At 49.6% G+C, this 135,472-nt stretch overlaps 1 protein-coding gene across 1 annotated transcript; it reads left to right on the top strand.

The window, feature by feature from the left end:
* The first annotated feature begins 20,588 nt into the window (after nucleotides 1–20,588).
* On the top strand, nucleotides 20,589–110,616 carry dhx9 (DEAH (Asp-Glu-Ala-His) box helicase 9). The gene is made up of 27 exons (XM_072440521.1): nucleotides 20,589–20,721; nucleotides 22,420–22,560; nucleotides 22,624–22,738; nucleotides 25,519–25,682; nucleotides 26,136–26,284; nucleotides 28,004–28,050; nucleotides 31,929–32,065; nucleotides 32,580–32,669; nucleotides 32,770–32,931; nucleotides 34,390–34,467; nucleotides 35,280–35,471; nucleotides 35,537–35,678; nucleotides 38,529–38,611; nucleotides 40,022–40,178; nucleotides 40,253–40,350; nucleotides 43,315–43,528; nucleotides 48,291–48,385; nucleotides 48,452–48,525; nucleotides 65,962–66,114; nucleotides 70,149–70,309; nucleotides 72,082–72,193; nucleotides 74,011–74,172; nucleotides 74,239–74,366; nucleotides 77,525–77,754; nucleotides 77,834–77,949; nucleotides 82,490–82,687; nucleotides 110,343–110,616. The coding sequence occupies exons 1-27, from the start codon at nucleotides 20,611–20,613 to the stop codon at nucleotides 110,614–110,616; spliced, it is 3,783 nt and encodes a 1,260-aa protein (XP_072296622.1). The 5' UTR covers nucleotides 20,589–20,610.
* Nucleotides 110,617–135,472: the final 24,856 nt, after the last annotated feature.

Genomic DNA, 135,472 nt, shown 5'->3' with positions numbered 1-135,472 from the left:
GCGCTGGCACTTAAAGCAACGCAGGGGCGGCGGAACATATGGCCTGACGCTATAGCACATGTACCCAATGAACACCTTACTAGGCAGGCACCTCCCTTCAAGTGTTACCATTACCGACAAGCTGTCACATCGTACCCCAAACCGGGTCACCTTCAAACGCCTAGCGTCCACCACCGTAACTCCAGTCAAATTCTCCTTAACTTCATCCACAGACGTCGCCGTAGGGACACCTACGATAACTCCTCTGACCGTGTTTCTTTCAGCATCAGACACAAGAATGTCCTTTCCACCCAGACGTTTAGTTCCAATCGCCTTCCGTTGCTGAGCCGCGTCCTTGCACACGACCAGCAGCGAGCCATCCCTAAGGACACTCGCACTCTTGATCACTCCCACAGCTACAGTTAGGCTCTTTGACAATGCCACTGAATTCCACTCCTTAAAGGATGCACTATCCTGTGCAAGCTTTATGATCACCTTACAGTCTCTGCTCTCACCCCGGATATCAATAGCTTCAGCCTCATCCTGCTGCTCATTCCCAGAACCCTCGGACGAGCTAAGGGACTTTTTACGTTTCCGGGCACGTGCAGGCAGAAAAGGCTGCTCCTCCACGCCGTCCAGAACGTCTTCCATCCCCGATCCACTCTCCTCCGCCATCTCCCGTCTCTCCAGACCGGGTGTTGAGCAAGGTCTCCTCACAGTTTTAGTCCAGGGCTTGTTCTTCCTCAGACTGTTGTTTTATGGCGGTTGGCCCGTAGTGTCTGCATTCTTGGTGTGTGTCGTTGTTTTATGGCGGTTGGCATCCGAGTGTTGCATTACCACCAGACTTTATTGTTGTTGTTGTTGTTGTTGTTTTATGGCGGTTGGCATCCGAGTGTTGCATTACCGCCAGACTTTATTCCTCAGACGTTTCGTAGTCCTCAGACTCTGTCGTAGTCCGTAAAAGTACTCCTCCCATCGCTTTGGCGTTACAAAGCCCATGAGGTCATCCTTAGACTTTGTCGTAGTCCTAAAAGTTCTTCTTCCATTGCTTTGGTGTTACAAAGCCCAAGAGGTCATGAGATGTCTTTGTGACTTCTCGTAGAATAGCTGTTGTTTCAGAGACCGACCGGCTTTATTCCAGGGAGACTCTTCTTCATCTTCCTCTCCCTCTTTGACGTTCGGTGCTTCCACCGTACAGCTTTATTCTTTAGGCTTTGATATTTCCACTGATGTCGCTGCTTGGTAGCCATGCGTCTACGAGACTGGGCGAGGACAGGAGACCACCCCCACCCCCATCTCGTCACTCTGATCACCCTGACTCCCCAAAAGCAGACCCCCATCACTCCGACTCCCATTTAGCGCCTTTAGCCTGTTTTCTATATCTGCCCAATCAAGCTCCTTTGTTCCAAGGAATCTCCCTGCAGCTTTAGCAATGATCCTGATCCTTTCAGTTCTGCTTTGAGTCTGAGCAGCACAGTTTACAACATCCACCATAAAGAGTACAAAATCCTCTCTATCCACAACCAGGGTATTCTCATTAATTCTGGAACCTGCACACTTGGGACCTCCACTCTTGAAACCTTCACACTTCTTGGGAGCCACGCTGGCCTTTCTCATTTCGCCCTGGCTGGGTGCAGCGCTGGCTCCTCTCTCTGTATTTACTCTAAACTCGTTACTTGAAACTTTCTTGACTGCATCTGCATAGGATATACCTTGAGAGACCTTTATTTTCTGCACCTCAGCAGCTCTTTTGCTAAACCTGCATCCCCCGTAGGCAGAGCTATGTTCTTCCCCACAGTTACAGCACTTCAGTTTTGCTCCCACGTCACACCTCCCATACTCGTGATCTCCTGCACATTTACCGCATCTTTGCCTCCCTCTACAGACAGCTGCAATATGCCCAAAGCGCTGGCACTTAAAGCAACGCAGGGGCGGTGGAACATATGGCCTAACGTCATGGCACATGAACCCAATGAACACCTTACTAGGCAGGCACCTCCCTTCAAGTGTTACCATTACCGACAAGCTGTCACATCTTACCCCAGACCGGGTCACCTTCAACCGCCTAGCGTCCACCACCGTAGCTCCCGTCAAATTCTCCTTAACTTCATCCACAGACGTCGCCGTAGGGACGCCTACGATAACTCCTCTGACCGTGTTTCTTTCAGCATCAGACACAAGAATGTCCTTTCCACCCAGACGTTTAGTTCCAATCGCCTTCCGTTGCTGAGCCGCGTCCTTGCACACGACCAGCAGCGAGCCATCTCTAAGGACACTCGCACTCTTGATCACTCCCACAGCTACAGTTAGGCTCTTTGACAATGCCACTGAATTCCACTCCTTAAAGGATGCACTATCCTGTGCAAGCTTTATGATCACCTTACAGTCTCTGCTCTCACCCCGGATATCAATAGCTTCAGCCTCATCCTGCTGCTCATTCCCAGAACCCTCGGACGAGCTAAGGGACTTTTTACGTTTCCGGGCACGTGCAGCCAGAAAAGGCTGCTCCTCCACGCCGTCCAGAACGTCTTCCATCCCCGATCCACTCTCCTCCGCCATCTCCCGTCTCTCCAGACCGGGTGTTGAGCAAGGTCTCCTCACAGTTTTAGTCCAGGGCTTGTTCTTCCTCAGACTGTTGTTTTATGGCGGTTGGCCCGTAGTGTCTGCATTCTTGGTGTGTGTCGTTGTTTTATGGCGGTTGGCATCCGAGTGTTGCATTACCACCAGACTTTATTGTTGTTGTTGTTGTTGTTGTTTTATGGCGGTTGGCATCCGAGTGTTGCATTACCGCCAGACTTTATTCCTCAGACGTTTCGTAGTCCTCAGACTCTGTCGTAGTCCGTAAAAGTACTCCTCCCATCGCTTTGGCGTTACAAAGCCCATGAGGTCATCCTTAGACTTTGTCGTAGTCCTAAAAGTTCTTCTTCCATTGCTTTGGTGTTACAAAGCCCAAGAGGTCATGAGATGTCTTTGTGACTTCTCGTAGAATAGCTGTTGTTTCAGAGACCGACCGGCTTTATTCCAGGGAGACTCTTCTTCATCTTCCTCTCCCTCTTTGACGTTCGGTGCTTCCACCGTACAGCTTTATTCTTTAGGCTTTGATATTTCCACTGATGTCGCTGCTTGGTAGCCATGCGTCTACGAGACTGGGCGAGGACAGGAGACCACCCCCACCCCCATCTCGTCACTCTGATCACCCTGACTCCCCAAAAGCAGACCCCCATCACTCCGACTCCCATTTAGCGCCTTTAGCCTGTTTTCTATATCTGCCCAATCAAGCTCCTTTGTTCCAAGGAATCTCCCTGCAGCTTTAGCAATGATCCTGATCCTTTCAGTTCTGCTTTGAGTCTGAGCAGCACAGTTTACAACATCCACCATAAAGAGTACAAAATCCTCTCTATCCACAACCAGGGTATTCTCATTAATTCTGGAACCTGCACACTTGGGACCTCCACTCTTGAAACCTTCACACTTCTTGGGAGCCACGCTGGCCTTTCTCATTTCGCCCTGGCTGGGTGCAGCGCTGGCTCCTCTCTCTGTATTTACTCTAAACTCGTTACTTGAAACTTTCTTGACTGCATCTGCATAGGATATACCTTGAGAGACCTTTATTTTCTGCACCTCAGCAGCTCTTTTGCTAAACCTGCATCCCCCGTAGGCAGAGCTATGTTCTTCCCCACAGTTACAGCACTTCAGTTTTGCTCCCACGTCACACCTCCCATACTCGTGATCTCCTGCACATTTACCGCATCTTTGCCTCCCTCTACAGACAGCTGCAATATGCCCAAAGCGCTGGCACTTAAAGCAACGCAGGGGCGGTGGAACATATGGCCTAACGTCATGGCACATGAACCCAATGAACACCTTACTAGGCAGGCACCTCCCTTCAAGTGTTACCATTACCGACAAGCTGTCACATCTTACCCCAGACCGGGTCACCTTCAACCGCCTAGCGTCCACCACCGTAGCTCCCGTCAAATTCTCCTTAACTTCATCCACAGACGTCGCCGTAGGGACGCCTACGATAACTCCTCTGACCGTGTTTCTTTCAGCATCAGACACAAGAATGTCCTTTCCACCCAGACGTTTAGTTCCAATCGCCTTCCGTTGCTGAGCCGCGTCCTTGCACACGACCAGCAGCGAGCCATCTCTAAGGACACTCGCACTCTTGATCACTCCCACAGCTACAGTTAGGCTCTTTGACAATGCCACTGAATTCCACTCCTTAAAGGATGCACTATCCTGTGCAAGCTTTATGATCACCTTACAGTCTCTGCTCTCACCCCGGATATCAATAGCTTCAGCCTCATCCTGCTGCTCATTCCCAGAACCCTCGGACGAGCTAAGGGACTTTTTACGTTTCCGGGCACGTGCAGCCAGAAAAGGCTGCTCCTCCACGCCGTCCAGAACGTCTTCGACCACCGATCCACTCTCCTCCGCCATCTCCCGTCTCTCCAGACCGGAGACTAGCTCTTCTTCTTCTTCTTCTTCTTCTTTGGTGTTTTATCGTAGTCCTCAGACTTCGCCACCCAATGTAGATGATTACTATTAAATTACCACTGTTGTTTTATGGCGGTTGGCATCCAATTGTTGCATTACCGCCAGACTTTATTATTTAGGCTCAGGAGGAGACATATACCCTGCCCCAGGATCAAAGGAACAAAGGCGGAACACTGGTGACATCATAAGGCACTCGGTGATGGGGTGGAGGGGAGAATAAAGGGTGAAATGCAGTGATGTCATAAGGCACCCTGTGGCGCTGGCGCGCCTCTAGTGGTCGCCCCATGAACTACAAGAGCATAGGAACCCCCGGGCCGCGGGGCCTTTTGTACAGCCGCTCCCAAAGGTATGGAGTACATTTGCTCTAAACAAAGGCTACTGCGCCACCGGCCCTCCAGCCTGCCGGCTGGTTGTGCTCTTCAGCGCCGGAAGTCCCTGCAGGTCCCCTGGGGACGTCGGACTGCTTCTCGGCCTCTCAGGATCCGACAGCTCCTGGAAGACCCTCTCGGGCCGTGGCGGCTGCCCCATGCGCCTGCGGGGTAGTTGCTTCCTGCAACTGCGGCCAGGTGAGTGCGTGACCACCTTGCCTTCCTTCGCCGTTATAACCTCTGCCCGCCATAGCTTCTCCACGCACCTTGGTAGCTCATTCGGCTGATGAGCGGGTGTGGTGGTGAAGAAGCGCCGCCCCGTCCTGGATGATGGCCGCGGGGAGATGGACAGGCACTGGTGTGCATTGCAGCGGGGCTGCCCGGGGGCCGAAGCGTACAGCTCCTGTGGGCGCGACGAGGTGGTGGTGGTCGCTCCCTATCAGGAGTAAGGGTTTCACCCCCTTGAACGACTGGAGTGGCAGGCCTCTGAGGTGCTGATACTCCCGCTGGAGAGACTCTACCGGGTAGCTGTGCTCCGCTAGGTCTATGCGGGTGGCAGTGAAGGCGTTACTGATCTTGAGCGTTGGCTTATGCTTGCCAGCGGGGGAAATGCGAAACGAAACACACGATCCACGGCGAGTCGTCACTTCTGGCCGTACGGTGCGCCAGGAAAGAGCCTCTGGGATCCCCAGGAGGCCAAGCTTCTTGGCCGCCCCATGCAGCAGTAGAGTCCTCTCGGACCCATCATCCAGTACCACATGAGTCTTCAGGGTCTTACCCTCATGGTGGAGGGTTACCGGCACCACCTTCAGTAGAACGCGGTAGATCATGTGGGGGGGCCGGAGCCGGTCTCCCCTCCGATGCGGGAAGGGTAGCGGGGGCAGGTGCGGTTGGGGTCTTGGCGTTGACCTGGTGCAGGACCTGTAGGTGTCGGCCCTGGCACAAGTGGCAACACTTCTTGAGGGTGCACTGCGCCGCCCTATGTGAGCGGGCGCAGTGCCAGCACCGTTTGTTGGTCTTTATCCACTCGGTCAGCTGGGCTTGGCTGAACGTGGCGAGGCAGGGGCATCGGCTCAGATGATGGCTACGGTCGTTGCAGTAGGCACAGGAGGTCTGCGGTCTGATACTTGAATGCCTCGCTATTTCCCGGGGGCAGTACATTACCCAGCGCGATCTTCAGGCGGGTCCAGTCCCCCGCATCACAGCGGGTGAGGTCCGGGACGACTGGTGGACACCCCCTGTATGGTTCCTCTGGACCGGCCCGATGGCACTGGTGTGGCTCGGAACGCCGGGTCGGCTCAGTCCGTGGCTCCGGGGGCGCCAGCCTGGTAGCGCGATGAACAGATGACTCCCCCTGCTCGGAATCGAACGCTCTCAGCAGGTTCCGCATCTGGTCGACCACCGCCCCTGGGTTCAGGCCTCTGACCGGTCCCCCTTGGTCTGGGTGGGTTGGCTCGGGCAGGGGCCCCGGGCACCTCGGCCGTGGGTACTGGCGGCCAGCGGCTGGGGGGTCGGCCTTGGGGTGTACGGCTTGCTCCGGCTATCTTCAGCGTTGGTGGCCCAGTACAGCGCTCTCAGCCTCTCGGCGGCTGCACAATCGGCGACTGGGCGGCTGGGGCCCGGTTCCTCAGGGTTGACCCAGTTGGGTCCTGCCCAGGAGGGTCTTTGCTCCGTCCCGCCCCCCGCAACGTCCACGGATCTGGCTCCTGGATGTCCGGGGTCAGGCTTGAGACCCGTTCTAGCCTGATCCCACCTAACTCTGGAGGGGGGGTTCTCGCGTGGTGGCGCCGAGACGACCTTCGGGCTGCCCGGCCCGCCATCCTGCGGCAGAGCTTGTCGAGCCGTTCCGTGTGCCTGCGGGATTCTTCCTCGAACACCTCCAACAAGGTGGCCTCTTCCTCGCTGTTGCAGTAGTATGTGCATCCTCATCCTCCATCTTGACAAACTGAGAATTCCACATCCGGCTCGAAGGACCATTAAATGTAGGAAAGATAACTCAGGACGGTGCGTACCGTAAGGTGCTAGTTCTGGGTTTGTAGAAGTCACTGCCCGAGAGCGCCTGTCAGAGCACTACTGGAGGCCAGGAATGAGGATCGGAAAGACGAGACGATACGAGGTGCTTTGGTAGCTTTATTTAGGCGCAGGAGGAGACATATACCATGCAGTGATGTCATAAGGCACGCCTCTAGTGGTCACCCCATGAACTACAAGAGCATAAGAACCCCGGGCCGCGGGGCCTTTTGTACAGACGCCAAAAATCTGATTTCTTCATTTTAAAGGTGGTATGGACGATTTTTTTCAGCAAATTTTTTATCATATTTCCTCGTGGCGTGGATAATTCCGCGTGCCTAAGCGCATGGATCTATCATAATATAGTTCCCTCAGTGTACGGAGCAAAATGAAGAAGGAGAAAGACAGTTCGAGCTGACGCAGAAGTGGACAGAAATCTACGGGAGACGAGCGATGCGATGCGCTCCGTTGCGCTAATAAACAAGCGCACGTGTGTGTTGTATCAGTCCACACGGGGGAGTGGCATGAGCACGGGGGAGTGGCATGTGCACGGGGGAGTGGCATGAACACGGGGGAGTGGCATGAACACGGGGGAGTGGCATGAGCACTTCCGCCTGCGTTCTCAAATCGCCGAAAAATCGTCCATACCGCCTTTAATTCTATATTTTTTTATATGCGACAAAATATGATCCATTAACATTGTAATGGAAGTTAAACTTAAAGCTCCACATATGGTATAACAGTCACGTGGTGCGTCACTCTCTCCAGGGGGCGCTGCAGGGACAATAAACATTTAGTCAGGAATGCTCATAATGTATTTGTAGCCTTGTCATTTTGATAGTAGAATATAGCTAATATACACTTCATATAAGGCTCATATAAGGGCTCCAGACATGATATTGCTCTTTGAACGTTAAAAGTTCCCGACACTTGGCGTAAGATATTTCTGTCAGTGTTTCAAAATTAGAATAACTTTAACTGTAGGAGCCAGTGCCACCGTCGTCTCCTTTATTATTGAACGAAAAAATATGACATATTACTCTATTTCAAAGTGAAATGTAAAGATAAACATTGCTCTTACTTGTGGCCATTGATGCTGACGATGAAGCTCCTCTCCTCTTCAAGGCTGTGGACTCAGATTCCATTCTATCTCAAAAGCATATATAATTTTATTAATAGTAATTAAATATAATATATTCTATGTGATACAGTACTTTACACAAAATGTATTTATATTTATATAAACATTATCTTGTTAAATGTTCCTGTTATAAATGCATCGTTATTTTGTGCGGTTCAGGTCATTACAGATTGGTTGCAAGTTTGGGGGGGCGGGGCCTGTGTGTGAGATGGGAGTGACTTGTTTGTTTTGGTGTGGTCTCTAGGGCGGTGCAAAGAGCGGGCTGTGGAGACAGGTATGGACATATTTCTTATTCTGAAAGTTCTATCGGCGTGGTTACGGTTATTCATTACTGAAAAGAGAGATGTTAAAGGCGCAATGGACGATTTTTCGGCGATTTGAGAACGCAGGCGGAAGTGCTCATGCCACTCCCCCGTGCTCATGCCACTCCCCTGTGCACATGCCACTCCCCCGTGCTCATGCCACTCCCCCGTGCACATGCCACTCCCCCGTGCTCATGCCACTCCCCCGTGCACATGCCACTCCCCCGTGCTCATGCCACTCCCCCGTGCTCATGCCACTCCCCCGTGCTCATGCCACTCCCCCGTGCTCATGCCACTCCCCCGTGCTCATGCCACTCCCCCGTGCTCATGCCACTCCCCCGTGCTCATGCCACTCCCCCGTGCACATGCCACTCCCCCGTGCACATGCCACTCCCCCGTGCACATGCCACTCCCCCGTGCTCATGCCACTCCCCCGTGCACATGCCACTCCCCCGTGTGGACTGATACAACACACACGTGTGTTTGTTTATTAGCACAACGGATCACATCACATCGCTCGTCTCCCGTAGATTTCTGTCCACTTCTGCGTCAGCTCCAACTGTCTTTCTCCGTCTTCATTTTGCCCCGTGCACTGAGGGAACTATATTATGATAGATATAGGCACGCGGAAACGTGGGGACGAGCCTGACGCGGCTGCAGGTGAGCGACAGGTGCGTTTTATGATTGACACGTGGCAGGACAAATGATTTATCCACAACACAAGGAAATATGATAAAAAGAAATTGCTGAAAAAAATCGTCCATTCCGCCTTTAAGAATGGAGTTATCTTCTATCCTGAACCGGGAGCTACGTGTCACGTCTGCGGAGCGGGGCAAGTCCGGCACTCGACCTAAAGTCAAGCAGGAGGTGATGGACAGCGGTTGTAGTGGATCCCAGGGACAGGAGATGGACGACAGATGGACCTCAGATGCTTCAGCACCAGGCGCTCCTCTGACCCGAGAATGACCGCCGTGAGTGACACAAGGCCAACTGTAAACAAAGATGGCGGAGCCCGGTGAAAACGCCACAATATTCTGGGAAAGCAGACGTTTTCCATGCCCAATTTGAACTGTTGGCTGGAACTGCCTGCTGGTCTTGCCTTGTGTCATGTCTGCTACTTAAGCTCAGCTGAGAGAGATGACTGTTGGGCTCTGGTTGGAGCTCTGCAGAGGCGTTTTGGACAGTGCAACCAGCCGGACGTCCTCCGCTCAGAACTGGCTGGCAGACAAACTCTGGCTGGTGAACCGCTCAGAGTTCTGGCTCATAACATCCAAACCTTGATGGAAAGTGCACACCACGTATTGACGAGTCCCTGGACTCAGTATCTGGCTCCTCCTGGATCTCCTCATTAGACTTGTGCAGTGGGCACTGGCAGGTGCCCCCTGACTGTAGAGTCCACTGCAGCGGTCACTCAGCTTGTGCACTCTCTCCTTCTGATTGTGACGTCTTTGCAGAATACTATCAGTAGTAGCACACCAGGTTTAAATACAGACAGGAGACACGTGTGTTGTTTTCATCGTTAGCCGCACTGTCCAGTCGCTCTGTTTTCGGAGAGAGAACAGAACGTAACCTTACGCCGAACAATATAGTGCCAACATAAGATAAGATAAGATAAGATAATCCTTTATTGTCCACACATGGGGAAATTTCATTGATACAACGCATGTGGTGGTCCTGCAACACATCAGACCTGATAAAGTGGTATTTAATGTCTACATGTTTGCGGGGTACAAGGTTCGTATAGTCCCTTGGTTGTCCTCGAAAACCTTTGTTGTTGGTTCAAAGTTAGGGTCCATGTCCCTCAAAATTTGTGTGAGGTAAAGTGCTTCTTGAATAGTAGCGGCTAGCGCCACATATTCTGCTTCACACGTCGAGTTTGCTGCTTTTCCACGAAACAATCGCACCGTTCTGACTTAGACTGTAGCGTAGCCTGTAATGCTCTTTCTGTCCTCTGGGTCGTTGGCCCAGTCTGCATCAGAGAATCCCATTAGTTGAAGTTTAGTGTCACATTTGTGGTAACACAGCTCATAGTCTTTTGTCCCTTGTAGGTACCTGTACACATGCTTTAAAGAGGTCATGTGTTGTTCTCTGGGATCTGACAGATATTGTGACAATCTGCTCTCTCTCCAACTCACATCAGGCCTAAGTCATGATGCCCAACATACCCCTGTATTGTCTTTGATCAGTTCGGTCCCTTCTGGAGGCAAATCACACTTTATTTCACTAAGAGTTGCTCTGGATTTGTAATCAGACATTCCAAACCTTTCCAGAATTTTGGTAATGTATCTGGTCTGGTTCATTTAGATAGAACCCTCTTTTTGTGTGAAATCAATCCCTAAGAAATGGGTAAGTTGTCCGAGTTCTTTCATTTTAAATGTACTTTTCAGTTCCTCTTTGACCTCCTTTAAACACTTTTCATTGGTTGCAGCCACAACTATATCATCAACCCAAACAGGATTACCTTTTCATTTTCAGACAGTTTTGTGTAAATACAGTGGTCTGCCTGACTTTGCTCAAAGTTGATCTCAAGCAAGAAATTGTGAAGCATAATGTTCCAATTTCTGCCCGACTCTTTAAGCTTTATATATCTTTAATGTATATAATATCTTTAAGATACGTCACAAAGGCGCCGGTCCAGCTGGCAGCCCGGTGTAAACGCTCCGCTCTTTTTTCACACTTATTGTGCTTTATCTTTTGTATTTTGTAAATATTTTTTCTACTTTACTTGTACGATCGGGACATGCGCTGGAACTTGTTTATGACTTTGTTCGGCTGGATTATTGAGTGTTTTCGTCGTGTCGTCGCGATGTGTGCTGGCTCCGAGCCCCCCGGCTCCGGCCCCGCCCCCCGGCTCCGGGTTAGGGTTAGGCGCCGTACCGCGTTTACACAAAGGAGGAACTCATGAAACTGGAGAGAACCATCGTCTTACCGGAGATCGTCACGTTATTCCGGCGGACATCCTAAGATTTTTATAAGAGATCTTCTACTGAAAGTGTTTTTCAAACTTCCTATAAGTGATCTGTTCTTTTCTTCTGGATCTACCTCTGTATCTACCTGCGTTGCAACAATGAAATTTCCCCTTGTGGAACAATAAAGGATTATCTTATCTTATCTTAAGCTCATAGATTGATTTATGTCATTTACACACCAGTTGTGCACCATTTTTTGGTTTAGCCTGAAAACCTGGTTGTTTCATGTATATTTGGCAGTTGATAGGTGCATGCAAGTAAGCTGCTTTATCGTGCATTTGATGTAGTTTCAAATCATGCTGCATCCTGTATCCTGTATCCTTTTGCCACATACCAGGCCTTGTATGTTTCATTTCCCCGCTCATCTTCTTTGAGAGCATAAACCCACTGTCTGGTTACCCTCTGGTAACGGTACAAGTGAGAAGGTGTCATTTTCTTTAAATGTCTCCATTTCATCTCTCCAGTTGTCAGCCATTGGTGATGCCAGAGCCTCTTTAAAGCCCAACTGTAGCTCGGTAACAGAGCTGGGTTGAAATAATCGATTTTCCGACTTTTAATCGATTTGCATATTAATGACCGATTATCGATTTGTACGTCCAAAGATCGTTTTTTTATTTTATTTTTTATTTAAAAAAAAAAAAAAAAAAAAAATTAAAATTATTTTCTTCATTTCCCTCAGTGAACTTCAATCTACCCTCAAGAAAGATAATTCCGGACTCCAGGATGATCTTTCTTGAAGGTAGATTGACCCTTAACCTTTTCATCCATCAGTAACTACAATACTCTGTTTCATATTGATATAATACTAGTTTTAATATGTTGCTTCTCTCCACAGTCATGAAGTGAAGGAAACGCTTCAAATAATTTTTTCATTTTTAATAACATTAACCCCCGGATCCAATCAAAATCAGATCAAAATCGGATCCAATCGGATGGAATCTGAGAAATCGGAAAAAAACGATTTTGAAACGTAAAAATCGGAATTGAATCGATTCTTGAAATTTGAATCGAAACTCAGCTCTACTCGGTAACAGTAGTCGATAATTAACTCACTGCTCTGCGCTGTACATTCATAGTCATCCAAGTACTTTGGTTTCTTTCTAACTCTACCTGTAAGTGGAGTCTGTGTGTCAGTCTTTGCGTCACTGTCTGGGTTAGAAACCTGCTTGTTGTTTGTTTCTTCCCTTTCAGTCTGTGGCTGAGTCTGTGGTCCTCTGCTTGGTCCATGTCAGTCTGTGTCTGACTCTCAGTCACTTCTTTTCTTATGCAGTGGACCAATCTGTGTTTTTGAACTTTGTCTCTGGAAAATAAATCAGATAAGCTGGTGAATGATGGTCAAAACTCACAAAAACTCCCTTTTTGCCTTTTGGATCTAGCTTTATCCTGTTTTGTTCATACACCACACAATCTGAACCAAACTTTTTCATTTTTGACAAATCTGGTGGAGGAAATAAGGCGTCTCCCCTGTTCTCTTACAGTAACACCTGTTTCTTATGACGGCTGCAGTTCTAGCCACATAGGGCCATAGCTCTTTTGGTAGTCCTGACTCTATCAACATGCAGCGCACCATTTCAAACAGTGTACGCCAGTTCCGCTCTGCAGTCCCATTCTGATGGGGAGAGTAGGGTGCTGACCTCTCATGCTTAATAGTATTGTCCAACAGTAGTGACTGATACTCCTCAGCAACAAACTCTGTCCCATTGTCTGATCTCAGGCGTTTCCCTTTACCGTAAGGTGCTGTGTCGGCCAAGAAGTGTTTTGTAGCTTCTACTGCCTTGTTTTTGTTTTTAAGGAAATACACATAAATCTCTTTTTGTCTTTAGAGATGAAATACTTACCCGCAGGTTGACTTTTGGGGTGTTTTCATCATTTGAGTATGTCTCCTTTAAAATGGAGCTAAAACAGTCTCATTCATTCTCTGTTTCAGTCGTATGCACAGACTTTGATGGTTTGGTCATTACAGGTGATTTCAATGTGCATGTTGATCATATTTGTGACAGAAACGCTAAAGAGCTTGATGCTGTCCTTGAAACCTTCAGTCTTGAGGCCCCACCCACAGCAGAGAGGCTCCACCCACAGCAAAGGACACACTCTAGATCTCATAATTACAAAGGGGGTAAATATTTCAAATGTTAATGTGATCGATGTTGCTCTGTCTGATCATTTCTGTGTCTTCTTTGACCCGTCTGTTTCTCCCAAACCACCGGTTGGTCCTGCAGTTGTTCAGAGGCTGGTCCTGCAGCTGTTCAGAGGAGACACATAAGTGATGGCACAGGTGCACTGTTTATGGAAATGATCAACTTTGAAAATGTCTCATGTTCTAATGTAAATGATTTGTTGAACTCTGTTACATCTAGTGTTTTGAATGTTCTGGACACTATCGCCCCTGTGAAGGCTAAAATGGTTCAAAATAAGCAGAAGTTGCCATGGAGACATGATGATTGGGTCAGGGCACAGAAAAGGGAGTGCCGCAGGGCCGAACGGAAATGGCACAAGGCAAAGCTCCAGGTTCAAAAAGAGATTTACAAAGAGAAGCTGAACATGTACAACCTAATCTTATGTAGAACTAGGGAAAGATATTTCTCTGAAATAATTGGAAGCTGCAGTAACAACGGGCGTGTCCTGTTGCCACAGTAACAGATGAACAAACCCTCCAGCTCAGCTGCCGTTAGAACTCATTTCCACATCAAGTGTAATGAGTTTGCATTATTCTTTAATGACAAAGTTCAGGGCATTAAAAATGCTATAAATCCCACAATGCAAAAAATTACCCTAAAACCACCAAGACACTTAGAGCTAACTCACTTTGCACCAGTAACTGACAAAACTGTCCATGAGATCATCACCAGTCTGAGTTCATCTACATGCTGCCTCCATGTGTGAGCCTCCAGATTTCTAAAGTCTGTGCTGAACAGTTTGTTAGCACCATTCACTCACATAGTTAACATGTCGCTTCAATCTGGAACATTCCCAATGTCTTTGAAAACTGCGGTCATAAAGCCTCTCCTAAAGAAGAGCAGTCTTGATGCTGCAGTACTGAGTCATGACCGGCCCATCTCTAATCTGCCATTTTTGGGCAAAGTCCTTGAAAAGGTTGTTTACCAACAGCTCACAGATTTCCTCTTAATAAACAACTCATTTGATGTTTTTCAGTCAGGTTTTAGACCTCATCACAGCACTGAGACTGCTCTTGTCAAGGTGACAAATGACATCCGCCTGAACACTGACACAGGCAAAGCCTCAGTCTTAATTCTGTTAGATCTGAGTGCTGCTTTTGACACTGTCGATCATGGGATCCTCTTACAGAGACTAGAGGACTGGGTGGGCATCACTGGCACTGCCCTAAACTGGTTAAGGTCCTATCTGGAAGACAGGAAGTACTTTGTTGAAATTGGTAGCTGTGTCTCAGACCACATGACCCTGACCTGTGGAGTGCCCCAAGGGTCAGTCCTGGGTCCCCTTCTGTTCAACCTCTACATGCTGCCGTTAGGTCAGTTGATACGCAGTGAAAATGTGTCCTATCACAATTATGCAGACGACACTCAGATCTATGTTTCACTGTCGGCAGGTGACTATGGACCAGTAGATTCACTCTGTCACTGCATCCAACAGATCAGTTTGTGGAGCAAAACAACTTTCTCCAGCTGAACTCAGACAAGACTGAAATAATCGTTTTTGGCCCACAGAAACAAAGAGAAAGTGTTAGCGGTCACCTCCAGAGTCTCGCTCTAAAACCTACAAACCAAGTTAGAAATCTGGGGGTAATAATGGACTCAGACTTGAACTTTAATAGCCACGTCAAATCAATAACATCAGCAGCTTTTTACCATCTAAAAAACATCAAAAAATCAAAAATATAGTGTCAAAACCAGATTTAGAGAGACTTATCCATGTGTTTGTCTCCAGTAGATTAGACTGTAACGGCCGCTCACTGGTCTCTCCAAACGAGCTGTAAAACAGCTGCAGTTCATCCAGAACGCTGCTGCTCGGGTCCTGACTAGAACCAGGAAGTACCATCATATTAGTCCTGTTCTCAGGGACCGGCCTCCTGCTGGTGCCAGAGTCAGGACTAAACATGGACCGGCCTCTTGCTGGTGCCAGAGTCAGGACTAAACATGGACCGGCCTCCTGCTGGTGCCAGAGTCAGGACTAAACATGGACCGGCCTCCTGCTGGTGCCAGAGTCAGGACTAAACATGGACCGGCCTCCTGCTGGTGCTAGAGTCAGGACTAAACATGGACCGGCCTCCTGCTGGTGCCAGAGTCAGGACTAAACATGGACCGGCCTCCTGCTGGTGCCCAGAGTCAGGACTAAACATGGACCGGCCTCCTGCTGGTGCCAGAGTCAGGACTAAACATGGAGCGGCCTCCTGCTGGTGCCAGAGTCAGGACTAAACATGGACCGGCCTCCTGCTGGTGCCAGAGTCAGGACTAAACATGGACCGGCCTCCTGCTGGTGCCAGAGTCAGGACTAAACATGGACCGGCCTCCTGCTGGTGCCAGAGTCAGGACAAAATATGGAGAATCTGCGTTTCAGTTTTATGCAGCTAAAATCTGGAACATTCTTCCTGAAGATGTGAGACAGGTTCAACTCTGACAATGTTCAAATCTAAGCTAAAAACTGTTTTGTTTAGCTGCGCATATGACTAAAAGGATTTTTTCTTTGCACTCTTCTCTTTTGTTTGTGATTTTATTAGTTTAGAAAATCAGTTGGATTGATAATTTTTAATTTAGTTAATTTTATTGTATTTCTGTTTCTGTAATTTCTTTGTGATTTGAATGCATTTTTCCTGCTGTGAAGCACTTTGAATTGCCTTGTGTATGAAATGTGCTCTACAAATAAACTTGCCAAAAAAAAAAAGACAATGGCTCTGTCCAGACTGCAGGACAACAAAATAAAAAATAAAAGGACGTTTGGCAATAAAGGTAATTATAACACTATTTATGGTTTTATTGTTTTATTCATGTGATAATCTGTTTCAGTCCAAAGGTACAACTGACACAAGGAACATGCAACACAGACACATTCATCAAGGGCTGTCAGATTGAATTGGTCACTTTGCAAACAGGTTATGGGAACCTTTGACTGCAACATGGAACATTTTTGTCTAGTGAGACCAATAACTCTTTCAACGTGAATTCTCTGAGAAGCCAGGGCACGGGGAGACTCCACATCGAGTGGCTCATGCTGCTTCGTGCCTCTTGTGAAGGAGGAGAAGGATTTTCAAAGTACAGTTGTAAAGACCAACATCAAATCCAAATGTCGGCTGAGATTACATCCCCTGGTAACAAACTGTTAAGTACGCCACAATTATTAGTAATATGTTTATCACTGGCTCGGCCTCCCCATCCCAGTAATCCCAGTTAAATACTTCATAGTATTATGTGACTTGTACTGGGGATATATCTGTGCTCTGGCTTTCAGATCCTTCGCTCTTCAATCAATATTTCGAAGCAATCAAGCAAATCTGAAATGAGAGTGGCATAGATAATCTTAACTGTTCACGTTCAGGCCAAATAAGGGACAGGGGGAGGGTCATGCTGGCAGGAGGAGGAGTCAGGAGGTAGGGGCGGGAGCACATTTGTGTTTGATGTGAGGGATGAGGTACCAGAGCTCAGGCGAAAGGGAACAGCGCCTGTGGTCCTGCCGTGGACTGGTCAGTGAAAGGGGCAGAATGTGCTGAGATGCAGTGAGACACAGTGGAGACCGATTAGGCCGAATATTTGCACGTTTTTACTGATGGCTCTGTAGATCCCAACAGTAAAAAAGGGGGATCCGGAGTGTACATTCCGGCCCTGTCCCTGAGTCAGAGCAGGCGACTCGCAGATGGAATTGGAGCGTTTACGGCTGAGATTTTAGCAATTGTGTGGATGGAAGAAGGCACTAGATCATACGCTCCTAACTCACGGAAGTCAGAATTCGGAAGTTATAGAATCCATAATGGCGGCCCTCGTGGCGGCCCAAATCACATGCGAGGTACATTTATTGTCTCGAAGCGGCACATGTTCAGATTTGTTGGCCCAGCGATTAAAAACACGGCGTGGAGTGCTGGAGATACTCGGTTCTACTCCCGCTCCCAAACTTTTTAACTCATAGATTGGCTGGATCAGATGAACAGGTGAGCAAACATTTACATTTTTTCCCTTTGTCTCCTAACTACTACAGAAACTTAGGGGTTAGGGGTTAGGGTTATAGGGTTATAGGGTTATATGGTTATAGGGTTAAGGGTTAGGGTTAGGGTTAGGGTTAGGTGTTGGGGTTTGGGTAATAGGGTTAGGGGTTAGGGGTTAGGGGTTAGGGTTATAGGGTTATAGGGTTAGGGTTAGGGGTTAGGGTTATAGGGTTAGGGGTTAGGGTTATAGGGTTATAGGGGTTAGGGTTAGGTGTTGGGGTTATAGGGTTAGGGGTTAGGGGTTAAGGTTATAGGGTTAAGGGTTAGGGGTTAGGGGTTAGGGTTAGGGGTTAGGGTTATAGGGTTATAGGGGTTAGGGTTAGGTGTTGGGGTTATAGGGTTAGGGGTTAGGGTTATAGGGTTATAGGGTTATAGGGTTATAGGGGTTAGGGTTAGGTGTTGGGGTTATAGGGTTAGGGTTAGGGGTTAGGGGTTAGGGTTATAGGGGTTAGGGTTAGGTGTTGGGCTTATAGGGTTAGGGGTTATATGGTTATAGGGTTAAGGGTTAGGGTTAGGGTTAGGGTTAGGTGTTGGGGTTTGGGTTATAGGGTTAGGGGTTAGGGGTTAGGGGTTAGGGTTATAGGGTTATAGGGTTAGGGTTAGGGGTTAGGGTTATAGGGTTAGGGTTATAGGGTTATAGGGGTTAGGGTTAGGTGTTGGGGTTATAGGGTTAGGGGTTAGGGGTTAAGGTTATAGGGTTAAGGGTTAGGGGTTAGGAGTTAGGGGTTAGGGTTATAGGGTTAGGGGTTAGGGTTATAGGGTTATAGGGTTATAGGGTTATAGGGTTATAGGGGTTAGGGTTAGGTGTTGGGGTTATAGGGTTAGGGGTTAGGGTTATAGGGTTATAGGGTTATAGGGTTATAGGGGTTAGGGTTAGGTGTTGGGGTTATAGGGTTAGGGTTAGGGGTTAGGGGTTAGGGTTATAGGGGTTAGGGTTAGGTGTTGGGGTTATAGGGTTAGGGGTTAGGGGTTAAGGTTATAGGGTTAGGGGTTAGGGTTAGGTGTTGGGGTTTGCGTTATAGGGTTAGGGTTATAGGGTTATAGGGTTATAGGGTTAGGGTTAGGGGTTAGGGTTAGGTGTTGGGGTTTGGGTTATAGGGTTAGGGGTTATAGGGTTATAGGGTTAGGGGTTAGGGTTAGGTGTTGGGGTTTGCGTTATAGGGTTAGGTGTTAGGGTTATAGGGTTAGGTGTTAGGGTTAGGGGTTAGGGGTTAGGGTTAAGGGTTAGGGGTTAGGGGTTAAGGGTTAGGGGTTAGGGGTAAGGTGTTAGGTGTTAGGGTTAGGGGTTAGGGTTAAGGGTTATTTATTTTATAGTCAAACACTATCTTTGAGCAGACTATACTATGTGTGAAGTGGAACAAACTGTAATGCAACGAAAAAAAGCTTTTTCGAGAGAGAACATGATGCTGAGCTGTGTCAGCGGGAGCGGCGGTCTCGACTGGCGGTTTCGGTCGCCGCCATGTTGGATTCAGATTCAGTCACTTTCGCCCTGATTCCGTATATTAACTTATAAATGTTTTGTAATAAAGAATTTTGACAATAAAAAAGTAATTTAAAAAAACTAGTGGAATTCTGACTTCCGTGAGTTAGGAGCGTATGATCTAGTGCTGACCTTTGCGACAGATGGCCTCTGACCCGGAAGTGTTTGCAGGGTGTTTTGGAGCACTGGCGTGATCGTTCATTCAGTAAAATGTAAGGAACTCACTCTGGTCACTAAATACTTTCATGACTGAGATATTAGAAATGGAGAACGAGTTAGACTTGAACAACGGGATTATGTTTCACTTGTGCGTGGGACCGGAGCTGTTCTTAGCATTAGCGTTAGCATTGTGTTAGCACCCTGTTAGCACCGTGTTAGCATTGTGTTAGCGCTGCCATAGAAACACGCACACAAACACCTCTTGCGGTGCTGTGCGTGCGGTAAATGGACTCACGCGCCTCAGGTTCTGCACGAGATGGAAGATGAGATGTCACTATTGTATCATTACAGAAAAGCACAATTGATTAAGTCTGGACGATTTTATGAAGCACTGAAAGTACTGAAAATGTAACGCTAGCTTTAGTGCCAAGATCATGTGCATATGTATTTGTATTGCTCTGTATTTCAAACATGGACAGAGACAAAGATGCTGTGCACCAGAACACACTATAGATAAACACATCTACTGCCCATATGTGCAGTAACTTATCCTCCTAAACAGAGTTCAAACTCCATCTTTAGCAATACCTCCTAAAATACAGCTATACAGTTCATCAGTGGCAAATCCTCCTGCCAAAATAATGTAACATTCATCAGTAAGATGTTTGGAAATGCATCTTTAAAGTGCATAAACGTTATGTTTTGTTCTTTATGAGTAAAATGTGATGCTATATATGCTTCCTGTCATACAAATAATGGATACGATTAGAATTGTAGCCAGTAGCTTCACCATCCATGTCTTCACCTGCAGCAGCAGTATAATAATATAGTTATAGTTTGTAATATAATAGAAGTATAATCCCTGTGATGGTGGCATCAGATGTTAAAGTTGTGCTCCAATCTGGATGTGGGTGCAGGACAAGACTCTAAACCCTCGTATTCTGGAAACAGGCTGAAAGTTATTGATGAATGTAAATATCTGGGACATACAGTACAGCACATTATCTGTGCTGACCTGTCTGATGACAGACACATGATAGACTGTGTCGACTCATGCTCGTGTGCAGGCTCGTGTGCAGGTGCAGGCTCGTGTGCAGGTGCAGGCTCGTGTGCAGGCGCAGGCTCGTGTGCAGGCGCAGGCTCGTGTGCAGGCTCGTGTACAGGTGCAGGCTCGTGTGCAGGTGCAGGAGGCTCGTGTGCAGGTGCAGGCTCGTGTACAGGCTCGTGTGCAGGTGCAGGCTCGTGTACAGGCTCGTGTGCAGGTGCAGGAGGCTCGTGTGCAGGTGCAGGCTCGTGTGCAGGTGCAGGCTCGTGCGCAGGTGCAGGCTCGTGCGCAGGTGCAGGCTCGTGTGCAGGTGCAGGCTCGTGCGCAGGTGCAGGCTCGTGCGCAGGTGCAGGCTCGTGTGCAGGTGCAGGCTCGTGTGCAGGTGCAGGCTCGTGCGCAGGTGCAGGCTCGTGCGCAGGTGCAGGCTCGTGCGCAGGTGTAAATACTAACTCAAAGTGTGATCTCATATTCTGTTTCAGTTGAAAATGGCTGACGTTAAGAACTTTCTTTACGCCTGGTGCGGGAAGAAGAAAAAGACCCCGAGCTACGACATCAGAGCTGCAGGAAACAAGAACAGGCAAAAGTTTCTTTGCGAGGTGAGTTCTCTTTACTGTCCAGTCACTCTGGTCAGGGCCAATGGCAGGGCCTATGGCAGGGCTTTTCTTTCCTCAAGCACTGTTGCCCCTGACACATTTTTTTGGAGCACAAGCAAATCCATTTATAATATGGCCGTGGCTGGAGAGCCGCAGTTTCAGGGACCGCGGCATTTCCCTTATAGCCTCATCCCTAACCCTAACCCTAACCTTAACCTTAACCTTAACCTTAACCTTAACCCTAACCCTAACCCTAACCCTAACCCTAACCTCAACCCTAACCCTAACCCTAACCCTAACCCTAACCCTAACCCTAACCCTAACCCTAACCTTAACCTTAACCTTAACCTTAACCCTAACCCTAACCCTAACCCTAACCCTAACCTTAACCCTAAACCTAACCTTAACCCTAACCTTAACCTTAACCCGGCCTAAAACGGCACTAAAACGCGGTCAAATAGCGGTGCAGCGGGTTGTCGCCCTGCAGCGGGTTATCTCCCTGCAGCGGGTTGTCGCCCTGCAGCGGGTTGTCGCCCTGCAGCGGGTTGTCGCCCTGCAGCGGGTTGTCGCCCTGCAGCGGGTTATCTCCCTGCAGCGGGTTGTCGCCCTGCAGCGGGTTGTCGCCCTGCAGCGGGTTGTCGCCCTGCAGCGGGTTGTCGCCCTGCAGCGGGTTGTCGCCCTGCAGCGGGTTGACTCCCTGCAGCGGGTTGTCGCCCTGCAGCGGGTTATCTCCCTGCAGCGGGTTGTCGCCCTGCAGCGGGTTGTCGTCCTAGAGCGGGTTATCTCCCTGCAGCGGGTTGTCGCCCTGCAGCGGGTTGTCGCCCTGCAGCGGGTTGTCGCCCTGCAGCGGGTTGTCTCCCTGCAGCGGGTTATCTCCCTGCAGCGGGTTGTCGCCCTGCAGCGGGTTGTCGCCCTGCAGCGGGTTGTCGCCCTGCAGCGGGTTATCTCCCTGCAGCGGGTTGTCGCCCTGCAGCGGGTTGTCTCCCTGCAGCGGGTTATCTCCCTGCAGCGGGTTGTCGCCCTGCAGCGGGTTGTCGCCCTGCAGCGGGTTGTCGCCCTGCAGCGGGTTGTCGCCCTGCAGCGGGTTGTCGCCCTGCAGCGGGTTGTCGCCCTGCAGCGGGTTGACTCCCTGCAGCGGGTTGTCGCCCTGCAGCGGGTTATCTCCCTGCAGCGGGTTGTCGCCCTGCAGCGGGTTGTCGCCCTGCAGCGGGTTATCTCCCTGCAGCGGGTTGTCGCCCTGCAGCGGGTTGTCGCCCTGCAGCGGGTTGTCTCCCTGCAGCGGGTTATCTCCCTGCAGCGGGTTGTCGCCCTGCAGCGGGTTGTCGCCCTGCAGCGGGTTGTCGCCCTGCAGCGGGTTGTCGCCCTGCAGCGGGTTGTCGCCCTGCAGCGGGTTGTCGCCCTGCAGCGGGTTATCTCCCTGCAGCGGGTTGTCGCCCTGCAGCGGGTTGTCTCCCTGCAGCGGGTTATCTCCCTGCAGCGGGTTGTCGCCCTGCAGCGGGTTGTCGCCCTGCAGCGGGTTGTCGCCCTGCAGCGGGTTGTCGCCCTGCAGCGGTTTGTCGCCCTGCAGCGGGTTGTCGCCCTGCAGCGGGTTGTCGCCCTGCAGCGGGTTGTCGCCCTGCAGCGGTTTGTCGCCCTGCAGCGGGTTATCTCTCTCCAGAGTGTACAAACAGAATGTGGTCTGACAGAGGCGCTCTGTTCCAGGTCCGTGTGGATGGCTATAACTACACCGGGATGGGGAACTCCACCAATAAGAAGGATGCTCAGGCTAATGCAGCCCGAGATTTTGTGAATTACCTGGTCCGTCAGGGGGAGATGAGCGCTGCTGAGGTCCCGGCTGTGGGGGTGAGTGTCCATGTTCTTCACTTTGTGTGTCTCATGGGAGTTGCTCACACTCGTTCCCTGTAGGTTGGAGCTCCAGAGATGGATCAGACTGTTGGAGGTGGTCAAGCAGGAGATGGCTTTGGAGACCTGCCCTCCAGCGGCCCTTTGCCTCCTCACCTGGTGGTCAAAGCTGAACAAGGTATAATCAATAATGATGCAAGAGACGGGAGATGTACAGCACGTTCTGTTCTTGACACTTTGCTTCAAACTGCAGTGAAAATCAAGTATTACCCATTACTGACTACTCACTGTGGCACCAGCAGGAGGCCGCTCCATGTTTAGTCCTGACTCTGGCACCAGCAGGAGGCCGCTCCATGTTTAGTCCTGACTCTGGCACCAGCAGGAGGCCGCTCCATGTTTAGTCCTGACTCTGGCACCAGCAGGAGGCCGCTCCATATTTAGTCCTGACTCTGGCACCAGCAGGAGGCCGCTCCATGTTTAGTCCTGACTCTGGCACCAGCAGGAGGCCGCTCCATGTTTAGTCCTGACTCTGGCACCAGCAGGAGGCCGCTCCATATTTAGTCCTGACTCTGGCACCAGCAGGAGGCCGCTCCATGTTTAGTCCTGACTCTGGCACCAGCAGGAGGCCGGTCCATGTTTAGTCCTGACTCTGGCACCAGCAGGAGGCCGCTCCATGTTTAGTCCTGACTCAGGCACCAGCAGGAGGCCGGTCTATGTTTAGTCCTGACTCTGGCACCAGCAGGAGGCCGGTCCATGTTTAGTCCTGACTCTGGCACCAGCAGGAGGCCGCTCCATATTTAGTCCTGACTCTGGCACCAGCAGGAGGCCGCTCCATGTTTAGTCCTGACTCTGGCACCAGCAGGAGGCCGGTCCATGTTTAGTCCTGACTCTGGCACCAGCAGGAGGCCGCTCCATGTTTAGTCCTGACTCAGGCACCAGCAGGAGGCCGGTCTATGTTTAGTCCTGACTCTGGCACCAGCAGGAGGCCGCTCCACACACTGATCTGTTGGATGCAGTGACATCCACTGGTCCATATTCACCTGTGACAGTGAAACATAGATCTGACTCGTCTGCATCATGTGATACATTTTCACTGCGTGTCATGTGACCTATCTGCAGCATGTAGAGGTTGAACAGAAGGGGACCCAGGACTGACCCTTGGGGCGCCCCACAGGTCAGGGGCATGTGGTCTGAGACACAAAGTACTTCCTGTCTTCCAGTTAGGACCTTCACCAGTTTAGGGCGGGGGACAACAGCAGTCTCAGTCACCATGACAACAGCAGTCTCAGTCACCATGACAACAGCAGTCTCAGTCACCATGACAACAGCAGTCTCAGTCACCATGACAACAGCAGTCTCAGTCACCATGACAACAGCAGTCTCAGTCACCATGACAACAACAGTCTCAGTGTGATGAGGTCTAAAACCTGACTGAAAAACATCTAATGAGTTGTTTATTAAAGGTCCCATATCATGTCAAATGGACCTTCTTACAGTGCTGTTGGTGCCTCATATATGTGCCCAAAGTGTTTTTTTGATTGATTCCCGCAGTTTTAAGCTAGAGAACAGTCTATATCCTTTCCTCAGATCTGCAAATGGACGGGGGCTACTCACAAGGGCTCGTCATGATCACGGACCCTCCCCCTCTCCCTCCCCCTTCCCCCCCGGCTCCGCGCCGAGGGGGGAAGGGGGTTAATTTCACGTTGCACAGGAGAGCCTGCTGCACTGTGAATCTTCGGACTTGTGTTGTGGAACTTACAACAAAGTTACATTTGAGTGCTGGCACAGACGATGGAGCGCGAGAGCGTCTCCACACTGAGACTACGTCACGGGGTGGACGAGGGCGCCGGATCGCTCTTCGCAAGGGTGGGGGAGAATCTCAAACCGTGTGCATTTCCGGGTTTGTGAGAGAGGTCCAAGGTATGGGTGATATTTCATAAATATTATGTTATGGGTGTTGCACAACAGTTATTATTATCAAATACACTCTTGGGGTTGACTACGAAACAGGAAAAATAGCATGATATGGGATCTTTAAGAGGAAATCTGTGAGCTGTTGTAAACAACCTTTTCAAGGACTTTGGCCCAAAATGTCAGATTAGAGAGGGGGGTTTGTTCATCTGTTACTGTGGCAACAGGACACGCCCGTTGTTACTGCAGCTTCCAATTATTTCAGAGAAATATCTTTCCCTAGTTCTACATAAGATTAGGTTGTACATGTTCAGCTTTTCTTTGTAAATCTCTTTTTGAACCTGGAGCTTTGCCTTGTGCCATTTCCGTTCGGCCCTGCGGCACTCCCTTTTCTGTGCCCTGACCCAATCATCATGTCTCCATGGCAACTTCTGCTTATTTTGAACCATTTTAGCCTTCACAGGGGCGATGGTGTCCAGAACATTCAAAACACTAGATGTAACAGAGTTCAACAAATCATTTACATTAGAACATGAGACATTTTCAAAGTTGATCATTTCCATAAACAGTGCACCTGTGCCATCACTTATGTGTCTCCTCTGAACAGCTGCAGGACCAGCCTCTGAACAGCTGCAGGACCAACCGGTGGTTTGGGAGAAACAGACGGGTCAAAGAAGACACAGAAATGATCAGACAGAGCAACATCGATCACATTAACATTTGAAATATTTACCCCCTTTGTAATTATGAGATCTAGAGTGTGTCCTTTGCTGTGGGTGGAGCCTCTCTGCTGTGGGTGGGGCCTCAAGACTGAAGGTTTCAAGGACAGCATCAAGCTCTTTAGCGTTTCTGTCACAAATATGATCAACATGCACATTGAAATCACCTGTAATGACCAAACCATCAAAGTCTGTGCATACGACTGAAACAGAGAATGAATGAGACTGTTTTAGCTCCATTTTAAAGGAGAACACCCAAAAGAACAACTTGTGGGTAATTATTTCATCTCTAAAGATTGCACAAACTGTGTGTGTGTGTGTGTTGCAGGGGACTCGGCTGGAAGTGTTCCCATCCCAGGCGTGACAGGACTGGGCTACTCGACAGCCAGGGAAAAGCCAGGTTTTGGACCAGGACCAGGAGGTCCCCAGTGGGAGGCTGGGGCCAACCTGAAGGAGTACTACGCCCGCAGAGATGAGCAGGAGGCTCAGGCGGTAACGGCCCCAGTCTGTCTACAGGGGGTATAGAGCTCCTGCACTGGTGTCCCAGGCCACTAGAAGGTTCTGTTCATGTTCTAGAGTGTCACATGTTGAACCTGAACACGGCCCATTGGCAGGAGAGAGATGAAGAGCAACGAGCCTCAAGTTTTGCTCTTGCGTAGCAATAAATCTGCACAAATCTGGACATCTCACTCATCAAAAATGTCACTGAATTACAATTCCAGAAATGCAGTTTGTTCTGGCTTTCTCCTGTACGTTTCTTCTCATCCTCAATCTCTGAACCTCTGATCAAATTTGTTGGTCATGGTACTCTGCCTCCCTCCTGAAAACGTGGAGTTTGTGACGCGTGACAACTGTGGGCGCTCTATATTGGCCTTGAACAATGAACAACCATTTCATGATGAAGCTTCAATGCTAATATCTTCTTTATTGTTTGATTTTGTGAAGACCCTGGAGTCGGAGGAGGTGGACCTGAATGCTAATCTCCACGGAAACTGGACACTAGAAAACGCCAAAGCTCGGCTAAACCAGTTTTTCCAAAAGGAAAAAATGAGTGCTGAGTACAAGTACAGCCAAGTGGGGCCGGATCATAACAGGTCTGGACCCAATCGCCACGGAAACATAGGTCTTAGTTTAGGAGAACATGATCATTGTTGGAGGTGTGTTTTTCTGCCTGACTGCTGAGAAGTGTCATTCATCTGGGACAAAGTGGAGTCTAACCAACGCTGAGGCGTGTTGAGGCCACGCCCTTTAAAGGAACATTCTGGAATGGAGGCAAACGTGAGATCTAGTCATGTGACTACATACTGAAAACACCGCTTAAAAACACTGCACCAATACTTAAAGAACGCTCAGAGCGAGGGCCCGCGTGACCCTCTGCACACATGCAGCGCTCAGAGCGAGGGCCCGCGTGACCCTCTGCACACATGCAGCGCTCAGAGCGAGGGCCCGCGTGACCCTCTGCACACATGCAGCGCTCAGAGCGAGGGCCCGCGTGATCCTCTGCACACATGCAGCGCTCAGAGCGAGAGCCCACGTGACCCTCTGCACACATGCAGCGCTCAGAGCGAGGGCCCGCGTGACCCTCTGCACACATGCAGCGCTCAGAGCGAGGGCCCGCGTGACCCTCTGCACACATGCAGCGCTCAGAGCGAGGGCCCGCGTGACCCTCTGCACACATGCAGCGCTCAGATGGAAATACTTGGTGTTAGTGTGAGGGTCCTGTTCAGTCTGCCTCCATTCACTCATGTGACATTGAAGGGTTCTAATCACAAACAGTGTGAGTGTGAGTGTGAGTGTGAGTGTGAGTGTGAGTGTGAGTGTGAGTGTGAGTGTGAGTGTGAGTGTGAGTGTGAGTGTGTATAACGGAGGGCAGTGGCAGCAGAAGTGTGTCCCCTCAGACATGGACAGCCTTTAGGCGTCTCTAAAGCTGCTCCATGGACAGTCTGGGCCTCATCCTGTCCTCATGCTGCTGTCATTGTCCTCACAGGGTCCAGGATGTGTCTTTATAAAACCAAGTCTGTCAGAAAAACACACCTGCAACAGGTGAGTGAAGCTTCTGTGGGAGGGGCTTCTGTGGGAGGGGCTTCTGTGGGAGGGGCTTCTGTGGGAGGGACGCGCATTCAGAGAAGTTACAATATCTCTTCAGTGTTGAATAATGGCCCCGCCTCCTGAAGCTTCTGTTGTGCTGACCATGGTCACATGACGCAGGTCAGAGGTTATGGCTGTTTGACCAGTGTTTGGACGTCTTCTGTCGCCACAAATGAACCAAGAGACACATTTCCCCATTGATTGGTGGAATATCCAAAAATGTTAAACCTGATCATTTTAAGACTTACAATCTTTAACTATGACATCAAAACTCTTGGTTTAGACTTTTCCAAATGAGTTTATCCATGTGTAAATGTGACACAAGAGCCAGTGTCCAGATGAAAGGGACTTATATAGTCTGACATTATGACCTCACATTATACAACATATTTCCTTTCAAATATGCAAGTGCAGTCCCATCTGCAGGGGCCCGATCTGCAGGGGCCCGATCTGCAGGGGCCCGATCTGCAGGGGCCCGATCTGCAGGGAGGGGCCCGATCTGCAGGGAGGGGCCCGATCTGCAGGGGCCCGATCTGCAGGGAGGGGCCCGATCTGCAGGGGCCCGATCTGCAGGGAGGGGCCCGATCTGCAGGGGCCCGATCTGCAGGGAGGAGCCCGATCTGCAGGGAGGGGCCCGATCTGCAGGGGCCCGATCTGCAGGGAGGGGCCCGATCTGCAGGGAGGGGCCCGATCTGCAGGGGCCTGATGTGTTTTGGTGTTTGCAGGAGCTTCATTGCTGAGATGCAGCTGATGGTGAGGCAGCTCGGCAGAAGTAAGTATCTTCACCCGCAGTGCATCATGGGAGTTCTAAAGTACTCAGTGTTATTATGATGAAGCTGAATGTGTCCTCTGTCCTGGACCTTCAGTCTCACCCTCTGCACTTGTCCTTTCTCTGCGTCCTCTGTCCTGGACCTTCAGTCTCACCCTCTGCACTTGTCCTTTCACTGTGTCCTCTGTCCTGGACCTTCAGTCTCACCCTCTGCACTTGTCCTTTCACTGTGTCCTCTGTCCTGGACCTTCAGTCTCACCCTCTGCACTTGTCCTTTCTCTGCGTCCTCTGTCCTGGACCTTCAGTCTCACCCTCTGCACTTGTCCTTTCACTGTGTCCTCTGTCCTGGACCTTCAGTCTCACCCTCTGCACTTGTCCTTTCACTGTGTCCTCTGTCCTGGACCTTCAGTCTCACCCTCTGCACTTGTCCTTTCACTGTGTCCTCTGTCCTGGACCTTCAGTCTCACCCTCTGCACTTGTCCTTTCTCTGCGTCCTCTGTCCTGGACCTTCAGTCTCACCCTCTGCACTTGTCCTTTCACTGTGTCCTCTGTCCTGGACCTTCAGTCTCACCCTCTGCACTTGTCCTTTCTCTGCGTCCTCTGTCCTGGACCTTCAGTCTCACCCTCTGCACTTGTCCTTTCACTGTGTCCTCTGTCCTGGACCTTCAGTCTCACCCTCTGCACTTGTCCTTTCACTGTGTCCTCTGTCCTGGACCTTCAGTCTCACCCTCTGCACTTGTCCTTTCTCTGCGTCCTCTGTCCTGGACCTTCAGTCTCACCCTCTGCACTTGTCCTTTCACTGCGTCCTCTGTCCTGGACCTTCAGTCTCACCCTCTGCACTTGTCCTTTCACTGCGTCCTCTGTCCTGGACCTTCAGTCTCACCCTCTGCACTTGTCCTTTCACTGTGTCCTCTGTCCTGGACCTTCAGTCTCACCCTCTGCACTTGTCCTTTCACTGTGTCCTCTGTCCTGGACCTTCAGTCTCACCCTCTGCACTTGTCCTTTCACTGTGTCCTCTGTCCTGGACCTTCAGTCTCACCCTCTGCACTTGTCCTTTCACTGTGTCCTCTGTCCTGGACCTTCAGTCTCACCCTCTGCACTTGTCCTTTCACTGTGTCCTCTGTCCTGGACCTTCAGTCTCACCCTCTGCACTTGTCCTTTCACTGTGTCCTCTGTCCTGGACCTTCAGTCTCACCCTCTGCACTTGTCCTTTCACTGTGTCCTCTGTCCTGGACCTTCAGTCTCACCCTCTGCACTTGTCCTTTCTCTGCGTCCTCTGTCCTGGACCTTCAGTCTCACCCTCTGCACTTGTCCTTTCACTGTGTCCTCTGTCCTGGACCTTCAGTCTCACCCTCTGCACTTGTCCTTTCACTGTGTCCTCTGTCCTGGACCTTCAGTCTCACCCTCTGCACTTGTCCTTTCTCTGCGTCCTCTGTCCTGGACCTTCAGTCTCACCCTCTGCACTTGTCCTTTCACTGTGTCCTCTGTCCTGGACCTTCAGTCTCACCCTCTGCACTTGTCCTTTCACTGTGTCCTCTGTCCTGGACCTTCAGTCTCACCCTCTGCACTTGTCCTTTCACTGTGTCCTCTGTCCTGGACCTTCAGTCTCACCCTCTGCACTTGTCCTTTCACTGTGTCCTCTGTCCTGGACCTTCAGTCTCACCCTCTGCACTTGTCCTTTCTCTGCGTCCTCTGTCCTGGACCTTCAGTCTCACCCTCTGCACTTGTCCTTTCACTGTGTCCTCTGTCCTGGACCTTCAGTCTCACCCTCTGCACTTGTCCTTTCACTGTGTCCTCTGTCCTGGACCTTCAGTCTCACCCTCTGCACTTGTCCTTTCTCTGCGTCCTCTGTCCTGGACCTTCAGTCTCACCCTCTGCACTTGTCCTTTCACTGTGTCCTCTGTCCTGGACCTTCAGTCTCACCCTCTGCACTTGTCCTTTCTCTGCGTCCTTTGTCCTGGACCTTCAGTCTCACCCTCTGCACTTGTCCTTTCACTGTGTCCTCTGTCCTGGACCTTCAGTCTCACCCTCTGCACTTGTCCTTTCACTGTGTCCTCTGTCCTGGACCTTCAGTCTCACCCTCTGCACTTGTCCTTTCTCTGCGTCCTCTGTCCTGGACCTTCAGTCTCACCCTCTGCACTTGTCCTTTCACTGCGTCCTCTGTCCTGGACCTTCAGTCTCACCCTCTGCACTTGTCCTTTCACTGCGTCCTCTGTCCTGGACCTTCAGTCTCACCCTCTGCACTTGTCCTTTCACTGTGTCCTCTGTCCTGGACCTTCAGTCTCACCCTCTGCACTTGTCCTTTCACTGTGTCCTCTGTCCTGGACCTTCAGTCTCACCCTCTGCACTTGTCCTTTCACTGTGTCCTCTGTCCTGGACCTTCAGTCTCACCCTCTGCACTTGTCCTTTCACTGTGTCCTCTGTCCTGGACCTTCAGTCTCACCCTCTGCACTTGTCCTTTCACTGTGTCCTCTGTCCTGGACCTTCAGTCTCACCCTCTGCACTTGTCCTTTCACTGTGTCCTCTGTCCTGGACCTTCAGTCTCACCCTCTGCACTTGTCCTTTCTCTGCGTCCTCTGTCCTGGACCTTCAGTCTCACCCTCTGCACTTGTCCTTTCACTGTGTCCTCTGTCCTGGACCTTCAGTCTCACCCTCTGCACTTGTCCTTTCACTGTGTCCTCTGTCCTGGACCTTCAGTCTCACCCTCTGCACTTGTCCTTTCACTGTGTCCTCTGTCCTGGACCTTCAGTCTCACCCTCTGCACTTGTCCTTTCACTGTGTCCTCTGTCCTGGACCTTCAGTCTCACCCTCTGCACTTGTCCTTTCACTGTGTCCTCTGTCCTGGACCTTCAGTCTCACCCTCTGCACTTGTCCTTTCACTGTGTCCTCTGTCCTGGACCTTCAGTCTCACCCTCTGCACTTGTCCTTTCTCTGCGTCCTCTGTCCTGGACCTTCAGTCTCACCCTCTGCACTTGTCCTTTCACTGTGTCCTCTGTCCTGGACCTTCAGTCTCACCCTCTGCACTTGTCCTTTCACTGTGTCCTCTGTCCTGGACCTTCAGTCTCACCCTCTGCACTTGTCCTTTCTCTGCGTCCTCTGTCCTGGACCTTCAGTCTCACCCTCTGCACTTGTCCTTTCACTGTGTCCTCTGTCCTGGACCTTCAGTCTCACCCTCTGCACTTGTCCTTTCTCTGCGTCCTTTGTCCTGGACCTTCAGTCTCACCCTCTGCACTTGTCCTTTCACTGTGTCCTCTGTCCTGGACCTTCAGTCTCACCCTCTGCACTTGTCCTTTCACTGTGTCCTCTGTCCTGGACCTTCAGTCTCACCCTCTGCACTTGTCCTTTCTCTGCGTCCTCTGTCCTGGACCTTCAGTCTCACCCTCTGCACTTGTCCTTTCACTGCGTCCTCTGTCCTGGACCTTCAGTCTCACCCTCTGCACTTGTCCTTTCACTGCGTCCTCTGTCCTGGACCTTCAGTCTCACCCTCTGCACTTGTCCTTTCACTGTGTCCTCTGTCCTGGACCTTCAGTCTCACCCTCTGCACTTGTCCTTTCACTGTGTCCTCTGTCCTGGACCTTCAGTCTCACCCTCTGCACTTGTCCTTTCACTGTGTCCTCTGTCCTGGACCTTCAGTCTCACCCTCTGCACTTGTCCTTTCACTGTGTCCTCTGTCCTGGACCTTCAGTCTCACCCTCTGCACTTGTCCTTTCACTGTGTCCTCTGTCCTGGACCTTCAGTCTCACCCTCTGCACTTGTCCTTTCACTGTGTCCTCTGTCCTGGACCTTCAGTCTCACCCTCTGCACTTGTCCTTTCACTGTGTCCTCTGTCCTGGACCTTCAGTCTCACCCTCTGCACTTGTCCTTTCACTGTGTCCTCTCAGGGGTCACAGCTCGAGAACATGGCTCCAATAAGAAGTTGGCAGCTCAGTCGTGTGCTCTGTCTCTGGTGCGCCAGCTGTACCACCTGGAGGTCATCGAGGCCTTTTCTGGGGTCACCAAGAAGAAAGACGGAGAAACTGTAAGACCCGGGACGGACTCGGGACAGACTCGGGACAGACTCGGGACAGACCAGGGACAGACCAGGGACAGACTCGGGACAGACTCGGGACAGACTCGGGACAGACCAGGGACAGACCAGGGACAGACTCAGGACAGACTCAGACTTGGGACAGACCAGGGACAGACCAGGGACAGACTCGGGACAGACCAGGGACAGACTCGGGACAGACTCGGGACAGACCAGGGACAGACCAGGGACAGACCAGGGACAGACCAGGGACAGACTCAGGACAGACTCAGGACAGACTCAGACTTGGGACAGACTCGGGACAGACTCGGGACAGACTCGGGACAGACCAGGGACAGACCAGGGACAGACTCAGGACAGACTCAGGACAGACTCAGGACAGACTCAGGACAGACTCAGACTCGGGACAGACTCGGGACAGACTCGGGACAGACCAGGGACAGACTCAGGACAGACTCAGGACAGACTCAGACTTGGGACAGACCCAGCGTGTTGTCTCTTTCAGTTGGAGCCTTTTGACGTGAGCGTCTCTCCTGAGCTGCAGCAGCAGCTGGCCAGTGTCCTCCAGGAGCTCAGCATCAGTGTCCCAGCTCCAGTGAGTGGCACATTTCAGTATTGGCCCCATGTTCCACAGAGGAACGAGGCCCTTGAACTGCACAGATCAAAAGTCATAAATGTGTAAATGTTGTTGTCAGCCGTCTCAGCCTGGTGAAGCCGTGTCTCTGCTTCAAGCCAAGATGGCCACGTTTGAGCCGTCCCAGAAGCAAAGCACAGCTGGAGTGGTCCCCTGGTCCCCTCCTCAGGTCAACTGGAACCCCTGGACCAGCAGCAATATTGACGAGGGCCCGCTGGCCTTTGTAAGTACTCTCACATCAGCCGATAGCAGAGCAGAGGGTGGATCCTCTGAGGCACGAGTGGAGGACGCTCCGTCAGGGCGTGGCTCACTCCGTCAGGGCGTGGCTCGCTCCGTCAGGGCGTGGCTCGCTCCGTTAGGGCGTGGCCCGTCAGGGCGTGGCTCGCTCCGTCAGGGCGTGGCTCACTCCGTCAGTACGTGGCTCGCTCCGTCAGGGCGTGGCTCGCTCCGTTAGGGCGTGGCCCGTCAGGGCGTGGCTCGCTCCGTCAGGGCGTGGCTCACTCCGTCAGTACGTGGCTCGCTCCGTCAGGGCGTGGCTCGCTCCGTCAGGGCGTGCCTCACTCCGTCTGGGCGTGGCTCGCTCCGTCAGGGCGTGGCTCACTCCGTCAGTACGTGGCTCGCTCCGTCAGGGCGTGGCTCGCTCCGTCAGGGCGTGGCTCACTCCGTCAGGGCGTGGCTCGCTCCGTCAGGGCGTGGCTCGCTCCGTCAGGGCGTGGCTCGCTCCGTTAGGGCGTGGCCCGTCAGGGAGTGGCCCGTCAGGGCGTGGCTCGCTCCGTCAGGGCGTGGCTCACTCCGTCAGTACGTGGCTCGCTCCGTCAGGGCGTGGCTCGCTCCGTCAGGGCGTGGCTCACTCCGTCAGTACGTGGCTCGCTCCGTCAGGGCGTGGCTCGCTCCGTCAGGGCGTGGCTCACTCCGTCAGTACGTGGCTCGCTCCGTCAGGGCGTGGCTCGCTCCGTCAGGGCGTGGCTCACTCCGTCTGGGCGTGGCTCGCTCCGTCAGGGCGTGGCTCACTCCGTCAGTACGTGGCTCGCTCCGTCAGGGCGTGGCTCGCTCCGTCAGGGCGTGGCTCACTCCGTCAGGGCGTGGCTCGCTCCGTCAGGGCGTGGCTCGCTCCGTCAGGGCGTGGCCCGTCAGGGCGTGGCTCGCTCCGTTAGGGCGTGGCCCGTCAGGGAGTGGCCCGTCAGGGCGTGGCTCGCTCCGTCAGGGCGTGGCTCACTCCGTCAGTACGTGGCTCGCTCCGTCAGGGCGTGGCTCGCTCCGTCAGGGCGTGGCTCACTCCGTCAGTACGTGGCTCGCTCCGTCAGGGCGTGGCTCGCTCCGTCAGGGCGTGGCTCACTCCGTCAGTACGTGGCTCGCTCCGTCAGGGCGTGGCCCGTCAGGGCGTGGCTCGCTCCGTCAGGGCGTGGCCCGTCAGGGCGTGGCTCGCTCCGTCAGGGCGTGGCTGGCTTGTTTGCTAATGGGAGGGAGAACTTGACCCACTACAATTATTCTCCTCAGCACATGAACTCTGACACATCCTAAAGGTCATGTCGCACCTCAGGGATGAACGTGAGCTGCAGTGTGACCGTGTTTATCTTAGACTTGGAGACTTTTAAAGACTGTAGCATTGTTTTGAGCCCTGACATGAATAACCTCTGGTTACAGGGCAGTCTTAGTCTGTGTATTGTGCTCCTGTCTTTAGTGCACTCCAGAGCAGATCAGTGACGACCTCTACAACGAGCACACTCAGCGGCTGGAGCACGACACGGAGCTCCAGAAGGTACGTTTAATGTTCTACACCATCAGCCTCCTGCTGGTGCCAGAGTCAGGACTACACATGGAGCGGCCTCCTGCTGGTGCCAGAGTCAGGACTAAACATGGACCGGCCTCCTGCTGGTGCCAGAGTCAGGACTAAATATGGAGCGGCCTCCTGCTGGTGCCAGAGTCAGGACTAAACATGGAGCGGCCTCCTGCTGGTGCCAGAGTCAGGACTAAACATGGAGCGGCCTCCTGCTGGTGCCAGAGTCAGGACTAAACATGGAGCGGCCTCCTGCTGGTGCCAGAGTCAGGACTAAATATGGAGCGGCCTCCTGCTGGTGCCAGAGTCAGGACTAAATATTGAGCGGCCTCCTGCTGGTGCCAGAGTCAGGACTAAATATGGAGCGGCCTCCTGCTGGTGCCAGAGTCAGGACTAAATATGGAGCGGCCTCCTGCTGGTGCCAGAGTCAGGACTAAACATGGACCGGCCTCCTGCTGGTGCCAGAGTCAGGACTAAATATGGAGCGGCCTCCTGCTGGTGCCAGAGTCAGGACTAAATATGGAGCGGCCTCCTGCTGGTGCCAGAGTCAGGACTAAATATGGAGCGGCCTCCTGCTGGTGCCAGAGTCAGGACTAAATATGGAGCGGCCTCCTGCTGGTGCCAGAGTCAGGACTAAACATGGAGCGGCCTCCTGCTGGTGCCAGAGTCAGGACTAAACATGGAGCGGCCTCCTGCTGGTGCCAGAGTCAGGACTAAACATGGAGCGGCCTCCTGCTGGTGTCTTTGTGACTTGAATACGTTTGTGGTGGTAATATGACTTGTGTTGTGGTCAGCTGCTGCTGGAGCGGGAGCAGCTTCCTGTGAAGGAGTTTGAGCAGGAGATCATGTCCGCTCTGGACAACAATTCCGTGGTGATCATCAGAGGAGCCACTGGGTGTGGAAAGACCACCCAGGTCCCACAGTACATCCTGGACCGCTTCATAAAGGCGGGCAGGGCGGCCCACTGTAACATCGTGGTCACTCAGGTGAGTTTAGAAACACTGAGCTGGACAAATGAGCCTCTGATGGTTTGACCTCCCGTTGTGTCCAGCCTCGGAGGATCAGCGCCGTGTCTGTGGCAGAGCGAGTGTCCTGTGAACGAGGAGAGGACGTGGGACAGAGCTGTGGATACAGCGTCCGCTTTGAGTCCATCTTCCCTCGTCCTCATGCCAGCGTCCTCTTCTGCACCGTGGGTAAGATGAGACCACGCCCACATCTGTCATGTACTGTCACCAAGTATATGTCTGCATCAAGTGTCAGGGCGTCGGCCAAGGCTCTGCATACAAGTAACTATAGTGACCTGGAGGTATGAGTGTCCATAATAACATGCTCTTGTGTGGAACACTTCTGTAGAACACTTGTAGAACACTTGTAGAACACTTGTAGAACACTTGTGTGGAACACTTGTAGAACACTTGTAGAACACTTCTGTAGAACACTTGTGTGGAACACTTGTGTAGAACACTTCTGTAGAACACTTGTAGAACACTTGTGTGGAACACTTCTGTAGAACACTTCTGTAGAACACTTGTAGAACACTTGTAGAACACTTCTGTAGAACACTTGTGTGGAACACTTGTGTAGAACACTTCTGTAGAACACTTGTAGAACACTTGTGTGGAACACTTGTGTAGAACACTTCTGTAGAACACTTGTAGAACACTTGTGTGGAACACTTCTGTAGAACACTTCTGTAGAACACTTGTAGAACACTTGTAGAACACTTGTAGAACACTTGTGTGGAACACTTCTGTAGAACACTTGTGTGGAACACTTGTAGAACACTTGTAGAACACTTCTGTAGAACACTTGTGTGGAACACTTGTGTAGAACACTTCTGTAGAACACTTGTAGAACACTTGTAGAACACTTGTAGAACACTTGTAGAACACTTGTAGAACACTTGTGTGGAACACTTCTGTAGAACACTTGTGTGGAACACTTGTAGAACACTTCTGTAGAACACTTCTGTAGAACACTTGTGTGGAACACTTCTGTAGAACACTTCTGTAGAACACTTGTAGAACACTTGTGTGGAACACTTCTGTAGAACACTTCTGTAGAACACTTGTAGAACACTTGTAGAACACTTCTGTAGAACACTTGTGTGGAACACTTGTGTAGAACACTTCTGTAGAACACTTGTAGAACACTTGTAGAACACTTCTGTAGAACACTTGTGTGGAACACTTGTAGAACACTTGTAGAACACTTGTAGAACACTTGTGTGGAACACTTGTGTGGAACACTTGTGTAGAACACTTGTGTAGAACACTTGTGTAGAACACTTGTGTAGAACACTTGTGTAGAACACTTCTGTAGAACACTTGTGTGGAACACTTCTGTAGAACACTTCTGTAGAACACTTGTAGAACACTTGTAGAACACTTCTGTAGAACACTTGTGTGGAACACTTGTGTAGAACACTTCTGTAGAACACTTCTGTAGAACACTTCTGTAGAACACTTGTAGAACACTTGTGTGGAACACTTGTGTGGAACACTTCTGTAGAACACTTGTGTGGAACACTTGTAGAACACTTGTAGAACACTTCTGTAGAACACTTGTGTGGAACACTTGTGTAGAACACTTCTGTAGAACACTTGTAGAACACTTGTAGAACACTTGTAGAACACTTGTAGAACACTTGTGTGGAACACTTCTGTAGAACACTTGTGTGGAACACTTGTAGAACACTTCTGTGGAACACTTGTGTAGAACACTTGTGTGGAACACTTGTGTAGAACACTTCTGTAGAACACTTGTAGAACACTTGTGTGGAACACTTCTGTAGAACACTTGTAGAACACTTGTAGAACACTTGTGTGGAACACTTGTGTAGAACACTTGTGAAGAACACTTGTGTGGAACACTTGTGTAGAACACTTGTGTAGAACACTTGTAGAACACTTGTAGAACACTTGTGTAGAACACTTGTGTAGAACACTTGTAGAACACTTGTAGAACACTTGTGTGGAACACTTGTGTGGAACACTTGTGTGGAACACTTGTGTAGAACACTTGTGTAGAACACTTGTGTAGAACACTTGTGTAGAACACTTGTGTAGAACACTTGTAGAACACTTGTAGAACACTTGTGTAGAACACTTGTAGAACACTTGTAGAACACTTGTGTAGAACACTTGTGTAGAACACTTGTGGAGAACACTTGTGGAGAACACTTGTAGAACACTTGTAGAACACTTGTGTAGAACACTTGTGTAGAACACTTGTAGAACACTTGTGTAGAACACTTGTGTAGAACACTTGTAGAACACTTGTAGAACACTTGTGTAGAACACTTGTGTAGAACACTTGTGTAGAACACTTGTAGAACACTTGTAGAACACTTGTAGAACACTTGTAGAACACTTGTAGAACCACTAGATCTTAAAATAACTGCATTTAGGAGAAAGTACATGGGCCTGGCTCACGTGAAGCAGTCTGTAAACTGTCCCCGGTCACGCCCCCTGCTGGCTCCGGTCACGCCCCCTGCTGGCTCCGGTCACGCCCCCTGCTGGCTCCGGTCACGCCCCCTGCTGGCTCTGGTTGCTGGCTCCGGTCACGCCCCCTGCTGGCTCCGGTCACGCCCCCTGCTGGCTCCTCCGGTCACGCCCCCTGCTGGCTCCTCCGGTCACGCCCCCTGCTGGCTCCTCCGGTCACGCCCCCTGCTGGCTCCTCCGGTCACGCCCCCTGCTGGCTCCGGTCACGCCCCCTGCTGGCTCCGGTCACGCCCCCTGCTGGCTCCTCCGGTCACGCCCCCTGCTGGCTCCGGTCACGCCCCCTGCTGGCTCTGGTCGCTGGCTCCGGTCACGCCCCCTGCTGTCCCCGGTCACGCCCCCTGCTGGCTCCGGTCACGCCCCCTGCTGGCTCCGGTCACGCCCCCTGCTGGCTCTGGTCGCTGGCTCCGGTCACGCCCCCTGCTGGCTCCGGTCACGCCCCCTGCTGGCCCCGGTCACGCCCCCTGTTGGCTCCGGTCACGCCCCCTACTGGCCCTCACCACCTCCACATTCAGATAAAATGCTCTCTTCTTCTCTTTCTAGGTGTTTTACTGCGAAAGCTTGAGGCTGGGATCAGAGGCATCAGTCATGTGATTGTGGATGAAATCCACGAGCGAGACATAAATGTGAGTTGTGTGTCCTGTGCCTCTTAATGAGACAATAGTCCCTTCATTTACATGCAGTAAATAGTCTGAATAGTCTGTGTTCTACAGGGGTCGGACTCTTACACCTACTGGTCAAAATAATCCTATTATAATGTAATATGAAGATTTACAGTATCTAGTTTGTTGAAGTTATTATTTCATTGGGTTTGTTTAGAGCAGGAGTGTCAAACTAGTTTGGGTCGCGGGCCAAACATAACATAAAATAGTTATTTATATTTATATGGCCTAGTAACAGTTCTATGTGGACACTGTTGCACAAATCTGCAGCAGTCTGTGATTGATTTCTGATATGAAATGTGGATATCACAGACCTGTTGCTGCACAAACTCAATATGAGCTCATTATTTTTTATAGATGAATCTTGGTGAGATAAACTCTTCATGTAGTGAATGAAATGAGTCCATTCTGTTTGTGAGTGTGGACACTGTCACGTGAGTGTGGACACTGTCACGTGAGTGTGGACACTGTCACGTGAGTGTGGACACTGTCACGTGAGTGTGGACACTGTCACGTGAGTGTGGACACTGTCACGTGAGTGTGGACACTGTCACGTGAGTGTGGACACTGTCACGTGAGTGTGGACACTGTCACGTGAGTGTGGACACTGTCACGTGAGTGTGGACACTGTCACATGAGTGTGGACACTGTCACAGCAGCTTCACTCTGTCATGTTCAGACTTTATTACACTCTGACCTGTGTTTTTACCTGTGGCTCCTGATCTGTCCAGCTTTGCACTGGTTTAGATGTTTTCCTCACAGAGCATCATCACTGAAGTGTTTTCTTGTTGTTAGCTCCACATTAGCTTCATATTAGCTCCACATTAGCGCCACATTAGCTTCACATTAGCTCCACATTAGCTCTACATTAGCTCTACATTAGCTTCACATTAGCTCCACATTAGCTTCACATTAGCGCCACATTAGCTTCACACTAGCTCCACATTAGCTTCACATTAGCGCCACATTAGCTTCACATTAGCTCCACATTAGCTCTACATTAGCTTCACATTAGCTCCACCTTAGCTCCACATTAGCCTTATTTGTGCACAGCCATGAGCTGAGCCTGGGCACACGTCGTGGCCTTTGCACAATAAAAGACTCTTTAAACGGTGCAATCCAGGACTTATGTCACTGTGACTCGCACAAGAATTCTAATGTTGTGTTGTCAAATATGAGCCGCCCTCAAAGTGGCCCAAGAGGCCGGAAATATGGCTCATGTGCTAAATGTAATGGACGAGCCTATTGTCATAAAGCAGTGAACGTCTAATGTGATCCAAATGCTCTGTGCACACTCCGCACTCTGAGTATGATCAGAATGGACGAGATGTAAATGTAGTGAACATGAGTGACCAGAGCTTCTTGTGTGGACAGACGGACTTCCTGATGGTGGTCCTCAGAGACGTGGTCCAGACTTACCCTGAGGTGCGGGTCATCCTGATGTCAGCCACCATCGACACCACCATGTTCAGCCAATACTTCTTCAACTGCCCCGTCATCGAGGTGTACGGACGCACTTTTCCTGTTCAAGGTGACCACAGACACGTCCTGCTGTGGAACCAGCCTGTGGCGCACATTGTAACCTCGAACATATTTTCTTTTTAGAGTATTTTCTTGAAGATTGCATTCAGATGACAAATTTTGTGCCTCCTCCAAACGACCGCAAGAAAAAGGACAAAGATGAAGAGGGAGGAGAGGATGACGTAAGTAGATCATCTTGTACCTAACCTCCATCTTCTTCTGCTTATCCGGGGCCGGGTCGCGGGGGCAGCAGTCTAAGCAGGGACTCCCAGACTTCCCTCTCCCCAGACAATTCTTCCAATTCACCCGGGGGGATCGCGAGGCGTTCCCAGAACCACCGAGAGACATGGTCCCTCCAGCGTGTCCTGGGTCTTCCACGGGGCCTCTTCCAGGTGGGACCATGGATAGGGTGTGGCTCGCCGCAGCATGTTACAAACACCCCCAGTGGCCACTCCATCGGTACTGCAGCCATAGAAATCACGCAGTGATACAGTACCAGTAGCTGCAATGAACATGATTTAAGGCAGAAGTGTGCGGAACGAGACAAAGATTTATGGACTTTGACTTAAAACGACACAGAAGACATGGGAGGTCCATCTGACGTTACAGATGGAGCAGATTCAGGGAGAGGACTTATCAAGGCAAGGCAAGTTTATTTGTAGAGCACATTTCATACACAAGACAATTCAAAGTGCTTCACAGCAGGAAAAATGCATTCAAATCACAAAGAAATTACAGAAACAGAAATACAATAAAATTAACTAAATTAAACATTAAAAATTAAATAAAGAACACCTAGCCACAAAGGGTAACGTGTTTTCGGAGTCCAACTTCTTTTTAAATAAATCACAAACAAAAGAGAAGAGTGCAAAGAAAAAATCCTTTCAGTCATATGCGCAGCTAAACTTTTAGCTTAGATTTGAACATTGTCAGAGTTGAACCTGTCTCACATCTTCAGGAAGAATGTTCCAGGTTTTAGCTGCATAAAACTGAAACGCAGATTCCCCATGTTTAGTCCTGACTCTGGCACCAGCAGGAGGCCGGTCCATGTTTAGTCCTGACTCTGGCACCAGCAGGAGGCCGCTCCATGTTTAGTCCTGACTCTGGCACCAGCAGGAGGCCGGTCCATGTTTAGTCCTGACTCTGGCACCAGCAGGAGGCCGGTCCATGTTTAGTCCTGACTCTGGCACCAGCAGGAGGCCGGTCCATGTTTAGTCCTGACTCTGGCACCAGCAGGAGGCCGGTCCATGTTTAGTCCTGACTCTGGCACCAGCAGGAGGCCGCTCCATGTTTAGTCCTGACTCTGGCACCAGCAGGAGGCCGCTCCATGTTTAGTCCTGACTCTGGCACCAGCAGGAGGCCGCTCCATGTTTAGTCCTGACTCTGGCACCAGCAGGAGGCCGCTCCATGTTTAGTCCTGACTCTGGCACCAGCAGGAGGCCGCTCCATGTTTAGTCCTGACTCTGGCACCAGCAGGAGGCCGGTCCATGTTTAGTCCTGACTCTGGCACCAGCAGGAGGCCGGTCCATGTTTAGTCCTGACTCTGGCACCAGCAGGAGGCCGGTCCATGTTTAGTCCTGACTCTGGCACCAGCAGGAGGCCGGTCCATGTTTAGTCCTGACTCTGGCACCAGCAGGAGGCCGGTCCATGTTTAGTCCTGACTCTGGCACCAACAGGAGGCCGCTCCATGTTTAGTCCTGACTCTGGCACCAGCAGGAGGCCGCTCCATGTTTAGTCCTGACTCTGGCACCAGCAGGAGGCCGCTCCATGTTTAGTCCTGACTCTGGCACCAGCAGGAGGCCGCTCCATGTTTAGTCCTGACTCTGGCACCAGCAGGAGGCCGGTCTATGTTTAGTCCTGACTCTGGCACCAGCAGGAGGCCGCTCCATGTTTAGTCCTGACTCTGGCACCAGCAGGAGGCCGGTCCATGTTTAGTCCTGACTCTGGCACCAGCAGGAGGCCGGTCCATGTTTAGTCCTCACTCTGGCACCAGCAGGAGGCCGCTCCATGTTTAGTCCTGACTCTGGCACCAGCAGGAGACCGCTCCATGTTTAGTCCTGACTCTGGCACCAGCAGGAGGCCGGTCCATGTTTAGTCCTGACTCTGGCACCAGCAGGAGGCCGGTCCATGTTTAGTCCTCACTCTGGCACCAGCAGGAGGCCGCTCCATGTTTAGTCCTGACTCTGGCACCAGCAGGAGACCGCTCCATGTTTAGTCCTGACTCTGGCACCAGCAGGAGGCCGCTCCATGTTTAGTCCTGACTCTGGCACCAGCAGGAGGCCGCTCCATGTTTAGTCCTGACTCTGGCACCAGCAGGAGGCCGGCCCCTGAGAACAGGACTAATGTGATGGTACTTCCTGGTTCTAGTCAGGACCCGAGCAGCAGCGTTCTGGATGAACTGCAGCTGTTTTACAGCTCGTTTGGAGAGACCAGTGAGCGGCCGTTACAGTCTAATCTACTGGAGACAAACACATGGATAAGTCTCTCTAAATCTGGTTTTGACACTATATTTTTTATTTTGGCAATGTTTTTTAGATGGTAAAAAGCTGCTGATGTTATTGATTTGACGTGGCTATTAAAGTTCAAGTCTGAGTCCATTATTACCCCCAGATTTATAATTTGGTTTGTAGGTTTTAGAGCGAGACTCTGGAGGTGACCGCTAACACTTTCTCTTTGTTTCTTTTGGGCCAAAGACGATTATTTCAGTCTTGTCTGAGTTCAGCTGGAGAAAGTTTTTTTGCATCCACAAACTGATCTGTTGCACCAGCAGGAGGCCGGTCCACAAACTGATCTGTTGTTGCAGTGACAGAGTGAATCTACTGGTCCATATTCACCTGCGACAGTGAAACATAGATCTGACTCGTCTGCACAATTGTGATACATTGACACATTTTCACTGCGTATCAACTGACCTATCTGTAGCATGTAGAGGTTGAACAGAAGGGGACCCAGGACTGACCCTTGGGGCACTCCACAGGTCAGGGTCATGTGGTCTGAGACACAGCTACCTCAACAAAGTACTTCCTGTCTTCCAGATAGGACCTTAACCAGTTTAGGGCAGTGCCAGTGAGTAAACAGGAAGAGTGAATGAGGCTCTTCCCACCTCCGCTTTGCCCTGATGGTGTATTCTTCTGTATGACGTGCAGGTCAACTGTAACCTGATCTGTGGTCCTGAGTACAGCCCAGAGACCAAGCGCTCCATGGCTCTGATCAATGAGAAGGAGACGTCCTTTGAGCTGGTGGAGGCTCTGCTGCGCTACATCGAGACTCTGAAAGTGTCCGGAGCGGTGCTGGTGTTCCTACCTGGATGGAACCTGATCTTTGCCCTACAGCGCCACCTGGAGATGCACCCACACTTTGGTAACACTCACTCAGAATCAGAATAAGGTTTATTGCCATTTGTCAATGAACAAAATTCACAAACATAGGAACTTGTCCTGGTGCAACACAAACAACAAAACATTGAACAATGAATACAAAACAGCTCCAGATATATAAAAAATAGGTAAGTAAAGTAAAATAAGGTTAGAAATAAGCATGATATGTTCATAAATAGAATATAAAGTTGTGTAGTGCAATAGAAGTGAACAGTGCAGTGCTTGAAGGTGTTTAGTTTAGGAAGTGTTCATGAGTCTAACAGCAGAGGAAAGAAACTGTTCTTCTGACGAGAGGTTCTGGTCCGGATGGACCTGAGGGGAGTGGCCTCCTGCCTGAGGGGAGTGGCCTCCTGCCTGAGGGGAGTGGCCTCCTGCCTGAGGGGAGTGGCCTCCTGCCTGAGGGGAGCGGCCTCCTGCCTGAGGGGAGTGGCCTCCTGCCTGAGGGGAGTGGCCTCCTGCCTGAGGGGAGTGGCCTCCTGCCTGAGGGGAGTGGCCTCCTGCCTGAGGGGAGCGGCCTCCTGCCTGAGGGGAGTGGCCTCCTGCCTGAGGGGAGTGGCCTCCTGCCTGAGGGGAGTGGCCTCCTGCCTGAGGGGAGTGGCCTCCTGTCTGAGGGGAGTGGCTTCCCCTTCCCGAGGGGAGCGGCCTCCTGCCTGAGGGGAGCGGCCTCCTGCCTGAGGGGAGTGGCCTCCTGCCTGAGGGGAGTGGCCTCCTGCCTGAGGGGAGCGGCCTCCTGCCTGAGGGGAGTGGCCTCCTGCCTGAGGGGAGTGGCCTCCTGCCTGAGGGGAGCGGCCTCCTGCCTGAGGGGAGTGGCTCAAATAGTCCATGTCCAGGGTGAGAAGGGTGATCAGAGCTGCTTGTCGCAGAGATGGAAGTGTAACACGGGGGTTTATAGTACAAACCTAAAAGTTTGTATTAGTTTAGGCCGGTTCAGGTTTGACTCAAGGGGAAAAAGACACGGTTCTTAATAACATTTTCCACAACAGAAAGTAGAGCTCTTTGGTTAATGTATTAAATAAATGCTACAGTAATATTTACAATGTATTTACAATGTGCACAATCAATGTCAAGAGTCCTCTGCACTTGTGCTTACGATAGAAATCCAACTGTCCTGGGAGAGTGAGGAGAGTGAGGAGAGTGAGGAGAGTGAGGAGAGTGAGGAGAGTGTGAGGAGAGAGTGAGGAGAGAGTGAGGAGAGTGAGGAGAGTGAGGAGCGAGTGAGGAGAGAGTGAGGAGAGTGAGGAGAGTGAGGAGAGTGAGGAGAGTGAGGAGAGTGAGGAGAGAGTGAGGAGAGAGTGAGGAGAGTGGGGAGAGTGAGAGGAGAGTGTGAGGAGAGTGAGGAGTGAGGAGCGAGTGAGGAGCGAGTGAGGAGCGAGTGAGGAGCGAGTGAGGAGCGAGTGAGGAGAGAGTGAGGAGAGTGAGGAGAGTGAGGAGAGTGAGGAGAGTGAGGAGAGAGTGAGGAGAGTGAGGAGAGTGAGGAGAGAGTGAGGAGAGTGAGGAGAGTGAGGAGAGAGTGAGGAGAGTGAGAGGAGAGTGTGAGGAGAGTGAGGAGTGAGGAGCGAGTGAGGAGCGAGTGAGGAGCGAGTGAGGAGCGAGTGAGGAGAGTGAGGAGAGTGAGGAGAGTGAGGAGAGAGTGAGGAGAGTGAGGAGAGTGTGAGGAGAGTGAGGAGCGAGTGAGGAGAGAGTGAGGAGAGTGAGGAGAGTGAGGAGAGTGAGGAGAGTGAGGAGAGTGAGGAGAGTGGGGAGAGTGAGAGGAGAGTGTGAGGAGAGTGAGGAGTGAGGAGCGAGTGAGGAGCGAGTGAGGAGCGAGTGAGGAGAGAGTGAGGAGAGTGAGGAGAGTGAGGAGAGAGTGAGGAGAGAGAGGAGAGAGTGAGGAGAGAGTGAGGAGAGTGAGGAGAGTGAGGAGAGAGTGAGGAGAGAGTGAGGAGAGTGAGAGGAGAGTGAGGAGCGAGTGAGGAGCGAGTGAGGAGAGTGAGGAGAGTGAGGAGAGTGAGGAGAGTGAGGAGAGTGAGGAGCGAGTGAGGAGAGTGTGAGGAGAGTGAGGAGCGAGTGAGGAGCGAGTGAGGAGAGAGTGAGGAGAGTGAGGAGAGTGAGGAGAGTGAGGAGAGGGTGAGGAGAGTGAGGAGAGTGAGAGGAGAGTGTGAGGAGAGTGAGGAGCGAGTGAGGAGCGAGTGAGGAGCGAGTGAGGAGAGTGAGGAGAGTGAGGAGAGTGAGGAGAGTGAGTGGGGAGAGAGTGGGGAGAGAGGGAGGTAAGTTGAGTGAGTGGGGAGAGTACCAGAAATCATGCAAATCATGTGTGTTAGCATTGGCGGCGGCTACCACCGGTTAGCATTAGGCAAAACACTCACCTAGTTCCTTCCAAAATGCTCGCACACAGCCACAAGTGAATAATACAGTGGAGGCTTCTGCACGTTGAGGGACAACAGGCTTAGTTCCAGTTCATAACACCATGAAACGAGGGGTTCACGGAGTTAGTTTTACCTGCAGCTGTTCTCATTCTGACTTTCCCACACATCTACCCGAAGCTGTGCAGCTGTTGTAATTATATCTATGCTTCTGCATGAGAGGCTCACGCACGTGTGGCGAGATTGGCGGCTACCATGGTAACGGGGGAAATACAGGAAATGCAGCAAACTAATTTAAAGGGGAACGCACATTATCAGCTGGGTTACACAAGTCCGCGGCCGATCACCTTCTCAGCAGAGGGCGCTGTAGTCTCTGTTTGTCCCTGGCTGTGGCTCCAGTGTACCACACGGTGATGGAGGAGGTGATGGAGGAGGTGATGGAGGAGGATAGAACTGCACCATCATCTCCGCTGGCAGCTTGTCTTTCCTCAGCTGCTGCAGGAAGTACATCCTCTGTTGGACCTTCTTGATGAGGAGCTGATGGTGGCTCCTCCCACTTGAGGTCCCGGTGATGGTGGCTCCTCCCACTTGAGGTCCTGGTGATGGTGGAGCAGAGGAGGTGGAGGAGTCCACAGTGGAGATGGGGGAGTCTGTGATGGTGAGGGGGGGGGGCTGTGACTTTCCTGAAGTCCACGATCATCTCCTCTGACTTCTGGACGTTGAACTCCAGGTTGTTACCGCTGCACCAGCCGCTCCACCTCCTGTAACAGACTCATCCCCGTCTGAGATGAGCCCCATGAGGGTGGTGTCGTCATGGTGATGAGGGAGGTGTCGTCATGGTGATGAGGGTGGTGTCATCCACAAACTTGATCAGTTTTACAGAGTCGTGGCTGGAGGTGCAGCAGTTTGTCACAGGGAGAAGAGCAGGGGAGAAAGTACACAGCCCTGTGGAGCTCCTGTGCTGATAGTCCCAGTGTCTGAGACATTCTTCCCCAGCTGCACACACTGCCTCTGATCCATCAGGAAGTCAGTGCTCCCCCTGCAGGTGGAGTCAGTGCTCCTCCTGCAGGTGGAGTCAGTGCCCTGCAGGTGGAGTCAGTGCTCCTCCTGCAGGTGGAGTCAGAGCTCCCCCTGCAGGTGGAGTCAGCGCTCCCCCTGCAGGTGGAGTCAGCGCTCCCCCTGCAGGTGGAGTCAGCGCTCCCCCTGCAGGTGGAGTCAGAGCTCCCCCTGCAGGTGGAGTCAGCACTCCAACTGCAGGTGGAGTCGGCGCTCCCCCTGCAGGTGGAGTCGGCGCTCCCCCTGCAGGTGGAGTCAGGCAGGTTGAGCTGGGAGAGCTTGTCCTGGAGCAGAGCAGGAGGTGGTGTTGATGCAGAGCTGAAGTCCACAAACAGGATCCTGGTGTAGGTTCCAGGGGAGTCCAGGTGCTGCAGGTGAAGTGGAGAGCCAGGTTGATGGTGTCGTCCACAGACCTTTTGGTTTTGTAGGTGAACTGCAGGGGGTCCAGCAGGAGGTCCAGCAGGGGGTCCAGCAGGAGGTCCAGCAGGGGGTCCAGCAGGGGGTCCAGCAGGAGGTCCAGCAGGAGGTCCAGCAGGAGGTCCAGCAGGGGGTCCAGCAGGGGGTCCAGCAGGAGGTCCAGCAGGGGGTCCAGCAGGGAGGAGGTGAAGGACTTGAGGTGGGGGAGGACCAGGCGCTCAAATGACTTCATGACTCCAGACGTCAGTGCCACAGGTCTGTAGTCATTAAGTCCAGTGATCCGGGGCTTCTTGGGGGCAGGGACAATGATGGACGACTTGAAGCTGGGACATGGCCAGGAGGTGTTAAAAATGCCAGTGAAGACAGGTGCCAGCTCGCCTGCACAGTGTCTTAAGGTGGGGGGAGGTGGGTGGGACCGGGGTTGGGTTGGCAGAGGTGGCCACAGTGGGGGAGGGGGTCAAATCTGCAGTAGAAGGAATTTAGTTGTCTGGCCAGTTTTCTGTCATCTGCAGAAGGGGGGGGGCTCTGGGCTTGTAGTTTGCGAGAAGCCGGAGCCCACGGCACACAGAGGCGGGGCCACTCCACACAGAGGCGGGGCCACTCCACACAGAGGCGGGGCCACTCCACACAGAGGCGGGGCCACTCCACACAGAGGCGGGGCCACTCCACACAGAGGCGGGGCCACTCCAAACAGAGGCGGGGTTGTTGTTGGAGAACTGCTGCTTCAGACGCGTATTGTACTGGGCTCTAGCTCTCTACACCTCCTCACCTGCTGAACCTGTACTTTGCATCTTTGTAGCGCCCTCTAGCACCGGCCCTGTGCGCTGCCTCCTTCTGCCGCCTCAGTCTGATGACAGAACATGATGTTTTAAAGGATTGTTCTTAACTGTTTGGAGAATGGCCATTGAACTACTGTGTGTTTGTTTTCAGGAAGTAAGAGTTACTGCGTCCTGCCTCTGCATTCACAAGTCCCTCGAGAGGAGCAGCGCAGGGCGTTTGAGCCAGTGCCAGAAAATGTCACCAAGGTCAGATCAGAATCTCATCATCACCAGTGTCGTCTTTGTGCTTATTCTTCATTTTGAATTCATCAGGTGATTCTCTCCACAAATATTGCAGAAACCAGTATTACTATCAATGATGTGGTGTACGTCATTGACTCCTGCAAGTAAGTGTGTATGTGAAGAGGGTCGTGTATGTGAAGAGGGTCGTGTATGTGAAGAGGGTCGTGTATGTGAAGAGGGTCGTGTATGTGAAGAGGGTCGTGTATGTGAAGAGTGTCGTGTATGTGAAGAGAGTTGTGTATGTGAAGAGGGTCGTGTATGTGAAGAGCGTCGTGTATGTGAAGAGAGTCGTGTATGTGAAGAGAGTCGTGTATGTGAAGAGAGTCGTGTGTGTGAAGAGAGTCGTGTGTGTGAAGAGTTGTGTAAGAGCGTCGTGTATGTGAAGAGCGTCGTGTATGTGAAGAGGGTCGTGTATGTGAAGAGGGTCGTGTATGTGAAGAGGGTCGTGTATGTGAAGAGTGTCGTGTATGTGAAGAGAGTTGTGTATGTGAAGAGGGTCGTGTATGTGAAGAGCGTCGTGTATGTGAAGAGAGTCGTGTATGTGAAGAGAGTCGTGTATGTGAAGAGAGTCGTGTATGTGAAGAGAGTCGTGTGTGTGAAGAGAGTCGTGTAAGAGCGTCGTGTATGTGAAGAGCGTCGTGTATGTGAAGAGGGTCGTGTATGTGAAGAGGGTCGTGTATGTGAAGAGGGTCGTGTATGTGAAGAGTGTCGTGTATGTGAAGAGAGTTGTGTATGTGAAGAGGGTCGTGTATGTGAAGAGCGTCGTGTATGTGAAGAGAGTCGTGTATGTGAAGAGAGTCGTGTATGTGAAGAGAGTCGTGTGTGTGAAGAGAGTCGTGTGTGTGAAGAGAGTCGTGTGTGTGAAGAGAGTCGTGTGTGTGAAGAGAGTCGTGTAAGAGCGTCGTGTATGTGAAGAGAGTCGTGTATGTGAAGAGGGTCGTGTATGTGAAGAGGGTCGTGTATGTGAAGAGGGTCGTGTATGTGAAGAGGGTCGTGTATGTGAAGAGAGTCGTGTATGTGAAGAGAGTCGTGTATGTGAAGAGAGTCGTGTATGTGAAGAGAGTCGTGTATGTGAAGAGAGTCGTGTGTGTGAAGAGAGTCGTGTAAGAGCGTCGTGTATGTGAAGAGCGTCGTGTATGTGAAGAGCGTCGTGTATGTGAAGAGAGTCGTGTATGTGAAGAGAGTCGTGTATGTGAAGAGGGTCGTGTATGTGAAGAGGGTCGTGTATGTGAAGAGGGTCGTGTATGTGAAGAGGGTCGTGTATGTGAAGAGGGTCGTGTATGTGAAGAGGGTCGTGTATGTGAAGAGGGTCGTGTATGTGAAGAGTCGTGTATGTGAAGAGAGTCGTGTATGTGAAGAGGGTCGTGTATGTGAAGAGGGTCGTGTATGTGAAGAGGGTCGTGTATGTGAAGAGGGTCGTGTATGTGAAGAGCGTCGTGTATGTGAAGAGCGTCGTGTATGTGAAGAGGGTCGTGTATGTGAAGAGGGTCGTGTATGTGAAGAGGGTCGTGTATGTGAAGAGGGTCGTGTATGTGAAGAGGGTCGTGTATGTGAAGAGAGTCGTGTATGTGAAGAGGGTCGTGTATGAGAAGAGTCGTGTATGTGAAGAGGGTCGTGTATGTGAAGAGGGTCGTGTATGTGAAGAGGGTCGTGTATGTGAAGAGAGTCGTGTATGTGAAGAGGGTCGTGTATGTGAAGAGGGTCGTGTATGTGAAGAGGGTCGTGTATGTGAAGAGGCTCGTGTATGTGAAGAGTGTCGTGTATGTGAAGAGAGTCGTGTATGTGAAGAGTCGTGTATGTGAAGAGGGTCGTGTATGTGAAGAGGGTCGTGTATGTTAAGAGGGTCGTGTAAGAGCGTCGTGTATGTGAAGAAAGTCGTGTATGTGAAGAGAGTCGTGTATGTGAAGAGAGTTGTGTATGTGAAGAGAGTCGTGTATGTGAAGAGAGTCGTGTAAGAGCGTCGTGTATGTGAAGAAAGTTGTGTATGTGTAGAGAGTCGTGTAAGAGCGTCAGGTATGTGAAAAGTGTTGTGTATGTGAAGAGAGTCGTGTATGTGAAGAGAGTCGTGTATGTGAAGAGAGTCGTGTATGTGAAGAGAGTCGTGTATGTGAAGAGGGTCGTGTATGTGAAGAGGGTCGTGTATGTGAAGAGTCGTGTATGTGAAGAGAGTCGTGTATGTGAAGAGTGTCGTGTATGTGAAGAGAGTCGTGTAAGAGCGTCGTGTATGTGAAGAGTCGTGTATGTGAAGAGGGTCGTGTATGTGAAGAGGGTCGTGTATGTGAAGAGGGTCGTGTATGTGAAGAGGGTCGTGTATGTGAAGAGGGTCGTGTATGTGAAGAGGGTCGTGTATGTGAAGAGAGTCGTGTATGTGAAGAGAGTCGTGTAAGAGCGTCGTGTATGTGAAGAGTCGTGTATGTGAAGAGGGTCGTGTATGTGAAGAGGGTCGTGTATGTGAAGAGGGTCGTGTATGTGAAGAGGGTCGTGTATGTGAAGAGGGTCGTGTATGTGAAGAGAGTCGTGTATGTGAAGAGAGTCGTGTATGTGAAGAGGGTCGTGTATGTGAAGAGGCTCGTGTATGTGAAGAGTGTCGTGTATGTGAAGAGGGTCGTGTATGTGAAGAGGGTCGTGTATGTGAAGAGGGTCGTGTATGTGAAGAGAGTCGTGTATGTGAAGAGGGTCGTGTATGTGAAGAGGGTCGTGTATGTGAAGAGGGTCGTGTATGTGAAGAGGTCGTGTATGTGAAGAGCGTCGTGTATGTGAAGAGCGTCGTGTATGTGAAGAGAGTTGTGTATGTGAAGAGGGTCGTGTATGTGAAGAGCGTCGTGTATGTGAAGAGAGTCGTGTATGTGAAGAGAGTCGTGTATGTGAAGAGAGTCGTGTATGTGAAGAGGGTCGTGTATGTGAAGAGGGTCGTGTATGTGAAGAGGGTCGTGTATGTGAAGAGGGTCGTGTATGTGAAGAGGGTCGTGTATGTGAAGAGGGTCGTGTATGTGAAGAGAGTCGTGTATGTGAAGAGGGTCGTGTATGTGAAGAGGGTCGTGTATGTGAAGAGGGTCGTGTATGTGAAGAGCGTCGTGTATGTGAAGAGCGTCGTGTATGTGAAGAGGGTCGTGTATGTGAAGAGGGTCGTGTATGTGAAGAGGGTCGTGTATGTGAAGAGAGTCGTGTATGTGAAGAGGGTCGTGTATGAGAAGAGTCGTGTATGTGAAGAGGGTCGTGTATGTGAAGAGGGTCGTGTATGTGAAGAGGGTCGTGTATGTGAAGAGAGTCGTGTATGTGAAGAGGGTCGTGTATGTGAAGAGGGTCGTGTATGTGAAGAGGGTCGTGTATGTGAAGAGGCTCGTGTATGTGAAGAGTGTCGTGTATGTGAAGAGAGTCGTGTATGTGAAGAGTCGTGTATGTGAAGAGGGTCGTGTATGTGAAGAGGGTCGTGTATGTGAAGAGGGTCGTGTATGTGAAGAGGGTCGTGTAAGAGCGTCGTGTATGTGAAGAAAGTCGTGTATGTGAAGAGAGTCGTGTATGTGAAGAGAGTTGTGTATGTGAAGAGAGTCGTGTATGTGAAGAGAGTCGTGTAAGAGCGTCGTGTATGTGAAGAAAGTTGTGTATGTGTAGAGAGTCGTGTAAGAGCGTCAGGTATGTGAAAAGTGTTGTGTATGTGAAGAGAGTCGTGTATGTGAAGAGAGTCGTGTATGTGAAGAGAGTCGTGTATGTGAAGAGAGTCGTGTATGTGAAGAGGGTCGTGTATGTGAAGAGGGTCGTGTATGTGAAGAGGGTCGTGTATGTGAAGAGGCTCGTGTATGTGAAGAGTGTCGTGTATGTGAAGAGAGTCGTGTATGTGAAGAGTCGTGTATGTGAAGAGGGTCGTGTATGTGAAGAGGGTCGTGTATGTGAAGAGGGTCGTGTATGTGAAGAGGGTCGTGTAAGAGCGTCGTGTATGTGAAGAAAGTCGTGTATGTGAAGAGAGTCGTGTATGTGAAGAGAGTTGTGTATGTGAAGAGAGTCGTGTATGTGAAGAGAGTCGTGTAAGAGCGTCGTGTATGTGAAGAAAGTTGTGTATGTGTAGAGAGTCGTGTAAGAGCGTCAGGTATGTGAAAAGTGTTGTGTATGTGAAGAGAGTCGTGTATGTGAAGAGAGTCGTGTATGTGAAGAGAGTCGTGTATGTGAAGAGAGTCGTGTATGTGAAGAGGGTCGTGTATGTGAAGAGGGTCGTGTATGTGAAGAGGGTCGTGTATGTGAAGAGTCGTGTATGTGAAGAGAGTCGTGTATGTGAAGAGTGTCGTGTATGTGAAGAGAGTCGTGTATGTGAAGAGTGTCGTGTATGTGAAGAGAGTCGTGTATGTGAAGAGTCGTGTATGTGAAGAGGGTCGTGTATGTGAAGAGGGTCGTGTATGTGAAGAGGGTCGTGTATGTGAAGAGGGTCGTGTATGTGAAGAGGGTTGTGTATGTGAAGAGGGTCGTGTATGTGAAGAGGGTCGTTTATGTGAAGAGAGTCGTGTATGTTAAGAGAGTCGTGTATGTGAAGAGAGTCGTGTATGTGAAGAGGGTCGTGTATGTGAAGAGGGTCGTGTATGTGAAGAGGGTCGTGTATGTTAAGAGGGTCGTGTATGTGAAGAGGGTCGTGTATGTGAAGAGAGTCGTGTATGTGAAGAGAGTCGTGTATGTGAAGAGAGTCGTGTAAGAGCGTCGTGTATGTGAAGAGAGTCGTGTATGTGAAGAGGGTCGTGTATGTGAAGAGGGTCGTGTATGTGAAGAGAGTCGTGTATGTGAAGTGTATGTGAAGAGGGTCGTGTATGTGAAGAGGGTCGTGTAAGAGTCGTGTATGTGAAGAGAGTCGTGTATGTGAAGAGAGTCGTGTATGTGAAGAGAGTCGTGTATATGAAGAGAGTCGTGTATGTGAAGAGGGTCGTGTATGTGAAGAGGGTCGTGTATGTGAAGAGGGTCGTGTAAGAGCGTCGTGTATGTGAAGAGAGTCGTGTATGTGAAGTGTATGTGAAGAGGGTCGTGTATGTGAAGAGGGTCGTGTAAGGGAGTCGTGTATGTGAAGAGAGTCGTGTATGTGAAGAGAGTCGTGTATGTGAAGAGTGTTGTGTATGTGAAGAGTCGTGTATGTGAAGAGTCGTGTATGTGAAGAGTCGTGTATGTGAAGAGGGTCGTGTATGTGAAGAGGGTCGTGTATGTGAAGAGGGTCGTGTATGTGAAGAGAGTTGTGTATGTGAAGAGAGTCGTGTATGTGAAGAGGGTCGTGTATGTGAAGAGGGTCGTGTATGTGAAGAGGGTCGTGTATGTGAGGAGGGCCGTGTATGTGAAGAGAGTCGTGTATGTGAAGAGGGTCGTGTATGTGAAGAGAGTCGTGTATGTGAAAAGGGTCGTGTATGTGAAGAGGGTCGTGTATGTGAAGAGGGTCGTGTATGTGAAGAGAGTCGTGTATGTGAAGAGGGTCGTGTATGTGAAGAGGGTCGTGTATGTGAAGAGAGTCGTGTATGTGAAGAGGGTCGTGTATGTGAAGAGGGTCGTGTATGTGAAGAGGGTCTTGTATGTGAAGAATGTCGTGTATGTGAAGAGAGTCGTGTTAGAGCGTCGTGTATGTGAAGAGAGTCGTGTATGTGAAGAGGGTCGTGTATGTGAAGAGGGTTGTGTATGTGAAGAGAGTCGTGTATGTGAAGAGAGTCGTGTATGCGAAGAGAGTCGTGTATGCGAAGAATGTCGTGTATGTGAAGAGAGTCGTGTAAGAGCGTCGTGTATGTGAAGAGAGTCGTGTATGTGAAGAGGGTCGTGTATGTGAAGAGGGTTGTGTATGTGAAGAGAGTCGTGTATGTGAAGAGAGTCGTGTATGTGAAGTGTCGTTTATGTGAAGAGGGTCGTGTATGTGAAGAGAGTCGTGTATGTGAAGAGAGTCGTGTATGTGAAGAGGGTTGTGTATGTGAAGAGTGTTGTGTATGTGAAGAGGGTTGTGTATGTGAAAAGGGTCGTGTATGTGAAGAGGGTCGTGTATGTGAAGAGGGTCGTGTATGTGTAGAGAGTCGTGTATGCGAAGAGAGTCGTGTAAGAGCGTCGTGTATGTGAAGAGTGTCGTGTATGTGAAGAGAGTCGTGTATGTGAAGAGGGTCGTGTATGTGAAGAGAGTCGTGTATGTGAAGAGTCGTGTATGTGAAGTGTCGTTTATGTGAAGAGGGTCGTGTATGTGAAGAGAGTCGTGTATGTGAAGAGAGTCGTGTATGTGAAGAGTGTTGTGTATGTGAAGAGCGTCGTGTATGTGAAGAGGGTCGTTTATGTGAAGAGGGTCGTGTATGTGAAGAGGGTCGTGTATGTGAAGAGGGTCGTGTATGTGAAGAGAGTCGTGTATGTGAAGAGAGTCGTGTATGTGAAGAGAGTCGTGTATGTGAAGAGAGTCGTGTAAGAGCGTCGTGTATGTGAAGAGGGTCGTGTATGTGAAGAGGGTCGTGTATGTGAAGAGGGTCGTGTATGTGAAGAGTGTCGTGTATGTGAAGAGAGTCGTGTAAGAGCGTTGTGTATGTGAAGAGTCGTGTATGTGAAGAGAGTCGTATATGTGAAGAGAGTCGTGTATGTGAAGAGCGTCGTGTATGTGAAGAGCGTCGTGTATGTGAAGAGAGTCGTGTATGTGAAGAGGGTCGTGTATGTGAAGAGGGTCGTGTATGTGAAGAGAGTCGTGTATGTGAAGAGAGTCGTGTATGTGAAGAATGTCGTGTATGTGAAGAGAGTCGTGTATGTCAAGAGTCGTGTATGTCAAGAGTCGTGTATGTGAAGAGAGTCGTCTAAGAGCGTTGTGTATGTGAAGAGTCGTGTATGTGAAGAGTCGTGTATGAGAAGAGAGTCGTGTATGTGAAGAGAGTCGTGTATGTGAAGAGAGTCATGTAAGAGTGTCGTGTATGTGAAAAGCGTTGTGTATGTGAAGAGTTTTGTGTATGTCAAGAGTCGTGTAAGAGCGTCGTGTGTGTGAAGAGCGTCGTGTATGTAAAGAGAGTCGTGTAAGTGTCGTGTATGTGAAGAGTCGTGTATGTGAAGAGTCGCGTATGTGAAGAGTCGTGTATGTGAAGAGAGTCGCGTATGTGAAGTCGTGTATGTGAAGAGTCGTGTATGTGAAGATAGTCGTGTATGTGAAGATAGTCGTGTATGTGAAGAGTGTCGTGTATGTGAAGAGTCGTGTATGTGAAGAGAGTTGTGTATGTGAAGAGAGTCGTGTATGTGAAGATAGTCGTGTATGTGAAGATAGTCGTGTATGTGAAGAGTGTCGTGTATGTGAAGAGTCGTGTATGTGAAGAGAGTTGTGTATGTGAAGAGAGTCGTGTATGTGAAGAGGGTCGTGTATGTGAAGAGAGTCGTGTATGTGAAGAGGGTCGTGTATGTGAAGAGGGTCGTGTATGTGAAGAGGGTCTTGTATGTGAAGAGGGTCTTGTATGTGAAGAGGGTCGTGTGTGTGAAGAGCGTCGTGTATGTGAAGAGTGTCGTGTATGTGAAGAGAGCCGTGTATGTGAAGAGAGCCGTGTATGTGAAGAGAGCCGTGTATGTGAAGAGTCGTGTATGTGAAGAGAGTCGTGTATGTGAAGAGAGTCGTGTATGTGAAGAGAGTCGTGTATGTGAAGAGAGTCGTGTAAGAGTGTCGTGTGTGTGAAGAGCGTCGTGTATGTGAAGAGAGTCGTGTATGTGAAGAGGGTCGTGTATGTGAAGAGTCGTGTATGTGAAGAGAGTCGTGTATGTGAAGAGAGTCGTGTAAGAGTGTTGTGTGTGTGAAGAGCATCGTGTATGTGAAGAGCGTCGTGTGTGTGAAGAGCGTCGTGTATGTGAAGAGCGTCGTGTATGTGACGAGAGTCGTGTATGTGAAGAGCGTCGTGTATGTGAAGAGCGTCGTGTCTGTGAAGAGCGTCGTGTATGTGAAGAGAGTCGTGTATGTGAAGAGTGTCGTGTATGTGAAGAGCATCGTGTATGTGAAGAGAGTCGTGTATGTGAAGAGAGTCGTGTATGTGAAGAGAGTCGTGTATGTGAAGAGAGTCGTGTATGTGAAGAGAGTCGTGTATGTGAAGAGTCGTGTATGTGAAGAGAGTCGTGTATGTGAAGAGTGTCGTGTATGTGAAGAGAGTCGTGTAAGAGCGTCGTGTATGTGAAGAGTCGTGTATGTGAAGAGGGTCGTGTATGTGAAGAGGGTCGTGTATGTGAAGAGGGTCGTGTATGTGAAGAGGGTCGTGTATGTGAAGAGGGTCGTGTATGTGAAGAGGGTCGTGTATGTGAAGAGAGTCGTGTATGTGAAGAGAGTCGTGTATGTGAAGAGGGTCGTGTATGTGAAGAGGGTCGTGTATGTGAAGAGGCTCGTGTATGTGAAGAGTGTCGTGTATGTGAAGAGAGTCGTGTATGTGAAGAGTCGTGTATGTGAAGAGGGTCGTGTATGTGAAGAGGGTCGTGTATGTGAAGAGGGTCGTGTAAGAGCGTCGTGTATGTGAAGAAAGTCGTGTATGTGAAGAGAGTCGTGTATGTGAAGAGAGTTGTGTATGTGAAGAGAGTCGTGTATGTGAAGAGAGTCGTGTAAGAGCGTCGTGTATGTGAAGAAAGTTGTGTATGTGTAGAGAGTCGTGTAAGAGCGTCAGGTATGTGAAAAGTGTTGTGTATGTGAAGAGAGTCGTGTATGTGAAGAGAGTCGTGTATGTGAAGAGAGTCGTGTATGTGAAGAGGGTCGTGTATGTGAAGAGGGTCGTGTATGTGAAGAGGGTCGTGTATGTGAAGAGTCGTGTATGTGAAGAGAGTCGTGTATGTGAAGAGTGTCGTGTATGTGAAGAGAGTCGTGTAAGAGCGTCGTGTATGTGAAGAGTCGTGTATGTGAAGAGGGTCGTGTATGTGAAGAGGGTCGTGTATGTGAAGAGGGTCGTGTATGTGAAGAGGGTCGTGTATGTGAAGAGGGTTGTGTATGTGAAGAGGGTCGTGTATGTGAAGAGGGTCGTTTATGTGAAGAGAGTCGTGTATGTTAAGAGAGTCGTGTATGTGAAGAGAGTCGTGTATGTGAAGAGGGTCGTGTATGTGAAGAGGGTCGTGTATGTGAAGATGGTTGTGTATGTTAAGAGGGTCGTGTATGTGAAGAGGGTCGTGTATGTGAAGAGAGTCGTGTATGTGAAGAGAGTCGTGTATGTGAAGAGAGTCGTGTAAGAGCGTCGTGTATGTGAAGAGAGTCGTGTATGTGAAGAGGGTCGTGTATGTGAAGAGGGTCGTGTATGTGAAGAGAGTCGTGTATGTGAAGTGTATGTGAAGAGGGTCGTGTATGTGAAGAGGGTCGTGTAAGAGTCGTGTATGTGAAGAGAGTCGTGTATGTGAAGAGAGTCGTGTATGTGAAGAGGGTCGTGTATGTGAAGAGGGTCGTGTATGTGAAGAGGGTCGTGTAAGAGCGTCGTGTATGTGAAGAGAGTCGTGTATGTGAAGTGTATGTGAAGAGGGTCGTGTATGTGAAGAGGGTCGTGTAAGGGAGTCGTGTATGTGAAGAGAGTCGTGTATGTGAAGAGAGTCGTGTATGTGAAGAGTGTTGTGTATGTGAAGAGTCGTGTATGTGAAGAGTCGTGTATGTGAAGAGTCGTGTATGTGAAGAGGGTCGTGTATGTGAAGAGGGTCGTGTATGTGAAGAGGGTCGTGTATGTGAAGAGAGTCGTGTATGTGAAGAGAGTCGTGTATGTGAAGAGAGTCGTGTATGTGAAGATAGTCGTGTATGTGAAGAGGGTCGTGTATGTGAAGAGGGTCTTGTATGTGAAGAGAGTCGTGTATGTGAAGAGTCGTGTATGTGAAGAGGGTCGTGTATGTGAAGAGCGTCGTGTATGTGAAGAGAGTCGTGTATGTGAAGAGAGTCGTGCATGTGAAGAGAGTCGTGCATGTGAAGAGAGTCGTGTATGTGAAGAGGGTCTTGTATGTGAAGAGAGTCGTGTATGTGCAGAGAGTCGTGTATGTGAAGAGAGTCGTGTAAGAGCGTTGTGTATGTGAAGAGCGTCGTGTATGTGAAGAGCGTCGTGTATGTGAAGAGAGTCGTGTATGTGAAGAGGGTCGTGTATGTGAAGAGAGTCGTGTATGTGAAGAGGGTCGTGTATGTGAAGAGAGTCGTGTATGTGAAGAGAGTCGTGTATGTGAAGAGTGTCGTGTATGTGAAGAGTGTCGTGTATGTGAAGAGAGCCGTGTATGTGAAGAGAGTCGTCTAAGAGTGTCGTGTATGTGAAGAGTGGTGTATGTGAAGTCGTGTATGTGAAGAGGGTCGTGTATGTGAAGAGAGTCGTGTAAGAGCGTCGTGTGTGTGAAGAGCGTCGTGTATGTGAAGAGAGTCGTGTAAGTGTCGTGTATGTGAAGAGTGTCGTGTATGTGAAGAGTGTCGTGTATGTGAAGAGTCGCGTATGTGAAGAGAGTTGCGTATGTGAAGAGAGTCGCGTATGTGAAGAGCGTCGTGTATGTGAAGAGTTTTGTGTATGTGAAGAGTGTCGTGTATGTGAAGAGTCGTGTATGTGAAGAGTCGCGTATGTGAAGAGTCGTGTATGTGAAGTCGTGTATGTGAAGAGTCGTGTATGTGAAGATAGTCGTGTATGTGAAGATAGTCGTGTATGTGAAGAGTGTCGTGTATGTGAAGAGTCGTGTATGTGAAGAGAGTTGTGTATGTGAAGAGAGTCGTGTATGTGAAGAGGGTCGTGTATGTGAAGAGAGTCGTGTATGTGAAGAGAGTCGTGTATGTGAAGAGGGTCGTGTATGTGAAGAGGGTCGTGTATGTGAAGAGGGTCTTGTATGTGAAGAGGGTCTTGTATGTGAATAGGGTCGTGTGTGTGAAGAGCGTCGTGTATGTGAAGAGTGTCGTGTATGTGAAGAGAGCCGTGTATGTGAAGAGAGCCGTGTATGTGAAGAGAGCCGTGTATGTGAAGAGTCGTGTATGTGAAGAGAGTCGTGTATGTGAAGAGGGTCGTGTATGTGAAGAGTCGTGTATGTGAAGAGAGTCGTGTATGTGAAGAGAGTCGTGTAAGAGTGTCGTGTGTGTGAAGAGCGTCGTGTATGTGAAGAGAGTCGTGTATGTGAAGAGGGTCGTGTATGTGAAGAGTCGTGTATGTGAAGAGAGTCGTGTATGTGAAGAGAGTCGTGTAAGAGTGTTGTGTGTGTGAAGAGCATCGTGTATGTGAAGAGCGTCGTGTGTGTGAAGAGCGTCGTGTATGTGAAGAGCGTCGTGTATGTGACGAGAGTCGTGTATGTGAAGAGCGTTGTGTATGTGAAGAGCGTCGTGTCTGTGAAGAGCGTCGTGTATGTGAAGAGAGTCGTGTATGTGAAGAGCGTCGTGTATGTGAAGAGCATCGTGTATGTGAAGAGAGTCGTGTATGTGAAGAGAGTCGTGTATGTGAAGAGAGTCGTGTATGTGAAGAGAGTCGTGTATGTGAAGAGAGTCGTGTATGTGAAGAGGGTCGTGTATGTGAAGAGGGTCGTGTATGTGAAGAGTCGTGTATGTGAAGAGAGTTGTGTATGTGAAGAGTGTCGTGTATGTGAAGAGAGTCGTGTAAGAGCGTCGTGTATGTGAAGAGTCGTGTATGTGAAGAGGGTCGTGTATGTGAAGAGGGTCGTGTATGTGAAGAGGGTCGTGTATGTGAAGAGGGTCGTGTATGTGAAGAGGGTCGTGTATGTGAAGAGAGTCGTGTATGTGAAGAGAGTCGTGTATGTGAAGAGGGTCGTGTATGTGAAGAGGGTCGTGTATGTGAAGAGGCTCGTGTATGTGAAGAGTGTCGTGTATGTGAAGAGAGTCGTGTATGTGAAGAGTCGTGTATGTGAAGAGGGTCGTGTATGTGAAGAGGGTCGTGTATGTGAAGAGGGTCGTGTATGTGAAGAGGGTCGTGTAAGAGCGTCGTGTATGTGAAGAAAGTCGTGTATGTGAAGAGAGTCGTGTATGTGAAGAGAGTTGTGTATGTGAAGAGAGTCGTGTATGTGAAGAGAGTCGTGTAAGAGCGTCGTGTATGTGAAGAAAGTTGTGTATGTGTAGAGAGTCGTGTAAGAGCGTCAGGTATGTGAAAAGTGTTGTGTATGTGAAGAGAGTCGTGTATGTGAAGAGAGTCGTGTATGTGAAGAGAGTCGTGTATGTGAAGAGGGTCGTGTATGTGAAGAGGGTCGTGTATGTGAAGAGGGTCGTGTATGTGAAGAGTCGTGTATGTGAAGAGAGTCGTGTATGTGAAGAGTGTCGTGTATGTGAAGAGAGTCGTGTAAGAGCGTCGTGTATGTGAAGAGTCGTGTATGTGAAGAGGGTCGTGTATGTGAAGAGGGTCGTGTATGTGAAGAGGGTCGTGTATGTGAAGAGGGTTGTGTATGTGAAGAGGGTCGTGTATGTGAAGAGGGTCGTTTATGTGAAGAGAGTCGTGTATGTTAAGAGAGTCGTGTATGTGAAGAGAGTCGTGTATGTGAAGAGGGTCGTGTATGTGAAGAGGGTCGTGTATGTGAAGATGGTTGTGTATGTTAAGAGGGTCGTGTATGTGAAGAGGGTCGTGTATGTGAAGAGAGTCGTGTATGTGAAGAGAGTCGTGTATGTGAAGAGAGTCGTGTAAGAGCGTCGTGTATGTGAAGAGAGTCGTGTATGTGAAGAGGGTCGTGTATGTGAAGAGGGTCGTGTATGTGAAGAGAGTCGTGTATGTGAAGTGTATGTGAAGAGGGTCGTGTATGTGAAGAGGGTCGTGTAAGAGTCGTGTATGTGAAGAGAGTCGTGTATGTGAAGAGAGTCGTGTATGTGAAGAGAGTCGTGTATGTGAAGAGGGTCGTGTATGTGAAGAGGGTCGTGTATGTGAAGAGGGTCGTGTAAGAGCGTCGTGTATGTGAAGAGAGTCGTGTATGTGAAGTGTATGTGAAGAGGGTCGTGTATGTGAAGAGGGTCGTGTAAGGGAGTCGTGTATGTGAAGAGAGTCGTGTATGTGAAGAGAGTCGTGTATGTGAAGAGTGTTGTGTATGTGAAGAGTCGTGTATGTGAAGAGTCGTGTATGTGAAGAGTCGTGTATGTGAAGAGGGTCGTGTATGTGAAGAGGGTCGTGTATGTGAAGAGGGTCGTGTATGAAGAGAGTTGTGTATGTGAAGAGAGTCGTGTATGTGAAGAGAGTCGTGTATGTGAAGAGAGTCGTGTATGTGAAGATAGTCGTGTATGTGAAGAGGGTCGTGTATGTGAAGAGGGTCTTGTATGTGAAGAGAGTCGTGTATGTGAAGAGTCGTGTATGTGAAGAGGGTCGTGTATGTGAAGAGCGTCGTGTATGTGAAGAGAGTCGTGTATGTGAAGAGGGTCGTGTATGTGAAGAGGGTCGTGTAAGAGCGTCGTGTATGTGAAGAGAGTCGTGTATGTGAAGTGTATGTGAAGAGGGTCGTGTATGTGAAGAGGGTCGTGTAAGGGAGTCGTGTATGTGAAGAGAGTCGTGTATGTGAAGAGAGTCGTGTATGTGAAGAGTGTTGTGTATGTGAAGAGTCGTGTATGTGAAGAGTCGTGTATGTGAAGAGTCGTGTATGTGAAGAGGGTCGTGTATGTGAAGAGGGTCGTGTATGTGAAGAGGGTCGTGTATGAAGAGAGTTGTGTATGTGAAGAGAGTCGTGTATGTGAAGAGAGTCGTGTATGTGAAGAGAGTCGTGTATGTGAAGATAGTCGTGTATGTGAAGAGGGTCGTGTATGTGAAGAGGGTCTTGTATGTGAAGAGAGTCGTGTATGTGAAGAGTCGTGTATGTGAAGAGGGTCGTGTATGTGAAGAGCGTCGTGTATGTGAAGAGAGTCGTGTATGTGAAGAGAGTCGTGCATGTGAAGAGAGTCGTGTATGTGAAGAGGGTCTTGTATGTGAAGAGAGTTGTGTATGTGCAGAGAGTCGTGTATGTGAAGAGAGTCGTGTAAGAGCGTTGTGTATGTGAAGAGCGTCGTGTATGTGAAGAGCGTCGTGTATGTGAAGAGAGTCGTGTATGTGAAGAGGGTCGTGTATGTGAAGAGGGTCGTGTATGTGAAGAGAGTCGTGTATGTGAAGAGAGTCGTGTATGTGAAGAGTGTCGTGTATGTGAAGAGTGTCGTGTATGTGAAGAGAGCCGTGTATGTGAAGAGAGTCGTCTAAGAGTGTCGTGTATGTGAAGAGTGGTGTATGTGAAGTCGTGTATGTGAAGAGGGTCGTGTATGTGAAGAGAGTCGTGTAAGAGCGTCGTGTGTGTGAAGAGCGTCGTGTATGTGAAGAGAGTCGTGTAAGTGTCGTGTATGTGAAGAGTGTCATTTATTTGAAGAGAGTCGCGTATGTGAAGAGTCGTGTATGTGAAGAGCGTCGTGTTTGTGAAGAGAGTCGCGTATGTGAAGAGTGTCGTGTATGTGAAGAGTTTCGTGTATGTGAAGAGCGTCGTGTATGTGAAGAGCGTCGTGTATGTGAAGAGTGTCGTGTATGTGAAGAGAGTCGTGTCTGAGCAGAGAGTCGTGTATGTGAAGAGTCGTGTATGTGAAGAGGGTCGTGTATGTGAAGAGGGTCGTGTATGTGAAGAGGGTCGTGTATGTGAGGAGGGCCGTGTATGTGAAGAGAGTCGTGTATGTGAAGAGGGTCGTGTATGTGAAGAGAGTCGTGTATGTGAAAAGGGTCGTGTATGTGAAGAGGGTCGTGTATGTGAAGAGGGTCGTGTATGTGAAGAGGGTCGTGTATGTGAAGAGAGTCGTGTATGTGAAGAGGGTCGTGTATGTGAAGAGAGTCGTGTATGTGAAGAGGGTCGTGTATGTGAAGAGGGTCGTGTATGTGAAGAGGGTCTTGTATGTGAAGAATGTCGTGTATGTGAAGAGAGTCGTGTTAGAGCGTCGTGTATGTGAAGAGAGTCGTGTATGTGAAGAGGGTCGTGTATGTGAAGAGGGTTGTGTATGTGAAGAGAGTCGTGTATGTGAAGAGAGTCGTGTATGCGAAGAGAGTCGTGTATGCGAAGAATGTCGTGTATGTGAAGAGAGTCGTGTAAGAGCGTCGTGTATGTGAAGAGAGTCGTGTATGTGAAGAGGGTCGTGTATGTGAAGAGGGTTGTGTATGTGAAGAGAGTCGTGTATGTGAAGAGAGTCGTGTATGTGAAGTGTCGTTTATGTGAAGAGGGTCGTGTATGTGAAGAGAGTCGTGTATGTGAAGAGAGTCGTGTATGTGAAGAGGGTTGTGTATGTGAAGAGTGTTGTGTATGTGAAGAGGGTTGTGTATGTGAAAAGGGTCGTGTATGTGAAGAGGGTCGTGTATGTGAAGAGGGTCGTGTATGTGTAGAGAGTCGTGTATGCGAAGAGAGTCGTGTAAGAGCGTCGTGTATGTGAAGAGTGTCGTGTATGTGAAGAGAGTCGTGTATGTGAAGAGGGTCGTGTATGTGAAGAGAGTCGTGTATGTGAAGAGTCGTGTATGTGAAGTGTCGTTTATGTGAAGAGGGTCGTGTATGTGAAGAGAGTCGTGTATGTGAAGAGAGTCGTGTATGTGAAGAGTGTTGTGTATGTGAAGAGCGTCGTGTATGTGAAGAGGGTCGTTTATGTGAAGAGGGTCGTGTATGTGAAGAGGGTCGTGTATGTGAAGAGGGTCGTGTATGTGAAGAGAGTCGTGTATGTGAAGAGAGTCGTGTATGTGAAGAGAGTCGTGTATGTGAAGAGAGTCGTGTATGTGAAGAGAGTCGTGTAAGAGCGTCGTGTATGTGAAGAGGGTCGTGTATGTGAAGAGGGTCGTGTATGTGAAGAGGGTCGTGTATGTGAAGAGTGTCGTGTATGTGAAGAGAGTCGTGTAAGAGCGTTGTGTATGTGAAGAGTCGTGTATGTGAAGAGAGTCGTATATGTGAAGAGAGTCGTGTATGTGAAGAGCGTCGTGTATGTGAAGAGCGTCGTGTATGTGAAGAGAGTCGTGTATGTGAAGAGAGTCGTGTATGTGAAGAGGGTCGTGTATGTGAAGAGAGTCGTGTATGTGAAGAGAGTCGTGTATGTGAAGAATGTCGTGTATGTGAAGAGAGCCGTGTATTTGAAGAGTCGTGTATGTCAAGAGTCGTGTATGTGAAGAGAGTCGTCTAAGAGCGTTGTGTATGTGAAGAGTCGTGTATGTGAAGAGTCGTGTATGAGAAGAGAGTCGTGTATGTGAAGAGAGTCGTGTATGTGAAGAGAGTCATGTAAGAGTGTCGTGTATGTGAAAAGCGTTGTGTATGTGAAGAGTTTTGTGTATGTCAAGAGTCGTGTAAGAGCGTCGTGTGTGTGAAGAGCGTCGTGTATGTAAAGAGAGTCGTGTAAGTGTCGTGTATGTGAAGAGTGTCGTGTATGTGAAGAGTGTCGTGTATGTGAAGAGTCGCGTATGTGAAGAGAGTTGCGTATGTGAAGAGAGTCGCGTATGTGAAGAGCGTCGTGTATGTGAAGAGTTTTGTGTATGTGAAGAGTGTCGTGTATGTGAAGAGTCGTGTATGTGAAGAGTCGCGTATGTGAAGAGTCGTGTATGTGAAGAGAGTCGTGTATGTGAAGATAGTCGTGTATGTGAAGAGTGTCGTGTATGTGAAGAGTCGTGTATGTGAAGAGAGTTGTGTATGTGAAGAGAGTCGTGTATGTGAAGAGGGTCGTGTATGTGAAGAGAGTCGTGTATGTGAAGAGGGTCGTGTATGTGAAGAGAGTCGTGTATGTGAAGAGGGTCGTGTATGTGAAGAGGGTCGTGTATGTGAAGAGGGTCTTGTATGTGAAGAGGGTCTTGTATGTGAAGAGGGTCGTGTGTGTGAAGAGCGTCGTGTATGTGAAGAGTGTCGTGTATGTGAAGAGAGCCGTGTATGTGAAGAGAGCCGTGTATGTGAAGAGAGCCGTGTATGTGAAGAGTCGTGTATGTGAAGAGAGTCGTGTATGTGAAGAGGGTCGTGTATGTGAAGAGTCGTGTATGTGAAGAGAGTCGTGTATGTGAAGAGAGTCGTGTATGTGAAGAGAGTCGTGTAAGAGTGTTGTGTGTGTGAAGAGCGTCGTGTATGTGAAGAGAGTCGTGTATGTGAAGAGGGTCGTGTATGTGAAGAGTCGTGTATGTGAAGAGAGTCGTGTATGTGAAGAGAGTCGTGTAAGAGTGTTGTGTGTGTGAAGAGCATCGTGTATGTGAAGAGCGTCGTGTGTGTGAAGAGCGTCGTGTATGTGAAGAGCGTCGTGTATGTGACGAGAGTCGTGTATGTGAAGAGCGTTGTGTATGTGAAGAGCGTCGTGTGTGTGAAGAGCGTCGTGTATGTGAAGAGAGTCGTGTATGTGAAGAGTGTCGTGTATGTGAAGAGCATCGTGTATGTGAAGAGAGTCGTGTATGTGAAGAGAGTCGTGTATGTGAAGAGCGTCGTGTTTGTGAAGAGAGTCGTGTATGTGAAGAGTGTCGTGTATGTGAAGAGTGTCGTGTATGCTCATGTGTCGCTCCTGTCCCTCGCTCCTGTCCCTCGCTCATGTCCCTCGCTCATGTCCCTCGCTCCTGTCCCTCGCTCCTGTCCCTCGCTCCTGTCCCTCGCTCCTGTCCCTCGCTCATGTCCCTCGCTCCTGTCCCTCGCTCCTGTCCCTCACTCATGTCCCTCGCTCATGTCCCTCGTCTGAATGAATTGCTTCTGTTCTTTTAAAGACAGAAAGTCAAACTGTTCACGTCTCACAACAACATGACAAACTACGCCACCGTGTGGGCGTCTAAGACGAACCTGGAGCAGCGCAAAGGCCGAGCGGGGAGGGTCCGCCCCGGCTTCTGCTTCCACCTGTGCAGCCACGCCCGCTTTGAACGGTAAATAACCCTCATTTCACTGCAGACCTTTGTAACACTTCCAGTTCCAGCCTGGAGCGAAAGTCAAATGGAACTGAATGGGATTTCAATGGAAAACCGGATTGACCTCAAAATATCACAAATTATAACATATAACGCAGATGGTTTTGGCAGATGAAAAGCACTCGGCTTCATGCAAGGACGTCCCAGTGTCCTCTGCTTTCTCTCCGTCTTGTTCCATGTCACACTCTTGTTTTGTAAAATGTTGTTAGATGCACATTTTAACTGAAGCCAAAGTCAGTAGATTTGACCAAACTTTTAGAAATAGAGTTTAAGTGCCATGAATCTGCCTGTTTGAAGTGAAGGGTCTGAGCTGTGGTGAAGAGGCTGGACACGACCTGACCGCACACGACCTGACTGACCGCACACAACCTGACTGACCGCACACGGCCTGACTGACCGCACACGACCTGACTGACCGCACGCGACCTGACTGACCGCACACGACCTGACCGCACACGACCTGACCGCACACGGCCTGACTGACCGCACACGGCCTGACTGACCGCACACGACCTGACTGACCGCACACGACCTGACCGCACACGGCCTGAGTGACCGCACGAGGCCTGAGTGACCGCACGAGGCCTGAGTGACCGCACACGACCTGACCGCACACGGCCTGAGTGACCGTACACGACCTGACCGCACACGGCCTGAGTGACCGCACGAGGCCTGAGTGACCGCACGAGGCCTGAGTGACCGCACACGGCCTGACCGCACACGGCCTGACCGCACACGACCTGACCGCACACGACCTGACCGCACACGACCTGACTGACCGCTTTGACTCCAGGTACAAGTTTAATGATAATACTCTGTGTTTCTGTCCCATGTGACTGAGAGGCTCTTCTCTCACGCTCTGTGAAGATCTTCACACGTCAAACAGACTTTAACAGAACTTTAATGAGTTTTAAACATTTACTTGAAGAGGGCGCCAGAGAGCCGTATTAAAATACATCCTTCATTAGCATATTGTTACCTCCAGCTCATGATTCTGCACGCTCCAGTCACATTCAACAATCTAAAAATTATTTTATTTTGATTTGCCATTTTGTTGAATATTCACCATGGCCACGCCCAACAGTCTGTTTAGAACCGAATTGACAAGACATGACCTATTTTTCATGCCAATTTTCGTCGGTCTACATTGAATTTGCCAGAGTTCCCATTGCAGCTGTAAATCGTTTTGAGGGGGCCTAGGGGGCGCTACTGAGCAGCTCTTCCCTTTTTTCAGCGTCACTGAACTCTAATTTTCCATGCCATTTCCTTGGATATTCATCATTCTTTACTTGTATCATCTGGACTCTGTTTTTAGAATAACAAAACGTTTCGAGTCATTCTCAATCTGTGAATCGAGTCTGAGAACTCCTGATAAAGGGCGTGTCCGGTTTGACTTGAGACGACTCTCTTTGTGTACTCTCAGCCCTGTAATGGGCTATCGACATACTAATGTAACCTGACTTTCACTCCCTCCTCACTGAGGACCTGATTAGCATCCGAATGCCCTGGGCATCTCCCGCTCCAGGGTTTCATCACACTATTATATACGACCGGCAGGTTGAATCTTAAACCTTCATTTCACTTCAAAGAGAATTCTCTTTTTAAACACAGTTTGTCTCTTTAACTCTTTCTCTTCATCTTTTGTCCTGCTCAGAATCTTCTCTCTGTCTTTGATCCAGTGTTTTGTGTCTTTAAGATGAAGCTGCACGACGCTCTGTGGTCCTGAACTCTAGTGTCTGACGTGTGAGAGAGCCTCTGGTGCAGTGGCTCTTTAGTCTCACTATGTGGCTCTTTAGTCTCACTATGTGGCTCTTTAGTCTCACTATGTGGCTCTCTTTAGTCTCACTATGTGGCTCTTTAGTCTCACTATGTGGCTCTTTAGTCTCACTATGTGGCTCTTTAGTCTCACTATGTGGCTCTTTAGTCTCACTATGTGGCTCTTTAGTCTCACTATGTGGCTCTTTAGTCTCACTATGTGGCTCTCTTTAGTCTCACTACGTGGCTCTCTTTAGTCTCACTATGTGGCTCTCTTTAGTCTCACTATGTGGCTCTTTAGTCTCACTATGTGGCTCTTTAGTCTCACTATGTGGCTCTTTAGTCTCACTATGTGGCTCTTTAGTCTCACTTTGTGGCTCTTTAGTCTCACTATGTGGCTCTTTAGTCTCACTATGTGGCTCTTTAGTCTCACTATGTGGCTCTTTAGTCTCACTATGTGGCTCTCTTTAGTCTCACTATGTGGCTCTTTAGTCTCACTATGTGGCTCTTTAGTCTCACTATGTGGCTCTCTTTAGTCTCACTATGTGGCTCTTTAGTCTCACTATGTGGCTCTTTAGTCTCACTATGTGGCTCTTTAGTCTCACTATGTGGCTCTTTAGTCTCACTATGTGGCTCTTTAGTCTCACTATGTGGCTCTTTAGTCTCACTATGTGGCTCTCTTTAGTCTCACTATGTGGCTCTCTTTAGTCTCACTATGTGGCTCTCTTTAGTCTCACTATGTGGCTCTTTAGTCTCACTATGTGGCTCTCTTTAGTCTCACTATGTGGCTCTTTAGTCTCACTATGTGGCTCTTTAGTCTCACTATGTGGCTCTTTAGTCTCACTATGTGGCTCTTTAGTCTCACTATGTGGCTCTCTTTAGTCTCACTATGTGGCTCTCTTTAGTCTCACTATGTGGCTCTTTAGTCTCACTATGTGGCTCTCTTTAGTCTCACTATGTGGCTCTTTAGTCTCACTATGTGGCTCTCTTTAGTCTCACTATGTGGCTCTTTAGTCTCACTATGTGGCTCTTTAGTCTCACTATGTGGCTCTCTTTAGTCTCACTATGTGGCTCTTTAGTCTCACTATGTGTCTCTCTCGTACACATGTGCACACACACATACACATTTTGTTCACTATAAACCACAGAATTGATCTAAAATGGTTTATTAAGAGAAGCTTGACTTCTCTTAATAAACATGACATAAACACATAAACATGACAAACATGACATAAACATGACATAAACATGACAAACACATAAACATGACATAAACATGACATAAACATGACACAAACATGACACAAACATGACAAACACATAAACATGACATAAACATGACATAAACATGACTTAAACATGACTTAAACATGACATAAACATGACACAAACATGACAAACACATAAACATGACATAAACATGACATAAACATGACTTAAACATGACTTAAACATGACATAAACATGACACAAACATGACATAAACACATAAACATGACATAAACATGACAAAAATGACATAAACATGACAAACACATTAACATGACATAAACATGACATAAACATGACATAAACATGACACAAACATGACAAACACATAAACATGACATAAACATGACATAAACATGACTTAAACATGACTTAAACATGACATAAACATGACACAAACATGACATAAACACATAAACATGACATAAACATGACATAAACATGACATAAACATGACAAACATGACATAAACATGACAAACATGACATAAACATGACAAACACATAAACATGACTTAAACATGACTTAAACATGACATAAACACATAAACATGACATAAACATGACATAAACATGACATAAACATGACATAAACATGACATAAACATGACATAAACATGACAAACATGACATAAACATGACAAACACATAAACATGACTTAAACATGACTTAAACATGACATAAACACATAAACATGACATAAACATGACAAACATGACTTAAACATGACTTAAACATGACATAAACATGACATAAACACATAAACATGACATAAACATGAATATTAAGAGAAGCTTGACTTCCTGTTCCAAAGTGTTGCTATAAGCCCCGCCTCTTCACATTTACTCTAACTCTCCCTTAAACAAACCCATGATGCTGTTTAACAGCTTATACAGTCTATCTAGCACATGTCCTTTAAAGGAGAGAGACATATATACTCAGTATGTTCTATGGTCTCTGTCCTCCAGACTGGACACTCACATGACTCCAGAGATCTTCAGGACTCCTCTGCACGAAGTGGCTCTGAGCATCAAACTGCTGCGCCTCGGGGCCATCGGGCACTTCCTGTCCAAGGCCATCGAGCCGCCACCTTTAGACGCTGTGATCGAAGCCGAGCACACTCTGAGAGGTCAGTCCTGCCCGTCCCACTCTGAGAGGTCAGTCCTGCCCGTCCCACTCTGAGAGGTCAGTCCTGCCCGTCCCACTCTGAGAGGTCAGTCCTGCCCGTCCCACTATGAGAGGTCAGTCCTGCCCGTCCCACTCTGAGAGGTCAGTCCTGCCCGTCCCACTCTGAGAGGTCAGTCCTGCCCGTCCCACTATGAGAGGTCAGTCCTGCCCGTCCCACTATGAGAGGTCAGTCCTGCCCGTCCCACTCTGAGAGGTCAGTCCTGCCCGTCCCACTCTGAGAGGTCAGTCCTGCCCGTCCCACTATGAGAGGTCAGTCCTGCCCGTCCCACTATGAGAGGTCAGTCCTGCCCGTCCCACTCTGAGAGGTCAGTCCTGCCCGTCCCACTCTGAGAGGTCAGTCCTGCCCGTCCCACTCTGAGAGGTCAGTCCTGCCCGTCCCACTATGAGAGGTCAGTCCTGCCCGTCCCACTCTGAGAGGTCAGTCCTGCCCGTCCCACTATGAGAGGTCAGTCCTGCCCGTCCCACTCTGAGAGGTCAGTCCTGCCCGTCCCACTCTGAGAGGTCAGTCCTGCCCGTCCCACTCTGAGAGGTCAGTCCTGCCCGTCCCACTATGAGAGGTCAGTCCTGCCCGTCCCACTATGAGAGGTCAGTCCTGCCCGTCCCACTCTGAGAGGTCAGTCCTGCCCGTCCCACTATGAGAGGTCAGTCCTGCCCGTCCCACTATGAGAGGTCAGTCCTGCCCGTCCCACTCTGAGAGGTCAGTCCTGCCCGTCCCACTCTGAGAGGTCAGTCCTGCCCGTCCCACTCTGAGAGGTCAGTCCTGCCCGTCCAACTCTGAGAGGTCAGTCCTGCCCGTCCATCCTGAAGCATCCAGTGGCACATGCTTCTGGTCCACTGCAGACTTCACTGCACACTTCACTGCACACTTCACTGCACACTTCACTGCAGACTTCACTGCAGACTTCACTGCACACTTCACTGCACACTTCACTGCACACTTCACTGCACACTTCACTGCACACTTCACTGCACACTTCACTGCACACTTCACTGCAGACTTCACTGCACACTTCACTGCACACTTCACTGCAGACTTCACTGCAGACTTTACTGCACACTTCACTGCACACTTCACTGCACACTTCACTGTAGACTTCACTGCACACTTTACTGCACACTTCACTGTAGACTTCACTGCACACTTCACTGCACACTTCACTGTAGACTTCACTGCACACTTTACTGCAGACTTCACTGCACACTTCACTGCACACTTCACTGCACACTTTACTGCACACTTCACTGTAGACTTCACTGCACACTTCACTGCACACTTCACTGTAGACTTCACTGCACACTTCACTGCACACTTCACTGCACACTTCACTGCACACTTTACTGCACACTTTACTGCACACTTCACTGTAGACTTCACTGCACACTTCACTGCACACTTCACTGTAGACTTCACTGCACACTTCACTGCACACTTCACTGCAGTGAAGAGACATTCAGACAAACTGCATATTTAAGTGAAAATGCTGTGGAACATGAAGACATGAAGAGGAGACTCAAGAGACGAGTCAATCTTTACAGTTTTAGCCCTAAATTGAAGTATGTTTTTGATGAGGGACAATGACATGATTAAAGCAGATGCATCAAACATGACTTGTATTTGATGAGGATATTTAGTTATTAATGTACAATCACATGAATGACAGAAGCAGATCATACAAATGTTAGAGGCTTTGTGTGACTCCTCCTGTGTTTCAGAGCTGGACGCCCTGGACCTGAACGATGAGCTCACTCCTTTGGGTCGAATCCTGGCTCGACTTCCCATCGAACCTCGACTTGGCAAAATGATGATTATTGGCTGCATCTTTTAGTGAGTGCACTCTGTATACCTGCCTGTCTCCATGACGATGGATATACAGCAGGGGATCAAGTCAGTATCTCCATGGAGACGAGCAGGTGGCACACCCTCCACCAGAAAAGTCACAGTCTGTAACATCTACCCTGTGTAATACATGATATGACCACCAGGGGTCAGCCACAGAGAACAATCACATGAAATAATCTGAAATACACCGTTGTGTCTGTCTGTCTGTGACGTGTGTGTGTGTGTGTCTGTGTGTGTGTGTGTGTCTGTGTGTGTGTGTGTGTGTGACATGTGTGTGTGTGTTCTGTGCAGTGTGTGTGTGTGTGTGTGAGTGTGTGTGTGTGTGTGTGTCTGTGTGTGTGTGTGTGTCTGTGTGTGTGTGTGTGTGTGTGTGACATGTGTGTGTGTGTTCTGTGCAGTGTGTGTGTGTGTGTGTGTGTGTGAGACGTGTGTGTGTGTGTGTGTCACGTGTGTGTGTGTGTGTGTCTGTGACATGTGTGTGTGTGTGTGTGTTCTGTGCAGTGTGTGTGTGTGTGTGTGTGTGTGACGTGTGTGTGTGTGTCACGTGTGTGTGTGTGTCTGTGACATGTGTGTGTTTGTGTGTGTGTGTGTGTTCTGTGCAGTGTGTGTGTGTGTGTGACATGTGTGTGTTTGTGTGTGTGTGTGTGTTCTGTGCAGTGTGTGTGTTTGTGTGTGTTCTGTGCAGTGTGTGTGTGTGTGTGTGTGTGTGTGTGTGTGTGACATGTGTGTGTTTGTGTGTGTGTGTGTGTGTTCTGTGCAGTGTGTGTGTGTGTGTGTGTGTGACATGTGTGTGTGTGTGTGTGTGTTCTGTGCAGTGTGTGTGTGTGTGTGTGTGTGTTCTGTGCAGTGTGTGTGTGTGTGTGTGTGTGACATGTGTGTGTGACGTGTGTGACGTGTGTGTGTGTGACATGTATGTGTGTGTGTGACGTGTGTGTGTGTGTGACGTGTATGTGTGTGATGTGTGTGTGTGTGTGAGTTTGTGTGTGTGTGTGTGACGTGTGTTATGTTCAGTGTGTGACGTGTGTGTGTTCTCTCTGTGCAGTGTGTGACATGTGTGTGTTCTCTCTGTGCAGTGTGTGACATGTGTGTGTTCTCTCTGTGCAGTGTGTGACATGTGTGTGTTCTCTCTGTGCAATGTGTGACATGTGTGTGTTCTCTCTGTGCAGTATATGACATGTGTGTGTTCTCTCTGTGCAGTGTGTGACATGTGTGTGTTTTCTCTGTGCAGTGTGTGACATGTGTGTGTTCTCTCTGTGCAGTGTGTGACATGTGTGTGTTCTCTCTGTGCAGTGTGTGACATGTGTGTGTTCTCTCTGTGCAATGTGTGACATGTGTGTGTTCTCTCTGTGCAGTGTGTGACATATGTGTGTTCTCTCTGTGCAGTGTGTGACATGTGTGTGTTCTCTCTGTGCAATGTGTGACATGTGTGTGTTCTCTCTGTGCAGTATATGACATGTGTGTGTTCTCTCTGTGCAGTGTGTGACATGTGTGTGTTTTCTCTGTGCAGTGTGTGACATGTGTGTGTTTTCTCTGTGCAGTGTGTGACATATGTGTGTTCTCTCTGTGCAGTGTGTGACATGTGTGTGTTCTCTCTGTGCAGTGTGTGACATGTGTGTGTTTTCTCTGTGCAGTGTTCTCTCTGTGCAGTGTGTGACATGTGTGTGTTCTCTCTGTGCAGTGTGTGACATGTGTGTGTTTTCTCTGTGCAGTGTGTGACATGTGTGTGTTTTCTCTGTGCAGTATATGACATGTGTGTGTTCTCTCTGTGCAGTATATGACATGTGTGTGTTCTCTCTGTGCAGTGTGGGCGATGCCATGTGCACCATCTCTGCTGCCTCCTGTTTTCCTGAGCCCTTCGTCACTGAGGGGAAGCGTCTGGGCTTCGTGCACAGGAACTTCTCCGGGAGCCGCTTCTCGGACCATGTGGCTCTGCTCGCTGTGTTCCAGGCGTGGGACGACGTCAGGTCAGCGGTGTGTTTGTCACCCTCTCACCGGGAGCTCTGTGGTTCTAATCTTGTCTCCCGGAGCAGGATCAACGGTGAAGAAGCAGAGGCTCGTTTCTGTGACCACAAACGTCTCAACATGTCCACGCTGAGGATGACCTGGGAGGCCAAGGTCCAGCTGAAGGACATCCTGGTCAACGCAGGCTTCCCCGAAGGTTCATCTCTCAATCCTGTCGTTAGCTGAAGGTTCATCTTTGTCCTGTTGTCGTTAGCTGAAGGTTCATCTTTGTCCTGTCGTTAGCTGAAGGTTCATCTCTCTGTCCTAACCCTAACCCGGCTGTAAAATAGGCTTAATATTTACACAAATGTACATCGTCCCAGTCTCATTGTGTCCACCTGGTACATAGTCCCAGTCTCATTGTGTCCACCTGGTACATAGTCCCAGTCTCATTGTGTCCACCTGGTACATAGTCCCAGTCTCACTGTGTCCACCTGGTACATCGTCCCAGTCTCATTGTGTCCACCTGGTACATAGTCCCAGTCTCACTGTGTCCACCTGGTACATCGTCCCAGTCTCATTGTGTCCACCTGGTACATAGTCCCAGTCTCATTGTGTCCACCTGGTACATAGTCCCAGTCTCATTGTGTCCACCTGGTACATAGTCCCAGTCTCACTGTGTCCACCTGTCACATCGTCCCAGTCTCATTGTGTCCACCTGTCACATCGTCCCAGTCTCACTGTGTCCACCTGGTACATCGTCCCAGTCTCACTGTGTCCACCTGGTACATAGTCCCAGTCTCACTGTGTCCACCTGGTACATAGTCCCAGTCTCATTGTGTCCACCTGGTACATAGTCCCAGTCTCACTGTGTCCACCTGGTACATAGTCCCAGTCTCACTGTGTCCACCTGGTACATAGTCCCAGTCTCACTGTGTCCACCTGGTACATAGTCCCAGTCTCACTGTGTCCACCTGGTACATAGTCCCAGTCTCACTGTGTCCACCTGGTACATAGTCCCAGTCTCATTGTGTCCACCTGGTACATAGTCCCAGTCTCACTGTGTCCACCTGGTACATAGTCCCAGTCTCATTGTGTCCACCTGGTACATAGTCCCAGTCTCATTGTGTCCACCTGGTACATAGTCCCAGTCTCATTGTGTCCATCTGGTACATAGTCCCAGTCTCATTGTGTCCACCTGGTACATAGTCCCAGTCTCATTGTGTCCACCTGGTACAGTCTCATTATGTCCACCTGGTACATAGTCCCAGTCTCACTGTGTCCACCTGGTACATAGTCCCAGTCTCACTGTGTCCACCTGCTACATAGTCCCAGTCTCATTGTGTCCACCTGCTACATAGTCCCAGTCTCACTGTGTCCACCTGGTACATAGTCCCAGTCTCATTGTGTCCACCTGCTACATAGTCCCAGTCTCATTGTGTCCACCTGGTACATAGTCCCAGTCTCATTGTGTCCACCTGGTACATAGTCCCAGTCTCATTGTGTCCACCATGTACATAGTCCCAGTCTCATTGTGTCCACCTGGTACATAGTCCCAGTCTCATTGTGTCCACCTGGTACATAGTCCCAGTCTCACTGTGTCCACCTGGTACATCGTCCCAGTCTCATTGTGTCCACCTGGTACATAGTCCCAGTCTCATTGTGTCCACCTGGTACATAGTCCCAGTCTCATTGTGTCCACCTGGTACATAGTCCCAGTCTCACTGTGTCCACCTGTCACATCGTCCCAGTCTCATTGTGTCCACCTGTCACATCGTCCCAGTCTCACTGTGTCCACCTGGTACATCGTCCCAGTCTCACTGTGTCCACCTGGTACATAGTCCCAGTCTCACTGTGTCCACCTGGTACATAGTCCCAGTCTCATTGTGTCCACCTGGTACATAGTCCCAGTCTCACTGTGTCCACCTGGTACATAGTCCCAGTCTCACTGTGTCCACCTGGTACATAGTCCCAGTCTCACTGTGTCCACCTGGTACATAGTCCCAGTCTCACTGTGTCCACCTGGTACATAGTCCCAGTCTCACTGTGTCCACCTGGTACATAGTCCCAGTCTCACTGTGTCCACCTGGTACATAGTCCCAGTCTCATTGTGTCCACCTGGTACATAGTCCCAGTCTCACTGTGTCCACCTGGTACATAGTCCCAGTCTCATTGTGTCCACCTGGTACATAGTCCCAGTCTCATTGTGTCCATCTGGTACATAGTCCCAGTCTCATTGTGTCCACCTGGTACATAGTCCCAGTCTCATTGTGTCCACCTGGTACAGTCTCATTATGTCCACCTGGTACATAGTCCCAGTCTCACTGTGTCCACCTGGTACATAGTCCCAGTCTCACTGTGTCCACCTGCTACATAGTCCCAGTCTCATTGTGTCCACCTGCTACATAGTCCCAGTCTCACTGTGTCCACCTGGTACATAGTCCCAGTCTCATTGTGTCCACCTGCTACATAGTCCCAGTCTCATTGTGTCCACCTGGTACATAGTCCCAGTCTCATTGTGTCCACCTGGTACATAGTCCCAGTCTCATTGTGTCCACCATGTACATAGTCCCAGTCTCATTGTGTCCACCTGGTACATAGTCCCAGTCTCATTGTGTCCACCTGGTACATAGTCCCAGTCTCATTGTGTCCACCATGTACATAGTCCCAGTCTCATTGTGTCCACCTGGTACATAGTCCCAGTCTCATTGTGTCCACCTGGTACATAGTCCCAGTCTCATTGTGTCCACCTGGTACATAGTCCCAGTCTCATTGTGTCCACCTGGTACATAGTCCCAGTCTCATTGTGTCCACCTGGTACATAGTCCCAGTCTCATTGTGTCCACCTGGTACATAGTCCCAGTCTCATTGTGTCCACCTGGTACATAGTCCCAGTCTCATTGTGTCCACCTGGTACATAGTCCCAGTCTCATTGTGTCCACCTGGTACAGTCTCATTATGTCCACCTGGTACATAGTCCCAGTCTCACTGTGTCCACCTGCTACATAGTCCCAGTCTCATTGTGTCCACCATGTACATAGTCCCAGTCTCATTGTGTCCACCTGGTACATAGTCCCAGTCTCATTGTGTCCACCTGCAGTGGCTCCTAGTTTACAAATGGAGCCTCATCTAAATGTGGTGCAGCCACTTGAGCCCAGTATGATATATTGTGTTTACAATCACCAGGCGCAATCCGAACGGCCATTTTGCAATTTAAGCCTAATGAATATGCCATGGGTCCTTTGGTAACTCTTTGGCCCTTTGGCCCTTTGGTAACTCTTTGGCCCTTTGGCCCTTTGGCCCTTTGGCCCTTTGGCCCTTTGGCTCTTTGGCCCTTTGGCCCTTTGGCTCTGTCTAACCCGCTGCTCCTTTCAGAGTGCCTGATGACGCAGTCGTTCAACACTGTGGGCCCCGACAACAGCCTGGATGTGGTGGTGTCTCTGGTCACGTTTGGCTCTTATCCCAATGTGTGTTATCACAAAGAGAAGCGCAAGATCCTGACCACAGAGGGACGCAACGCACTCATTCATAAAACCTCCGTCAACTGCCCCTTCAGCAACCATGACCTCAGCTACCCCTCGCCCTTCTTTGTGTTCAGTGAGAAGGTAAACACCCCACTAATATTCTCTATTCAAAGAAGTGAAATAGAATTATTTTAGAGCTATTTTTTCTTTCCCCTGTCAGATTCGAACACGAGCCATTTCAGCCAAAGGCATGACTGTGGTCAGCCCTCTGCAGCTGCTGCTCTTTGGATGCAAAAAGATCTCTTCCAACGGAGACATCGTGGAGCTTGATGATTGGTGAGCTGCCCACACAGTTTATAGTTTCAGGACCGCGGGGCCCCGCGGTGCCGGCAACAGAGTCACACAGTCTGGGTCCACAGTCTGGGTCCACAGTCCGGGTCCTGGGTCCACAGTCTGGGTCCACAGTCCTGGTCCTGGGTCCACAGTCCTGGTCCTGGGTCCACAGTCACACGACAGGAAGAAATACGTTGAAATCACAAAACAGTTCAAGACATAAAAGAGAAGAGCAGATAAAATCCTGTCAGTCAAACACAGTGAAACAAAACTGTCACTGAGTTATAATCTAAGATAAAAACAGAGTGAATCCACTGGTCCATATTCACCTGTGACAGTGAAACATAGATCTGACTCGTCTGCATCATGTGATACATTTTCACTGCGTGTCATGTGACCTATCTGCAGCATGTAGAGGTTGAACAGAAGGGGACCCAGGACTGACCCTTGGGGCGCCCCACAGGTCAGGGGCATGTGGTCTGAGACACAAAGTACTTCCTGTCTTCCAGATAGGACCTTCACCAGTTTAGGGCGGGGCCAGTGATGCCCACCCAGTCCTCTAGTCTCTGTAAGAGGGTTCCACCCTGTCCTCTAGTCTCTGTAAGAGGGGCCCACCCAGTCCTCTAGTCTCTGTAAGAGGGGCCCACCCTGTCCTCTAGTCTCTGTAAGAGGGGCCCACCCTGTCCTCTAGTCTCTGTAAGAGGGGCCCACCCTGTCCTCTAGTCTCTGTAAGAGGGTCCCACCCAGTCCTCTAGTCTCTGTAAGAGGGTCCCACCCTGTCCTCTAGTCTCTGTAAGAGGGGCCCACCCAGTCCTCTAGTCTCTGTAAGAGGGGCCCACCCAGTCCTCTAGTCTCTGTAAGAGGGGCCCACCCAGTCCTTTAGTCTCTGTAAGAGGGGCCCACCCAGTCCTCTAGTCTCTGTAAGAGGGGCCCACCCTGTCCTCTAGTCTCTGTAAGAGGGGCCCACCCAGTCCTCTAGTCTCTGTAAGAGGGGCCCACCCAGTCCTTTAGTCTCTGTAAGAGGGGCCCACCCAGTCCTCTAGTCTCTGTAAGAGGGCCCCACCCAGTCCTTTAGTCTCTGTAAGAGGGGCCCACCCAGTCCTCTAGTCTCTGTAAGAGGGTCCCACCCTGTCCTCTAGTCTCTGTAAGAGGGTCCCACCCTGTCCTCTAGTCTCTGTAAGAGGGGCCCACCCTGTCCTCTAGTCTCTGTAAGAGGGGCCCACCCTGTCCTCTAGTCTCTGTAAGAGGGTCCCACCCTGTCCTCTAGTCTCTGTAAGAGGGTCCCACCCAGTCCTTTAGTCTCTGTAAGAGGGTCCCACCCTGTCCTCTAGTCTCTGTAAGAGGGCCCCACCCAGTCCTTTAGTCTCTGTAAGAGGGGCCCACCCAGTCCTCTAGTCTCTGTAAGAGGGGTCCACCCTGTCCTCTAGTCTCTGTAAGAGGGGTCCACCCTGTCCTCTAGTCTCTGTAAGAGGGGCCCACCCTGTCCTCTAGTCTCTGTAAGAGGGTCCCACCCTGTCCTCTAGTCTCTGTAAGAGGGCCCCACCCAGTCCTTTAGTCTCTGTAAGAGGGTCCCACCCTGTCCTCTAGTCTCTGTAAGAGGGTCCTACCCTGTCCTCTAGTCTCTGTAAGAGGGGCCCACCCTGTCCTCTAGTCTCTGTAAGAGGGTCCCACCCTGTCCTCTAGTCTCTGTAAGAGGGCCCCACCCTGTCCTCTAGTCCCTGTAAGAGGGGCCCACCCAGTCCTCTAGTCTCTGTAAGAGGGTCCCACCCTGTCCTCTAGTCTCTGTAAGAGGGGCCCACCCTGTCCTCTAGTCTCTGTAAGAGGGTCCCACCCTGTCCTCTAGTCTCTGTAAGAGGGCCCCACCCAGTCCTTTAGTCTCTGTAAGAGGGGCCCACCCTGTCCTCTAGTCTCTGTAAGAGGGTCCCATGATGGACAGTGTCAAAAGCAGCATCAGATCCAACAGAATTAAGACTGAGGCTTTGCCCGTGTCAGTGTTCAGGAGGATGTCATTTGTCACCATGACAACAGCAGTTTCAGTCGCCATGACAACAGCAGTCTCAGTCACCGTGACAACAGCAGTCTCAGTCACCGTGACAATAGCAGTCTCAGTCACCATGACAACAGCAGTCTCAGTCACCGTGACAACAGCAGTAGTCTCAGTCACCATGACAACAGCAGTCTCAGTCACCGTGACAACAGCAGCCTCAGTCACCGTGACAACAGCAGTCTCAGTCACCGTGACAACAGCAGTCTCAGTCACCATGACAACAGTAGTCTCAGTCACCATGACAGCAGTCTCAGTCACCGTGACAACAGCAGTCTCAGTCACCGTGACAACAGCAGCCTCAGTCACCGTGACAACAGCAGTCTCAGTCACCGTGACAACAGCAGCCTCAGTCACCGTGACAACAGCAGCCTCAGTCACCGTGACAACAGCAGTCTCAGTCACCGTGACAACAGCAGCCTCAGTCACCGTGACAACAGCAGCCTCAGTCACCGTGACAACAGCAGCCTCAGTCACCGTGACAACAGCAGTCTCAGTCACCGTGACAACAGCAGTCTCAGTCACCGTGACAACAGCAGCCTCAGTCACCGTGACAACAGCAGCCTCAGTCACCGTGACAACAGCAGCCTCAGTCACCGTGACAACAGCAGCCTCAGTCACCGTGACAACAGCAGCCTCAGTCACCGTGACAACAGCAGTCTCAGTCACCGTGACAACAGCAGTCTCAGTCACCGTGACAACAGCAGCCTCAGTCACCGTGACAACAGCAGTCTCAGTCACCGTGACAACAGCAGCCTCAGTCACCGTGACAACAGCAGCCTCAGTCACCGTGACAACAGCAGCCTCAGTCACCGTGACAACAGCAGCCTCAGTGTGATGAGGTCTAAAACCTGAAAAACATCTAATGAGTTGTTTATTAAGAAGAAATCTGTGAAAGGACTTTGGCCCAAAATGTCAGATTAGAGATGGACTGGTCAGGACTCAGTACTGCCACTGCCCCTGACCACTGCCCCTGACCACTCCCCCTGACCACTCCCCCTGACCCCTGCACTTCTTTAGGAGAGGCTTTATGACCACTCCCCCTGACCCCTGCTCTTCTTTAGGAGAGGCTTTATGACCACTCCCCCTGACCCCTGCTCTTCTTTAGGAGAGGCTTTATGACCACTCCCCCTGACCCCTGCTCTTCTTTAGGAGAGGCTTTATGACCACTCCCCCTGACCCCTGCTCTTCTTTAGGAGAGGCTTTATGACCACTCCCCCTGACCCCTGCTCTTCTTTAGGAGAGGCTTTATGACCACTCCCCCTGACCCCTGCTCTTCTTTAGGAGAGGCTTTATGACCACTCCCCCTGACCCCTGCTCTTCTTTAGGAGAGGCTTTATGACCACTCCCCCTGACCCCTGCTCTTCTTTAGGAGAGGCTTTATGACCACTCCCCCTGACCCCTGCTCTTCTTTAGGAGAGGCTTTATGACCGCAGTTTTCAAAGACATTGGGAATGTTCCAGATTGAAGCGACATGTTAACTATGTGAGTGAATGGTGCTAACAAACTGTTCAGCACAGACTTTAGAAATCTGGAGGCTCACACATGGAGGCAGCATGTATATGAAGTCAGACTGGTGATGATCTCATGGACAGTTTTGTCAGTTACTGGTGCAAAGTGAGTTAGCTCTAAGTGTCTTGGTGGTTTTAGGGTAATTTTTTGCATTGTGGGATTTATAGCATTTTTAATGCCCTGAACTTTGTCATTAAAGAATAATGCAAACTCATTACACTTGATGTGGAAATGAGTTCTAACGGCAGCTGAGCTGGAGGGTTTGTTCATCTGTTACTGTGGCAACAGGACACGCCCGTTGTTACTGCAGCTTCCAATTATTTCAGAAAAATATCTTTCCCTAGTTCTACATAAGATTAGGTTGTACATGTTCAGCTTCTCTTTGTAAATCTCTTTTTGAACCTGGAGCTTTGACTTGCGCCATTTCCGTTCGGCCCTGCGGCACTCCCTTTTCTGTGCCCTGACCCAATCATCATGTCTCCATGGCAACTTCTGCTTATTTTGAACATTTTAGCCTTCACAGGGGCGATGGTGTCCAGAACATTCAAAACACTATATGTAACAGAGTTCAACAAATCATTTACATTAAAACATGAGACATTTTCAAAGTTGATCATTTCCATAAACAGTGCACCTGTGCCATCACTTATGTGTCTCCTCTGAACAACTGCAGGACCAGCCTCTGAACAGCTGCAGGACCAGCCTCTGAACAGCTGCAGGACCAGCCTCTGAACAGCTGCAGGAAATGTTTCAAAAGCTTTATAGCGTGTAGCTTAGGACTTTCTCAAATGTTCTTTTTAAATAAAAGTGTTGACATTGTGGTCATCCTTAGTAAAGTCGGTGGGACAATGTCCATCACAGTGACGTCTGTTGAGCTCCATTGTCTTTGAAAAGTAAAACTTGAAAAAAGACTCAGACTTAGTTATTCATAGTAATAGTAGTAATATTATTCTTCTTACACTAAATCATGTGTAAATGTGTCTCCAGGATAAAGCTGCGCGTCCCTCACGATGTGGCAGGTGGAGTCTTGGGCCTGAGGGCCGCTCTGGAGGCTCAGGTGGTGCAGGTGACCAAAGACCCCGAGTACATCAGACAGATGGACCCGCCCACCCAACGCCTCATCAACCTCATCCGACAGATCTCCAACCCCACGGCTGTCGGCATGAACATGATGAAGAGCCAAAGGTAAGAGCCAAAGGTCCAGCATGAACATGATGAAGAGCCAAAGGTAAGAGCCAAAGGTCCAGCATGAACATGATGAAGAGCCAAAGGTCCAGCATGAACATGATGAAGAGCCAAAGGTCCAGCATGAACATGATGAAGAGCCAAAGGTCCAGCATGAACATGATGAAGAGCCAAAGGTCCAGCATGAACATGATGAAGAGCCAAAGGTCCAGCATGAACATGATGAAGAGCCAAAGGTCCAGCATGAACATGATGAAGAGCCAAAGGTCCAGCATGAACATGATGAAGAGCCAAAGGTCCAGCATGAACATGATGAAGAGCCAAAGGTAAGAGCCAAAGGTCCAGCATGAACATGATGAAGAGCCAAAGGTCCAGCATGAACATGATGAAGAGCCAAAGGTCCAGCATGAACATGATGAAGAGCCAAAGGTCCAGCATGAACATGATGAAGAGCCAAAGGTCCAGCATGAACATGATGAAGAGCCAAAGGTCCAGCATGAACATGATGAAGAGCCAAAGGTCCAGCATGAACATGATGAAGAGCCAAAGGTCCAGCATGAACATGATGAAGAGCCAAAGGTCCAGCATGAACATGATGAAGAGCCAAAGGTCCAGCATGAACATGATGAAGAGCCAAAGGTCCAGCATGAACATGATGAAGAGCCAAAGGTCCACCATGAACATGATGAAGAGCCAAAGGTCCAGCATGAACATGATGAAGAGCCAAAGGTCCAGCATGAACATGATGAAGAGCCAAAGGTCCAGCATGAACATGATGAAGAGCCAAAGGTCCAGCATGAACATGATGAAGAGCCAAAGGTCCAGCATGAACATGATGAAGAGCCAAAGGTCCAGCATGAACATGATGAAGAGCCAAAGGTCCACCATGAACATGATGAAGAGCCAAAGGTCCAGCATGAACATGATGAAGAGCCAAAGGTCCAGCATGAACATGATGAAGAGCCAAAGGTCCAGCATGAACATGATGAAGAGCCAAAGGTCCAGCATGAACATGATGAAGAGCCAAAGGTAAGAGCCAAAGGTCCAGCATGAACATGATGAAGAGCCAAAGGTCCAGCATGAACATGATGAAGAGCCAAAGGTCCAGCATGAACATGATGAAGAGCCAAAGGTCCAGCATGAACATGATGAAGAGCCAAAGGTCCAGCATGAACATGATGAAGAGCCAAAGGTCCAGCATGAACATGATGAAGAGCCAAAGGTCCAGCATGAACATGATGAAGAGCCAAAGGTCCAGCATGAACATGATGAAGAGCCAAAGGTCCAGCATGAACATGATGAAGAGCCAAAGGTCCAGCATGAACATGATGAAGAGCCAAAGGTCCAGCATGAACATGATGAAGAGCCAAAGGTCCAGCATGAACATGATGAAGAGCCAAAGGTCCAGCATGAACATGATGAAGAGCCAAAGGTCCAGCATGAACATGATGAAGAGCCAAAGGTCCAGCATGAACATGATGAAGAGCCAAAGGTCCAGCATGAACATGATGAAGAGCCAAAGGTCCAGCATGAACATGATGAAGAGCCAAAGGTCCAGCATGAACATGATGAAGAGCCAAAGGTCCAGCATGAACATGATGAAGAGCCAAAGGTCCAGCATGAACATGATGAAGAGCCAAAGGTCCACCATGAACATGATGAAGAGCCAAAGGTCCAGCATGAACATGATGAAGAGCCAAAGGTCCAGCATGAACATGATGAAGAGCCAAAGGTCCAGCATGAACATGATGAAGAGCCAAAGGTCCAGCATGAACATGATGAAGAGCCAAAGGTCCAGCATGAACATGATGAAGAGCCAAAGGTCCACCATGAACATGATGAAGAGCCAAAGGTCCAGCATGAACATGATGAAGAGCCAAAGGTCCAGCATGAACATGATGAAGAGCCAAAGGTCCAGCATGAACATGATGAAGAGCCAAAGGTCCAGCATGAACATGATGAAGAGCCAAAGGTAAGAGCCAAAGGTCCAGCATGAACATGATGAAGAGCCAAAGGTCCAGCATGAACATGATGAAGAGCCAAAGGTCCAGCATGAACATGATGAAGAGCCAAAGGTCCAGCATGAACATGATGAAGAGCCAAAGGTCCAGCATGAACATGATGAAGAGCCAAAGGTCCAGCATGAACATGATGAAGAGCCAAAGGTCCAGCATGAACATGATGAAGAGCCAAAGGTCCAGCATGAACATGATGAAGAGCCAAAGGTCCAGCATGAACATGATGAAGAGCCAAAGGTCCAGCATGAACATGATGAAGAGCCAAAGGTCCAGCATGAACATGATGAAGAGCCAAAGGTCCAGCATGAACATGATGAAGAGCCAAAGGTCCAGCATGAACATGATGAAGAGCCAAAGGTCCACCATGAACATGATGAAGAGCCAAAGGTCCAGCATGAACATGATGAAGAGCCAAAGGTCCAGCATGAACATGATGAAGAGCCAAAGGTCCAGCATGAACATGATGACCTTTGGCTCTTGAACATGATGAAGAGCCAAAGGTCCAGCATGAACATGATGAAGAGCCAAAGGTCCAGCATGAACATGATGAAGAGCCAAAGGTCCACCATGAACATGATGATCTGACAACGAACACATTTCAAGCTTGGAGAAGAGAATAGGATTGATTGACATGTGGAGGGAGATGAACACTAGGGGGCGCCATGTTCTAATCCACATACACTCTATTCCAGAATATATGACTTTTTTATTCTCAATAAAGACACAATAGAGCTCAGAGATCCAGCTCTACATTTCTGTAGATTTGGAGGAAAGATGTAAAATCACAGTTGGAGGTTCAATGACCCTTTGTTTAAGGACAAAAGGTCCAACAACATTAAGACTTCTCTGGAGGAAAATGATACTGGGAAATGTCTCCGCCTCCTTTGGGACGCTTCAGAAGCAGTGTTGAAAGGACAAATTATAGACATAGCCTCCGGGAAAAAGAAACAAAAAAAACTAAAAGATCTGCAAGAAAAACTTAAATTGTTGGAGAAAAACCACCGCAAGAAGGGAAGTCCTAAAATGCTACGGGAAACAAAAAATATAAGAGGAAAAACTAATGATCTGACTTCACAGGAAATAGTTAAGAATGCAAAATCATGTAATCTTAACCAAACAAGCAGAGTGTATAAGGCTCTAAAGACACACCTCAGAGTGTTATAAAGCTCTAAAGACACACCTCAGAGTGGTATAAAGCTCTAAAGACACACCTCAGAGTGTTATAAAGCTCTAAAGACACACCTCAGAGCGGTATAAAGTTCTAAAGACACACCTCAGAGTGTTATAAAGCTCTAAAGACACACCTCAGAGTGTATAAAGCTCTAAAGACACACCTCAGAGTGTATAAAGCTCTAAAGACACACCTCAGAGTGTATAAAGCTCTAAAGACACACCTCAGTGTTATAAAGCTCTAAAGACGCACCTCAGAGTGTTATAAAGCTCTAAAGACACACCTCAAAGTGTTATAAAGCTCTAAAGACACACCTCAGAGTGTATAAAGCTCTAAAGACGCACCTCAGAGTGTTATAAAGCTCTAAAGACACACCTCAGAGTGTTATAAAGCTCTAAAGACACACCTCAGAGTGTATAAAGCTCTAAAGACACACCTCAGTGTTATAAAGCTCTAAAGACGCACCTCAGAGTGTTATAAAGCTCTAAAGACACACCTCAGAGTGTATAAAGCTCTAAAGACACACCTCAGAGTGTATAAAGCTCTAAAGACGCACCTCAGAGTGTTATAAAGCTCTAAAGACGCACCTCAGAGTGGTATAAAGCTCTAAAGACGCACCTCAGAGTGTTATAAAGCTCTAAAGACGCACCTCAGAGTGTATAAAGCTCTAAAGACGCACCTCAGAGTGTATAAAGCTCTAAAGACACACCTCAGAGTGTATAAAGCTCTAAAGACACACCTCAGAGTGTATAAAGCTCTAAAGACGCACCTCAGAGTGTTATAAAGCTCTAAAGACGCACCTCAGAGTGTATAAAGCTCTAAAGACACACCTCAGAGTGTATAAAGCTCTAAAGACACACCTCAGAGTTATAAAGCTCTAAAGACACACCTCAGAGTGTATAACGCTCTAAAGACACACCTCAGAGTGTATAAAGCTCTAAAGACACACCTCAGAGTGTATAAAGCTCTAAAGACACACCTCAGAGTGTATAAAGCTCTAAAGACACACCTCAGAGTGTATAAAGCTCTAAAGACACATCTCAGAGTGTTATAAAGCTCTAAAGACACACCTCAGAGTGTTATAAAGCTCTAAAGACACACCTCAGAGTGTATAAAGCTCTAAAGACACACCTCAGAGTGTATAAAGCTCTAAAGACACACCTCAGAGTGTTATAAAGCTCTAAAGACGCACCTCAGAGTGTATAAAGCTCTAAAGACACACCTCAGAGTGTATAAAGCTCTAAAGACACACCTCAGAGTTATAAAGCTCTAAAGACACACCTCAGAGTTATAAAGCTCTAAAGACACACCTCAGAGTGTATAAAGCTCTAAAGACACACCTCAGAGCGTATAAAGCTCTAAAGACACACCTCAGAGCGTATAAAGCTCTAAAGACACACCTCAGAGTGGTATAAAGCTCTAAAGACGCACCTCAGAGTGTTATAAAGCTCTAAAGACGCACCTCAGAGTGTATAAAGCTCTAAAGACACACTTCAGAGTGTTATAAAGCTCTAAAGACACACCTTAGAGTGTATAAAGCTCTAAAGACACACCTCAGAGTGTTATAAAGCTCTAAAGACGCACCTCAGAGTGTATAAAGCTCTAAAGACGCACCTCAGAGTGTATAAAGCTCTAAAGACGCACCTCAGAGTGTTATAAAGCTCTAAAGACGCACCTCAGAGTGTTATAAAGCTCTAAAGACACACCTCAGAGTGTGTAAAGCTCTAAAGACGCACCTCAGAGTGTATAAAGCTCTAAAGACGCACCTCAGAGTGTTATAAAGCTCTAAAGACACACCTCAGAGTGTTATAAAGCTCTAAAGACGCACCTCAGAGTGGTATAAAGCTCTAAAGACACACCTCAGAGTGTATAAAGCTCTAAAGACACACCTCAGAGTGTATAAAGCTCTAAAGACACACCTCAGTGTATAAAGCTCTAAAAACACACCTCATAGTGTATAAAGCTCTAAAGACACACCTCAGAGTGGTATAAAGCTCTAAAGACACACCTCAGAGTGTATTAAGCTCTAAAGACACACTTCAGAGTGTTATAAAGCTCTAAAGACACACCTTAGAGTGTATAAAGCTCTAAAGACACACCTCAGAGTGTTATAAAGCTCTAAAGACGCACCTCAGAGTGTATAAAGCTCTAAAGACGCACCTCAGAGTGTTATAAAGCTCTAAAGACACACCTCAGAGTGGTATAAAGCTCTAAAGAAACACCTCAGAGTGTATAAAGCTCTAAAGACACACCTCAGAGTGGTATAAAGCTCTAAAGACACACCTCAGAGTGGTATAAAGCTCTAAAGAAACACCTCAGAGTGTATAAAGCTCTAAAGACACACCTCAGAGTGGTATAAAGCTCTAAAGACACACCTCAGAGTGGTATAAAGCTCTAAAGAAACACCTCAGAGTGTATAAAGCTCTAAAGACACACCTCAGAGTGTATAAAGCTCTAAAGACGCACCTCAGAGTGTTATAAAGCTCTAAAGACGCACCTCGGAGTGTATAAAGCTCTAAAGACGCACCTCAGTGTATAAAGCTCTAAAGACACACCTTAGAGTGGTATAAAGCTCTAAAGACACACCTCAGAGTGTATAAAGCTCTAAAGACACACCTCAGAGCGGTATAAAGCTCTAAAGACACACCTCAGAGTGTATAAAGCTCTAAAGACACACCTCAGAGCGTATAAAGCTCTTAAGACACACCTCAGAGCGGTGTAAAGCTCTAAAGACACACCTCAGAGTTGTATAAAGCTCTAAAGACACACCTCAGAGTTGTATAAAGCTCTAAAGACACACCTCAGAGTGTATAAAGCTCTAAAGACACACCTCAGAGTGTTATAAAGCTCTAAAGACACACTTCAGAGTGTTATAAAGCTCTAAAGACACACCTTAGAGTGTATAAAGCTCTAAAGACACACCTCAGTGTTATAAAGCTCTAAAGACGCACCTCAGAGTGTTATAAAGCTCTAAAGACACACCTCAGAGTGTATAAAGCTCTAAAGACACACCTCAGAGTGTATAAAGCTCTAAAGACACACCTCAGAGTGTATAAAGCTCTAAAGACGCACCTCAGAGTGTTATAAAGCTCTAAAGACACACCTCAGAGTGTATAAAGCTCTAAAGACACACCTCAGAGTGTATAAAGCTCTAAAGACACACCTCAGTGTTATAAAGCTCTAAAGACGCACCTCAGAGTGTTATAAAGCTCTAAAGACGCACCTCAGAGTGTTATAAAGCTCTAAAGACGCACCTCAGAGTGTTATAAAGCTCTAAAGACACACCTCAGAGTGTATAAAGCTCTAAAGACGCACCTCAGAGTGTATAAAGCTCTAAAGACGCACCTCAGAGTGTTATAAAGCTCTAAAGACGCACCTCAGAGTGTTATAAAGCTCTAAAGACGCACCTCAGAGTGTTATAAAGCTCTAAAGACGCACCTCAGAGTGTATAAAGCTCTAAAGACACACCTCAGAGTGTATAAAGCTCTAAAGACACACCTCAGAGTGTTATAAAGCTCTAAAGACGCACCTCAGAGTGTATAAAGCTCTAAAGACGCACCTCAGAGTGTATAAAGCTCTAAAGACACACCTCAGAGTTATAAAGCTCTAAAGACACACCTCAGAGTGTATAAAGCTCTAAAGACACACCTCAGTGTATAAAGCTCTAAAGACACACCTCAGAGTGTATAAAGCTCTAAAGACACACCTCAGAGTGTATAAAGCTCTAAAGACACATCTCAGAGTGTTATAAAGCTCTAAAGACACACCTCAGAGTGTTATAAAGCTCTAAAGACACACCTCAGAGTGTATAAAGCTCTAAAGACACACCTCAGAGTGTATAAAGCTCTAAAGACACATCTCAGAGTGTTATAAAGCTCTAAAGACACACCTCAGAGTGGTATAAAGCTCTAAAGACACACCTCAGAGTGGTATAAAGCTCTAAAGAAACACCTCAGAGTGTATAAAGCTCTAAAGACGCACCTCAGAGTGTTATAAAGCTCTAAAGACGCACCTCAGAGTGTATAAAGCTCTAAAGACGCACCTCAGAGTGTATAAAGCTCTAAAGACACACCTCAGAGTTATAAAGCTCTAAAGACACACCTCAGAGTGGTATAAAGCTCTAAAGACACACCTCAGAGTGTATAAAGCTCTAAAGACACACCTCAGAGCGTATAAAGCTCTAAAGACACACCTCATAGCGTATAAAGCTCTAAAGACACACCTCAGAGCGGTATAAAGCTCTAAAGACACACCTCAGAGTGTATAAAGCTCTAAAGACACACCTCAGAGCGTATAAAGCTCTTAAGACACACCTCAGAGCGGTGTAAAGCTCTAAAGACACACCTCAGAGTTGTATAAAGCTCTAAAGACACACCTCAGAGTTGTATAAAGCTCTAAAGACACACCTCAGAGTGTATAAAGCTCTAAAGACACACCTCAGAGTGTTATAAAGCTCTAAAGACACACTTCAGAGTGTTATAAAGCTCTAAAGACACACCTTAGAGTGTATAAAGCTCTAAAGACACACCTCAGTGTTATAAAGCTCTAAAGACGCACCTCAGAGTGTTATAAAGCTCTAAAGACACACCTCAGAGTGTATAAAGCTCTAAAGACACACCTCAGAGTGTATAAAGCTCTAAAGACACACCTCAGAGTGTATAAAGCTCTAAAGACGCACCTCAGAGTGTTATAAAGCTCTAAAGACACACCTCAGAGTGTATAAAGCTCTAAAGACACACCTCAGAGTGTATAAAGCTCTAAAGACACACCTCAGTGTTATAAAGCTCTAAAGACGCACCTCAGAGTGTTATAAAGCTCTAAAGACGCACCTCAGAGTGTTATAAAGCTCTAAAGACGCACCTCAGAGTGTTATAAAGCTCTAAAGACACACCTCAGAGTGTATAAAGCTCTAAAGACGCACCTCAGAGTGTATAAAGCTCTAAAGACGCACCTCAGAGTGTTATAAAGCTCTAAAGACGCACCTCAGAGTGTTATAAAGCTCTAAAGACGCACCTCAGAGTGTTATAAAGCTCTAAAGACGCACCTCAGAGTGTATAAAGCTCTAAAGACACACCTCAGAGTGTATAAAGCTCTAAAGACACACCTCAGAGTGTTATAAAGCTCTAAAGACGCACCTCAGAGTGTATAAAGCTCTAAAGACGCACCTCAGAGTGTATAAAGCTCTAAAGACACACCTCAGAGTTATAAAGCTCTAAAGACACACCTCAGAGTGTATAAAGCTCTAAAGACACACCTCAGTGTATAAAGCTCTAAAGACACACCTCAGAGTGTATAAAGCTCTAAAGACACACCTCAGAGTGTATAAAGCTCTAAAGACACATCTCAGAGTGTTATAAAGCTCTAAAGACACACCTCAGAGTGTTATAAAGCTCTAAAGACACACCTCAGAGTGTATAAAGCTCTAAAGACACACCTCAGAGTGTATAAAGCTCTAAAGACACATCTCAGAGTGTTATAAAGCTCTAAAGACACACCTCAGAGTGGTATAAAGCTCTAAAGACACACCTCAGAGTGGTATAAAGCTCTAAAGAAACACCTCAGAGTGTATAAAGCTCTAAAGACGCACCTCAGAGTGTTATAAAGCTCTAAAGACGCACCTCAGAGTGTATAAAGCTCTAAAGACGCACCTCAGAGTGTATAAAGCTCTAAAGACACACCTCAGAGTTATAAAGCTCTAAAGACACACCTCAGAGTGGTATAAAGCTCTAAAGACACACCTCAGAGTGTATAAAGCTCTAAAGACACACCTCAGAGCGTATAAAGCTCTAAAGACACACCTCATAGCGTATAAAGCTCTAAAGACACACCTCAGAGCGGTGTAAAGCTCTAAAGACACACCTCAGAGTTGTATAAAGCTCTAAAGACACACCTCAGAGTTGTATAAAGCTCTAAAGACACACCTCAGAGTGTATAAAGCTCTAAAGACACACCTCAGAGTGTTATAAAGCTCTAAAGACACACCTTAGAGTGTATAAAGCTCTAAAGACACACCTCAGAGTGTATAAAGCTCTAAAGACACACCTCAGAGTGTATAAAGCTCTAAAGACACACCTCAGTGTTATAAAGCTCTAAAGACGCACCTCAGAGTGTTATAAAGCTCTAAAGACGCACCTCAGAGTGTTATAAAGCTCTAAAGACGCACCTCAGAGTGTTATAAAGCTCTAAAGACGCACCTCAGAGTGTATAAAGCTCTAAAGACGCACCTCAGAGTGTATAAAGCTCTAAAGACGCACCTCAGAGTGTATAAAGCTCTAAAGACGCACCTCAGAGTGTTATAAAGCTCTAAAGACGCACCTCAGAGTGTTATAAAGCTCTAAAGACGCACCTCAGAGTGTTATAAAGCTCTAAAGACACACCTCAGAGTGTATAAAGCTCTAAAGACACACCTCAGAGTGTATAAAGCTCTAAAGACACACCTCAGAGTGTTATAAAGCTCTAAAGACGCACCTCAGAGTGTATAAAGCTCTAAAGACACACCTCAGAGTGTATAAAGCTCTAAGCTCTAAAGACACACCTCAGTGTATAAAGCTCTAAAGACACACCTCAGAGTGTATAAAGCTCTAAAGAAACACCTCAGAGTGTATAAAGCTCTAAAGACACATCTCAGAGTGTTATAAAGCTCTAAAGACACACCTCAGAGTGTTATAAAGCTCTAAAGACACACCTCAGAGTGTATAAAGCTCTAAAGACACACCTCAGAGTGTATAAAGCTCTAAAGACACATCTCAGAGTGTTATAAAGCTCTAAAGACACACCTCAGAGTGGTATAAAGCTCTAAAGACACACCTCAGAGTGGTATAAAGCTCTAAAGAAACACCTCAGAGTGTATAAAGCTCTAAAGACGCACCTCAGAGTGTTATAAAGCTCTAAAGACACACCTCAGAGTGTGTAAAGCTCTAAAGACGCACCTCAGAGTGTATAAAGCTCTAAAGACGCACCTCAGAGTGTTATAAAGCTCTAAAGACACACCTCAGAGTGTTATAAAGCTCTAAAGACGCACCTCAGAGTGGTATAAAGCTCTAAAGACACACCTCAGAGTGTATAAAGCTCTAAAGACACACCTCAGAGTGTATAAAGCTCTAAAGACACACCTCAGTGTATAAAGCTCTAAAAACACACCTCATAGTGTATAAAGCTCTAAAGACACACCTCAGAGTGGTATAAAGCTCTAAAGACACACCTCAGAGTGTATTAAGCTCTAAAGACACACTTCAGAGTGTTATAAAGCTCTAAAGACACACCTTAGAGTGTATAAAGCTCTAAAGACACACCTCAGAGTGTTATAAAGCTCTAAAGACGCACCTCAGAGTGTATAAAGCTCTAAAGACGCACCTCAGAGTGTTATAAAGCTCTAAAGACGCACCTCAGAGTGGTATAAAGCTCTAAAGAAACACCTCAGAGTGTATAAAGCTCTAAAGACACACCTCAGAGTGGTATAAAGCTCTAAAGACACACCTCAGAGTGGTATAAAGCTCTAAAGAAACACCTCAGAGTGTATAAAGCTCTAAAGACACACCTCAGAGTGTATAAAGCTCTAAAGACGCACCTCAGAGTGTTATAAAGCTCTAAAGACGCACCTCGGAGTGTATAAAGCTCTAAAGACGCACCTCAGTGTATAAAGCTCTAAAGACACACCTTAGAGTGGTATAAAGCTCTAAAGACACACCTCAGAGTGTATAAAGCTCTAAAGACACACCTCAGAGCGGTATAAAGCTCTAAAGACACACCTCAGAGTGTATAAAGCTCTAAAGACACACCTCAGAGCGTATAAAGCTCTTAAGACACACCTCAGAGCGGTGTAAAGCTCTAAAGACACACCTCAGAGTTGTATAAAGCTCTAAAGACACACCTCAGAGTTGTATAAAGCTCTAAAGACACACCTCAGAGTGTATAAAGCTCTAAAGACACACCTCAGAGTGTTATAAAGCTCTAAAGACACACTTCAGAGTGTTATAAAGCTCTAAAGACACACCTTAGAGTGTATAAAGCTCTAAAGACACACCTCAGAGTGGTATAAAGCTCTAAAGACACACCTCAGTGTTATAAAGCTCTAAAGACGCACCTCAGAGTGTTATAAAGCTCTAAAGACACACCTCAGAGTGTATAAAGCTCTAAAGACACACCTCAGAGTGTATAAAGCTCTAAAGACACACCTCAGAGTGTATAAAGCTCTAAAGACGCACCTCAGAGTGTTATAAAGCTCTAAAGACACACCTCAGAGTGTATAAAGCTCTAAAGACACACCTCAGTGTGTATAAAGCTCTAAAGACACACCTCAGTGTTATAAAGCTCTAAAGACGCACCTCAGAGTGTTATAAAGCTCTAAAGACGCACCTCAGAGTGTTATAAAGCTCTAAAGACGCACCTCAGAGTGTTATAAAGCTCTAAAGACACACCTCAGAGTGTATAAAGCTCTAAAGACGCACCTCAGAGTGTATAAAGCTCTAAAGACGCACCTCAGAGTGTATAAAGCTCTAAAGACGCACCTCAGAGTGTTATAAAGCTCTAAAGACGCACCTCAGAGTGTTATAAAGCTCTAAAGACGCACCTCAGAGTGTATAAAGCTCTAAAGACGCACCTCAGAGTGTATAAAGCTCTAAAGACACACCTCAGAGTGTTATAAAGCTCTAAAGACGCACCTCAGAGTGTATAAAGCTCTAAAGACGCACCTCAGAGTGTATAAAGCTCTAAAGACGCACCTCAGAGTTATAAAGCTCTAAAGACACACCTCAGAGTGTATAAAGCTCTAAAGACACACCTCAGTGTATAAAGCTCTAAAGACACACCTCAGAGTGTATAAAGCTCTAAAGACACACCTCAGAGTGTATAAAGCTCTAAAGACACATCTCAGAGTGTTATAAAGCTCTAAAGACACACCTCAGAGTGTTATAAAGCTCTAAAGACACACCTCAGAGTGTATAAAGCTCTAAAGACACACCTCAGAGTGTATAAAGCTCTAAAGACACATCTCAGAGTGTTATAAAGCTCTAAAGACACACCTCAGAGTGGTATAAAGCTCTAAAGACACACCTCAGAGTGGTATAAAGCTCTAAAGAAACACCTCAGAGTGTATAAAGCTCTAAAGACGCACCTCAGAGTGTTATAAAGCTCTAAAGACGCACCTCAGAGTGTATAAAGCTCTAAAGACGCACCTCAGAGTGTATAAAGCTCTAAAGACACACCTCAGAGTTATAAAGCTCTAAAGACACACCTCAGAGTGGTATAAAGCTCTAAAGACACACCTCAGAGCGTATAAAGCTCTAAAGACACACCTCAGAGCGTATAAAGCTCTAAAGACACACCTCAGAGCGGTGTAAAGCTCTAAAGACACACCTCAGAGTTGTATAAAGCTCTAAAGACACACCTCAGAGTTGTATAAAGCTCTAAAGACACACCTCAGAGTGTATAAAGCTCTAAAGACACACCTCAGAGTGTTATAAAGCTCTAAAGACACACCTTAGAGTGTATAAAGCTCTAAAGACACACCTCAGAGTGTATAAAGCTCTAAAGACACACCTCAGAGTGTATAAAGCTCTAAAGACACACCTCAGTGTTATAAAGCTCTAAAGACACACCTCAGAGTGTTATAAAGCTCTAAAGACGCACCTCAGAGTGTTATAAAGCTCTAAAGACGCACCTCAGAGTGTTATAAAGCTCTAAAGACGCACCTCAGAGTGTATAAAGCTCTAAAGACGCACCTCAGAGTGTATAAAGCTCTAAAGACGCACCTCAGAGTGTATAAAGCTCTAAAGACGCACCTCAGAGTGTTATAAAGCTCTAAAGACGCACCTCAGAGTGTTATAAAGCTCTAAAGACGCACCTCAGAGTGTTATAAAGCTCTAAAGACACACCTCAGAGTGTATAAAGCTCTAAAGACACACCTTAGAGTGTATAAAGCTCTAAAGACACACCTCAGAGTGTATAAAGCTCTAAAGACACACCTCAGAGTGTATAAAGCTCTAAAGACACACCTCAGTGTTATAAAGCTCTAAAGACGCACCTCAGAGTGTTATAAAGCTCTAAAGACGCACCTCAGAGTGTTATAAAGCTCTAAAGACGCACCTCAGAGTGTTATAAAGCTCTAAAGACGCACCTCAGAGTGTATAAAGCTCTAAAGACGCACCTCAGAGTGTATAAAGCTCTAAAGACGCACCTCAGAGTGTATAAAGCTCTAAAGACGCACCTCAGAGTGTTATAAAGCTCTAAAGACGCACCTCAGAGTGTTATAAAGCTCTAAAGACGCACCTCAGAGTGTTATAAAGCTCTAAAGACACACCTCAGAGTGTATAAAGCTCTAAAGACACACCTCAGAGTGTATAAAGCTCTAAAGACACACCTCAGAGTGTTATAAAGCTCTAAAGACGCACCTCAGAGTGTATAAAGCTCTAAAGACACACCTCAGAGTGTATAAAGCTCTAAAGACACACCTCAGAGTTATAAAGCTCTAAAGACACACCTCAGTGTATAAAGCTCTAAAGACACACCTCAGTGTATAAAGCTCTAAAGACACACCTCAGAGTGTATAAAGCTCTAAAGAAACACCTCAGAGTGTATAAAGCTCTAAAGACACATCTCAGAGTGTTATAAAGCTCTAAAGACACACCTCAGAGTGTTATAAAGCTCTAAAGACACACCTCAGAGTGTATAAAGCTCTAAAGACACACCTCAGAGTGTATAAAGCTCTAAAGACACACCTCAGAGTGTATAAAGCTCTAAAGACACACCTCAGAGTGGTATAAAGCTCTAAAGACACACCTCAGAGTGGTATAAAGCTCTAAAGAAACACCTCAGAGTGTATAAAGCTCTAAAGACGCACCTCAGAGTGTTATAAAGCTCTAAAGACGCACCTCAGAGTGTATAAAGCTCTAAAGACGCACCTCAGAGTGTATAAAGCTCTAAAGACACACCTCAGAGTTATAAAGCTCTAAAGACACACCTCAGAGTGGTATAAAGCTCTAAAGACACACCTCAGAGTGTATAAAGCTCTAAAGACACACCTCAGAGCGTATAAAGCTCTAAAGACACACCTCAGAGCGTATAAAGCTCTAAAGACACACCTCAGAGCGGTGTAAAGCTCTAAAGACACACCTCAGAGTTGTATAAAGCTCTAAAGACACACCTCAGAGTTGTATAAAGCTCTAAAGACACACCTCAGAGTGTATAAAGCTCTAAAGACACACCTCAGAGTGTTATAAAGCTCTAAAGACACACCTTAGAGTGTATAAAGCTCTAAAGACACACCTCAGAGTGTTATAAAGCTCTAAAGACACACCTCAGAGTGTTATAAAGCTCTAAAGACACACCTTAGAGTGTATAAAGCTCTAAAGACACACCTCAGAGCGGTATTAAGCTCTAAAGACACACTTCAGAGTGTTATAAAGCTCTAAAGACACACCTTAGAGTGTATAAAGCTCTAAAGACGCACCTCAGAGTGGTATAAAACTCTAAAGACACACCTCAGAGTGTATAAAGCTCTAAAGACACACCTCAGAGTGTTATAAAGCTCTAAAGACGCACCTCAGAGTGGTATAAAGCTCTAAAGACGCACCTCAGAGTGTTATAAAGCTCTAAAGACGCACCTCAGAGTGTATAAAGCTCTAAAGACACACTTCAGAGTGTTATAAAGCTCTAAAGACACACCTTAGAGTGTATAAAGCTCTAAAGACACACCTCAGAGTGTTATAAAGCTCTAAAGACACACCTCAGAGTGTATAAAGCTCTAAAGACGCACCTCAGAGTTGTATAAAGCTCTAAAGACGCACCTCAGAGTGTATAAAGCTCTAAAGACACACCTCAGAGTGTATAAAGCTCTAAAGACACACCTTAGAGTGTTATAAAGCTCTAAAGACACACCTCAGAGTGTTATAAAGCTCTAAAGACACACCTCAGAGTGTATAAAGCTCTAAAGACACACCTCAGTGTATAAAGCTCTAAAGACACACCTCAGAGTGTATAAAGCTCTAAAGACACACCTCAGTGTATAAAGCTCTAAAGACACACCTTAGAGTGTTATAAAGCTCTAAAGACGCACCTCAGAGTGTTATAAAGCTCTAAAGACACACCTCAGAGTGTATAAAGCTCTAAAGACACACCTCAGTGTATAAAGCTCTAAAGACACACCTCAGAGTGTTATAAAGCTCTAAAGACACACCTCAGTGTGTTATAAAGCTCTAAAGACACACCTCAGAGTGTATAAAGCTCTAAAGACACACCTCAGAGTGTTATAAAGCTCTAAAGACACACTAACTTCTTTCCTTTTGGCAACTTCTAACTGGACTTAATAAAACTCCTCCCTCCTCGTGTGAAAGAGTCCATCATGTCCCTGAGACCAAAAGAAATGAAGGAGCGACTGAACTGTGCCTCATAGAGACTATTTCTATTCTGAATGTGACGTTTATTCACCTCAATTATGTCCAAAAGAAATAAACTCCCAAACTGAATCCACAAAGATCAGACACAAGAGGACATAAGACCATCTTTACACACAATGAGACACACACAAGAGGACATAAGACCATCTTTACACACAATGAGACACACACAAGAGGACATAAGACCATCTTTACACACAATGAGACACACACAAGACGACATAAGACCATCTTTACACACAATGAGACACACACAAGAGGACATAAGACCATCTTTACACACAATGAGACACACACAAGACGACATAAGACCATCTTTACACACAATGAGACACACACAAGAGGACATAAGACCATCTTTACACACAATGAGACACACACAAGAGGACATAAGACCATCTTTACACACAATGAGACACACACAAGAGACATAAGACCATCTTTACACACAATGAGACACACACAAGAGGACATAAGACCATCTTTACACACAATGAGACACACACAAGAGACATAAGACCATCTTTACACACAATGAGACACACACAAGACGACATAAGACCATCTTTACACACAATGAGACACACACAAACACAACTAAACAAAGATGGAATAATGAGTTTGGACGCTGAAAAGGTTTTGGATTCTGTTAGACCAGGGGTCCCCAACTTTTTTTGCCCCACGGACTGGAATAATGTGGGTTTTATTTTCAGGACCGGTGCCAGTTTATGCACCAAAGTGGGCGGGGCTTGGGCTTTCATTCGGTTCAGCTCTGAAGGCGAAATGTTCTCACAAGACGCGTTTGTACATGAAGTGTTCTGTTCCAAAAGATCTGAATGTGACTAACATAAGGTCCAGTTCCACGTGTCCTCACTGTTCTTCTGACTGAAGCTCATCACATCAGTGTGTCAGCAGAGCACCGTCATTTCCATTCTCCAACAGCTGATCCTCTTGTTGCACACGCTCCTGATCCTCTTGTTGCACACGCTCCTGATCCTCTTGTTGCACACGCTCCTGATCCTCTTGTTGCACACGCTTCTGATCCTCTTGTTGCACACGCTCCTGATTCTCTTGTTGCACACGCTCCTGATCCTCTTGTGGCACATGCTCCTGATCCTCTTGTTGCACACGCTTCTGATCCTCTTGTTGCACACGCTTCTGATCCTCTTGTTGCACACGCTCCTGATCCTCTTGTTGCACACGCTTCTGATCCTCTTGTTGCACACGCTTCTGATCCTCTTGTTGCACACGCTCCTGATCCTCTTGTTGCACACGCTTCTGATCCTCTTGTTGCACACGCTCCTGATCCTCTTGTTGCACACGCTTCTGATCCTCTTGTTGCACACGCTCCTGATCCTCTTGTTGCACACGCTTCTGATCCTCTTGTTGCACACGCTCCTGATCCTCTTGTTGCACACACTTCTGATCCTCTTGTTGCACACGCTCCTGATCCTCTTGTTGCACACGCTCCTGATCCTCTTGTTGCACGTGAAGCAGCTCAAACTCTTGTAAAAGTAAAAACAGGTGATCGCGCAGCAGTTGCAGAATTCTGGCTCAGGAGACGTGTCCTCCAAGATCCCCTCTGGCTCCTCGTCGGCTCCTCGTCGGCTCCTCGTCGGCTCCTCGTCGGCTCCTCGTCGGCTCCTCGTCTGCTCCTCGTCGGCTCCTCGTCGGCTCCTCGTCTGCTCCTCGTCGGCTCCTCGTCTGCTCCTCGTCTGCTCCTCGTCTGCTCCTCGTCGGCTCCTCGTCGGCTCCTCGTCGGCTCCTCGTCTGCTCCTCGTCTGCTCCTCGTCGGCTCCTCGTCGGCTCCTCGTCTGCTCCTCGTCTGCTCCTCGTCGGCTCCTCGTCTGCTCCTCGTCGGCTCCTCGTCGGCTCCTCGTCTGCTCCTCGTCGGCTCCTCGTCGGCTCCTCGTCGGCTCCTCGTCGGCTCCTCGTCGGCTCCTCGTCTGCTCCTCGTCGGCTCCTCGTCGGCTCCTCGTCGGCTCCTCGTCGGCTCCTCGTCGGCTCCTCGTCCGCTCCTCGTCGGCTCCTCGTCCGCTCCTCGTCGGCTCCTCGTCTGCTCCTCGTCGGCTCCTCGTCGGCTCCTCGTCGGCTCCTCGTCCGCTCCTCGTCCGCTCCTCGTCGGCTCCTCGTCGGCTCCTCGTCGGCTCCTCGTCGGCTCCTCGTCTGCTCCTCGTCTGCTCCTCGTCGGCTCCTCGTCGGCTCCTCGTCGGCTCCTCGTCGGCTCCTCGTCGGCTCCTCGTCCGCTCCTCGGCGGCTCCTCGTCTGCTCCTCGTGTGCTCCTCGTCGGCTCCTCGTCGGCTCCTCGTCGGCTCCTCGTCGGCTCCTCGTCCGCTCCTCGTCGGCTCCTCGTCGGCTCCTCGTCGGCTCCTCGTCGGCTCCTCGTCGGCTCCTCGCCTGCTCCTCGTCGGCTCCTCGTCGGCTCCTCGTCGGCTCCTCGTCGGCTCCTCGTCTGCTCCTCGTCTGCTCCTCGTCTGCTCCTCGTCGGCTCCTCGTCGGCTCCTCGTCCGCTCCTCGGCGGCTCCTCGTCCGCTCCTCGTCCGCTCCTCGTCCGCTCCTCGTCGGCTCCTCGTCGGCTCCTCGTCGGCTCCTCGTCTGCTCCTCGTCCGCTCCTCGTCCGCTCCTCGTCCGCTCCTCGGCGGCTCCTCGTCCGCTCCTCGTCGGCTCCTCGTCTGCTCCTCGTCTGCTCCTCGTCGGCTCCTCGTCGGCTCCTCGTCGGCTCCTCGTCGGCTCCTCGTCGGCTCCTCGTCGGCTCCTCGTCTGCTCCTCGTCGGCTCCTCGTCTGCTCCTCGTGTGCTCCTCGTCGGCTCCTCGTCGGCTCCTCGTCCGCTCCTCGTCCGCTCCTCGTCCGCTCCTCGTCCGCTCCTCGTCCGCTCCTCGTCCGCTCCTCGTCCGCTCCTCGTCGGCTCCTCGTCGGCTCCTCGTCGGCTCCTCGTCGGCTCCTCGCCTGCTCCTCGTCGGCTCCTCGTCGGCTCCTCGTCGGCTCCTCGTCGGCTCCTCGTCTGCTCCTCGTCTGCTCCTCGTCTGCTCCTCGTCGGCTCCTCGTCGGCTCCTCGTCCGCTCCTCGGCGGCTCCTCGTCCGCTCCTCGTCCGCTCCTCGTCCGCTCCTCGTCGGCTCCTCGTCGGCTCCTCGTCGGCTCCTCGTCGGCTCCTCGTCTGCTCCTCGTCCGCTCCTCGTCCGCTCCTCGTCCGCTCCTCGGCGGCTCCTCGTCCGCTCCTCGTCGGCTCCTCGTCCGCTCCTCGTCGGCTCCTCGTCGGCTCCTCGTCTGCTCCTCGTCTGCTCCTCACTTGGTCTTTTCCCCTTTGCAAAAATGCTCTTCAAAGACTTTTGTTTTTCACTAATTTCGCGGCTTGTGGTTCGACTGTAGAGCAGCGTGTTTGATGCGACGCATCCGTGATGTCATGTATAATACATGTATTATACATGTATAATACATGTATAATACATGTAAATATTTTAAATATTGGGGCTCTTTACGATGGTCCAAAATCAAGAATATGAATCAATGGTCATGAGACAGATCCACTGACTCTGGAGGGGTCAGACAGGGCAGTGCCTGGTCTCTCCTCCTGTTTGCTTTGCCTTTGGAAGCCATCCATCCATCCATCTTCGTACGCTTTATCCGGGGCCGGGTCGCGGGGGCAGCAGTCTGAGCAGGGACTCCCTGACTTCCCACTCCCCAGACACTTCCTCCAACTCCGCTTGTATCCGCGATCTTGTCCTTTCGGTCACTACCCAAAGCTCATGACCATAGGTGAGGTCAGAACGTAGAGTGACCGGTAAATCCAGAGCTTTGTCTTTCGACTCAGCTCCTTCTTCACTCCAACTGTCGATCTCACGCTCCATCCTTCATCACTCGTGAACAAGACCCCAAGATACTTGAACTCCTCCACTTGGGACAAGGACTCTCCACCCACCTGAAGAGGGCAAGCCACCTTTTTCCGGTTGAGAACCATGGCCTCGGATTTGGAGCTGATTCTCATCCCAGACGCTTCACTCCCAGTGCAGCTGCAGGTCCGGGTTTGATGGAGCCATCAGGAAAACATCGTCTGCAAACAGCAGAGATGAGATCCTGTGGTCCCCAAACCGGACACCCTCCAACCCCTGACCACACCCTCCAACCCTTGACCACACCCTCTGACCCCTGAACACACCCTCTGACCCTGGACCACACCCTCTGACCCCTGACTGCGCCTAGAAATTCTGTCCATAAACACTATGAACAGAACCGGTGACAAAGCGCAGCCCTGAGGAGTCCCTCATGCACTGGGAACAGGTCTGACAGACAGGGACCGGACAGCCCTGAGCAAAGGGTCCCGGACCCCGTACTCCCGGAGCACCCCCCAAAGGACACCCTGAGGGACACGGTCCAAAGCCTTCTCCAGATCCACAAAGCACATGTGGACTGGTTGGGCAAACTCCCATGAACCCTCGAGCACCCGATGGAGGGTATAGAGCTGGTCCAGTGTTCCACGACCGGGACGAAAACCACTCTGCTCCTCCTGAAACCGAGGTTCGACTATCGGTCGGATTCTCCTCTCCAGTACCTTGGAATAGACCTTACCCGGTAGGCTGAGGAGTGTGATCCCTCTGTAGTTGGAACACACCCTCCGGTCCCCCTTCTTGAACAGAGGGACCACCACCCCGGTCTGCCAGTCCAGAGGCACTGCCCCCGACCGCCACGCCATGTTGCAGAGACGTGTCAACCAAGACAGTCCTACAACATCCAGAGACTTTAGGTCCTCAGGATCTCATCCACCCCCGGAGCCACCGAGGAGTTTGCGAACAACCTCAGTGACTTCAGCTTCCTCCTCCGCCAGCAGATCAAACTCACCACCAGGTGGTGCTCTACAGCTCCGCCCCTCTCTTCACCCGAGTGTCCAAGACACATGGCCGGAGGTCAGATGACACGACAACAAAGTTGATCATTGACCTCCGGCCTGTGTCCTGGTGCCACGTGCACTGATGGACCTTGTGATGGACCTTCAATCTGGTTTCCGCAAACATCATTCTACGGAAACCGCATTGCTCAAAGTGTCCAGTGACATTATGATGTCTGCTGATTCTGGAAAATGCACTGTTTTAGTTCTGTTGGATTTGTCTGCAGCCTTTGACACTGTCGACCATCATATCCTGTTAAACAGACTGAGGGACCTGATTGGACTGTCGGGGTCAGTTCTTCATTGGTTTTCCTCATATTTATCCGGTCGGAGCTTTAGTGTTGCTGCAAACCAAATAATGTCCGACTCAGCTGATCTGTTGTGTGGAGTTCCTCAGGGCTCCGTCTTGGGTCCCGTCCTATTTCTGCTTTATATAATCCCCCTGGGAATGATCATTCAAGAGTTTAGTGATGTGTCCTACCACCTGTTCATGACGATATTCAGCTCTTTTAAACCTTCTGAGATCCAGAAGCTGAACTCCTTGGTCAGTTGTTTAGTGCAAATTAAACAATGGCTGAGTCAAAACTCTCTGCAGCTAAACGCTGACAAAACAGAAACTCTGATTATTGCCCCTGATGATGCCATTCCAGGGATAAACCAGTACTTGGGTGTTTTAGGTCAGACTGCTAAACCAAGTCTTAGAAACTTGGGTGTTGTCTTTGACAAAGACATGTCTTTAGAGCACCACTCCAAGCTGTTGACGAGGAACTGTTTCTTTCAGTTGAGGAAAATCTCTAAACTCAGGAAAATGGTGTCTCAAAATGACCTGAAACTTATAATTCATGCATTTGTGTCTTCACGTTTAGACGATTGTAACAGTTTGTTTTCCTGTCTTAACAAGAAGGAACTCTCTCGTCTGCAGTTGGTCCAGAACTCTGCAGCGAGGATCTTAACCCGCACAAATGGAAGGGCCCACATTTCACCCATTCTTAAAGCCCTTCACTGGAGCCGGTCTCCTACCGGATACAGTTTAAAATTCTTGTTTTAACTTTTAGAGCTTTAAATGGTCAGGTCCCATCGTACATCCTTGATCTGATTAAACCGTACACTCCCTCTCGCTCACTAAGGTCCTTGGAACAGAAACTGTTGCTGGTTCCTCGCACTCGTTTTCGGACCAGAGGAGACAGATCCTTCCAGGCTGTGGCCCCCAGACTCTGGAACGATCTTCCGTTCTCCTTACGGTCACTGGACTCAGTTACTGCTTTTAAGGCTCAGCTTAAAACCTTTTTATTTAGTCAAGCCTTTTAAATGCACTTGTTTTACGGACTAATTTTACTGGATATTGTTGTATATGTATTGTTCACTGTAAGTTTTTTGTGTTTTTATTGTTTTATTCTGTGTTTTGTGAAGCACTTTGTGACCTCTGTCTGTGAAAGGTGCTATAGAAATAAAATTGACTTACTTACTTGTGCTTGAACATGGTGTTCGTTATGGACAATCCGTGGCACAGAAGTCCAATAACTGAACACCGCTCGGGTTCAGATCGGGGAAGCCGTTCTTCTCAATCACCCCTCTCCAGGTGTCATTGCCCACGTGGGCGTTGAAGTCCCCCAGTAGAACAACAGAGTCCCCGGTCGGTGCACTGTCCAGTACCCCTCCCAAGGACTCCAAGAAGGTCAGGTCCTCTGCACTGCTGTTCGGCCCGTAGGCCGACACAACAGTGAGAGACCTGTCCCCCACCCGAAGGCGAAGGGACGCGACCCTCTCGTCCACTGGGGTGAACTCCAACACGTGGCGGCTGAACTGAGGGGTTATAAGCCCACACCAGCCCCGCCCACACCAGCCCCGCCTCTCCCCGCGTGTGATCGTTGAGGGGAGAAAACCTATTATAGACGTGAAGCTCACGGCGCTCTGAGGTTCGGCATTTAGCGCCTTGTCCCCTCCGAACGGCCCAAATTGGTCCCTATTCTGTTCCTGGTCTAGTCCCGGCTGCACGGGAGACGCTGAGGGGCTGAGCTCGGCCTTACTGCTACTGCTAATGCTAATGCTACGCCCTGCAGCGCGGTCCGGTAGCCCTCGAGCTAATACCTGACTGTAGCTGGACTTAAGCTCCTCTAAACAGCGGATCCGCGCTTCTAACTCCGTAACCCTGGCAACCAAAACTACCACTACACTGCACTTCACGCACCTATCATCAGAGAAGGAGCCAGGGTTCTGACTCGACATATGACAGCTTAAATAGCGGCTAGGCTAGTTCAGGCCGGAGCTAGAGAGTGAGGAGGGCTTTTAATCCACGAAATACTGAAAAGCGAGCGGTTTGAGGCTCTGGATTGTTTGCGGAGCAATCAAACTTTCACTTTCGTGTATATGATGCGTAAATAGAGTGTATAATTCGTGGATTAATTGATAAAAATCTCTAAGAACGAACAGCTCTGAAAACTCGATACACTCACCGGAAATGACGTCACCGGAAAACTCCAGGTGTCACTGTCATTGTCCACGTGGGCGTTGAAGTCCCCCAGTAGAACAACAGAGTCCCCGGTCGGTGCACTGTCCAGTACCCCTCCCAAGGACTCCAAGAAGGCCGAGTACTCTGCACTGCTGTTCGGCCCGTAGGCCGCCACAACAGTGAGAGACCTGTCCCCCACCCGAAGGCGAAGGGACGCGACCCTCTCGTCCACTGGGGTAAACTCCAACACGGCTGAGCTGAGGGGTTTTAAGCCCACACCAGCCCCGCCCACACCAGCCCCGCCTCTCCCCGCAGGCAACACCAGAGAAGTGGAGCGTCCAGCCCCTCTGGAGGAGATGGTTCCAGAGCCCAAACTGTGCTGGAGGTGAGGCCGACTATATCTAGTCGGTATCGCTCAACCTCCCGCACAAGCTCAGGCTCTTTCCCCCCCAGCGAGGTGACATTCCATGTCGTCATAAGGCGCTGGTACAGCTGGCAGCCCGGTGTAAACGCTCTCTCTTCTTTCTCACACTTATTGTGCTTTATCTCCTATATATTGTAAATATAGTTAGTATATTTTTTCTATTTTACTGTACGATAGGGACACGCGCTGGAATAGTTTTTTAATTCAACTGTTTTTGACTTTTTTCGGCTGGATTTGAGCGTTTTTCGTTGCGTTCGTTGTGTTGTTGTGACGTGAGCTAGCTCCGCCCCCCGCGCCCTCCGGCCGCGCTAAAGTACGGCGTGTCGTCGGTACACGTTTATATACACGTTTATATACACGTTTATATGAAAGAGGAACTTCACGAACGATCGCACTGACGTTCGCACGGACACGCACTGGAATCGCTTTAAATTAACTTGTTTTGACTTTATTCGGCTGGATTGAGTGTTTTCGTCGTGTCGTTGCGATGTGTCTTGGCTCTGAGTCCCCCGGCTCCGGCCCCGCCCCCCGGCTCCGGCCCCGCCCCCCGGCCGGCGCCGTACCGCGTTTACACAAAGGAGGAACTCATGAAACTGCGGAGAACAGTCGTCTTACCCGGAGATCGTCACGTTATCCCGGCGGACATCCTAAGGAAAACGCAACGAGGCAGACGGGCTGGACGTAAACTCCGAGAGAAGAGAGGGACAAACAGGAAGTCGGTTCCCGCCGTAGTCATGGGTAACGTGAGGTCCCTTCAAAATAAAATGACGGAAATAGCGAGCCTCATGCGGTCCCAGAGGATTTATAGGGACAGCAGCGTCTTGATTTTCACAGAGACCTGGTTAACAGCAGACATGCCAGACTCTATTGTAGGTTTGGACAATTTTCATCTGCTGCGGGCGGACAGAACGAGAGAATCAGGGAAGAAAAGAGGTGGAGGTCTGGCGGTGTATGTGAACACGAGCTGGTCCAAACCCGAACACTGCACAGTGAAGGAGCAGCTATGTAACAAGGATATTGAACTATTGGCTATTGGCATGAGGCCATACTATCTGCCCCGGGAGTTCTCACATGTGATTTTAATCGCAGTCTATGTGACCCCGTCTGCCAATGCTGAAAATGCTTGTGAAGCACTGCTCTCCTGCACCTGTAGGCTGCAAACACAGCATCCACAGGCTCTCTTCCTCATCTCTGGTGACTTTAACCACGCTTCTCCCTCTTCTGTTCTACCAACATACACCCAGTATGTTACCTGCCCCACCAGAGAGAATAGAACATTGGACTTGTTTTTTGCCAACACCAAAGAGGCTTATTCCTCTTCCCCCCTCCCTCCCCTGGGCAGCTCGGACCACAACCTTGTACATCTGAGGCCTGTGTATGAACCCATCGTGCGCAGGCAGCCTGTGGTGTCCCGTGAGGTGAGGATGTGGTCTGCTGAGAGCGAGGAGGCTCTGAGGGACTGCTTCAGCACCACTGTCTGGACTGAGCTTTATGACCCACATGGGGAGGACATCAACACCATCACAGAGTGCATCACGGACTACATCAACTTCTGTTTTGAGAACATTGTTCCCTCCCGGACGGTGCGGTGTTTTCCAAACAACAAGCCATGGATTAACCGTGAACTGAAGGCTCTGCTGAAGGAGAAGAAGAGAGCCTTCAGGTCAGGGAACAAGGAGGAGCTGAGGACTGTGCAGAAGGAGCTGAGGAGGAAGATCAGGCAGGCTGAGGCCGGCTACAAGAGGAGGATGGAGGAGCAGCTGCAGCAAAAGAACATTCAGGGAATGTGGAGGAGCCTGAAAACCATCTCGGGCTTCAAAATCCCCCCTGCCCAGACAGAGGGGGATCTACAGTGGGTGAATGATTTAAATGCTCACTTCTTGAGGTTTGATCGGTCACCCGCCCCTCCCCCTGCACAGCTGCATGCTCCCTCTTCCACAGCTGGACAATGCCCTGCATCTGTTCCTCTTCGCTTATCTGCCCCGGACCATCAGCTCCCCACTTCACCTCACCCATCCCCCCAGCACACAGTCCCCCTGCCAACCACTGACTGTCACAGCAGCACAGGTGAGGAGTGAGCTGAAGAGGATTAAAGTGAGGAAGGCAGCAGGACCTGATGGCATCAGCCCCAGGCTCCTTAAGTCCTGCGCAGATGAACTGTGTGGAGTTATGGAGCATGTCTTCAACATGAGCCTGAAGCTGAGGGTGGTACCACAGGTCTGGAAGACCTCCTGTCTGGCACCTGTGCCCAAGACACCGCGCCCCAAAGACCTCAACAGCTTCAGGCCAGTGGCTCTCACGTCCCACCTGATGAAGACACTGGAGCGGCTAGTCCTGGACCACCTCCGCTCCACCGTGAGCTCAGCCATGGACCCGCTGCAGTTTGCATATCGGTCTGGCATCGGAGTGGAGGACGCCGTCATCTCCTGCTGCACCGCTCTCTCTCTCACCTGGAAAAGCCTGGCAGCTCTGTGAGGATCCTGTTCTTCGATCTCTCCAGTGCCTTCAACACCATCAGCCGCTGCTCCTGAGGGACAAGCTGGAGACGGCTGGTGTGGAGTATGACCTGGCCTGATCCTGGACTACCTCACAGACCGACCCCAGTTTGTGAGAGCCCGGAACTGTGTGTCTGACACTCGGACCTGCAGTGTGGGGGCGCCCCAGGGCACTGTCCTCGCGCCCTTTCTCTTCACCCTTTACACTGCAGACTTCAGACATGACACGGACAGCTGTGTCCTGCAGAAGTTCTCTGACCACTCTGCCATCATCGGACTCATCACGGACGACGATGACGCGGAGTACAGAGGACTGGAGCAGGACTTTGTGGAACCACCTCCTCATCAACGCGGGGAAGACCAAGGAGATGGTGGTGGATTTCCGCAGACGCCACCCCACTGCCCCCTCACCAGTGAACATCCAGGGACGGGACATTGAGAGAGTGACTCATACAAGTACCTGGTGTTCATCTGAACCACAAACTGGACTGGACTCATAACACAGACGCACTGTACAGGAAGAGCCAGAGTCGGCTCTACCTCCTGAGGAGACTCAGGTCTTTTGGAGTGACAGGGCCACTCCTGAAGACCTTCTATGACTCTGTGGTGGCATCAGCTCCTGTACGGTGTGGCCTGCTGGAGCAGCAGCATCACAGAGAGGGAGAGGAGGAGGCTGGACAGAGTCATCAAGAAGTCCAGCTCCGTCCTGGGCTGTGCTCTGGACTCGGTGCAGGAGGTGGGGGACAGGAGGGTCCTGGCTAGATTCACATCTATGCTGGACCATGAGTGTCACCCCCTGCAGGACACTCTGTCTGCTGCAGGACACTCTGTCCCCTGCAGGACACTCTCTCCGCTCTGGAGAGCAGCTTCAGTGAGAGACTGATCCACCCTCGATGTGTGAAGGAAAGGTTCCGTAGGTCTTTCCTTCCTGCTGCTGTCAGACTTTATAACAAAAACTGTTAGTACTGAACACTCGTAATACTGACCTAACCTAATACTGATGTGCAATTCTGTCATATGTGTAATTGCTGTTGGAATTCATGTGGAATTCATGTGCAATCTATGTGCTGTCGTGACACATATTCATGTGCAATTACTGTCGTGATCACATGCAATGGTATTTATGTATTTATGTATTTATTTGTCTATGGGAGTTTTTATTTATTTATAGGAGATCTTCTACTGAAAGTGTTTTTCAGACTTCCTATAAGTGATCTGTTCTTCTGGATCTACCTCTGTATCTACCTGTGTTGCACCAATGAAATTTCCCCATGTGGGACAATAAAGGAATATCTTATCTTATCTTATGTCCCCAGAGTTAGTCTCTGTGTCTGGAGATCTGGTCGCCGAGGCCCCTGCCGTCGACTGCCGCCCAGATCTCTCTGCACCGGCCCCTTATGGATGCTCCTGCGGATGGTGGGCCCACGCCCCCCAATTTATTAGACGATCAAAAACTATTCACGTTGTTACAATCGATGGGACGAACATGAAGCTGCTGCAGACGATGTTCTATTGTATTTGACCAAACCAGACATTTACTCATGTGCATTCTCATGCATTTCCTTCAACAGAATAAAACATTTTTCCAATGTCTGATACAAAATGAATGAACAAAAAACTTGAGTTATAGAAATAACAATTTAAATATAGGTGCCTGTTATTTTCTTAAATGTGTTCAAGCCTCGATACTTTCTTAACGATATCGTATTAAAGCTGCTGGAATCGTCTGATACAACTTTGAATTCTCGATGGGAAGACGCCGTTGTAGAATTAAAAGCTCATTAAATTTGGATTTGTGTAATTTGTCTCCTTCATTGTGTTTCAGGGGAGATGGACCTCCACCTCCTAAAATGTCCAGATACGACAGCGGAGGCGGAGCGGGGTATGGTGGTCGAGGAGGAGGCTACAGAGGAGGCTACTCAGGAGGAGGCTACAGAGGAGGCTACTCAGGAGGAGGCTACAGAGGAGGCTACTCAGGAGGAGGCTACAGAGGAGGCTACTCAGGAGGAGGCGGGTACCGAGGAGGAGGCGGGTACCGAGGAGGAGGCGGGTACGGAGGAGGAGGAGGAGGCGGATTCGGTGGCGGCTCCTGGAGATGATGCTCTTATTTATTTTGAATGTTCTTATACTTGTGTTTTTCATCTAAACGTCAAACATTGAAATGAACACGTGAAGAAAATGTAATCAACAATATTCACACTAAAGGTCAATCTGCTGAACTCTTTTCTGAACATGTCGAACATCGACTTTAGTTTCTGTTACAAGTCGTGGAAGTCGCTTCATCGACTCGACAGATCAAATCACCTTTATGTTCTGACCTTTATGTTCTGACCTTTATGTACTGACCTTTATGTTCTGACCTTTATGTTCTGACCTTTATGTACTGACCTTTATGTTCTGACCTTTATGTACTGACCTTTATGTACTGACCTTTATGTTCTGACCTTTATGTACTGACCTTTATGTTCTGACCTTTATGTTCTGACCTTTATGTTCTGACCTTTATGTACTGACCTTTATGTACTGACCTTTATGTTCTGACCTTTATGTACTGACCTTTATGTACTGACCTTTATGTTCTGACCTTTATGTACTGACCTTTATGTACTGACCTTTATGTTCTGACCTTTATGTACTGACCTTTATGTTCTGACCTTTATGTTCTGACCTTTATGTTCTGACCTTTATGTACTGACCTTTATGTACTGACCTTTATGTTCTGACCTTTATGTTCTGACCTTTATGTACTGACCTTTATGTACTGACCTTTATGTTCTGACCTTTATGTTCTGACCTTTATGTACTGACCTTTATGTACTGACCTTTATGTTCTGACCTTTATGTACTGACCTTTATGTACTGACCTTTATGTTCTGACCTTTATGTACTGACCTTTATGTACTGACCTTTATGTTCTGACCTTTATGTACTGACCTTTATGTTCTGACCTTTATGTTCTGACCTTTATGTACTGACCTTTATGTACTGACCTTTATGTACTGACCTTTATGTTCTGACCTTTATGTACTGACCTTTATGTACTGACCTTTATGTTCTGACCTTTATGTTCTGACCTTTGTGATACTGTGACAACTTCTGATCTTGATCTGTTGTTTTTATTCAGTTCACAATGATTTTGTTTTGCCTTTTTAATGCAATTTAAGTTTATTTCGTTGAAGTGTTTTGTCAATCTAAATGAACTTAAATGGCACTAAAATGTCAAACCAGAATAACTCTGAACATGAATGTGATTTGAACACCATGAACACGATGTAGTCGCACAATCTGTTCTAGAAGTGTAGAAAAGTCGTGATTGACAGATTGATTCTGGTTTCATAAAGCAAACGTTCTGACTGAAGCATGTTTGTGTGTGATCCTTTCAAACTGAACCACTGCTAAAATAAATAAACTATAACACTATAATCGGGCGGGGCCCGGCCGGGCGGGGCCCGGCCGGGCGGGGCCGGTGCAGAGAGATCTGGGCGGCAGTCGACGGCAGGGGCCTCGGCGACCAGATCTCCAGACACAGAGACTAACTCTGGGGACATGGAATGTCACCTCGCTGGGGGGAAAGAGCCTGAGCTTGTGCAGGAGGTTGAGCGATACCGACTAGATATAGTCGGCCTCACCTCCAGCACAGTTTGGGCTCTGGAACCATCTCCTCCAGAGGGGCTGGACGCTCCACTTCTCTGGTGTTGCCCGCGGGGAGAGGCGGCGGGCTGGTGTGGGCGGGGCTGGTGTGGGCTTGCTGATAGCCCCTCAGCTCAGCCGCCACGTGTTGGAGTTCACCCCAGTGGACGAGAGGGTCGCGTCCCTCCGCCTTCGGGTGGGGGACATGTCTCTCACTGTTGCGGCGGCCTACGGGCCGAACAGCAGTGCAGAGTACTCGGCCTTCTTGGAGTCCTTGGGAGGGGTACTGGACAGTGCACAACCGGGGACTCTGTTGTTCTACTGGGGGACTTCAACGCCCACGTGGGCAATGACAGTGACACCTGGAGAGGGGTGATCGGGAAGAACGGCTTCCCCGATCTGAACCCGAGCGGTGTTCAGTTATTGGACTTCTGTGCCACGGATTGTCCATAACGAACACCATGTTCAAGCACAAGGTCCATCAGTGCACGTGGCACCAGGACACAGGAGGTCAATGATCGACTTTGTTGTCGTGTCATCTGACCTCCGGCCATGTGTCTTGGACACTCTGGTGAAGAGAGGGGCAGAGCTGTAGAGCACCACCTGGTGGTGAGTTGGATCCGCTGGCAGAGGAGGAAGCCGGACAGACTTGACAGACTTGGCAGACCCAAGCGCATTGTGAGGGTCTGTTGGGAACGTCTTGCAGAGCCCTCTGTCAGTAGGGTATTCAACTCGCACCTCCGGAAGAGCTTCTCCCATGTCCCGGGGGAGGTTGGGGACATTGAGTCCGAGTGGACCATGTTCTCCGCCTCCATTGTTGATGCGGCTGCTCGGAGCTGTGGTCGCAAGGTCTCCGGTGCCTGTCGTGGCGGCAACTCCCGAACCCGGTGGTGATGGGAGTTGGGATGTCGTCAGGCTGAAGAAGGAGGCCTATCAGGCCACTCTGGCTTGTAGGTCTCCGGAGGTCATCGACAGGTATCGGCAGGCCAAGCGAGCCGCGGCTCGTGCTGTCGCAGAGGCAAAAACCCGGGCCTGGGAGGAGTTGGGGAGGCCATAGAGGAGGACTATCGGTCGCCACCAAAGAAATTCTGGCAAACCGTCCGGCGCCTCAGGAGGGGGAAGCAGTGTCTCACCAACACCGTTTACGGTGCGGGTGGAGACCTGCTGACCTCAACTGGGGATGTCGTCGGACAGTGGAAGGAATACTTTGAGGACCTCCTTAATCCCTCAGTTACGTCTTCCGAAGAGGAAGTAGAGACCGGGGTCTCGGAGGCTGGCTCATCCATCACCCAAGCTGAAGTCACTGAGGTTGTTCGCAAACTCCTCGGTGGCAGGGCTCCGGGGGTGGATGAGATCCGCCCTGAGGACCTAAAGTCTCTGGATGTTGTAGGACTGTCTTGGCTGACACGTCTCTGCAACAGGGCGTGGCGGTCGGGGACAGTGCCTCTGGACTGGCAGACCGGGGTGGTGGTCCCTCTGTTCAAGAAGGGGGACCGGAGGGTGTGTTCCAACTACAGAGGGATCACACTCCTCAGCCTCCCGGGTAAGGTCCATTCCAAGGTACTGGAGAGGAGAATCCGACCGATAGTCGAACCTCGGATTCAGGAGGAGCAGAGTGGTTTTCGTCCCGTTTGTGGAACACTGGACCAGCTCTAGACCCTCCATCGGGAGCTCGAGGGCTCATGGGAGTTTGCCCAACCAGTCCACATGTGCTTTGTGGATCTGGAGAAGGCTTTCGACCGTGTCCCTCAGGGTGTCCTTTGGGAGGTGCTCCGGGAGTACGGGGTCCGGGGCCCTTTGCTCAGGGCTGTCCGGTCCCTGTATGACCGGAGCAGGAGCTGTGTTCACTGCAGTAAGTCAGACCTGTTCCCATGAGGGACTCCTCAGGGCTGCGCTTTGTCACCGGTTCTGTTCATTGTTTTTATGGACAGAATTTCTAGTCGCAGTCAGGGGTCAGAGGGTGTGGTCAGGGGTCGGAGGGTGTCCGGTTTGGGGACCACAGGATCTCATCTCTGCTGTTTGCAGACGATGTTGTCCTGATGGCTCCATCAAACCCGGACCTGCAGCTGCACTGGGACGGTTTGCAGCCGAGTGTGAAGCGGCTGGGATGAGAATCAGCTCCAAATCAGAGGTCATGGTTCTCGACCGGAAAAAGGTGGCTTGCCCTCTCCAGGTGGGTGGGGTGTCCTTGCCCCAAGTGGAGGAGTTCAAGTATCTCGGGGTCTTGTTCACGAGTGAGGGAAGGATGGAGCGTGAGATCGACAGGCGGATCGGTGCAGCGGCTGCAGTGATGCAGTCGCTGCATCGACCGTTGTGGTAAAGAGGGAGCTGAGCCGAAAGGCAAAGTTCTCTATTTACCGGTCGGTCTACGTTCCTACCCTCACCTATGGTCATGAGCTTTGGGTAGTGACCAAAAGAACAAGATCGCGGATACAAGCGGTCGAAATGAGTTTCCTCCGCCGTGTGGCTGGGCGCTCCCTTAGAGATAAGGTGAGGAGCTCGGCCACACGGGGGGAGCTCGGAGTAGAGCCGCTGCTCCTCCACGTCGAGAGGAGCCAGCTGAGGTGGCTCGGGCATCTGTTCCGGAGAATCTAATCTATCTCTATCTCTAATATCAGGGGTCATCTCTAATATCAGGGGTCATCTCTAATATCAGGGGTCATCTCTAATATCAGGGGTCATCAGGGGTCATCTCTAATATCAGGGGTCATCTCTAATATCAGGGGTCATCAGGGGTCATCTCTAATATCAGGGGTCATCAGGGGTCATCTCTAATATCAGGGGTCATATCTAATATCAGGGGTCATCAGGGGTCATCTCTAATATCAGGGGTCATCTCTAATATCAGGGGTCATCAGGGGTCATCTCTAATATCAGGGGTCATCTCTAATATCAGGGGTCATCTCTAATATCAGGGGTCATCAGGGGTCATCTCTAATATTAGGGGTCATCAGGGGTCATCTCTAATATCAGGGGTCATCAGGGGTCATCTCTAATATCAGGGGTCATCAGGGGTCATCTCTAATATTAGGGGTCATCTCTAATATCAGGGGTCATCAGGGGTCATCTCTAATATCAGGGGTCATCAGGGGTCATCTCTAATATCAGGGGTCATCTCTAATATCAGGGGTCATCAGGGGTCATCTCTAATATCAGGGGTCATCAGGGGTCATCTCTAATATTAGGGGTCATCAGGGGTCATCTCTAATATCAGGGGTCATCAGGGGTCATCAGGGGTCATCTCTAATATCAGGGGTCATCAGGGGTCATCTCTAATATTAGGGGTCATCTCTAATATCAGGGGTCATCAGGGGTCATCTCTAATATCAGGGGTCATCAGGGGTCATCAGGGGTCATCTCTAATATCAGGGGTCATCAGGGGTCATCTCTAATATTAGGGGTCATCAGGGGTCATCTCTAATATCGGGGTCATCAGGGGTCATCTCTAATATCAGGGGTCATCAGGGGTCATCTCTAATATCGGGGTCATCAGGGGTCATCTCTAATATCAGGGGTCATCAGGGGTCATCTCTAATATCAGGGGTCATCAGGGGTCATCTCTAATATCGGGGTCATCAGGGGTCATCTCTAATATCAGGGGTCATCAGGGGTCATCTCTAATATCAGGGGTCATCAGGGGTCATCTCTAATATCAGGGGTCATCAGGGGTCATCTCTAATATCAGGGGTCATCAGGGGTCATCTCTAATATCGGGGTCATCAGGGGTCATCTCTAATATCAGGGGTCATCAGGGGTCATCTCTAATATCAGGGGTCATCAGGGGTCATCTCCAATATCAGGGGTCATCAGGGGTCATCTCTAATATCAGGGGTCATCAGGGGTCATCTCTAATATCAGGGGTCATCAGGGGTCATCTCTAATATCAGGGGTCATCAGGGGTCATCTCTAATATCAGGGGTCATCAGGGGTCATCTCTAATATCAGGGGTACTTACTCAGCATTTAACAACTTAGAACCGACTCAAATAAAGGATTTAAAAATAAAAACAATACTGGGGCTCTTTGTGACAGCCCAACATAAAACATCTAAATAGATGAATGGTCAGTTAATGGTCAGTTAATGGTCAGTTAATGGTCAGTTAATGGTCAGACAGACTGACTTAGAGAGGGGGGAGGCAGGGCTGTGGTTGGTCCCTCCTTTAGTTCAAACCACCATCAGAAACAACTGATCTAGTTTCAACTGATGGGACAGAACTTAAACTCGTATAAACTTAATGTCAGTTTATATTAAATGGAGGTTTTTACTCTGTTGGATGCTTCAGACAAAAAACCTGACTTTAAAATCATCCTCTGACCCGCCTCATCCTGGAGAGGAGGAGCAGAAGAGGTTTATTGCCAATGAACAAAATTCACAAGATAGAAACTTGTCTTGGTGATGAACACAAAACAACATCAGATCAAATAATAATAGAATGAGAATTAAAAATAGGCTTAATATCTATTCTAAATTCTCACTTCCTGAGATCTGATCAATCACCCACCCCTCCCCCTGTACAGACCCCTCCTCCTGCACAGACCCCTCCCCCTGTACAGACCCCTCCTCCTGCACAGACCCCTCCCCCTGCACAGACCCCTCCCCCTGTACAGACCCCTCCCCCTGTACAGACCCCTCCCCCTGTACAGACCCCTCCTCCTGCACAGACCCCTCCCCCTGTACAGACCCCTCCTCCTGCACAGACCCCTCCCCCTGTACAGACCCCTCCCCCTGCACAGACCCCTCCCCCTGTACAGACCCCTCCCCCTGCACAGACCCCTCCCACTGCACAGACCCCTCCCACTGCACAGACCCCTCCCCCTGCACAGCTGCATGCTCTCTCTTCCACAGCTGGACAATGGCTCACACCTGTCCCTCTTCACACCTCCGCCCCGGACCATCAGCTCCCCACTCCACCTGGACTCACCCATCCCCCCAGCACACAGTCCCCCTGGACTCACCCATCCCCCCAGCACACAGTCCCCCTGGACTCACCCATCCCCCCAGCACACAGTCCCCCTGGACCCACCCATCCCCCCAGCACACAGTCCCCCTGGACTCACCCATCCCCCCAGCACACAGTCCCCCTGGACTCACCCATCCCCCCAGCACACAGTCCCCCTGGACTCACCCATCCCCCCAGCACACAGTCCCCCTGGACCCACCCATCCCCCCAGCACACAGTCCCCCTGGACTCACCCATCCCCCCAGCACACAGTCCCCCTGGACTCACCCATCCCCCCAGCACACGGTCCCCCTGCCAACCACTGACTGTCACAGCAGCACAGGTGAGGAGTGAGCTGAAGAGGATTAAAGTGAGGAAGGCAGCAGGACCTGACGACATCAGCCCCAGGCTCCTTAAGTCCTGCAGATGAACTGTGTGGAGTTATGGAGCATGTCTTCAACATGAGCCTGAAGCTGAGGGTGGTACCACAGGTCTGGAAGACCTCCTGTCTGGTACCTGTGCCTAAGACACCGCGCCCCAAAGACCTCAACAGCTTCAGGCCAGTGGCTCTCACGTCCCACCTGATGAAGACACTGGAGCTGGTCCTGGACCACCTCCGCTCCACCGTGAGCTCAGGTTGGCCCCTGCAGGACACTCTGTCTCCTGCAGGACACTCTGTCCCCTGCAGGACACTCTGTCCACTCTGGAGAGCAGCTTCAGTGACTGATCCACCCTCGCTGTGAAGGAGACGTTTCACAGTCTGTCCTTCTGCTGCTGTCACTCTACAACAAACACTGTCATACCCATGTGCAATACTGTCATACCCATGTGCAATACTGTCATACTCATGTGCAATACTGTCATACACATGTGCAATACTGACATACTCATGTGCAATACTGACATACTCATGTGCAATACTGTCATACACATGTGCAATACTGACATACTCATGTGCAATACTGTCATACAAATGTGCAATACTGTCATACACATGTGCAATACTGTCATACACATGTGCAATACTGACATACTCATGTGCAATACTGTCATACCCATGTGCAATACTGTCATACTCATGTGCAATACTGTCATACACATGTGCAATACTGACATACTCATGTGCAATACTGACATACTCATGTGCAATACTGTCATACACATGTGCAATACTGACATACTCATGTGCAATACTGTCATACAAATGTGCAATACTGTCATACACATGTGCAATACTGTCATACACATGTGCAATACTGACATACTCATGTGCAATACTGTCATACCCATGTGCAATACTGTCATACACATGTGCAATACTGACATACTCATGTACAATACTGTCATACACATGTGCAATACTGTCATACTCATGTACAATACTGTCATACACATGTGCAATACTGTCATACCCATGTGCAATACTGTCATACACATGTGCAATACTGTCATACACATGTGCAATACTGTCATAGACATGTGCAATACTGTCATACACATGTGCAATACTGTCATACCCATGTGCAATACTGTCATACACATGTGCAATACTGTCATACACATGTGCAATACTGTCATAGACATGTGCAATACTGTCATACACATGTGCAATACTGTCATACCCATGTGCAATACTGTCATACACATGTGCAATACTGTCATACACATGTGCAATACTGTCATAGACATGTGCAATACTGTCATAGACATGTGCATATAACTGATACAAATAGTGTTTATTTTACCATTATTAGTAGTATTATTTGTCTTATGCCAGCTATTTTTATTTTATTTTATTTCATCTTTATTTTTTATTTCCCCCCCTCCCATTCCCTATTAAGATATGAGAGGACCTGTTTACAGGAGTTTTGTTTATTAGAGTACTTCTATTAAGAGTGTTTTTTTAAGAAAAAAACTTCCTATAAGTTTTCTGTCCTTTTCCTCTGGATGTACTGCAGTGTGACACCGACATTTCCCCATTTGTGGACAATAAAGGAATATATTATCTTATCTTAATATGTTCACAAATGTACAGTAGAGTTTACATATGTAGAGCAGAAAGTGACAGTGTTTAGGAAGTGTTCATGAGTCTAACAGCAGAGGAAAGAAACTGTTCTTCTGACGAGAGGTTCTGGTCCGGATGGACCTGAGGGGAGTGGCCTCCTGCCTGAGGGGAGCGGCCTCCTGCCTGAGGGGAGTGGCCTCCTGCCTGAGGGGAGCGGCCTCCTGCCTGAGGGGAGTGGCCTCCTGCCTGAGGGGAGTGGCCTCCTGCCTGAGGGGAGTGGCCTCCTGCCTGAGGGGAGTGGCCTCCTGCCTGAGGGGAGCGGCCTCCTGCATGAGGGGAGTGGCCTCCTGCATGAGGGGGTAGTCCATGTCCAGGACGAGCAGGTCGGCTGTGATCAGACCTGCTCGTCCCAGAGTCCTGGAGACGTTCAGGTCCTGCAGAGATGGAAGTCTGCAGACGAACACCTTCTCAGCAGAGGGCGCTGTAGTCTCTGTTTGTCCCTGGCTGTGGGTCCAGCGTATCACATGGTGATGGAGGAGGTGATGGAGGAGGTGATGGAGGAGGTGAGGATGGACTCAATGATGGACGTGTAGAACTGCTCCATCATCTCCTCTGGCAGCTTGTCTTTCCTCAGCTGCTGCAGGAAGTACATCCTCTGCTGGAGCTGACGGTGGCTCCTCCCACTTGAGGTCCCGGTGATGGTGGCTCCTCCCACTTAAGGTCCTGGTGATGGTGGCTCCTCCCACTTTAGGTCCCGGTGATGGTGGCTCCTCCCACTTGAGGTCCCGGTGATGGTGGCTCCTCCCACTTGAGGTCCTGGTGATGGTGGAGCAGAGGAGGTGGAGGAGTCCACAGTGGAGATGGGGGAGTCTGTGATGGTGAGGGGGGGGGGGCTGTGACTTTCCTGAAGTCCACGATCATCTCCTCTGACTTCTGGACGTTGAACTCCAGGTTGTTACCGCTGCACCAGCCGCTCCACCTCCTGTAACAGACTCATCCCCGTCTGAGATGAGCCCCATGAGGGTGGTGTCGTCATGGTGATGAGGGTGGTGTCGTCATGGCGATGAGGGAGGTGTCATCATGGTGATGAGGGTGGTGTCGTCATGGTGATGAGGGCGGTGTCGTTATGGTGATGAGGGCGGTGTCGTCATGGCGATGAGGGCGGTGTCGTTATGGTGATGAGGGCGGTGTCGTCATGGCGATGAGGGCGGTGTCGTCATGGCGATGAGGGCGGTGTCGTCATGGCAATGAGGGCGGTGTCGTCATGGTGATGAGGGTGGTGTCATCCACAAACTTGATCAGTTTTACAGAGTCATGACTGGAGGTGCAGCAGTTTGTCACAGGGAGAAGAGCAGGGGAGAAAGTACACAGCCCTGTGGAGCTCCTGTGCTGATAGTCCCAGTGTCTGAGACATTCTTCCCCAGCTGCACACACTGCCTCTGATCCATCAGGAAGTCAGTGCTCCCCCTGCAGGTGGAGTCAGTGCTCCTCCTGCAGGTGGAGTCAGAGCTCCCCCTGCAGGTGGAGTCAGTGCTCCTCCTGCAGGTGGAGTCAGTTCTCCCCCTGCAGGTGGAGTCAGGCAGGTTGAGCCGGGAGAGCTTGTCCTGGAGCTAGATCTGTAGAAGTTGTGGTCCTGGTGGATAAGAGCTCTTCACAGGAGGAAGCACCGGAACACCTCGGCAGCCTTCAGCGTTTCAAACAAGGAAGTCTGGTAACACTATGGGACCAAAGCAAACAAAGCTGACAACCCACGCTCCCATCGGAAAACAGCCTGCAACACAAGCTAACAAAGCTAATGTGGAAAACATGGCTCACAAACCTGAGGCGGAGACGCCTCCCGCCGGAGACGTGGGGTCCTGCGACTTCTTTGCATCAGAAGGTGGAAAGAATGTCAAAATCAGAAAATGACAAATCATCTGTTATTGCTCATGATGTCCGAAATAAGACACGAAATGCAGCGTGTATTGGCTTCTAGTCAATCTTCGCTAAAAAACTGCTTAGTTTCCTCCTTTGAGTCCGTTTCTTGACTCACACAAAATCCTCACGAACAAAAACTCACTTAGTCCGTGGTGCATTTATTTCTTTTATTTTGCACAATCAAAAAGACGATGTTCTGCGATGTGCGCATGTGCGGGATGTGCGCGGTCAAAGACCGTGTCGGTCGCCCTCTGACTTCCATCTCGACCCGTCTCACCTGTTCCCATTTGACCAATTAAGTTTGGCCTACTTCTCTGGCCCCGCCCTCTCCCGCTCTGGCCCCGCCCTCTCCCACTCTGGCCCCGCCCTCTCCCGCTCTGGCCCCGCCCTCTCCCGCTCTGGCCCCGCCCTCTCCCGCTCCAGACTGAAGCATGACATAAATTATACATTTAACTTAAGGATTAGACTTTGTTAATAATTAGAAAATTAGGAATTTATACTAAAGATTCAGATTGTAATTACATTAATTTAATACTTATTTATACTTAAACAAAAAATTACTTTTCTTAATTAATTCCATTATAGCTCTAACACAGCGTGATATGGATTCAATTAGAGCAGAGGTGATCGCTGCAGTGTCTGCTGCAGTCGCCGCTGAGCTGAGAGCAGGAGGAGTAACAGGAGCACTCATGGAGGAAGTGGAGCAGCATGTTTCAGATAATACGGACGATCTGCAGACAGAAAGGGCCCAGAAGGAGGCGCTGTGGGCCAGAGTGACAACGTCACTATAACCTGAGGCTTGTGGGTGTAGGAGAAGAAGGAAAGGAAACAGAAATCTTTTTGGAGAAGATTATTCCTGAGCTCCTTGATGGCTCAGGAGTTGAAGCCCCTCCCATCACAATCAAAAGAGCACGTCACCAATGGCAACCAAGACCAGCAGCTGATAAACCACAAGGCCTGATAATGAGGTTTATTAACGATCGTGTGAAGGAACGTGTCCTGAAGGCTGCAAGGGTTAAAGGAGACCTCCAGGGTTAAAGGAGACCTCCAGGGTTAAAGGAGACCTCCAAGGTTAAAGGAGACCTCCAGGGTTAAAGGAGACCTCCAGGGTTAAAGGAGACCTCCAGGGTTAAAGGAGACCTCCAGGGTTAAAGGAGACCTCCAAGGTTAAAGGAGACCTCCAGGGTTAAAGGAGACCTCCAGGGTTAAAGGAGACCTCCAGAGTTAAAGGAGACCTCCAGGGTTAAAGGAGACCTCCAGGGTTAAAGGAGACCTCCAGGGTTAAAGGAGACCTCCAGGGTTAAAGGAGACCTCCAAGGTTAAAGGAGACCTCCAGGGTTAAAGGAGACCTCCAGAGTTAAAGGAGACCTCCAGGGTTAAAGGAGACCTCCAGGGTTAAAGGAGACCTCCAGGGTTAAAGGAGACCTCCAGGGTTAAAGGAGACCTCCAAGGTTAAAGGAGACCTCCAGGGTTAAAGGAGACCTCCAGAGTTAAAGGAGACCTCCAGGGTTAAAGGAGACCTCCAGGGTTAAAGGAGACCTCCAGGGTTAAAGGAGACCTCCAGGGTTAAAGGAGACCTCCAGGGTTAAAGGAGACCTCCAGGGTTAAAGGAGATCTCCAGAACAAAGGCAAGAGTGTCTTCTTTGCTCCAGATGTTCCATACGAGGTTCTTCAACAACAGCAAAAGTTCCACCACATCTGTGAAGAGCTCAAAAGGAGCTGAGACATGGATTCTCTTTCCATGTGACTCTTCTGTGACTTTTGAAGGTAAAAAACATGCTCAGAACACCGAGAGAAGCAGAGGTGCTCCTCAGAACACCAGGAGAAGCAGAGGTGCTCCTCAGAACACCAGGAGAAGCAGAGGTGCTCCTCAGAACACCAGGAGAAGCTGAGGTGCTCCTCAGAACACCAGGAGAAGCAGAGGTGCTCCTCAGAACACCAGGAGAAGCAGAGGTGCTCCTCAGAACACCAGGAGAAGCTGAGGTGCTCCTCAGAACACCAGGAGAAGCAGAGGTACTCCTCAGAACACCAGGAGAAGTAGAGGTGCTCCTCAGAACACCAGGAGAAACAGAGGTGCTCCTCAGAACACCAGGAGAAGCAGAGGTGCTCCTCAGAACACCAGGAGAAGCTGAGGTGCTCCTCAGAACACCAGGAGAAGCAGAGGTACTCCTCAGAACACCAGGAGAAGTAGAGGTGCTCCTCAGAACACCGAGAGAAGCAGAGGTGCTCCTCAGAACACCAGGAGAAGCAGAGGTGCTCCTCAGAACACCAGGAGAAGCTGAGGTGCTCCTCAGAACACCAGGAGAAGCAGAGGTGCTCCTCAGAACACCAGGAGAAGCAGAGGTGCTCCTCAGAACACCAGGAGAAGCTGAGGTGCTCCTCAGAACACCAGGAGAAGCAGAGGTACTCCTCAGAACACCAGGAGAAGCAGAGGTGCTCCTCAGAACACCAGGAGAAGCAGAGGTGCTCCTCAGAACACCAGGAGAAGCAGAGGTGCTCCTCAAATGATGCAAAACACAGAAATGAATATTACAAACATAAAATTGCCTGTTGCAGATGAATTTCTATTGTATTTAACCAAACCAGACATTTCTGAACTCAATGTGATGAATTTTCTCCAAGAAATTAGTCCAATGTCTGGATATAAAATTAAAGGTACAAAAGACTGAACTCATCTCATTCTGGCGCCCCCCTCTGACCTTTAGAAAGAATTACCCATTTAAATCTCAAACAACATTTCTAAGATATTTAGGTGTGGTACTTCATAGAGACCTAATGACAATTATGGAGAAAAATTATACCCCTCTTTTTACTACTATAAAGAAAGATCTTGAAAAAGGGAACCTGATCCCTTACTTAGGCCCAAACAAAATGTTGTGTCGGTATGTCGTATTATTATTAGGCCCGAGCGCCACAAGCTGCGAGAGGCCTATTAATCTCGTAAGGCCGTGCAAAGCACGGCTGCGAAAGTGCGCACGAAATCGAGCGCGAAGCGCTCGCCCACTTCCAAACACTCACTAACGCACTCCTCCCTCACGCACGCCCCGTGCAGACTAATTAGTAGTAGGAAAATGGAACATTACCGTTGTAAACGGGCGAAGCCCGTGCAAAAGTGCGCACTAAACGAGCACTTTACACTGAGATGACGACCGCGAAGCGGTCGTCATCCCCATATAAAGCACTCATTCGCGCTAAGTAGCTCACGAATACGTTCCATCTCTTGCATGTTCCGTTCATATAAACATGTAATGCAAAAATGTAACATTATTACTGTATAGAGGGCCAAAAACACAAAGTGGGCGGAGCCCACTCAAAATTAACGAAAGTACCCGTCAGTGACCAGTGACCCACACCATGAGGTAGGAAAGCGCGAGCGCTTTCCGAAAATGTATAGTTTATGATGTTTGAAAAATGGGAAACATTGTTTTCGCATCGGAATATTATTCTTTCTTCTTCTTCTTCTCGGGACCAACCCCCCTATTTTTCACCCAGTGAACATTGACGAAAAGTCACAAAAATGTTCACATCTCTAAAAATCGTGCCTCTCTACATTCTGGCTATTTCCCTTTTCTAAAATAAAAAAAATTGGCGCGTCAGCGCCCCCAAATGTACCAAAAATGCATTGAGAGATGGGAAATGACCCAAAAAAAATCTGATCGTAGAATCATGAAATTTGGCGCAGAGGTCGATGGTGACAAGAGAAGTAAAAAATATTATTACGGCAACGCCGTCCGCCCAACCAAATGTCGGCCATATTGCTTCAAAAATGGCTAAACATGACTTCGGAGTTTTTCCAAACGTCGTACTTTTACGAACTCCTCCCAGGGCGTTGGCCCTAAAAAGCTGAAATTTGGTGAAAATGCTACTGAGGAGTAGAACATCAAAAGTTATCCAAATTACATTGATACCTGTCACGGTCTCTGTGCGGCGAAGCCGCAAACTGTAGCTAGAATTTCAGAAATCTCCCATATTTAAAATTTCTGCCGTTTGCGCAGATAAAGTCCGAATTGCGTCAAATTAGAATCAGTTGTTAAACTCTTTGCCCTAAACCTACTTGAAGTGAAATAAATTCATTTGGCGCCACAGCGCCCCCTACAGATTTTATATGGAGGTTAAATGTTTAGTTATGTTTAGCGTAATAAAAGGACAATTGGGGCGCGTAAGCGCCCCCTCCTCTTGCGGCGTGGCGGCGGTGTGGCGAGGGCCGATCATTGCCGCTTGCGGCTATATTTATTATTATTATTGTAATATTCCTTTTGCAGACAGTTTTCTTTTCTCAGAAGTGAGCGCTTCACATTGAAGTGAACTTATGGGATGTCCTATCACGTGATCGGGCCCCAGAAATCGGGCCAATCACGTGATTTCAGACTCGATCGAAATCAGACGTCGCCCCCGATCACTGATCCAATATAGATTTGACTCTTATTAGTTTGATCAGCGCTTTACATTTCAAGCTTATTTTTAGTCTCTCACCGCCGTATGACGCACGAACGGATCACAACATTTCACAGCCGTAAAGCCCACACTTTACGGCTGTAAACTTTAGTTGTGTTTCACGCCGTGTGATGCTGCCACAGCGTCACAGATGAAGGAAACATGCTCAATAACATCGACAAGCAACGCTGCAAATGTGAAGAAAGAAAGAGTGAGACGACGTGTGGTTCAGGCGAGGGCGTCGTCACCATTCTGGAGCACAGACACGGGGTGTGGTTTGGGCAGAGCACAGACACGGGGGTGTGGTTTGGGCGGAGCACAGACACGGGGGTGTGGTTTGGGCGGAGCACAGACACGGGGTGTGGTTTGGGCAGAGCACAGACACGGGGGTGTGGTTTGGGCGGAGCACAGACACGGGGTGTGGTTTGGGCGGAGCACAGACACGGGGGTGTGGTTTGGGCGGAGCACAGACACGGGGGTGTGGTTTGGGCGGAGCACAGACACGGGGTGTGGTTTGGGCGGAGCACAGACACGGGGGTGCGGGCTGAGCGGCGTGACCGTCACCGTGGCGACCGAGAGTATCAGAACACTGACTCACTCTTGACTCAAAGACGTTCAGACGGATTTCATCAAGAAAAACATACATTTGATCATAATCCAGAAGAGTTTAAGAGAAAAGCACATTATTGCACTTTTAATACACACTTCGTTTACTTGTTTATTTGTTTATTTGTTTACTGCTGCTGGTGTTTGAAGTTGAGCTGCTATTTTTATTTAATTCAAATTTTGCACCATTATTTCTTATTCAAGCTCAAAGAAGGTTTCACTGTTAAAGTGTAAGAAATAAAATAAAAACTCTTTATGTTGCATTTGTGATTTTTTAAAAACGTGGTATGAAAGTATCGGATCGGGACTCGGTATCGGCAGATACTCAAAATCAGAAGACTCGGAATTGGATCGGGGCAAAAAAAACCTGATCGGGACGACGCTACTTATTGGTGCAGATATTGAATAAAATAGTGATCTCGTAATCCGCGCTCTGTGTCCGCGCTGATCTCGCCGGTTAGATTAAGTCGCCGGACGCAGGAGGCGGGACTTTGGCTTCTATCCACGGGATTGTTTGGTTTTGTAGTTTCCACAAATGTCACTGCGTTCACAGGCAACGCAGCACCGCTCTGTGACCGGTTCTTCATGGTTTGTTCACACTTTTTGGTCGCTGCTCTGAACAGCTGCAAGTTCCCTGAGTTGATCTGACGCTGGACTCACACCACGTTAGTGAAAGATGTTTGCTCATAAAACTAATATGATTATATCCCACAAGTAAAGCGCTGAAACACGGGGCGTACCTGTCGCTCCCGCCATCGCCCCCACATGGAGCATCTGTGCAGGGTCGCTTCTGCAAACATGGAAAACCAAACATATCAAAAGTGCAGCGATTTTCATCTCTTATGATCCCCACAGAGGATTATTTCCCCGCAACGTTTGGATTCTCTCTCACAATTTGACATTATTGAAACGTACGACCAGTAAATATGCAATAAAATAATATAATATCCGTATACTTGCAGTAATGTGGTGCCAGGGTTCCTGTACAGGTCTTATACTGAGAGTCATGTGGTGCCGGGGGTTCCTGTACAGGTCTTATACTGAGAGTCATGTGGTGCCGGGGGTTCCTGTACAGGTCTTATACTGAGAGTCATGTGGTGCCTGAGGTTCCTGTACAGGTCTTATACTGAGAGTCATGTGGTGCCTGAGGTTCCTGTACAGGTCTTATACTGAGAGTCATGTGGTGCCGGGGGTTCCTGTACAGGTCTTATACTGAGAGTCATGTGGTGCCTGAGGTTCCTGTACAGGTCTTATACTGAGAGTCATGTGGTGCCGGGGGTTCCTGTACAGGTCTTATACTGAGAGTCATGTGGTGCCTGAGGTTCCTGTACAGGTCTTATACTGAGAGTCATGTGGTGCCGGGGGTTCCTGTACAGGTCTTATACTGAGAGTCATGTGGTGCCTGAGGTTCCTGTGCAGGTCTTATACTGAGAGTCATGTGGTGCCGGGGGTTCCTGTACAGGTCTTATACTGAGAGTCATGTGGTGCCGGGGGTTCCTGTACAGGTCTTATACTGAGAGTCATGTGGTGCCGGGGGTTCCTGTACAGGTCTTATACTGAGAGTAATGTGGTGCCGGGGGTTCCTGTACAGGTCTTATACTGAGAGTCATGTGGTGCCTGAGGTTCCTGTACAGGTCTTATACTGAGAGTAATGTGGTGCCGGGGGTTCCTGTACAGGTCTTATACTGAGAGTCATGTGGTGCCTGAGGTTCCTGTACAGGTCTTATACTGAGAGTCATGTGGTGCCTGAGGTTCCTGTACAGGTCTTATACTGAGAGTCATGTGGTGCCTGAGGTTCCTGTACAGGTCTTATACTGAGAGTCATGTGGTGCCTGAGGTTCCTGTACAGGTCTTATACTGAGAGTAATGTGGTGCCGGGGGTTCCTGTACAGGTCTTATACTGAGAGTCATGTGGTGCCGGGGGTTCCTGTACAGGTCTTATACTGAGAGTCATGTGGTGCCTGAGGTTCCTGTACAGGTCTTATACTGAGAGTAATGTGGTGCCGGGGGTTCCTGTACAGGTCTTATACTGAGAGTCATGTGGTGCCTGAGGTTCCTGTACAGGTCTTATACTGAGAGTCATGTGGTGCCTGAGGTTCCTGTACAGGTCTTATACTGAGAGTCATGTGGTGCCTGAGGTTCCTGTACAGGTCTTATACTGAGAGTCATGTGGTGCCGGGGGTTCCTGTACAGGTCTTATACTGAGAGTCATGTGGTGCCGGGGGTTCCTGTACAGGTCTTATACTGAGAGTCATGTGGTGCCGGGGGTTCCTGTACAGGTCTCATACTGAGAGTCATGTGGTGCCTGAGGTTCCTGTACAGGTCTTATACTGAGAGTCATGTGGTGCCGGGGGTTCCTGTACAGGTCTTACTGCAGATGACAGACGCTTGAGTCATGAGGAGGAAGTGAAGAATCCCTGGGTCAAATATGTTCTTACAACATGGAAGGAGCTGATCAGAACAAACTAAAAAAAAAAAGTTACAATCTTAAACTGGTAAAGTTTTATGACCAAAGGTTTTATACCAGATGTAAAAGAGAATCATTTGACTTGGAGAAACAGGACGTTTATAGGTTTTTACAAATAAGGAGTTATTATAACTGAGAGATTAAACAAAGTTATGACCATCATAACCTCTGGACAACTCCTCTACAAAATATATTAAAAACAAAAAAGAAGGAAGAAGAAGGTAATCAAGAGGGACTTTTATTTTAATTTCTCTAGCAAGGACCACAACCCCAGATACGATGCAAAGTGTTTATTGGCAGGTGAGAAACATGAACAACACAAATGCACAGAAGTTGATGCCGTTTTGGGGCGATGAGGGCTGAAGGCTCCCGGGCCTCGATACCCCCAAAAGAAGCTTAACAGAGGCTGTGCGGACTGGCAGAATGGAGGCTGTAGTGGATGAGGAGGCTGGAGTGGATGAGGAGGCTTTAGTGGATGAGGAGGCTGTAGTGGATGAGGAGACTGTAGTGGATGAGGAGGCTGGAGTGGATGAGGAGGCTGTAGTGGATGAGGAGACTGTAGTGGATGAGGAGGCGATGAGGAGGCTGTAGTGGATGAGGAGACTGGAGTGGATGAGGAGGCTGGAGTGGATGAGGAGGCTGTAGTGGATGAGGAGGCTGTAGTGGATGAGGAGGCTGTAGTGGATGAGGAGGCTGTAGTGGATGAGGAGGCTGGAGTGGATGAGGAGGCTGTAGTGGATGAGGAGGCTGTAGTGGATGAGGAGGCGATGAGGAGGCTGGAGTGGATGAGGAGGCTGTAGTGGATGAGGAGGCGATGAGGAGGCTGTAGTGGATGAGGAGGCTGTAGTGGATGAGGAGGCTGTAGTGGATGAGGAGGCTGTAGTGGATGAGGAGGCTGGAGTGGATGAGGAGGCTGTAGTGGATGAGGAGACTGGAGTGGATGAGGAGGCTGTAGTGGATGAGGAGACTGGAGTGGATGAGGAGGCTGGAGTGGATGAGGAGGCTGTAGTGGATGAGGAGACTGTAGTGTATGAGGAGGCTGGAGTGGATGAGGAGGCTGGAGTGGATGAGGAGGCGATGAGGAGGCTGGAGTGGATGAGGAGGCTGTAGTGGATGAGGAGGCTGGAGTGGATGAGGAGGCGATGAGGAGGCTGGAGTGGATGAGGAGGCTGTAGTGGATGAGGAGGCTGGAGTGGATGAGGAGGCGATGAGGAGGCTGGAGTGGATGAGGAGGCTGTAGTGGATGAGGAGGCTGTAGTGGATGAGGAGGCTGTAGTGGATGAGGAGGCTGGAGTGGATGAGGAGACTGTAGTGTATGAGGAGGCTGTAGTGGATGAGGAGGCTGTAGTGGATGAGGAGGCTGTAGTGGATGAGGAGGCTGGAGTGGATGAGGAGGCTGTAGTGGATGAGGAGGCTGTAGTGGATGAGGAGACTGGAGTGGATGAGGAGGCTGGAGTGGATGAGGAGGCTGTAGTGGATGAGGAGACTGTAGTGTATGAGGAGGCTGGAGTGGATGAGGAGGCTGGAGTGGATGAGGAGGCGATGAGGAGGCTGGAGTGGATGAGGAGGCTGTAGTGGATGAGGAGGCTGGAGTGGATGAGGAGGCGATGAGGAGGCTGGAGTGGATGAGGAGGCTGGAGTGGATGAGGAGGCTGGAGTGGATGAGGAGGCTGGAGTGGATGAGGAGGCGATGAGGAGGCTGGAGTGGATGAGGAGGCTGTAGTGGATGAGGAGGCTGTAGTGGATGAGGAGGCTGTAGTGGATGAGGAGGCTGGAGTGGATGAGGAGACTGTAGTGGATGAGGAGGCTGTAGTGGATGAGGAGGCTGTAGTGGATGAGGAGGCTGGAGTGGATGAGGAGGCTGGAGTGGATGAGGAGGCTGGAGTGGATGAGGAGGCGATGAGGAGAATGGAGTGGATGAGGAGGCTGTAGTGGATGAGGAGACTTGAGTGGATGAGGAGGCTGGAGTGGATGAGGAGCCTGTAGTGGATAAGGAGACTGTAGTGGATGAGGAGGCTGGAGTGGATGAGGAGGCTGTAGTGGATAAGGAGACTGTAGTGGATGAGGAGGCTGGAGTGGATGAGGAGGCGATGAGGAGGCTGGAGTGGATGAGGAGGCTGTAGTGGATGAGGAGGCTGTAGTGGATGAGGAGGCTGTAGTGGATGAGGAGGCGATGAGGAGGCTGGAGTGGATGAGTGGATGAGGAGGCTGTAGTGGATGAGGAGGCTGTAGTGGATGAGGAGGCTGTAGTGGATGAGGAGGCTGGAGTGGATGAGGAGGCTGGAGTGGAGGAGGAGGCTGGAGTGGATGAGGAGGCTGTAGTGGATGAGGAGGCTGTAGTGGATGAGGAGACTGTAGTGGATGAGGAGGCTGTAGTGGATGAGGAGGCTGTAGTGGATGAGGAGGCTGTAGTGGATGAGGAGGCTGTAGTGGATGAGGAGACTGTAGTGGATGAGGAGGCTGGAGTGGATGAGGAGAATGGAGTGGATGAGGAGGCGATGAGGAGGCTGGAGTGGATGAGGAGGCGATGAGGAGGCTGGAGTGGATGAGGAGGCTGTAGTGGATGAGGAGGCTGTAGTGGATGAGGAGACTGGAGTGGGTGAGGAGGCTGGAGTGGATGAGGAGGCGATGAGGAGGCTGGAGTGGATGAGGAGGCTGTAGTGGATGAGGAGGCTGGAGTGGATGAGTGGATGAGGAAGCTGTAGTGGATGAGGAGGCTGTAGTGGATGAGGAGACTGGAGTGGATGAGGAGGCTGGAGTGGATGAGGAGGCTGTAGTGGATGAGGAGGCTGTAGTGGATGAGGAGACTGGAGTGGATGAGGAGGCTGTAGTGGATGAGGAGGCTGTAGTGGATGAGGAGACTGGAGTGGATGAGGAGACTGGAGTGGATGAGGAGGCTGGAGTGGATGAGGAGGCTGGAGTGGATGAGGAGGCTGTAGTGGATGAGGAGGCTGTAGTGGATGAGGAGGCTGTAGTGGATGAGGAGGCTGTAGTGGATGAGGAGACTGTAGTGGATGAGGAGGCTGGAGTGGATGAGGAGGCTGGAGTGGATGAGGAGGCGATGAGGATGCTGGAGTGGATGAGGAGGCTGTAGTGGATGAGGAGGCTGGAGTGGATGAGGAGGCGATGAGGAGGCTGGAGTGGATGAGGAGGCTGTAGTGGATGAGGAGGCTGGAGTGGATGAGGAGGCGATGAGGAGGCTGGAGTGGATGAGGAGGCTGTAGTGGATGAGGAGGCTGTAGTGGATGAGGAGGATATAGTGGATGAGGAGGCTGTGGTGGATGAGGAGGCTGTAGTGGATGAGGAGGCTGTAGTGGATGAGGAGATTGTAGTGGATGAGTTGGCTGTAGTGGATGAGGAGGCTGTAGTGGATGAGGAGGCTGGAGTGGATGAGGAGGCTGTAGTGGATGAGGAGGCTGGAGTGGATGAGGAGGCTGGAGTGGATGAGGAGGCTGGAGTGGATGAGGAGGCGATGAGGAGGCTGGAGTGGATGAGGAGGCTGTAGTGGATGAGGAGGCTGTAGTGGATGAGGAGGCTGGAGTGGATGAGGAGGCTGGAGTGGATGAGGAGGCTGGAGTGGATGAGGAGGCGATGAGGAGGCTGGAGTGGATGAGGAGGCTGTAGTGGATGAGGAGACTTGAGTGGATGAGGAGGCTGGAGTGGATGAGGAGGCTGTAGTGGATAAGGAGACTGTAGTGGATGAGGAGGCTGGAGTGGATGAGGAGACTGTAGTGGATGAGGAGGCTGGAGTGGATGAGGAGGCTGGAGTGGATGAGGAGGCGATGAGGAGGCTGGAGTGGATGAGGAGGCTGTAGTGGATGAGGAGGCGATGAGGAGGCTGGAGTGGATGAGGAGGCTGTAGTGGATGAGGAGGCTGTAGTGGATGAGGAGGCTGGAGTGGATGAGGAGGCGATGAGGAGGCTGGAGTGGATGAGTGGATGAGGAGGCTGTAGTGGATAAGGAGACTGTAGTGGATGAGGAGGCTGGAGTGGATGAGGAGGCTGGAGTGGATGAGGAGGCGATGAGGAGGCTGGAGTGGATGAGGAGGCTGTAGTGGATGAGGAGGCTGTAGTGGATGAGGAGGCTGTAGTGGATGAGGAGGCGATGAGGAGGCTGGAGTGGATGAGGAGGCTGTAGTGGATGAGGAGGCTGGAGTGGATGAGGAGGCTGGAGTGGATGAGGAGGCGATGAGGAGGCTGGAGTGGATGAGTGGATGAGGAGGCTGTAGTGGATGAGGAGGCTGTAGTGGATGAGGAGGCTGGAGTGGATGAGGAGGCGATGAGGAGGCTGGAGTGGATGAGGAGGCTGTAGTGGATGAGGAGGCTGTAGTGGATGAGGAGGCTGTAGTGGATGAGGAGGCTGTAGTGGATGAGGAGACTGTAGTGGATGAGGAGGCTGTAGTGGATGAGGAGGCTGTAGTGGATGAGGAGGCTGTAGTGGATGAGGAGAATGGAGTGGATGAGGAGGCGATGAGGAGGCTGGAGTGGATGAGGAGGCGATGAGGAGGCTGGAGTGGATGAGGAGGCGATGAGGAGGCTGTAGTGGATGAGGAGGCTGTAGTGGATGAGGAGACTGGAGTGGATGAGGAGGCTGGAGTGGATGAGGAGGCGATGAGGAGGCTGGAGTGGATGAGGAGGCTGTAGTGGATGAGGAGGCTGGAGTGGATGAGTGGATGAGGAGGCTGTAGTGGATGAGGAGGCTGTAGTGGATGAGGAGGCTGTAGTGGATGAGGAGGCTGTAGTGGATGAGTGGATGAGGAGGCTGGAGTGGATGAGGAGGCTGTAGTGGATGAGGAGGCGATGAGGAGGCTGTAGTGGATGAGGAGGCTGTAGTGGATGAGGAGGCTGTAGTGGATGAGGAGGCTGAAGTGGATGAGGAGGCTGTAGTGGATGAGGAGACTGTAGTGGATGAGGAGGCTGTAGTGGATGAGGAGGCTGTAGTGGATGAGGAGGCTGTAGTGGATGAGGAGGCTGTAGTGGATGAGGAGACTGGAGTGGATGAGGAGGCTGGAGTGGATGAGGAGGCGATGAGGAGGCTGGAGTGGATGAGGAGGCTGTAGTGGATGAGGAGGCTGTAGTGGATGAGGAGACTGTAGTGGATGAGGAGGCTGTAGTGGATGAGGAGGCTGTAGTGGATGAGGAGGCTGTAGTGGATGAGGAGACTGTAGTGGATGAGGAGACTGGAGTGGATGAGGAGGCTGTAGTGGATGAGGAGGCTGTAGTGGATGAGGAGGCTGGAGTGGATGAGGAGGCTGTAGTGGATGAGGAGGCTGGAGTGGATGAGGAGGCTGTAGTGGATGAGGAGGCTGTAGTGGATGAGGAGGCTGTAGTGGATGAGGAGGCTGTAGTGGATGAGGAGGCTGGAGTGGATGAGGAGGCTGTAGTGGATGAGGAGGCTGTAGTGGATGAGGAGGCTGGAGTGGATGAGGAGGCTGTAGTGGATGAGGAGGCGATGAGGAGGCTGTAGTGGATGAGGAGGCTGGAGTGGATGAGGAGACTGGAGTGGATGAGGAGGCTGTAGTGGATGAGGAGGCTGGAGTGGATGAGGAGACTGTAGTGGATGAGGAGGCTGTAGTGGATGAGGAGGCTGTAGTGGATGAGGAGGCTGTAGTGGATGAGGAGACTGGAGTGGATGAGGAGGCTGGAGTGGATGAGGAGGCGATGAGGAGGCTGGAGTGGATGAGGAGGCGAAGAGGAGGCTGGAGTGGATGAGGAGGCTGTAGTGGATGAGGAGGCTGTAGTGGATGAGGAGGCTGGAGTGGATGAGGAGACTATAGTGGATGAGGAGACTGGAGTGGATGAGGAGGCTGGAGTGGATGAGGAGGCGATGAGGAGGCTGGAGTGGATGAGGAGGCGATGAGGAGGCTGGAGTGGATGAGGAGGCTGTAGTGGATGAGGAGGCTGTAGTGGATGAGGAGGCTGTAGTGGATGAGGAGACTGGAGTGGATGAGGAGGCGATGAGGAGGCTGGAGTGGATGAGGAGGCGATGAGGAGGCTGTAGTGGATGAGGAGGCTGTAGTGGATGAGGAGACTGTAGTGGATGAGGAGACTGGAGTGGATGAGGAGGCTGTAGTGGATGAGGAGGCTGTAGTGGATGAGGAGGCTGTAGTGGATGAGGAGGCTGTAGTGGATGAGGAGGCGATGAGGAGGCTGTAGTGGATGAGGAGGCTGTAGTGGATGAGGAGGCTGTAGTGGATGAGGAGGCTGTAGTGGATGAGGAGGCTGTAGTGGATGAGGAGGCTGGAGTGGATGAGGAGACTGTAGTGGATGAGGAGGCTGTAGTGGATGAGGAGGCTGTAGTGGATGAGGAGGCTGTAGTGGATGAGGAGGCTGTAGTGGATGAGGAGGCTGTAGTGGATGAGGAGGCTGGAGTGGATGAGGAGGCTGTAGTGGATGAGGAGACTGTAGTGGATGAGGAGGCTGGAGTGGATGAGGAGGCGATGAGGAGGCTGGAGTGGATGAGGAGGCTGTAGTGGATGAGGAGGCTGGAGTGGATGAGGAGGCGATGAGGAGGCTGGAGTGGATGAGGAGGCTGTAGTGGATGAGGAGGCTGGAGTGGATGAGGAGGCGATGAGGAGGCTGGAGTGGATGAGGAGGCTGTAGTGGATGAGGAGGCTGGAGTGGATGAGGAGGCTGTAGTGGATGAGGAGGCTGGAGTGGATGAGGAGACTGTAGTGGATGAGGAGGCTGTAGTGGATGAGGAGGCTGTAGTGGATGAGGAGGCTGTAGTGGATGAGGAGGCTGGAGTGGATGAGGAGGCTGTAGTGGATGAGGAGGCTGTAGTGGATGAGGAGGCTGGAGTGGATGAGGAGGCTGGAGTGGATGAGGAGGCTGGAGTGGATGAGGAGGCGATGAGGAGGCTGGAGTGGATGAGGAGGCTGTAGTGGATAAGGAGACTGTAGTGGATGAGGAGCCTGGAGTGGATGAGGAGGCTGGAGTGGATGAGGAGGCGATGAGG

Source organism: Eucyclogobius newberryi, unplaced genomic scaffold (assembly GCF_026437365.1).
Source record: "Eucyclogobius newberryi isolate DKJ021-1_F unplaced genomic scaffold, fEucNew1.0.hap1 SCAF_12, whole genome shotgun sequence".
Lineage (NCBI taxonomy): Eukaryota > Metazoa > Chordata > Actinopteri > Gobiiformes > Gobiidae > Eucyclogobius > Eucyclogobius newberryi.
The sequence above is the reverse complement of the archived record's forward strand: the minus strand, read 5'-3'. Positions and strand labels throughout refer to the sequence as shown.

Coding starts and splice junctions, on each gene's coding strand:
- dhx9 (XM_072440521.1), top strand. CDS start 20,611: ATGGCTGACGTTAAGAACTTTCTTTACGCCTGGTGCGGGAAGAAGAAA. Junction 48,386..48,451: donor TGCCAGAAAATGTCACCAAG/GTCAGATCAGAA, acceptor TGAATTCATCAG/GTGATTCTCTCCACAAATAT. Junction 74,367..77,524: donor CAACGCAGGCTTCCCCGAAG/GTTCATCTCTCA, acceptor TGCTCCTTTCAG/AGTGCCTGATGACGCAGTCG.